At 36.3% G+C, this 131,428-nt stretch overlaps 2 protein-coding genes and 1 pseudogene across 3 annotated transcripts in view; 2 read left to right on the top strand and 1 right to left on the bottom strand.

Annotated features, from left to right (window-relative positions):
* Positions 1-53,747: 53,747 nt before the first annotated feature.
* Positions 53,748-125,776, top strand: PIK3CA (phosphatidylinositol-4,5-bisphosphate 3-kinase catalytic subunit alpha). 2 transcript variants are annotated; one of them, XM_058556307.1, is made up of 21 exons: positions 53,749-54,015; positions 97,556-97,983; positions 98,512-98,721; positions 100,100-100,350; positions 101,865-102,110; positions 102,849-102,934; positions 106,886-106,991; positions 107,489-107,641; positions 107,725-107,859; positions 112,855-112,979; positions 113,877-113,958; positions 114,287-114,451; positions 114,670-114,773; positions 115,950-116,121; positions 117,426-117,532; positions 118,052-118,173; positions 119,026-119,104; positions 122,656-122,826; positions 123,371-123,488; positions 123,597-123,748; positions 124,880-125,776. In XM_058556307.1, the coding sequence occupies exons 2-21, from the start codon at positions 97,632-97,634 to the stop codon at positions 125,148-125,150; spliced, it is 3,207 nt and encodes a 1,068-aa protein (XP_058412290.1). In that variant the 5' UTR covers positions 53,749-54,015; positions 97,556-97,631; the 3' UTR covers positions 125,151-125,776. The 2 variants fall into 2 exon arrangements, with proteins under 2 accessions (XP_058412291.1, XP_058412290.1); XM_058556308.1 differs by lacking the exons at positions 107,489-107,641; positions 107,725-107,859 and having other exon boundaries at positions 53,748-54,015.
* On the top strand, positions 85,842-85,939 carry LOC131415098 (U6 spliceosomal RNA; annotated as a pseudogene).
* A 5,060-nt stretch (positions 125,777-130,836) lies between the features above and the next one.
* KCNMB3 (potassium calcium-activated channel subfamily M regulatory beta subunit 3) overlaps positions 130,837-131,428 on the bottom strand; it is a 20,181-nt gene continuing 19,589 nt past the window's right edge. The window contains exon 4 of the mRNA XM_058556309.1: positions 130,837-130,962. Coding sequence (XP_058412292.1) covers positions 130,894-130,962 — 69 coding nt within the window. The 3' untranslated portion in view covers positions 130,837-130,893. The remainder of the gene's footprint in view (positions 130,963-131,428) is intronic.

Raw genomic sequence — 131,428 nt, 5'->3', positions numbered from 1 at the left:
AAAGCCTCCAAAAATCTTTGTCTCTCATGCTAACCTCTGCTTTTCAACACAATCCTTCCTTTACAATCAAAGCAATACAATATAGCAAAAATCTCAAATCAAGCAAAATAACCTCTCAGGCATTTTAATAACATTTTAACATATTTTAACTTAAAACTAAAACATGAATAGTGGGAGGATGGCAAGAGTAGTGGCATGATTTTTTAAACCCCCTAAATCCTCTTGATTAAAAAAGTAGACAGGGGCCGGCCTCATGGTGTAGTGCTTAAGTTCGGGCGCTCTGCTTTGGCTGCCCAGGGTTTGCAGGTTTGGGTCCCGGGCGCGGACCTATGCACCACTTATCAAGCCGTGCTGTGGGAGGCGTCATATGTATCACGTAGAGGAAGATGGGCACGGATGTTAGCCCAGGGTCAATCTTCCTCAGCAAAAAGAAGAGGATTGGCAACAGATGTTAGCTCAGGGCTAATCTTCCTCTCCAAAAAAAAGTAGACAAAATAAGTAGGAAAACCTAAAGTCTATAGACAGCTTTTACAATGAAGCAACCCCACAGCCCCAAATATAAGTGATGATAGGGACAAACCACCAATAGCAACAAGAGCTGGGTGGCATCAGCAAGAGAAAGCAGAGAAAAACAACAGGGCAACTGACAGACTGAGAATACCAAAGTAGCTGACAGGGACTCACTGGAAAGCTCCGTGGGCCAATTTGAGAAGAGTGGCTAAACCGAGAGGAACTTTGCACGTTCCAAGAGCAGATGCTTGCTATGGGTATGTGGTGAGTTCTAAAGGAACTGGAGCAGTGTGGGGCCCATTAACTCTCAGAACTAACTAACCCAAACACCATTCCCAAACTGAGGAGAAAGTGCTGGGGATAGAAACCAAATGGTACAGGTTAGAGAAATAGGAAAGAGAAGATCCAATAGAAGAGGGGAAGAAGCCAGGAGATCTCCAAAAGTAAGCCAGCACCCTAGTGAGCACTAGGTGAGGACAAGCGTGAGCCCTGGAGTCTGTCAGAAAGGTCTCCTAAACCACCCATCCTTCAGTTTCTGATCAAACCTGTAGATTCAACTGCCAGCTCGCAAGAGATATGGAGAGCAGAGAAACATGTTAAACCACACTATGGGGATGCGCTCAACAAAATCCAGACTATAGAACAAATGACCTGATTTCTTTAACAATTAAGTCACACACAGAAAAAAGAGGACAGGGAATAAAGGGGGAGATTTTTTAAAGTCTTTAATCTGCAGATTAACATTTCCTTCCCGGGGCTGGCCCGGTGGTGTAGTAGTTAAGTTCGCACGCTCTGCTTCAGCTGCCAGGGTTCGCCAGTTCAGATCCTGGGTGCGGACCTACTCACCGCTCATCAAGCCATGCTGAGGTGGCGTCCCACATAGAAGAACTAGAAGAACCTACAACTAGGATATACAACTATGTACAGGGGCTTTAGGGAAAAAAAAAGAGGAAGATTGGCAAAATGTTAGCTCAGGGCCAATTCCCACCCCCCGCCCCCCCCAAAAAAAAACATTTCCAGGGCTGGCCCAGTGGCATAGCAGTTAAAAGCGGTTTCACAGGCTCGGATCCTGGGCACGCACCAACGCATGGATTGTCAAGCCATGCTGTGGCGGCATCCCGCATAAAGTAGGGGAGGGTGTTAGCCCAGGGCCAATCTTCCTCAGAAAAAAGAGGAGGATTGGCAGTAGATGTTAGCTCAGGGCTGATCTTCCTCACAAAAAAAACCGCGAGTACAGGGGACAAGGGAAGACTGTCCTCCAGCTCAACCAGTCAGGTAGAGAGGGAGCATATCCTTCCTTCCTCCACCTTTTTGTTCTCTTCATTGGGAAGGGCAACCTGCTTTACTCTGTCTACCGATTCAAATGCTAAACTCCTCCAGAAACACCCTCACAGACACTCTGAAATAATGTTAAATCAGATATGTAGGCATCTCATGATCCAGTCAAGTTGATAACATAAAATTAACAATCACACCATGAGATAATGCTGTTTTAAGCTGCTAAATTTTGGGTAAATCTCTTATGCAAAGATAACGAATATAAGCCTCTCCTTTTTAAAAAATCTTTTGAACTATATATATAGAGTACTTTGATGAAAATAAACATATATATATCATTACTCTTTTTTTTTTTCAAGTTTTCTTGCCTGTTCTTTGCTGTTTATACTTCCTGATTGACTTTAGAATCACATTGTCAAATTCCCCAAGAAAAACTCCCATTGGAATTTTAATCTGAATTGCACCAAATATATAAATTAATTTGGGGAGAAGTTAAAAGTTTACAATATTCTCTTTCCAGTCACCCTACAATGATTCAAGACTTTTATGTCCTTCACTAAGATTTTGTGATTTTCTTCATCATAGATACAATATTTGATATATTATTACTATTGTTAAAATAGGTAAAATATACTTTTTTGCTTTAGTGAATGAAATCTATTTTCTTTTTGTGTGTGTGTGAGGAAGATCAGCCCTGAGCTAACAGCCAATGCCAATCCTCCTCTTTTTAGCTGAGGAAGATTGGCCCTGAGCTAACATCCATGCCCATCTTACTCTACTTTATATGGGACGCCACCACTGCATGGCTTGACAAGCGGTGCATCGGTGCATGCCCAGCATCTAAACCTGCAAACCCCAGGCCGCCAAAGCAGAGCGCACGCACTTAACCGTTGTGCCACCAGGCCGGCCCCAGAAATCTATTTTCTTTTAAGTAATTACTGCTGCCCTATAGAAAAATTACCAAAGTCTTGTATTATACTCAAACATTTTAGATAACTTTGTTATCTGCTTGTAACTATTACTAAAATAGTACACTCTTCTTTGTGTGCAGATCTATCAAAATTCAACAGAGAAAATGAATAATTTTAATATGATAGCAATCATACTCCTTTTCTGTATCCTGTGAATTGTCAGATTATCCAATTTAGGTTTTAAGATACAGAAGCAGCGGAAATAATTAGCTACTTTCCTAAAACTCCATGTTTCTTTCCTGACCTAATATCTTTTTCCATCTCACAACCTGTACAACGTCTCTGCCAATTCTAAAAAATACTAGAGTTAATTGTTGTTTAAAAATATGTCTCCCTTATTCAGACCAATTAGCTTCCAACTGCTTTTTTTTTGTCATCGACATTACTAATGTGCACTTAATTTTGCAGACCTATTATAACAAAGAAAGCCAAACCATACTCTTCCTGACCTTTTACCCTTGCAGTCTCTACCCTGTTCGAGAGAAATACCTATTCATTATGCATCCGTATGTTCTTATCTGCACAATTTTGTGCATGTGCCTATCAGTGCTATCCAAGAATGGGAAGAATGATACATTTATTTAATGTTGGAAAGGAAGGAAACTAACTTGTGATAAGAGCCTACTGTGTCAGGCCCTGTAATAGTGGCTTTCATACTCTATCTCACATAATCCTCACAATAACTCCAGTGAGGTAGGTATTAATTTATCCATTTTACAGATGAGGGAAATGTTTCTGAAATGTTAGATTATGGTTCAGAGTTATTCAGCTTCGGTCTCTCTGACCCCACAGCCTTGGTTTCCACTCAGAGCTTCTCAAACTCTAATGTGCACACTAATCACCTGGGAATCTTGTTAAAATTTAGATAATGTCTCAGTAGGTCTGAGGTCAGGACTGAGATTCTGCATTTCAAACAAGCTCCCAGGCGATGCCAACATTGCTAGTCTCTGTACCACACTTTGAGTAGCAAAACATAGATCATACAGAATTTGACAATATGACTCATTGGAAGGAGTATAGGCTTTGGAATTTGATGATCTGAATTCATTCTAATGCAGATATTCACTAGCCTTCTAACCTAGCATGGATTCTTTCTGAACCTCAGTTCCCTAGTCTGAATATGGAGGAGATAAGACCAGCTTCATAAGATTGTTAGATAAAAAATAATATATATCCAGTACTTGACACATAATAGAGTCTCAGTATTGATTTGCCTCTTCTTGGGAACTTAGAGTATTGTTATAAGCCTTACAGGTGGTCAATATGTGTACTTCTTGGTGGCAATAACAGAAACACAACTAAAACTCATCTGGGCAGAAGGAATGGAAGGATCTGGAAGATTTCCTAGTAGCCCAACCGTGGGAAAGGTAACCAGGCTCCAGGAACCACGGACGCAGGTGCTTCCTGGAATCTCTGTCTCTGGGCTCTGTGTTTCTCAAGGGCATATGGGCTTCACTGCAGTCTTTCACTGCAGTCTTGTTTCTCACTAGTAGGGAGACTTGAATGCTAATAGTTCCCAAGCCTTACAGCTTAAGACTTTCACCATCAGAGAAGACTAAATCTCAGGCTCTATCTTTCTGTTCCAAATTTTAAAACCTTTGAGACAGAATATACTTGGATGAGAGTGGGTCAGATGTCCACCCTTGGATCCATCATCTCTGGCCAGTGGGCAGAGGCTCGGAGAAGGGAGTATTGCTGTGAAGTACTAGCTAATTCAATGGTTAATTGGCGACTACTACAGTGATAGGCATTTAAGTGGCAAAGGGAAGAACTGAACTAGGAGTCAGGAAACCTAGGTAGTTTTCCTGATTGTGACACTCATTTCCTAAGTGACTGTAGATAAATCATTTCATAGCTTTGGGCATCATCTTTCTTATTTGCATAATAAGTGCTTTAAATTAGATGCTATGCTAGGTCACATCCAAACATAAAATTTTATGAGTCTATAAATATATGATAAACTTGTAGAATTCCTTCAAATTTAAATATTAGCTTTTTGAAAAATCTATCAATGGTGCCATCTTCCATTAGTATTTTCCAAGCTATTGAAGAGTGGCAGGCATACCCGACAAGGTCCCAATGAACCGTTCCAGTACTAGAGTTCTTTAACATCAGTCAGCGTAGCTTGCAAGTTATATTTGAAAGGAGAGCACACTTGAAGTTGATGGAAACATTTGTGATTTGTTATAACCTTTCTTTGGTCTTTACTGTCAAATTAATTTTTCTTTTTGAACGAGACAATCCCACCCTCGCTCTGCTTAACAAAACAAGGGCCTGGAAAACAACAACCACAGGTAATAAAAATATATCCTATATCCCTGATTGACATTTCAGCTGGAAAGTATGGATAGAAAAAGGCCTGCTGACGAGCTTCCAAGAAAGTTGCTGTTCCTTTAGGAGAATCTATCACTTCATTCATGTATTCATTTATTTAACAAATGTCAATTGAAGTCTGCTATGTTTCAGACGCTGTTCTAGGTGCTGAGGATATAGCAGAGAACAAGACAAACAATATCTCTGCATTCTTCATACTCATATGCTAATTAAGAAGATAAATAATAAATGCCTACCGAAGACCTGGGTAAAATAATATCAGAGAGCCATAAGTGCTATGAAGAAAATGTAGTTTAAAAAAAGTGATCAGAAAATGAGGTAATGGAAGCAACCTAAGAGAAGGTCACTAGGGAAGGTATTTCTAAGAAGGTAATAATTGAACTGAGGCCTGAATAAGCAGAAGGATCCGATCACTTGAAAATTTAAAGGAAAAGTGTTATAGTCAGAAGACAAGAACTCTAAGGCGTGAATTAACATGACATGTTGGATAAACAGAAAAAAGTCCAATATGAATAAGGAGAGTGACAGGAGATGATGTTGGAGAAAGAGACAAGGTCAGATCAAGGAGGCCACAGAAAAAAATTTTGATTTTATTCTAAGTGCAACGAGAAGGTGTTCAATTCTTCTAAACAGAGAGTAACATGATCTGATTCATACTTTTATGAAGATCACTGTGTTAATTGTGTGAAAAATGGCCTGCCACATTGGATTTATTCAGAAATGTGATACTAGTTTAACATCAGAAAACCAATTATGTAGTCATGCATATTAGCAAATTAAAAAAGGAAATTAATTTGTGATGATTTCAGTAGATGAAGGAAAAACATTTGATTAAAAACAATATCTATTCATGATACAAAAAAAAATTAGCACTTCCAGTTTCCATTCTGGCATGTAAGAAGCTTGGAAGTCATCACTTTTCCTAACAACAAGTGAAAAGCTGAATAAACTGAAAAATCAGCAACTCTTCTTAAGAGTTGAAGAGAAGTGACATTACAGGGCAAATTGCTGCCCCTAAAATTGAAGAGACCAGCAGGCGAATGCAGAGAATCACGACTTCCTGGAGCAGAAACCCATAATCTAAAACCTCTTTGGGAACCAGTGGCCAGGAGAGGAAAACCTGACAAATATCTGGAGGCTCAGGTTGTACAACTCTGAGGGTTAAGAACTCCAGGAGGGTCCAGTCATCAGGAGGCCCCTGCACTTTTATGAGTTTTACCTCTTGGAGTTCTACCATGTTCTCACAGTGAACATCGGAGAAAAACCCCCCCTCATGCTTCTAGCAGGGGGAAGGAAAAAGGAGCTGTTTTGAAAAGCCAGAACATTCTTAACAAGATCTGCCATCAGGAGAAACTGTTTAATCAGAGACTAACCTGCTTGGGTTTTATCAGAGCCCAACTGACCATGGAGAGGAGAAATACCGAACTCCAGCCCATTCTAACCAACTTGTCCTACCTAAGGGGTTTGCAGGAAGCAGGGGCAACTAAGAAGCATGTGTGAAGTTCACAGGCCAGAGGCAAAGGCTTACTAAAGGACTGAGACCTACTCATAAGACTATAGAACACTTCCCTTCTTCCTCACCTACCATCATATTACTAAAAGTCTATTTACAGAAATTCCTTCTGCCCAATACATCACGTACTGCTAGCAAGAAAAAGTTACAAGGCATACTAAAAGCAAAAAACACAGCTTGAAGAGAAAGAGCAACCATCAGAACCAAACTTGGGTATGACAGGATGTTGGAAATTATCAGATTAGGAATTTAAAACAACTAAGATTAATATGCTGAGGACTCTAGTGGATAAAGTAGATAGCATGCAAGAAGAGAAGAGCAATGTAAGCAGAGAGATGGAAATTCTAAGAAAGAACTGAAAAGAAATGCTAGAGATCAAAAAAACTGAAACAGAAATGAAGAATGTCTTTATGGGTTTATTAGTAAACTGGACATATTAGAGGAAAGAATGTCTGAGCTTGAAGATATCTCAATTGAAACCTCCAAAACCACAAAGCAAAGGGAAAAAAGACTGAAAAAAAAAAAAAACCAAAACAGAATATCCAAGAACTGTGGAACAACTTCAAAAGGCATAACATTCTCATAATAGGAATGCCAGAAAGAACAGAAAGAGAGAAAAGAACATAAGAAATATTTGAAACAATAATGACTGAGAATTTCCCCCAAATTAATGTCAGACACCAAACCACAGATCCAGGAAGTTCAGAGAATACCAAGCAGAATAAATGCCAAATGAACTACACCTAAGCATATTATTTTCAAATGATACAAAATCAAAGACAGAGAAAAAAATCCTAAAGAAACCAGAGGGGGGAAAAATACCTTACCTATAGAGGAGCAAAGATAAGAATTATATCTGACTCCTTCTCAGAAACCACACAGGCAAGAAGAGATAGAGTGAAATATTTAGTGTTGAAAGGAAAAAAACCACTGACCTAGAATTCTGTACCTTCTGAAATGATTCTTTAAAAGTAAAGGAGGAATAAAGAATTTTTCAGACAAACAAAATTTGAGGGAATTTATTGCCAATAGACTTGCCTTGCAAGAAATGTTAAAAGAAGTTCTTTGGAGAGAAGGAAAGTGATATAGGTCAGAAACTCAGATCTACATAAAGAAAGGAAGAGCATTGGAGAAGGAAAATTTTTTTTCATTGTGAAATTTTTGTTGTACCTTATTGTCTGTCAGTGACCATATAAATGCATCCCTTCACCCCTTGTGCCCACCTGCCACCCCCCTTGCCCCTGGTAACCACCAAACAGTTCTCTCTGTCTGTGTGTTGGTTTATCTTCCACACATGAGTAAAATCGTGCAGTGTTTGCATTTCTCTTTCTGGCTTATTCGCTTAACATAATACCCTCCAGGTCCATCCATATTGTTGCAAATGGGACGATTTTGTCTTTTTTTATGGCTGAGTAGTATTCCATTGTATATATATACCATCATCTTTATCCATTCATCAGTTGAGGGACACTTGGGTTGCTTCCATGTCTTGGCTATAGTGAATAATGCTGCGATGAACATAGGGGTGCATAAGCCTCTTTGGATTGTTGATTTCAGGTTCGTTGGGTAGATAAACAGTAGTGGAATAGCTGGATCATAAGGTATTTCTATTTTTAATTTTTTGAAGAATCTCCATACTGTTTTCCATAGAGGCTGCTCCAGTTTGTATTCCCACCAGCAGTGAATTAGGGTTCTCATTTCGTCACAGCCTCTCCAGCATTTGTTGCTTTTTGTCTTGGTGATTATGCCATTCTAAGCAGTGTAAGATGATATCTTAGTGTGGTTTTGATTTGTATTTCCCTGATGATTAGTGATGTTGAACATCTTTTCATGTGCCTATTGGCCATCTGTATATCTTTTTTGGAGAAGTGTCTGTTCATTTCCTCTGCCCATTTTTTGATCAGGTTGTTTGTTTTTTTGTTGTTCAGTTGTGTGAGTCCTTTATATATTATAGAGATTAATCCCTTGCCAGATATATGGTTTGCAAATATTTTTTCTCAGCTGGTGTGTTGCCTATTCATTTTGATCCTGGTTTCACTTGCCTTGTAGAAGCTCTTTAATTTGAAAAGGTCCCACTTGTTGATTTTTCCTTTTGTTTCCCTTGTCTGAGAAGACACGGAATTCGAAAAGATCCCTTTATGGCCGATGACAAATAATATACTGCCTATATTTTCCTCCAGGAGTTTCATAGTTTCAGGTCTCACCTTCAGGTCTTTGATCCATTTTGAGTTAATTTTTGTGTATGGCAAAAGAAGATGGCCTACTTTCATTCTTTTGCAAGTGGCTGTCCAGTTTTCCCAGCAACAATTATTGAAGAGACTTTCCTTTCTCCATTGTATGTTCTTAGCTCTTTTGTCGAAGATTAGCTGTCTGTAGATGTGAGGTTTTATTTCTGGGCTTTCAATTCTATTCCATTGATCTGTGTGTCTGTTTTTATACCACTATCATGCTGTTTTGATTATTATCACTTTGCAGTATCTTTTGAAGTCAGGGATTGTGATGCCTCCAGCTTTGTTCCTTTTTCTCAGGATTGCTTTAGCTATTTGGGGTCTTTTGTTGCCCCATATGAATTTTAGAATTCTTTGTTCTATTTCCGTGAAGAATGTCCTTGGGATTCTGATGGGGATTGCATTGAATCTGTGATTGCTTTAGGTAGTATGGACGTTTTAACTATGTTTATTCTTCCAATCCAAGTGCATGGAATATTTTTGCATTTCTTTATGTCATCATTAATTTCACTCAATAATGTCTTATAGTTTTCCTTGTATAGGTCTTTCACTTACTTGGTTAAATTTATTCCCAGATATTTTATTCTTTTTGTTGCAATTGTAAATGGGATTGTCTTCTTGAGCTCTCTTTCTGTTAGTTCGTTGTTAGTATATAGAAATGCAAATGATTTCTGTAAGTTGATTTTGTACCCTGCAACTTTGCTATAGTTCTTGATTATGTCTAACAGTTTTCCAATGGATTCTTTAGGGTTTTCTATATATAAGATGACGTCATCTGCAAACAGCGAGAATTTCACTTCTTCATTGACTATTTGTATTCCTTTTTATTGCCTAATTGCTGTGGCCAGATCTTCTAGTACTGTGTTGAATAAGAGTGGCAAGAGTAGGCACCCTTGTCTTGTCCCTGTTTTCAGAGGGATGGCTTTCAGTTTTTCCCCGTTGGGTATGACGTTGGCTGTGCGTTTGTCATATATTGCCTTTATTATGTTAAGGTACTTTCCTTCTATACCCATTTTTTTGAGAGTTTTTACCACAAATGGATGTTGGATCTTGTCTAATGCCTTCTCTGCATCTGTTGAGATGATCAGATGGTTTTTATTCCTTGTTTTGTTAACGTGGTGTATCACACTGATTGATTTGCGGATGTTGAACCATCCCTGTGTCCCTCGTATAAATCCCACTTGATCATGGTGTATGATCTCTTTAATGTATTGCTGTATTCTGTTTGCCAATATTTTGTTGAGGATTTTTGCATCTATGTCCATCAGGGATATTGGTCTGTAGTTTTCCTTCTTAGTATTGTCTTTGTCTGGCTTTGGTATCAGGGTGATGTTGGCCACATAGAATGTGTTGGGAAGTGTTCCAGGAGAAGGAAAATTTTTATTTTTCTTATTATTAGTTGATATAACAGATAATTTGTTCAAAATAATAATAGCAACAGTGTATCAATTATGTATGCTTATGTATAAGTAAAATGAATGGCAGCGATGATACAAAAGACAGGAGGGAGGAATTAGGAGTATTTTGTTATTATAAGGTACTCACAGTACCTTTGAAGCAAAATAGCGGTATTTGAAAAATGGACTTGGATTAGTTGTAACTATATACTTAAAACTCTAGGGCAACCACTAAAAAAAGTAAAAAAAGAAGTATAATTGATACTTTAAGAAAGGAGAGAAATGAAATCATATAAAATGCTCAGTTAAAACCATAAAACACAGAAAAAGAGTGGAAGACAAAAATGGGAACAAAGAACAAGACCAACAAATAGAAGACAGTAACAAATATGGTAGATATTAATCCAACTATATCAATAATTACTTTGAACATCAATGATCTAAATGCACCAATTAGAAGAAAGAGATTGTCAGAATGGATCAGAAAACAAGACCCAACAGTATGTTGTCTAAGAGAAGCCCACTTCAAATATAAAGACATTTATACTGTAAAAGCAAATAGATGTAGAAAGATATACCATGCTAACACTAATCAAAAGAAAGAAGGAGTGGCTATATTACTTTCAGACTGAGCAGACTTCAGACCAATGAAAGTTATCAGGGGTAAAAAGGGGTATTATCTAATGATAAAGGGGTCAATTCTCCAAGAAGACATAATGATCCTTAACGTGTATTAACGTGATACTTAACAGGATGTCAAAATACATAAAGCATAAACTGACAGAATTATAAGGAGAGATAGATGAATCCACTATTATAGCTAGAGATTTCAACATCCTCCTATCAGAAATGGACAGACCCAGCAGGCAGGAAATCAGTAAGGATATAGTTGAACTCATCAGCACCATCAATCAAGTGGATAAAACTGACATCTATAGACTACTTCATCCATCACCAGCAGAATACAAATTCCTCTTAAACTCACATGGAACATTCACCAAGATAGATCAGATTCTGGGCTATAAAACACACCTTAAAAAATGTAAAAGAATAGAAATCACGCAATGTTTGATCTCAGACCACAGTGAAATTAAACTACAAATTAATAATAGAGAGATAGCTGGAAAATCCCAAAATACTTTGAGATTAAACAACATACTTCTAAATAATACATGGGTCAAAGAAGAAATCTCAAGAGAAATTTAAATTGTTTTGAACTAAATGAAAATGAAAACACAACTTATCAAATTTTGTGGGATACAGCAAAAGCAGTACTTAGAGGGAAATTTATAGCATTGAAAGCCTATATTAGAAAAGAAGAAAGATCTAATATAAATAATCTAAGCTTCCACCTTAGGAAACTACAAAAAGAAGAGAACATTAAATCCAAAATGAGCTGAAGAAAAGAAATAAAGAATTAGAGCAGAAATCAATGAAATTGAAAACAGGACATCTATAGAGAAAATCAACAAAACCAAAAATAATTCTTTGAAAAGATTGATAAAAATAAAATTGATAACCTTCTAGCCAGGCTAACTGAGAAAAAAAGAAAGAGGACACCAATTACTAATAGATCATGTGCCACATAATGATGTTTCAGTCAATGGTGGTCCCATAAGATTAGTACTATAGAGCCTAGGTGTGTAGTAGGCTATACCACCTAGATTTGTACAAGTATACTCTATAGTGTTTGCATAACAATGAAATCACCTAGTGGTGCATTTCTCAGAATGTATCCCTGTCACTAAGCAACACATGACTGTATCAGAAATGAAAGAAGAGACATAACTTCAGATCCCATGGATGTTAAAAGGATAATCAAGGAATACTATGAACACAAATGTGATAACCTAGATAAAATGGACCAATTCTTGAAAGGAAACAATCTGCCAAAACACAGGAGGAAGAAAGAGACAATCTGAATAGGCCTATATCTGTTAAAGAAACTGAATCAATAATTAATAAGCTTCCAGAACAGAAAACACTTTGCCCAGATGGGTTCACTGATGAATTCTACTAAACATTTAACAAAGAAATTATACCAATTCTATACAATCTCTTTCAGAAGATAGAAGCAGAGGGAATACTTTCTAGCTCATTCTATAAGGTTAAAATTACCCTAATGCCAAAAGCAGACAAAGACATTACAAGAAAAGAAAACTACAGAGCAATAGCTCTCAGGAATATAAATGCAGAAATGCTCAACAAGACATTAGCAAATTGAATCCAACAAATATGAAAAGAATTATATACCATGACCAAGTGGGATTTATCCAAGGTATGCAAGGCTGGTTCAACATTTGAAAATCAATTAATGTACTCCATCACATCAACAGGCTAAAGAAGAAAAATCACATGATCATATTAATAGATGCAGAAAAAGTATTTGACAAAATCCAACACCCATTCACGATAAAAATTCTCAATAAACTAGGAACTTTCTCAACTTGCTGAAGAATATCTACAAAAAACCTATAGCTAACATCATGCTTAATGGTGAGAAAAATCAAAGCTTTCCCACTAAGTGTTTTATTAGTAATATGATTCCTGTTGTTAGAACTGCTTGTTATGAAGTTGGTGTAATTTTTCCTGTTAGTGTTGTCCTAGCGTTATTTCTAGCTATGCCTTCTCTTTCCCCTATGGCTTGTTCATGGATTTTCATTTGGGGAAAATAGGGCTTATTTTCTCCCCTTTAAAAAAAATCGATATCAAATGCTTTCCAGCAATTCAAACTCTTCTGCTTTTAGTTAGCAGGATGCCATCTGTACATATAACTTTGTTCTTATTGTCTTTAGAGGAAGAATATCAGCTGATTCGTTAGAAACATTTATTCTTTTGAAAGGGAAAGAGTATGTTAAACTACATAAAGATTTATTAATATCCTGTGAGAAACTATATACCTGGAGCTATCCCTGAAGCAGGAGAACTACGATAGTGAAGCAAGCTTTGTGGGAAGGGGTGGAGTGGGAAGAGGCGATTCAACGTAGCTTGCATGCCCCCAAAATAACAGAACTAGGACCCCTAAGTAAAACTCAGGGAAACCCAGGGCCGGCCCAGTGGCTTAGTGGTTAAGTGCGCGCGGTCTGCTGCTGGAGGCCCGGGTTCGGATCCCGGGCGCGCACCGACGCACTGCTTCTCCGGCCATGCTGAGGCCGCGTCCCACATACAGCAACTAGAAGGCTGTGCAACTATGACATACAACTATCTACTGGGGCTTTGGGGGAAAAAAATAAATAAATAAATAAAAATTAAAAAAAAAAACTCAGGGAAACCTTAGAGATATGAACTATACATAAGGCTGAACTAAGTTTCAACCTTCGTTTATTCAACAAATATTTTTGAGCATCTGCTGTATGCCAGCTACTCTCTAAGCACTGGAGATATCGCAGTGAATGAAATAGAAACAAATTCCTACCTCACGTAGCTTACATCCTAGTAGGAGAATATAGACAATTAATAAGATTAAAAAGTAAAAATATTATAGATGACATAGTATCAAAAAAAACTAAACAGACTTTTCGAGCGGTGAAAGTTTAAATGGAGGGAGGGGGGACAGAAAAGATCTTGGTGAGACGGCATATGAATAAAAAGCTAAAGGAGATGAGGGAGACACATCATGAAGATAGCCAGGGAAGAGCATTCCAGCAAATGGAACAGCAAAAGCAAAGTCTCATGCTTGGTATGTTCAAAGAATGGCAAGAAAGTCAGTGTAGATGAAGCATAGTGAGTGAGGGGGAGAGTGATATCATGGGAGCAGGGGCTTGAGGCCAGTCTAATGACTGAAAAAAGACGCCACTGGGATAATTTGAGCAGAGGAATGACATGATCTAACTTGGGTTTTAACAGGTTCATTTTGGTTGCTGTGTTAAGATTAGATTGAAGGAAAGCAAGGCAAAAATAAAATTCAAAATACTTAAAGAGCAGGATGGCGCAAGCAGTGACTAACCAGAACAGACGGACTCTCCTTGGTATCGTCTGCAGGGCGTGCTAGCTGAATATCAAAAAAAGGCAAAAGCAGGGAGACCAGGTCAAAGACTATTTTAAAAACCCAAGTGAGAGATAATGGTGGCTCAGCTCAGGATAGTATCATTGGGGACAGTGAGAAGTGGTCAGGTTGTGTCTATATTTAAAGTAGAGCCAATAGTATTTGCTGACTGATCAGATGTGGGCTATGCAAGAAAGGGAAAAATCTACGATGATTCCAAAGCTTTTGGCCTGAACAACTGGAAAGATGAACTTGCTATTCCCTGAACCCTATTAGACATCCAAGAGATGTCAAGTAGGCAGATAGATTTCAGAGGAAGGTCTGGGCTGGAGATATAAACCTAGGAGTCGTAAGGATATAGATGATGCATCAAGTTATGAGACTGGATATATCAGTTCACATCCTCCAGTAAAAAGAGATGGATTTTGGAGTAAAAACACCTATGAAAGATGAAAAGGAGGTGGAAAGGAAAGGAGGAAGGGAAAAGCAGGAGTTGGTAGGGAAAGCCTTCAGAAAACAATGCAGATCTAGTAAGTCTCATCCAACCCAATGGGAAACTCCAAGGCAGAGATTGCCCAGTGGAGACTAGTGTTGGGCAGAAAAGACTAGGCTTTAGTACCTCCACAGTCATAGGCTAAGAGGTGTCGCTTTGACTCAAATGCTGCAGTAGATGCTAAAGGTGCTGCAGGTGGAGGCTGTCAGCTAACTGCACTCCTCACAGTTGAACGGCAAGTACTTTCTTAAAGAGAGATCTGAGTGGCACACCTCCAAGGCTGCCACGGTACGTCCCTTGCACCAAATGGATCCACTATTCCACACTCACTTAGGAAGCAGCTTCTACTCTCTTACTAATGGAGAAACTTAGAAGAGGAAGGTTAGTGGGACAAACTACAGTCCCATCCCTGCAGATGATCTCAAGTCTGCAACTGGTACTCCGCCTCTAACCTCCTCCACTATCCGCTTTACATTCCCCACCCTCAAATATCATCTCTGCAGGTCTTGATGGCTTACCGTTAGGTGTGACCTAAACCCTCATTCCCGAGGGGTCTGAGCCCCATTCAGTTTTCAAGCCATGGTTGCTGTACTTCTTCATTCACAGTTCCAATTGGGCAAGGGAGGACCAAGAAGCACCCAAATGGATCACTTGAGTTCCACATTGTTCTTCCCTGCCCCCATTGTAGAATAGCGTTCTACTGTCAGAGATAATTACCCCTGCCAAAATGGTGACTCCTCACCTGCAGATTCCTAGACACACAAAGCCTAAAGTGCCTAGGCCACAGGCATATCTTGTAGTTCAATGGGATTGTGGCTGCGTCCCCTGGAGAGTGCATCCCCTTTAGGTCAAGGGCCTCTATGCTACAGTTTCAGGGGGATTGCAGGGATAGGAAACACTATTTCCTCCAATGGATCATTATGAATAACAATAAGTGAGGCTACTCCTATCTCAACCCCTTGCTTCCTGGACCTATGTATTCTTCCTACTGGGAACACAGTACCATAAGGGGTCTCTAAATCATATGCACACTTGGTATCCTACAAGATGATGCTTTAAGCTCACAGGATGTTGCATTTGAGCAATGTATCTATTTGTAGGAAAATCAATTACTGGACTCTCCAGAATGGAAGAGGCCCAATATAGTCAATTTGCCACCAACTGGTTGATTGGTCCATCAAGGAATAGAATCATATCAGGGGCTCAACATTGGTCTCTGTTGCTGTCAGTTTGGACATTCGCAGTCAGCAATAGCTGGATCAGCTTTGGTAAGTGGGGCTGTCAGGCCCATATGTAGACTCCATCTCTCTCACCATGACAATTCCATTTGTGTCGTCATTCCAGTTTCAAATGGCCAATGACAAAGGCTGGCCAGCATGCCCAGTTATATTCAGTACCTCTTCTAAGGTGAATGCTCTCTTGTGGGTGTTATAAACATGTGATTCAGAGATCTTTATGCTTCCTGACTACTTTCATTGTGTCCATCCACATCTCTCTTCCTCAGACTTTCTTTTCTCTGATCTTCCAGCATTTTCTCTTTCCAGATTCCTGAGTAGTGTGCCAAGCCATTCACCATCACTCATGTGTCTGTATACATTCCTTCCTTGGGCAGAAGAGTATTTCCAGGTGTGGAACTTGATGCCTCCAGAACCCAAAGAGTCCTATCAGGCATTTTGTTTCCCTCTTTGTGCTAAGAAATGCAAGAAAAGCAAATCTATACTTTGATGGAAATGTCTTGGGAAGCCCCTGAAACTGGACCCCTAAAAATTTTACTGAAGTGGTAAGCCCCTGAATCGTCACAGTGATCCTAGAGTGTGTGTCTTAACAAGACCTTCAGCATGCTAGCCACTTCCTGTTCACCCTGCTCAATCAGCATGATGTCATTGATGCAACAGATGAATGTGAAATTCTGAGATGCTAGATGATCCAGATCTCTATTGACTATATTATGACAGAGAATTTTGTTGTTAGTGCCATCAAGTAGACTTTCACTCCTAGTGACCCTGTGTACAGAAGAGTGGAAGCCTGCCCGGTCTTTTTGCACCATCTTCTCATCTTCCAGCGCTATATCAGACAATGCTCTACTGCTATTCATAGGGTTTTCATGGCTGATGTTTTTGGAAGTGGGTGACCATGTCGTTCTTCCCAATGACAGGGAATAGAAGAGTTAATATAACTCTGAGCCCTAAAGTTGTGTTTTGTTATCCATTTCATGTGAATGCAAATTGTTCATGATCCTCTTTTCTCACTGGGTTGGAAAAGAATTGCATTTACCAAGTCAATGGGCACAAATTATGTACCTAAGGATGCTATGTTATAGCAAAGATACTACACCCAGCATGACTGTTGCAATCAAGCTACTACTCGAGGTAGGCTACAGTTATTCCCCAGAATCTATCTGGTTTCTTCAGAGGCCAAACTGGTGGATTAAATGGAGACCTTAAATAGCATCATCTTTGCATCCTTTAGATATTTAAGCAAGGCACTAATCTCCACTGTCTTTCCCTGGGATGCAACATTGTTTTTGATTTACCTTTTTGGCTAGAGGTAAGGGTGGGAAGTTTCAAAGGCTTCCACTTGGTTTTCCCCAGTATGACAGTTCTTACCTCAGAAACCAGGCACCCAACTTGGGGCTATGACATACTTTACATATCCAATATGTCATTCCCAATTCAGAGACATGAAAATGAACACCAAGTGGCTCTGCAGTCTAATGGATCCATGGGAGACCAAACTTTGGTCAGGACTCAATTTATTACCTGGTCCCCATGTGCCCTCACTCTAATGGGGGTATTATGAACTGAATGTTTGTGTCCCCCCAAATTCATATGTTGAAGCCCTAACCCCAAGTGTAGCTGTATTTGGAGATGGGGCCTATAAGGAAGTAATTAAGGTTAAATGAGATCATAAAGTTGGGGCCTTGATCCAACAGGATTAGTGCCCTTATAAGAAGAGACACCAGACAGCTCGTGCTCTCTCTCTTCACATGTGCATATAGAAGAGGTCATGTGAGCACACAGGGAGATGGCAACCACCTGCAAGTCAAGAGAAAAGGCCTCAGAATGAAACCTAGCTTGACAGCACCTTGATCTTAGGCTTCCCAGTCTTCAGATCTGTGAGAAATAAATTGTTGTTTCAACCACCCAGTCTGTGGTATTTTGTTATGGCAGCCCAAACACACTAATACAGGGGGCATGGTGATACTTTGGGTTTCTGGTTATCAGTGTCAACTTATTTCCCATGTCCAAAAGTCCTCAACATGTCTGGTTAGTTTCCCTTCTTCAGTGAACAATCACTTGAGTAAATGGCCATAGGTCCCTTTGCGAAGGACTAAGCCTATCATCAGAGCATGTGCTTGCCGTGGTATTTCAGGGTCCTTCCTCTTGGGGATCTGGCCACCTTTTCAGTCAGTGGGTTCTGGACCTGAAAACTGACTCAGGCCTGGGCAAGGGATTATCTCTTCTTTTTAAATTGACATAAAATTCACTTAACATAAAATTCATCATTTTAACCATTTTAAAGTATAAAATTCAGTGATTTTTAGCATATTCACAATGCTGTACAATTATTACCACCAACTAATTCCTAAACATTTTCGTTACCTCTAAAAAGAAACCCCTTACCCATTAAGCAGTAATAACTATTCTTCATCCCCCTCACCAGCCCCTGACAACCACTAATCTCGACGGATTTGCCTATTCCAGACATTTCATTTAAATGAAATCATATAATATGTCACCTTTGATCATTACTTTTTTTTTTTTATAATTTTATTTATTTATTTTTCCCCCAAAGCCCCAGTAGATAGTTGTACGTCATAGCTGCAGGTCCTTCTAGTTGCTGTATGTGGGACGCGGCCTCAGCATGGCCGGAGAAGCAGTGCGTCGGTGCGAACCCCGGATCCGAACCTGGGCCGCCAGCAGCAGAGCGCGTTCACTTAACCGCTAAGCCATGGGGCCGGCCCTGATCATTACTTTTTAATGGGAGATAACCCTCAGCCTCCTGCTCATCCATTGCCACTTTTTTTTTATTATATGTATTAAACAGCACCCTCATTGTCTGTTCATCAATTTTGTCACTAGGATAACAAGCTCTATTAACTATATCCACAACTCGCTGTGGGTCAAGCCTCTCTGGCTGCTGCTACGAACTGAATGTTTGTGTATCCCAAAATCCATATGTTGAAAGCCTTAATCACCAATGTGATGGTACTTGGAGGCGGAGCCTTTGGGGTTAGATGAGATCACGAGGGTGGAGCCCCCGTGATGAGATTAATGTCCTTGTAAGAAGAGGAGGGAACCAGAGCTTCCTGTCTCTGCCATGTGAGGATACAGCAAGAAGGTGGCCATCTATAAACCAGGAAGAAGTTTCCACCCAGAAACCACCACCCATGCTGGCACCCTGATCTCTGAGTTTCAGCCTCCAGAACTGTGAGAAATAAATTTCTGCTGTTTAAGCCACCCTGTGTATGGTATTTTTTAGAGCAGCCCAAGCTGACAAAGACAGCTGCCATTCCAATCTTTCTGGATGTTACAATAATTGCAACCCCTTGGCTTCTGGCAGTTAAGCCTCACCCCCTGGCCTCTACAGCTTTGGAGCTCCACTGTCCCCATTGCTATTACAAGCCAAGCTCAGTGACAACCTCTCCTACCATCAGCCATAGCCTGCAAAGGAGAGCCACGACTGACCTTGTTAGTGATGCCCCCCTCACTAGTGCATTTATGATGGCCTTTATGAATGGTGTGACCTCCCTGTCTTGGACCATAATTCTCCTGTGGGTTTTCTGGCTGCATATAATATAAACATTCTGGCATTCCCAATCCCTAAGCCTTTTAATTCCTTCCTCCATCCTTCCTCATCAGCCATGGTAATTCAGGCATTTCAATTTCATTCAACCTGGGCCATTTGCCTTCTTCAAGCTTCTAAGAGTCACTCTAGCAATGAATTGCACCATACTCTGGAGTCTTTGTCAAGATGTTAAATCTCATATCACAAGAGAATGGATCCATGTCAAGAACCTGTTCTTTATCTAGTCTTAAATTTTAGCCATTTTGATCAAGAAACTTCCCTGCTTCTTGCCAGTGCATACTGACTAATTCTTGCAGATTCTTTGGGGTGTAGTCTCTTTCTTCCCATGTCAAGTCCAGCTTGTCCTTGGACAAGTTATACTGTAATTTAATCTTAGTTATTGGCCCAGAAGCCAGGAGAGGAAGCAAAGACAGACTTTGAGGGAGCCTTTGTTGCCTTGCAAAGGAGAGGCCTCTGTAGTGTCTTCCCCCGTGGGGAATAGGAGATGGGTGTGCTAGCTTTTAGTAGGGAAGGCTGGGTCACCTCTGCAGGCTCTGAGGATTCAGAGGAATCTGGGGATTCAAAATCTTTGGGGTTAATGTCCTCATTCCATATGTCAGGGACCCAAGTTTTCCAACCAGAGCACTGACCTTGGCATAGCAGTCCTGCCTCAGCTGAGCGGTCAGTAGCCTTTGAAGCTTGGTGACTCAAACTGTTAAGTCCTGGGTATAGTTTTCAGCAATTTCTGCTCTCTCATCGCAGGAGATAAAGGGCTTTCGTAGTTATCAAGGAGGCCCCATGACCTTCATACTTGGTTTTCAAGCGTTTATTAAAAGCCTTCAACATTTCTCTATCCCTCTGTAGGGCATCAATGCAACTTAATAACAGCCAGCCAATTTCACATCCTTGTTTGCATTGCCCGCCCACCACCACCTCAGTAGTTTCAAAAGCCTGAATTACTGTACCAGCCACAGTGTTCTCCTCTACCAGAACATTTTCCCAAATCACCCCTGGTGAAAGTGCTAGCTGTTTGGCTGCCATCTTGTGTTAGAAACTATCTTTGCCTCACATACCATCTAGGATGGGGCTGTCACTGCCAGCCAAATGGTCAATGGTCCAGTCCCCAATGTTCACTGCTGGTATCTTACTACATCACCTCAGGTGTTTGAGTAGGCAGACACTAAGGTGGTATTAGGAGTGCAAGAGGTTTATTGGAGGGTGATGTCTGAAAATTAAAGGGAATGAAGCAGGATTGGGCAAGAAAAGCCTTCGAAAAACAATCTGCAGACTGCAGATCTGACAGTCTTGGCCAACTCAACCGGGAACTGCAGGATAAAAACTGCATATTAGAACTCTTGCATCGTATTTCGCGATATGTTTGTTTTAATGTAGAAACAATGTTTTAAATTAGTTACTGCGGGGGGGGGGGGATGAGTTAGAGCATGTCTTGTGGTAAAGGAAGAAAATGCTATGGCAGCAAATGTATCAATTTTGCAAAATTGGCTTGAAGCAAGCTCCTCCGAAACATGTTTTCAATTTCTTGTCAATTTTCCCTTCTCTCTTGAGGTAACAATATTTTGGAGACCCCAGAATCTCATAAATGTGTGGATAGAGATGACAAGAGGCCTGTTTGTATGTTTGTTTATCTGTTTTTACTACATTACAAGCTATGAAGGGAAATCATCAAGAGGAGACTCTCAGAATGCAGCCACAAAGACAATGGGGCACAAGCAGGAATTGCAGGCTCATGTCAGACATTCTGTGAGAACAAGTCACTAGTGACATAAGAAAACTGATAGGCTCCTTAATCCAGGGTCAAGATATTTTATAGTTTTGGGAATACTTGTCAAAAGACAGGTTCAATAAAGAAAGTGAGATTTTACCATTAAAGCTATAATTTTTATCCCATGTAAATTTAAAAGTCTCAAATGGTTCATGATCCTCTAGATCAAGTTTCTTCGCATACCCTAAAAATTCATTTTTCACTGAAGCAATGCTATTGTTTTCAGTAAAAACATTCACAGTTTATCTTTTTTACCATCCTGTTAAACATATTAAGTAAAGAGGCAAATTTTTTCAGATGAAATATTGTCAGTAAATGGTGCAGTATAGCTAATAAATTCAGGAGATAACCACCCCCACAGCTTTATATGTGACAGATTTGACCCCATTTATTAATTTTTTCAGTTGCTATTCTCTTCATTAAAAACTCAGACATCTTGGGCCGGCCCGGTGGCGCAAGCGGTTAAGTGCGCGCGCTCCGCTGCGGCGGCCCGGGGTTCGCTGGTTCGGATCCCGGGCGCGCACCGACGCACTGCTTGGTAAGCCATGCTGTGGCGGCGTCCCATATAAAGTAGAGGAAGATGGGCACCGATGTTAGCCCAGGGCCGTCTTCCTCAGCAAAAAAAAAAAAGAGGAGGATTGGCGGATGTTAGCTCAGGGCTGATCTCCTCACAAAAAAAAAAATAAATAAAAAAAAAAAAAAAAAAAAAAAAAAACTCAGACATCTTATTGAAAATATTTTTGTTTTCACTTTGCAAATAAACACGACTTCACAAATATTCTCATTGTAAGCAATAATAAACAAAAATCAACAAAAAGCTAGATCAATAATATTTGTCTTCAACATAATATGTTATATTTGTTTGAATACATGTCTTAAGCATATGAAAATGTGTCCTTCAACGGTATAGTTCAAAAAGGTCAATCGTTTCAGTTTGGATACTAATTTTTGAGAGAAAAAATATTCCTGCCAAATCTACAGTACCAAATCTTCACCAGATTTTTTCCTACTCAGAAGCTTCATTGTCCACAAGAATTCTGAAATTGATTTTAAGGGCAGTTTTAATTATTTCATTTTTGTTTAAATTTTTTACTGATTTTTCTTCATAATTTGTGTGGTTGCTTTTTAAAAGCCACTGAAAGGTAGATAGTTTTACATGATAGTATTCTAAGTTTACCCCTGTAAGTCATACAAAGGTTCAAGCTATTTTGCACCTCCATAACAATAAGACTCATGCTTGGAGAAGCATCCATGGCAGAGGCATATACTGTTCACCAAACATCCATGTGCTCCTCCGCATTCCTTTATACACTTGCAGTTAGATAAGCCCGTGTGACTAGTTTTGGGCTGGAAAAGAAAATAATGTATGTCATTTCTAACTCAAAGCATTTAAGAGCCAGCATGGGATCTTCCAGTCTGTAAGTCAAGTTTTAAGATGACAGTCCAATATGGAAGCGGACTAGGTTTTGGAGTCCCTATTTGGAACAGAGCTGCCCCGGAGAGTCACTGGATCCACAATAGACTGGTCAAGAGAGAAATAGCCATCGTACTGTTAAGCCACTAAGATTTTGAGGTTAATTTGCCACCACGCATAACCTAGCCTCTGAGTATATTCTACATTTTCTGATTAACTGCTGCTTCTTACTGCTGACTTGCACGCTACAATTGGAGTAATGCTAATTCTTTTCTTTCCACCAGTGAAGCAGTCTTCAGGGACACTACCACTTGCTCACAACCTTTGATTATTTCAGTTATTTTCTTTATTTGAGTATGAATAGTTTACATATTCATAGGTTTTAAGCTTATACATCAAAATCTTCATTTGCCACCACCAGTGGGTGGCCCTAATTGAAAATACAATTTTAAACGCGTGACATTACATTTTTAAGAAGACAAAGAGAGGCTCTACAGTAATTTTTAAAGCAGAATTTCAGGTATATTTGTATTACAAGGAAACTCACTGCCATGGGAAGTAAAACTAAGTGAAATTTCACATTGTAAACAAAAGATATGATTATGGGAAATTATGTTAGGAAGTTGAACTGATTTGTGAGAAAATTATTTTCTATAATAAAAATCATAAATAAATGAATATACAAACAAATACACGCTGGGGTATGAAAAGAAGCCACCTCATTCTTCAAAATACTAAATGTGTGAGCCTCCTCAGGTGACTGAGAAATCATGTGGTCCAGCTCTAAGCACTGCTCTGGAGGCAGCGGCAGGGGTGGGTAACAGGAGGAAGTGGGCTCACAGTAATAATGCAACCACTCGGGAGGAGGGGGACGGGGCAAATAAACAAGGTTTCTTCGATGATACAAAAGTCCAAATTTCCCAGTAATTCCTGGTGTATAAAAATATTAAAACATACAAAACTTTAGCAAATGTAAAACATAAAATTGGTAACAAAAAAACATAAAACAAGATAACTGCTGATTTTTCTTGTGGATTTATATAGCAAAATGTTTTAATAAAAAATATTCGCAACTTTCCTCTAAAATCTTCATGTAAATTTAATGCTTCAGAAAGATGGGGTATGTTAATTTTTTGGTTTTAAGTATCCTTAGCACACTGATATGTATAATTCCAGGGATAAAATTACTCCAATTTGAGAAGCATCACTCCAGTTTCCCTGAAGATTATCCTTTTTTCGTGCTAGTACATCTGAGCACTTTGAATTTGGACTGACTGTGTAGATTCCTCATATCAGATGCTTTCACTTAGTGATATTTTCTTTTTATGCCATCAGTTTGCATTAAGGGGTGTCTTAGTCTCAAGTTGCTATAACAGAATACCATAGACTGGGTGGCATAAACAACAGAATTTATTTCTCACGGTTCTAGAGGCTGGGAAGTCCAAGATCAAGGTGCCGGCAGATTCAGTGTCTGGTGAAGCCCTCATCCTGGTTGGCAGATGGCCATCTTCTTGCTGTATCCTCACATGGCTGAGAGAAAGCAAGCTCTCTGGTTTCTTCTTATTAGGGCACAACTCCCATCACGAGAACCCCACCCCCATGACCTCATCTAAACCTAATTACCTCCCCAAAGCCCCACCTCCTAACATCATCACATAGGGGGTTAGGACTCCAACATATGAATTTTGAGAGGACACAACCATTCAGTTCGTAACAAAAGGTAACATGAAAAAACATTCGTATATAACTCATACTAGAGTTCTTTTAGGCATATATTGTTGAGAACATTTTCTATAATGGCCCCTTTATGGAGTTCAATGAAAAAATAAGTTTCTTTCATATCTCAGTCCAGGGGGGAAGAAACTCTTTTCCCATGAAACTGCTTTGTTTTTTAAATTAATAACACTAAATCTTTTAATTTGATCATTGTAGAACCATCTGCCAAGATGGCCCCCAATGATTCCCATCTCCTGATATTCACATTCTTGTGTAGTTGCATCCCACAAGTAATAGAGTTGGTCTGTGTGACCAACAGAATACTATAGAAGTGATTATATGTCATTTCCAAGACTAGATTATAAAAGGCAATAAGGATTCCTCTCTTGCCTTGACTCTTAAATCACCCTCTGTGAAATCCAGCTGCCATGTTGTAAGGACACCCAGGCAGCCCTGTAGGGAGTCATGGTGAGGAATTAATGCCTTCTGCCAACAGCCAGTGAGGAATTGAAGCCATCAGCCTCAGCCAACAGCCGTATGATGTACTATCTTGGAAGTCAATCTTTTAGCCACAGTCAAGCCTTCAGACAACTGAAGCCCCAGTTGACATCTTAACTTCAGCCTCATGAAAGATCCTGAGCCAGAACCACCCAACTGTACTACTCCTGGATTCCTAACCCTCAGAGATAATAAATATTTGTCATTTTAAGCAGTTTAGAGGTAATTTGTTATACAGTAATAGATAATTTGTCAATCTGCTTCCTTCTTTCTTTTGGCTGTTAGGAATACTAGATTCCAATATGACGCTCACCTCTAAAATTTATACAGGACTCCCAGCATGTATTTTTGTGTTCTAACACTATTTCCTTATTCTTTTTCTCTTATTTCAATTTCCTCTTCTATTTATTTAATTTTATTACAGTATATGCTATAAGCAACTTCAAATAGTTTTTTGGGAATGAGGCAAAGTATTTTTTATGACAAAATGAAGAAATACAATCAGAGGAAGATAACAAGATATAAGCAAAGAAATAAACATTGCATACTAGATGTAAGTTTGAAGCTTTCTTCAATATTGAAGAAACAAAGTTATTGTCTGAGGCTTTCTTAAGGTATTTGAACATAAGTTCTAAGTAGTAAAAAAATAAAAATATTTAACAAAATTACAAGTTATTTGAAATGAAGATTAGACTTTTATCTTCTGAGTAGTAATTCCAAATCACCAGTCCATAAAGATGGTTTCTCCAGTCTGCTAGAAAACAAGAAAAATAAGGACAATGCAGTCAATTTTCCATTAAATTAAATTTATTCAACTTAAATTTGGTTGTTGATGTTGAGATTATGTTCTTTCTGATCTTGATGTGTCTTCCTTTGGAATAAGATATTGTATTGTGGTTTTTTGTTTTTGTTTTTGGGTGTGTGTGTGAGGAAGATTGGCTTTGAGCTAACATCTGTTGCCAATCCTCCTCTTTTTGCTGAGGAAGATTGGCTCTGAGCTAACATCTGTGCCCATCTTCCTCTGTTTTGTATATGGGATGCCGCCGCAGATGGCTTGATGGCATTGGTCCGCACCCAAGTTTCGAACCTGCAAACCCTTGGCCGCTGAAGCAGAACGCACAAACTAACTGCTATGCAACTGGGCCAGCCCCTGGTTTTCTTTTTTTAATGTTCTTAATCACACAATTTCCCCCATTTCCCTCAGCAATTATGTGTTTTTGTTTGGTTTTGTCTTGTTAAATATTCCCTGTGCATGAAACCACTAAGTATGAGAACCACTATTCCTAGAGATTTATTGTGGGATGGTGGGGTAGGTGGCAGGGCCATGCACAAATCTTAAGGCAGGCAAATGTTGGGAATGTTTGAGGGGGAAAAATATACATATTTTCAATATACCCTTTGTTTTCATAACACTAACTACAGAAGGAAAAGCTCAACCAACTTGCATCTCAGGTCCTCCCCTCCCCAACCTGGTTGAGTTTCATTGTTCCAGAACAGTAGACAGGTTCCTACCTTTGGACCTTGGGTCCTGTGCAGATCACACAAGAGATTATCCATCATCTAATTAGTAGACACAAAAATATTTTACTATTATATATATAATAGTAAATAATATAAAGTGTATATATGTATATATATAAGTAATATAAAGTTTATAAGTAATATAAAATATTACTATGAGATGGGCATCTTATAAATTTTTTTACATTTTTAAAAAGGAGCCCTTGATATAGTGGGAACCACTAGTGCTAAATAAACGTTTTGGGATCAATTATAGGGGCTGGAAGAAAAAATAGAAAAGAAAGAATGAAATGCTTGAATCTTCTTTCCCATAATACAAGCTCCTGGGAAGGATTCTTTTTTTTTTTTCCAGTTATTTTCTTGAGGTCATATTGGTTTATAACATTGTGTGATTTGAGGTGTACATTATTATATATCAGTTTCTGTATAGACTGCATCATGCTCACCACCAATAGTCTAATTTTTATCCATCATCATAGACATGTGCCCCTTTATCCCTTTCCCCAACCCCCCCAACCCCCTGCCACTCTGGTTACCACTAATCTGTTCTCTTTATCCATGAGTTTATTTATCTTCCACATATGAGTGAAATCATATGGCATTTGTCTTTCTCTGTCTAGCTTATTTCGCTTAACATAATACCCTCAAAGTCCATCCATGTTGTTGCAAATGGGACAACTTTGTCTTTTCTATGGCTGAGTAGTATTCCATTGTATATATATACCACATCTTCTTTATCCATTCATCAGTTGATGGGCACTTGTGTTGCTTCCAAGTCTTGGCTATTGTGAATAATGCTGCAATGAACATAGGGGTGCATAAATCTCTTTGAATTATTAATTTCATGTTCTTTGGATAAATACCCAGCAGTAGAATAGCTGGATCACATGGTAGTTCTATTCTTAATTTTTTGAGGAATCTCCATACTGTTTTCCATAGGGGCTGCACCAGTCTGCACTCCCACCAGCAGCAGTATGAGGGTTCCCTTCTCTCCACATCCTCTCCAACACTCGTTATTTCCTGTCTTGTTAATTATAGCCATTCTAATGGGCATGAGGTGATATCTCATTGTAGTTTTGATTTGCATTTCCCTGATAATTAAGGATGTTGAACATCTTTTCATGCGCCTGTTGCCCATGTGTATATTTTCTTTGCAGAAATGTCTGTTCAGATCTTTTCTCCATTTTTTAATTGGGTTGTCAGTTTTTTTGTTGTTGAGATGTATATGTTCTTTATGTATCTTGGAGATTAACCCCTTATCAGATATATGGTTTGCAAATATATTCCCTTAATTGTTATGTTGTCTTTTTGTTTTGCTGATGGTGTCCTTTGCTGTGCAGAAGCTTTTTAGTTTGATGTAGTCCAATTTGTTTATTTTTTCTATTGTTTCCCTTGCCTGGTCAGACATGGTACTTGAAAATATACTGCCAAGACTGATGTAGAAAAGCATACTGCCTATGTTTTCTTCTAGAAGTTTCATGGTTTCAGGTCTTACATTCAAGTCTTTAATCCATTTTGAGTTAATTTTTGTGTATGGTGTAAGGTAATGGTCTAACTTTCATTCTTTTGCACGTGGCTGTCCAGTTTTCCCAACACCATTTATTGAAGAGACTTTCCTTTCTCCATTGTATGTTCTTACAACGTACTCCCTTGTCGAAGATTAGCTGTCCATAGATGTGTGGGTTTATTTCTGGGTTCTCGATTCTGTTCCATTGATCTGTGTGTCTGTTTTTGTGCCAGTACCGTGCTGTTTCGATCACTGTAGCTTTGTAGTATATTTTGAAGTCAGGGAGTGTGATACCTCCAGCTTCATTCTTTTTTCTCAGGATTCCTTTGGCAATTTGGAGTCTTTTGCTGGTTCATATAAATTTTGAGATTATTTGTTCTATTCAGTGAAAAATGTCATTATAACTTTGATATGGATTGCATTGAATCTGTAGATTGCCTTAGGAAATATGGACATTTTAACTATGTTAATTCTTCCAATCCAAGAGCATGGAATATCTTTCCATTTCTTTGTGTCATCTTCAATTTCTTTCAACAATGTTTTACAGTTTTCAATGTATAGGTCTTTCGCCTCTTTGGTTAAGTTTATTCCTGGGTATTTTATTCTTTTTGTGCAATTGTAAATGGGATTGTATTCTTAATTTCTCTTTCTGCTACTTTGTTGTTAGTGTATAGAAATGCAACTGATTTTTGTATGTTGATTTTGTATCCTGCAAATTTACCATATTCATTTATTATTTCTAAAAGTTTTTTGGTGGGTTCTTTAGGGTTTTCTATATATAAAATCATGTCATCTGCAAATAGTGACAGTTTCACTTGTTCCTTTCCAATTGGATACATTTTATTTCTTTTTCTTGCCCCATTGCTCTGGCTGGGACTTCCAATACTATGTTAAATAAGAGTGGTGACAGTGGGCATCCTTGTCTGGTTCCTGTTCTTAGAGGGGTAGCTTTCAGTTTTTCTCCACTGAGAATGATATTAGCTGTGGGTTTATCGTATATGGCCTTGATTATGTTGAGGTGCTTTCCTTCTATACCCATTTTATTCAGGGTTTTTATCATAAATGGATGCTGTATCTTGTCAAATGCTTTCTCTACATCTATTGAGATGATCAGGTGACTTTTATTCTTCATTTTGTTAATGTGGTGTATCACACTGATTAATTTGCAGATGTTGAACCATACCTGCATCCCTGGAATAAATCCCACCTGATCATGGTGTATGATCTTTTTAATGTATTATTGTATTCAATTTGCTAGTATCTTGTTGAGGATTTTTGCATCAACGTTCATCAGTGATATTGGCCTGTAATTTTCTTTTCTTATGTTATCCTTGTCTGGTTTTGGTATCAGGGTAATTTTGGCTCTGTAGAATGAGTTAGGAAGCTTCCCCTATTCTTCAATTTTTTGGAAGAGTTTGAGAAGGACAGGTATTTAGTCTTCTTTGCATGCTTGGTAGAATTCACCAGGGAAGCCATATGGTCCTGGACTTTTATTTCTGGGGAGTTTTTTTTTTTTTCCAGGAAGATTAGCCCTGAGCCAACATCTGTTGCCAATCCTCCTGTTTCCTTGCTGAATAAGAATGTCCCTGGGCTAACATCTATGCCCATCTTCCTCCACTTTACATTGGATGCCACCACAGCATGGCCTGATAAGCAGCACATAGGTCTGCACCCAGGATCTGAACCCGTGAACCCTGGGCCACTGAAGGGGAACATGAGTACTTAACCACTACCAGGCCGGCCCCCCTGGGGAGGTTTTTGATTATAGTTTCGATCTCTTTACTGGTGATTGGTCTATTCAAATTGTCTATTTCTTCTTAATTCAGTTTTGGAAGGTTATATAATTCTAAGAATTTATCCATTTCTTCTAGAGTATCCAATTTGTTGGTGTATAGCTTTTTGTAGTTTTCTCTTATAATCTTGTGTATTTCTGAGGTATCCATTGTAATTTCTTCTCTTTCATTTCTAATTTTATTTATTCGAGGCTTCTTTTTTTTTTCTTGGTGAGTGTAGCTAAAGGCTTATCAATTTTGTTTATCTTTTCAAAGAACCAGCTCTTGGTTTTATTGACTTTTTCTATTATTTTTTTAGTCTCTATTTCATTTATTTCTGCTCTGATTTTTATTATTTCCTTCCTTCTAGTGATTTGGGGCTTTGTTTGTTCTTATTTTTCCAGTTCCTTTAGGTGGACTGTTAGCTTGTTTATTTGAGATTTTCTTGTTTGTTGAGGTAGGCCTGTATTGCTATAAACTTCCCTCTTAGAACCATATCCCATAAATTTTGCCATATCCCATAAATTTTGGCATGTCCTATTTTCATTTTCATTTGTCTCCAGGTATTTTTTGATTTCTCCTTTGATTTCTTCATTAACCCAATCGTTGTTCAGTAGCATTTTGTTTAATCTCCACATATTTGTGGCCTTTCTGATTTTCTTCCTGTAGTTGATTTGTTTCCTACCATTGTGGTTTGAAAAGATGCTTGGTGTTATTTCAATCTTCTTAAAAATTTATTGAGTCTTGTTTTGTGGCCTAATATGTGATCTATACTGGAGAATGTTCCATGTGCATTTGAAAAGAATGTGTATTCTGTGGTTTTTGGATGGAATGTTCTGAATATGTCTACTATAAGTCCAACTGGTCTAATGTGTCATTTAAGGCCGTTTCCTTATGAACTTCTGTTTGGATGATCTATCCATTGGTGTAAGTGGAGTGTTAAAGTCCTCTACTATTATTGTTTTGCTGTCTATTTCTCCTTTTATGTCTGTTAATAATTGCTTTATATATTTAGGTGCTCCTATGTTGGGTGAATAGATATTTACAAGTGTTATATACTTTTGTTCGATTGTTCCCTTTACCATTATGTAGTGCCCTTCTTTGTCTCTTGTTATAGTTTTTATTTTAAAGTGTATTTTGCCTGATATAAGTATTGCTACTCCAGCTTTCTTTTCATTGCCATTTGCATGAAGTATCTTTTCCCATCCCTTCACTTTCAGTTTGTGAGTGTCTTTAGGTCTGAAGTGTGTCTTTGTATGCAGCATTTATGTGGGTCTTTTCTTTTTAACCAATTGGCCACCCTATTCCTTTTGATTGTAGCATTTAGTCCATTGACATTTCAAGTAACTATTGATAAGAATATACTTACTGCCATTTTGTTACTTTGTTTCTGGGTGTTTTAGTAGTTCTTCTCTGTTCCTTTCTTCTTCTCTTGGTCTCTTCCCTTGTGGTTTGATGGCTTTCTTCAGTATTATGTTTGGGTTCCTTTCTCTTAATTTTTTGTGTATTTATTATAGGTTTCCGATTTGTGATTATCATGAGGTTCATATATAATAACCTATGTATATAGCAATCTATATTAAATTGATGGTCTCTTTAGTTTGACCTCTTGCTAAAAGTTCTACTCTTTTACTCCTCTCCTCTGACATTTTATGTTTTTTGATAGCATATCTAACCTCTTTTTTTGTGCATGTGTATCCATTACCCTCTTATCATAGAAATAGATAATTTTAGTACTTCTGCCTTTTGACCTTCATATTAGCTTCATAGGTGGTTGATCTGCTACCTTTACTGTATATTTGCCTTTACCAGTGATTTTTTTAAAAATAATTTTCTTATTCTTATTTGTGGCCTTCTCTTTTCCACTTAAATAAGTTTCTTTAGTATTTCTTGTAAAGCTGATTGCTTGGTGATAAACTCCTTTAGTTTTTGCTTGTCTGGGAAACTCTTTATCTCTCATTCCATTCTGAATGATAACCTCACTGGGTAGAGTATTCTTGGCTTTGGTGTTTTCCTTTCAGGACTATAAATATATCATGCCACTCCCTTCTAGCCTGTAATGTTTCTGTTGAAAAGTCAGCTAATATCCTTATGGGGTTTCCTTTGTACGTAACTTGTTGCCTTTCTCTTGCAGCTTTTAGGATTCTCTCTTTACCTTTAATTGTCGACATTTTAATTATAATGTGTCTCAGTGTGGGCCTCTTTGGGTTTATCTTGTTTGGTGTTCTCTGTGCTTCCTGTACCTGGATGTCTGTTTCCTTCCTTAGGTTCGGAAAGTTTTCGGCTATTATTTCTCTAAATAGATTCTTTCCCCTTTGTCTCTCTTCTCCTTTTGGGACACCTATAATATGGATGTTAATGCACTTGATTGCCCCAGAGGTCCCTTAGACTGTCCTCATTCTTTTTAATTCTTTTTTCTTTTATCTGTTCAACTTGGGTGATTTTCTCTAGTCTTTTGTCCAGCTTGCTGATTCATTCTTCTGTATCATCTATTCTGCTATTGAGTCCCTCTAGTGAATTTTTCATTTCCTTTATTGTATTCTTCATTTCTGATTGGTTCTTTTTTATATTTTCTAGTTCTTTGTTGAAGTTCTCAGTGAGTTCACCCATTCTTCTCCCAAGATCAGTGAGCATCCTTATGACTCGTTGTTTGAACTCTTTGTCAGGTCGATAGTTTATTTCTGTTTCGTTTAGTTCTGCTTCTGGGGTTTTGTCCTATTCCCTTACTTGGAACATATTCCTTTGCCTCCTCATTTTGCCTCTTTATCTGTGCTTATATCTATGTATTAGGTAGGTCAGCTATGTCTCCCGATCTTGGAGGGGTGACCTAATGTAAGAGATGCCTTATGAGGCCCAGCAGTGTGCTTCCCACTCATCACCAGTTCCGGCATTCCAGGAGTGTCCCTTATGTGAGCTACATGTGTCCTTCTGTTATGACAGGGTTACTCTTGCTGCAAGTGCCCAAGGAGGCTAGGTTGTCCCCCTGGCTGGCTGGTTGTAATGCTCAGCTGTGTGTGGCTGCTATGGTCTTTTCAGTCACTTTATCAGGTGTGGGGAGCCCCAGTACAGTTGGCTGCAAGGTCTAATAGCACATTCCTGTTGCAGTTTTTCTGTTCAGTGAGTAGACCCCCAGTGTGGCTGGTTGCTCTGCTTGGGGGCTTACAATTGCTGTAGGGCTTCAGCCTGCAAGGCCATTGTCAGCTCTCTCAGGATTGCAGCTGAGTGGGCCCAGCCCCAGGCATGGGAGCACCCAGTTGTTTCAGGCTTTAGAAGGTGGGGCCAATCCCCTATGTTGCTATTTGAGAAGCACAAGTCTTCTGCAGCTGACAAGCTCCACTGCCTGCAGGGCCACACACCCTGTCAGCACAGTCCTGCTCCATGCACATGCCCTGACCCACTGAAGTGAACTCAGTCTCCCCACTGCAGAGGCCCCACACACTCCACCAATGCAGGCTTGACCCTCATGCACACCCTGCCCTGCAGAGGTGGGCCCACTTGCCAGTTGCAGAGGCTCCAGGCACCCCACCTATGAGGGCCCACAAGTTGCCTGAGGGCTTGCTGTTGGGTGGGGCAGTTCCTAGGGTGGGGTGCCTGCCTTGGCTGAGCTGGATTAAGTCGTTGCCATAGTGGGTGGGGCAGACCCCTGTGCTAACAGGCCAGGGGAAGAACTCCAATGGCATCTGCCAGCATCTGTGTCAGCATGCCTGTACTAGGTCACAATAAAGGCTGCTGCCAATGTCTCAGTCCCTAGAGAGGTCTCACCTCTCACCAAGATGCACCCAGAGTCTATCAGGTGAGTCTCTTTTCACCAAAGGACCGTGCACCTTTCTTTCTGGTGATTTTAGGTTGCTTTCTGAAATGAGTGCATTTGTTTGAGGGCCATTTAAGAGCCCAAGTTTTTTTTTCCCCCTTATATCCAATAGCTTTTCTGGGGACATTCCCCATTGTAGTTAACAGCCAGGCATTATGACATTTGTCTCAGTTGTTCTGAGTCCAAAAGCTGCTTATTGTGGTAACGTTCCCCCACTCAGATCCCCCACTCCTCCATGGAAAGCATCTTATCTTAAGATTGCTCCTGGCCAGCCATGAAGCATCATGGCTAGAACATGGCTTTTTCCTCTGCAGAAAGGAATTTCTGCCTCTTCCACCTCAGTCAGCACTATCCCTTTTTGTGGGGGTTCTTTTTATCCAGTTTTCACTTCTCTCTTAGGGGTAATTGTTCCAAGAGTAGTTGTAAATTCATTATGTCTGTGGGAGGAGGTGAGTTCAGAGTCTGCCTATGCCGCCATCTTGACACCATCTTGGTATTTTTATTTTTAATTTTTTGAGAAATCTCCATACCATTTTCTATAGTGGCTGCACCAGTTTGCATTCTCACCAGCAGTGTAAGAGGATTCTCTTTTCTCTATATCCTCTCCAATATTTGTTACCTTTTGTCTTGGTAATTATAGCTATTCTGACACGCATAAGGTGATATGATTTGCATTTCCCTAATAATTAGTGATGTTGGACATCTTTTCATGTGCCTGTTGGCCATCTTTTTATCTTCTTTGGAAAAATGTCTGTTCATATCCTCTGCCCATTTTTTGATTGGGTTGTTTGTTTTTTGTTGTTGAGTTGTATGAGTTCTCTACATATTTTGGAGATTAACTCCTTGTCAAATATATGGTGTGCAAATACTTTCTCCCAGTTTGTGGGTTGTCTTTTTGGTTTTTTCATTGTTTCTTTTGCCCTGCAGAAGCTTTTTAGTCTGATGTAGTCCCAATTGTTTATTTTTTCTTTTGTTTCCTTTGCCTGAATAGACATGGTATTCGAAAAGATGCTGCTAAGACTGATGTCAAAGAATGTACTGCCTATATTTTCTTCTAGGAGTTTTATGGTTTCAGATCTTACATTCAAGTCTTTAATCCACTTTGAGTTAATTTTTGTGTATGGTGTAAGATAATGGTCTACTTTTATTCTTTTGCATGTGGCTGTCCAGTTTTCCCAACACCATTTATGGAAGAGATTTCTTTTCTCCATTGCATGTTCTTGGCTATTTTGTTGAAGATTAGCTGTCCATAGACATGTGGCTTTATTTCTGGGCTTTCAATTTTGTTCCACCGATCTGTGTGTCTGTTTTTGTGCCAGTGCTATGCTGTTTTGAATACTATAGCTTTGTAATATATTTTGAAGTCAGGGGTTGTGATGCCTCCAGCTTTGTTCTTTTTTCCCAGGATTGCTGTGGTATTCAGGGTCATTTGTTGTTCCATATAAATTTTTGGATTCTTTGTTCTATTTCTGTGAAGAATGTCATTGGGATTCATTGAATCTGTAGATTGCTTTCAGTAATTTGGACATTTTAACTATGTTTATTCTTCCAATCCATGAGCATGGTATATCTTTCCATTTCTTTATATCTTCTTCAATTTCTTTCAATAATGTCTTATAGTTTTCATTGTATAGGTCTTTCACCTCCTTGGTTAAATTTATTCCTAGATATTTCATTCTTTTTGTTGAGATTCTAAATGGGATTGTATTCTTGAGTTCTGCTGGTTTGTTATTAGTGTATAGAAATGCAATTGATTTTTGTAACTTGATTTTGTACCCTGCAACTTTGCTGTAGTTGATAATTTCTAATAAGTTTCTGATGGATTCTGGAAAAGATTCTTAACAGTGACAGACTATCAATCTGATACATAACTCTTCTTATTTTCTTTATAAGGTTAAATCGTTCCTTGCTGCTATCTCCAAATAAAGTAAAATTGCCTCACTTTTAAAGGTGAAATTCTTTCTTTTTTCAGATTACTCAAAAAATGCGTTCATTAGGGCTAATATTTTATTTATGAGACAATAATAAGACCAATTGTCATAAAGCACTCTAGAAAATCAGTAATTACTTCATAAAAAATATCTCCAATTTCCACAAGTAATGTAAGTAGATGGTTACAGCCTGCAACTTATCAATGAAGAGTCAAGATATTCTGCGTCTCCTGTGGTGTGTTGAATATTTAAACATGCCTCCAGTACTTTCCCATACTTTCCCTTCCATTTTATCTCAACCTAAGCTTTAGGTTCACTTGTAATAAACTGCATATTGTGAACTTCCATCTTCCCAATATTGGATACTGTATGCTTTTAGTAACAGAAACACATTTTCAGACTTAATCTAGTCAGTTTTTTTAAATTGTGAGAGGATAAGGGACAGGTCTGAAACTATTCTGCTACCTTATAGCAAATGGACCTAACAGGAGACCAGCAGCCAGTTAACTTTCCTAATTTCTCCAACAATTCTTGCACTACTGTTTCCCTTCCTCTTCAGGAATTGTTTTCTCATCAAGGTTTGCATTCTCCTCAAATCTGGAGAACAAATAAAGCCCAGCACAGCAAACAGGAAGAAAAATCACCGCATTTTAGAGATGGAAAGAATTTTAAAAATCTAAATTCAATGCTTGAATTTATAAAACAGGGAAGTGAGGCCCAGAGGGGCCTATGTGTCTTGACTAATGTCATACCACCACTTCCAACAGGAGCCAGGATTAGAATTCAGGTCTCCTGGAACCAGATTAGAGTTTCTTCTAGGTAAGAATTCATGGTGTTCATGATACAACTGGATGGAGAATTGGGAAAAAAGAAGAAAGCTGAAATATTCTAATAAAGCATTCCAATTCTAAATTGGTATCTCTCAGAGGAAACTCTGAGGGGCCCTCAGCCTGGAAAGGCAGGAAGTCCTCCTTCCGGAGTCTCTTCCATTGCAGCAAGTGCTGGCTTCAAAAACAACTTAATTTTACATTTGCCTTGAAAGTCTAGTAATGATATCATGGCAGACCTACCCAGCCAACATTTCCTTCAAGGCCACCAGTTTTCTAAAAGTGAAATAAAAACCAAAACAGTATTTTCCTTTCCACAGAATGAAAAAAGAAAGGAGAAGGGGTGGAGGGAGAAAGAGAGAATGACATCAGGACAGGTACTTGACAATGAAAGCCAATGAATAAATGAAATGGTATTTTCCGACCTTAATTTACTTAGAGCTTTTTTTACATTATCAAGAAATGATATGATCTACTTCATTTCTAAACATTAAAAATTATCATCAGAAAACATTAATGAACTTTGAGCAGATGGAGAACAGAAACCCAGGAGAGAGAAACACGGGACAGAGGGTATTCCAAATTGCATCACATTCCATTGCATTACCTTAGAGTGTTCTTAATTTTTAAAATTATACTAGTTACCTTTTCTGTATTGACCATCCCTTGAATTTTATATCAGGTTCTTTCACTGACTTCGCTTTAATACATAGAATCTAATCTGAAAAATCATCATTATACACTATTAAATAGTAACATCATTATGACACCTTCCCACTTTTTATTCAAATTTTAATTATGGCTTAAATTTTAAAATGAATTATGAAGGGTATTATTTCTAAAAAACCAACAGAGTATCATGTTAATTAAAAACAACATTACAAAGAAGATATACAAAAGGCCAATAGGTATATGAAAAGATGCTCAACATCTCTGGTCATTAGGGAAATGCAAATTAAAACCACAATGAGATATCACCTCACACCTGTTGGAATGGCCATCACCAAAAAGACAAAAGATAACAAATGCTGATGTAGTTGTGGAGGAAAGGGACCACTTGTGCACTGTTGGTAGGATTGTAAATTGGTATGGAAAACAATATGGAGGATCCTCAAAAAGTTAAAAATTGAACTACCATATGATCCGGTAATTCCACTTCTGGGAATATATCCAAAGGAAACAAAAACACTAACTTGAAAAGATATCTGCACCCCCATGTTCATTGCAGCATTATTTACAATAGCCAAGACATGGAAAACAACCTATGTGTCCATAGACAGAAGAATAGATGATGAAGTTGTGTTATATATATACAGCCACAAAAAAAAAACCAACAACAAGGAAATCCTACCATTTGCAAAAACATGGATGGACCTTGAAGGCATTATGCTAAGTGAAATGTCAGACAGAGAAAGACAAATACTGTATGATCTCACTTATATGTGGAATCTAAAAAAAGAAAAACAAACCAAACTCATAGATAAAGAGATCAGACTTGTGGTTACCAGAGGTGGAGGATGGGGGGTAAGAGGAAATAGAGGAAAGTGGTCAAAAGATACAAACTTCCAGTTATAAGATAAATAAGTATTAGGTATGTAATGCATAACATGATGACTATAGCTAACATTGCCATATGATAAAGAGGAAACTTGTTAAGAGAGTAAATCGTAAGAGTTCTCATCACAAGAAGAAATTTTTTTTCCTTTTTTCTTTTCTCTTTTTTCTTTTAATGAACGTATATGAGAAAATGGATGCTAGCTGAACCTATTGTGTAATCATTTCACAATATGTGTAAATCAAACCGTCAGGCTGTACACCTTAAACTTATACAGTGATGTATGTCAATTATTTTTCCATAAAACTGGGAAAAAAAACATGGCCACATCAACTTTATTACACTAGATGGCAGCAAATAATTAGAAGGACCAAATAAAAGAAAACATTTGAGAATCACATAAATATTGAAGCACTGGAGTGAGTAGAGAGATAATGATAATATTTGAGAAAGAAAAACAAAACTTCTACCTGGCTGACTCCTGAACATTCTTTAAGATTTATCATTTATTTATTCCTTCGTTCAACAAACATTAATGAATTATTAAACAAATACTTAGATTATTACATAGGGAGTACTTCCTTGCTGATTTTATAATTCTTAGATATCACATGAGGACTTAATTCGTTGCTCTTGTACAGGCAAGAACTATGTTTTGGTCTTTGAAGGCTCCGTATGTACTATACAGCTTTGATACACAGTAGGTCCTCAGATTTTACATCAGATACTTGGTAGTTTCCAATCATAGCACGCCCCCCCCAACTCTGTAGTTTTGCATATGTTGTTCTCTATATCTGGAATTACGCCCCACTCCCCACCACACACACACACACACACACACCACTCCTTTCAAGTGCTTTCTCTTTGCCAAGACGTCAGTGACCATCATAAGTATATCATAAGCATCCCACAGCATTCTGAGATTGCCTATCATAGTGAGGAGTTCTGTGTTATATTTGACTGTCTCCTCCATTAGACTATGAGCAGCGTGTCATATTTTTATATAGCCACTATCCAGCACAGTTTCTCTCAGAGAGTAGGCCTTCTGTAAAATTTTGCTGAGTGATTTAGGTGTGTTACAGGAAATTAAGCTTCTATGTTAGAGGTCTGATCATGACTTACAAATGTAGGTGCCAATATCTTTTAAATTTTGTGTGCTAGCATATGGATAAGACTTGTGAAAGTGGCCAATAAGCCAGAAGTCCCTCCAAGACAGATTCAAGGGTCACAATAATACATTGTTATATAATACTAATACTAAGGAGAAATATGAGGAGGAGGAGAAGCAGAAAAGAAAAAGAATGAAAATAAGGAAGAGAAGAAAGGAGAGAAGAAGAAGATGCAGAGGGAGAAAAAGAGGAAAACAGACAGGCAACACTGTGCCAGGCACTACTCTAAGTACCTTATCTCATTAAGTCTTTATAACAACCCTAGGGTAGATGCTATTAATATTCCCATTTTACAAAAGAGGCTCTTAAAATTTGAGAAACTTACTCAAAGTCACAGAGAGTAGGTGATGGGGTCTACAGTGATTCCATTGACCTTTAGCTTTGTCTGAAAACTACTGTCAGGCTAATTCAACACTCAATCCACTTGTTATACAGACAATATGTAGGTTTTCTTCATGCAGCCTCATAGCTTCTCGGTTTCTCCATCACACAGCTTTAGGAACAGGAGAATGCAAGTAAAACAGGGTAGAATCACCACTGAGTACTTCTAACTTACACTATATTAGAAATCTTTGCCAAAGATGGTGTAGATTAAGGAATTTGAGTGCCGATGATAGTTGATGAAATCATGAGTAAAACAAACAGAAAGGCCTCTAGAGCATATTCATAGATTTCTTTCTCTTATAGGATATTTAATCTTTTCCTCTCACTTTACTTTTCCTGATTCCTATAGTGGACATTTGCCATTTGCCTCCTCTCCCCCACCTCACTCCTAGAATCTGTATCGCCTCCCATATCTTTGGCTTTTTGTCAGCTATCCTGAATCCAAAAAATGAAACTCAAAGGAATTAGAGACAATGCAGTGAGGAAAAGAAAACTTAAAATAAACAAGTAAAAATTATTAAGGGCCTGTGAAATTACAGAAGATAGGGCATTTATGAAACAAGAACAGGATGCCATAAAAAGGAACATTTGGAGGCAAGATATGTTAGTTATCTATTGCTGCATGACAAATTACCCCAAAACTTAGCAACTCACAACAAACATTTATTGTCTCACACAGTTTCTGCAGGTCAAGAATCTGGGAGCAGCTTAGCTGGATGGTTCTGGCTCAGTGTCTCCCACGAAATTTCAGTCAAGCTGTTAGCTGGGGTTGCAGTTTTCTGAAGACTTGACAGGGGCTGGAGGATCCTCTTTAAGATGGCTCATTATATGTCTGGTGGCAGGAGATCTCAGTTTCTCACTACATGGAACTCTCCATAACACTACTGTTTATTCTCACAACATGGCAACTGGTCTCCCCCAGACCAAGTAATCCAAAGAAAGAGCAATAAGAAAGCCACAATATCCATTATAACTTAGTATCCCAAAGTCACACATTATCACTTGCGTCTATTTTTCTATTCATTTGAAGTAAGTCACTAAATCCAGCCCATACACAAAGGGAGGGTTATTAGGCTTCACTTTTTGATGGGAGCATCAGAGAATTTGTAGACATACATTAAACTATCACACAAGAATAAAAGTAGCTTTAGGAAATTACAAATATGATCAAATCATGACCATCAAAATAAAAATTCAATAGAAGCATTAAAAGGTAATGAGAAAAGTTGACAAAAAGTCAGAGATGGCTACTAAAAGAAAAATGGTAAGAAAAATAGAGCTTTAATCCAGAAGCTCAAATTCCCAACTAATTTTGGGCATTTTGGAAGATAGAACATAGAAAATAAAAGAGAGGAAATAATTAAAGGAAAAATTTTCCCAGAATCAAAGGACACAAATCTCCAACTTCAAAAAAGAGCTCCCTTATTGCCTACCACAAAGTATGAAAAATGACCCAAACCAAAACATGATAACACTAGAAATAAAAAGGAGATCCTAAAAGCTTCCAGAGTGGAATTTTTTTTTAATTACAAGTTCCCAAACACCACCCATCTGGTATCAAATTCAATATATTTGCAGTGCGAACTAAAAATCTTTATATCTGTTAAGTTTCCCAGGTGTTTTTAAAATTTATTTATTTATTTATTTAGTGTGTGTGTGTGTGTGTGTGTGTGTGTGTGTGTGTGTGTGTGTGTGAGGAAGATCAGCCCTGAGCTAACATCCATGCCAATCCTCCTCTTTTTGCTGAGGAAGACTGGCCCTGAGCTAACACCCGTGCCCATCTTCCTCCAGTTTTTTTTTTTATATGGGACACCGGCACAGCCTGGCCTGACAAGCGGTGTGTCTGTGGACACCCAGGATCCGAATCCCGGGCCGCAGGCAGCAGAGCGCTGCACTCAACCGCTATGCCACGGGCTGGCCCCGCCCCAGGTGTTTTTAAAGATTAGTCACGTTTGAAAACCATTGGTTTAAAGAGTTCTGAGGAAAGTGAGATACACATCTTCAAATTTAAGTATCACCTTGCTCTAAAATTGTTGGACATATTTTTCCAATATTCTGCTATAAATAAATCCACTTTTTTTCATGGATGGCAGAATTATCCTCATTTTATAGAATTGTGGTGGAGGGAGGAAAAAAGAATTTCTAAAGCACACCTTAAACAAAATTTTAGTCCCATGTCAAGTTCTTCTTAGATTTATATACAAGGAATGTAACCTGTTCTCTAATGGCACTAAAGAAAGAATAAAAGGAAATGACTTAAACTACAGCAAAATAGCCTTAGGGTAAGGAAGTTTCCTGACATTGAGATTTGTAAAACGTTAACATGAGTTTCTAGAGATGTTATGAAATATTCACCTTGGGGAGTTTTTAGAAGACATTTCCCATCTGTCTGAGTTTAGAGAATAAGCCCGAAGGAAAGAAGACGGCTGGGAAGACTGATTACATCCATTCATTCAATAAGTTCTTGTTGAGCTACTAACAGCCTGGTACTGTGCTAGGTATTGGGTATTTTAAGACAGTATTTTTCAAATTTATTTGATCATGGAATACTTCTCAAATGAAAATGTATGAATAGATCTGTATCAAGAGGAACCTCTAACATATGATGGTTATTTGCATAAAAATACAATAGAAAAAAAAGCCTCACAGATTAATTGCAAGGAAATAAAAAATAATATTTATTAACAAAATATACCAAGCTTAGTAAAATAGCTTTCTTCTCATTTTTTGTTATAAAATATGATACACATTCACAAATTATGTTTAAGTAATTATGTTTAAGTAATTATGTTTAAGTAATTATGAAAAAGTATAGTTGATTCTATACTTTTTCAGAACTTGCAGGAATTCATCAAGGTAATCAGATACAAGATAAATACATTAATCTTTTTTTTTCTATAATCAGTTAGAAAATTTAACGAGGGAGTTGGAGTAGGGGTCTATTCCCTCAAACAAAGAGACGAAATATCTATCAATAAGATTACAGGAAACTTACATGATCTATATGAAGAATCTGGTAGTAATTTACTGAAATATATCAAAGAACTCTTGAATAAAGAGAATTTCCACAATGGAAGACTCAGTATTATAAAGATATTAGTTCCTCTCTAATTAACCTATAGATTTAATGCAATTCTAAATAAATTCTCATGTGTGTAGATGGGTAGGTGAGTTGATATAACATGGAAAACTGATTATAAATTCATCAAGAAGAATAAATACATTAAAATAGGCAAAAAGATGGCACATTGACCATAGAAGTTTAATTCCTCTCCCTCCAAAGTCTCACCTAAATGATGTTAAATGGATTCTTGAAAAAGAAAAATAAACTCGTAAGGAAAAAGAGGACAACAAGGGACACCAACTGGCAAATGATATCAACAAATTTTTGGAAGATGCAAAACAGAGAGATGATAACAGAAAAGAAGAGGATGCTGTAAGTTAAGATGACTACCGAAGAGAAGCATGCTCATTCACCTCACTGAACCCCTGAGAGGTTCAAAATGTGGATGAACCAGGTGCCCCACATGTGGGGATGAGAGACAGAGACGAAAACAGAGAAATTAGTCAAATGTCTATCTACAAAATGACTGGAACAATAGGTCCTCTCCTCAATCCAGCACAGCCAAATTACTATCCTTTCTGAAGAAACTGAAATCAGAAGGCTCAATGCTTAGACATAACAAGCACAGCAAAGTAGGAGAGAAGTACATGGTAAAAACATGGTGAGAAGCCAGGATCTTTCCTTTATCCTAGGAATTCCAGGGATCAGACACATGTCTCACCAGCAGAAGTCTAGAGGATCTTTTCTTAAAGAAACTGAATGGCCCCAAGACAATTACTTATTAATATCTAATACTAATATCTAGGGATCCTAACAGCTGAATCACCCTACAGTGAAGCCTACCATTCAGTTTTTTTAGCACCTCATTCTAAAATATAAATGGATAGTCTGGGTCACCAAAGATTTGAGGAAAGTCTCTAACATATAATACTGAAATAAACAAAACAGGGCTGGGGGGTGGGTGAGGGAGAAGGAACCCCAACCCAGATGCAAGAAAAGGAATAAAAGAAAAGATCCAGACTTTTTGTTATGCTCCTTGGAGGGAAAATGAAAGACACTGCATATATGATACGTGATGTAAGAACAGGAAGTTATTTTTTTTAAGTAACAATCAGAGAACAAGAAATAGTTCTAGAAAATTTAAAACATTATCATAAAAATTATAAATTCAATAGAGGGATCAAATTGATAATTCCATATGGTACAGCATAGAGAAGATAAAAGAGACAGATTATAGCACAGATATTAACAAAAAGAATTATTATACAGGAGGTATAATATCTGACTAATAAGAATTCCAAAAAAGAGAAAATGGAAGGAAGAAAATAATCAAAACAAATTTTTTCAAGGGAGAAGAATTTCAGATTAAAAGAATCTACTGAGGGGCCGGCCCGGTGGCATAGCAGTTAACTGTGTGCAATCCACTGTGGCGCCCCGAGGTTCGGATCCCAGGCGCGCACCAACACACTCCTTGTCAAGCCATCTTTGGTGGCGTCCCATATAAAGTGGAGGAAGATGGGCACAGATGTCAGCCCAGGGCCAGCCTTCCTCAGCAAAAAGAGGAGGATTGGTAGATGTTAGCTTAGGGCTGATCTTCCTCACAAAAAAGAAAAAAAAAAAGAATCTACTGAGTTACTGAGTACCCAGGAGTATGAATAAAGAAAAACTACACCCGTATCATTAAATTCTAGTATCAAAATCATGAAATTATGGTACACTTAAAATAGAGAGTCTAGAAGCTTCCAGAGAGAAAAAGCAGATCATTTAAAAGTAAATGAAATAATTAATTCAGGTCATTTAAAATGGTGACAATTGAATCAGGCAACAATCATCAAAGAATTCTAAAAGTAGTAGGTGAAAGTAATTGAAGAACAGAATAATTACATAGTCAAGAATTTCCCCATATGTTATTTATTAATTATAAAAGGAAAAATAGTAACCTATAGTGGGGTAATTTGGCAGATACCATTTTGACCAAGTGACCAAACTTAATACTACAAATAATGGGGCAAACTGACATCATGTGCCTTCTGATGAGATGTACTGAAAAGAACACATTAACATTTATGTAGTAGTATTCCTGCCAAAAATACATAAACTGAATCTAAGCTTGAGGAAGTATCAGACAACTTCAAATTGAGGGACATTCTACAAAATGACTGGCCTGTTGTTTTCAAAAATGTCAATGTCTCAAAAGACAAAGAAAGTTGGAGGAACTGTTCAATATTAAAGAGACATAAAAACTTGGAATTAAATGCAATGCATGATCCTGGATTGGATCCTGGATCATTTTTTAAATATTACAAAGGACATTATTAGGGTAATTGGTGAAATTTTGATGTAGTTTGTAGATGAAAGTACTGTAACAATGTTAAATTTCCAGACTTTCATAACTACACTGTAGCTATTTAAGTGAAAGTCTGTGTTGTTATGATATACACACTTTAATATTTAAAGGTAAAGGGATATGTTCTGTGAAATTTACTCATAAATGGCTCAAAAAATGAGGATTAGAATGGCATCTAATTCCATGATAGCAACATAGGAAGCTATAAGCCAATAGAGCAGTGCCTCTAAAATTCATAGTGAAAATGATTTCCCACCCAGAATTCTATACCCAGCTGTATTATTAGATTCCTATGCTATAGCAAATTACCATAATCTCAGTAACCCGTTTATTATCTCACGGTTTCTGTGGGTTTGAAGTCTCCACACAGAGTAGTTGGGTTCCTTGCTCAGGGTCTTCAAGGCTGTACTCAAGGTGTCAGCTGAAGCTGTGCTCTCATCTGGAACTCCAAGTCCTCTTCCAGTCTCATTTGAGTTGTTTACAGAAGTTAGTTCGTTGAGGTTGTATGACTGCAGTCCTTATTTTCTTGCTAGTTGTTAGCCTGGGACTGCTCTCAGCTCCTAGTGGCTTCCTCTCAGGTCCTCGCCATATGGCCCCCTCCTCTCAGAACATAGCAGTTTGCTTCATCTTCAAGGCCAGCAGGAGAATGTCTCTCTGATGCTTTACCTTCTCTTGAAGGATTCACCTAATTAAGTTAAGCCTCAACCAGAATAATCGTTCTTTCGATAAATGCAAAGTCAACTGATTAGTAACTTATTTATAGGAATAATATCTCATCGTATGTACTAGTATCACCCACACTCAATAGAAGGGTGTTATGCAAGTTGTGTACATCAGGGAGAGGAAATCTTAAGGGTCATCTTAGAATTCTGCCTGTCACATCTAGCCAAACTTTCATTTCACATTTGAGACAATCTGGTTCTCAACCCTGGTATCACACTAGAATCTCCTGGGGAACTATTAAATCCTAGTATCAGAATTCTCATTTAGTCATTCTGAGGCAGGGCCTGAGAAGGCTTTTGTTTTTAAGGCTTTCCCATGTAATTCCAATATGCAACCAGGGTTGAAAACCACTGGAATAGAATAAAAACCTTTTCAGATATCCACGATCTCAGAGAATTTACTTCCTATTCATCCTTTCTCAGGAAGCTACTAAAGGAGTACTTCTTTGAAACAAGGAAGTAATCAAGAAAGAGTAAAGCACAGGATCCAGGAAACAAGGACTCTAAAATAGGAAATAGCAAAGGGAAGTCCCAGATGACAGAGAGCAGGAGCTTAGAAAGTAACCAGTCCAGACTGCAGCAGGAGGATGAAGGGCTCCAGGATGAGGTATCTGAGGAAAAAACAAGTGGAATTAATGGATTATCTGATGCATCTGAGCACTGGGGGAAGAGAACTAGTATTAGGCATATGACACAATTGGTATGTAATTGGAAAAAAGTAAAGAATAGGTACATAGAAAAATTATACATGTGATAAATAATGCAATTATTTTCTTGCAGAAAAAATAAAGATTTTCAAGACAGAAAAGCATGCACTACTTGGCTATGCAGTTAACAATACTAATATAGTCATAACGTAAATATTGATTCTTAACCGAAAATTATAATTATACTGAGAGTATAGGATGGGGAAAGCAAGAGTATAGTGTGTCTATGTAAAAGAGCTAAATAAAGAAATTGCAAAATAGTGCTATAATACTAATTCTTGAAATAATAGAAGAGCTTAATGTGTTTGGCTCAAAAATAGGATCGAAGGAGTGGGGAACTACTGTTTTTTATACAATCTTGTTAGTATTATATTCTTTTTAACTATGTGCATATGTTACTGTGTTAAAAGTTTAAAAAAGAGAACAAAAGGAAATTCACAGGTAATAATATTAAAAGAAAATAAATTGATAATGGAATGTCAGTTTTTATTCAATAGATTAGCAAAAGTTAAAAATTCTGACATTATCAAGAGTTAAGAAAGATAAAAGAAAATTCACAACTGGTATGATGCAAAATTTGTATAGCAACTGTGCAAAGCAAGTTAGCAGTCTAGTAAAATTGAACATGAGCATACACTACTACCTAGAAATTCACATTCATGCATGAGACCTAGAAGGATATCCTATGCAGCATTGCCTGTGAGGTGGAAAAATTGAAAATAATCATCTATTGATTGACATATCACTATATTCATTTGTTCAGTCAATAAATATTTATTGAACGGCTGCTATGTGCCAAGCACTGTTCTGAAAACTGGACATAACATTTACTAATACAGCCAAAAATCCTTGCCTTCATGTGGCTTACATTCTTGTAGAAGGAGACATATAATAACAAATAAAAAAGTACATGAAATGTTAGGTGGTAATAAGAGCTATGGAGAAAAACAAAGCTGGGGAGGGATAGCAGGAGCCCTGGGAGAGAGTGTGTGTGTAATTTTTAAAAGGATGGTCAGGGAAATCCATACTGACATTTGAATAAAGACTTGAAAAAAGTGAGTAAGCAGGCCAAGTAAATATAGGGGAGAAGAATGTGCCAGGTCATTAAAATAAACAAAATAGATCAACATATATCAACATGGATAGATCTTAAAAAACATGTAGAGTAAAAAAGGCTGTGAAGGTAAACATACACATGACACTATTTTGAAAAATAATTTAAAAATAATAACACTATTTCATGTTCCTAGATATAGGTAGGCAAAAGTATAAAATATGCAGATAAAACTAAGACAGAAAAATATCAAGTCAGAAGTAGTGGTTTGTTCTGGGGAAGAGGGAATCGGCATGGGGCTTGGGTAGGGGGTCAAAGGATACTTCAGCTTTATTGAAACGTTTTATTTCTTTGAAATAAGTGTGGGTGATACTAGTACATACGATGAGATATTATTCCCATGAATAAGTTACTCAAGCATGACAGACTGTTAAATAATTGTTAATTCTGGATAGTAGGAAAATAGGTGTTTGTTATATTATTTTTTGTACTTTTCTGAATTTAAAATTTCTCCAAAAGATTAGCTAATATATTTTTGAAAAGAACAGGGAGAGCAGAATTGGCTTACCGGATATAAAAATGAATAATAAAGCTACCATAATTCAAATACTGCCATGCTAGCATAGACAGAGAGGTTAATGGAACAAAGTCCTAAAACAGATTCAGATGTATACAGGAATTTATTATATGATAAATATGGCATTTCAAATAAGTGAAGAGACCAGGAAAATGGTAAAGAGGCAAGCTAAGTCATTTACCAAAAAAGATGAATTTCTGGAAATTCATCCAAATCTTTGTATCAGCAGTTATTGCCAACTAATATTCCAAGGCATGGATGTACCAGTTTGTTTAACTATTCACTTATTGAAGGACATCTAAGTTGGTTGCAATTTTTGGCTATTTATTTTGTAAAACAATTTTTGTGCATATACACTGAGGAAAAAAGACTAGGAAGATGTATACCAAAGTAAAAATAACCATCTTTTATCTTTTAGGGAGACTTTTTTTTTCTTTAAACATTTCTTTATTGTTATGTATTATTTTTAAAATAATAAAAATAACATTTGAGTGAAGAAGCTTTTATAAAATTATATTTGTCAAAACCCAACATTTAAATGAGAACAGTGGTTTCTGGCGCTGGCCTGGTGGCGTAGTGATTAAGTTTGCATGCTCCACTTCAGCAGCCTGGGGTTCACTGGTTCGGATCCCAGCTACAGACCTACACACCGCTCATCAAGCCATGCTGTGGCAGCATCCCACATACAAAATAGAGGAATATTGGCACAGATGTTAGCTCAGCAACAATCTTCCTCAAGCAAAAAGAGTAAGATTGGCAACAGACGTTAGCTCAGGGCAAATCTTCCTCACCAAAAAAAAAACCCAGTGGTTTCTGCCTTATCATATAACACCCACTAACTATCAGGAATGATGTTGTTGAAATGAATACTCTTACTGCAAAATTAAGTCTATTTCTATAGAGTGTTTTTATTGCAGCACAGTGTAAAAATTCTGTTTCACATAAGAGCTACACCAAAGGGAAGAAGAAAATGAACCACACGTTTTTCAATATTCAGATATTTTTGAGATAGGGTGCACTAAAAATCACTTGGCTAAATTAAAAGATTTGTTTTACTTGACATTGAAATGTCCCTTCTATCAGAACCTCATGATCCTACTCTTCTAACACAACTGGTTTGACTAACTATAAGGAGATACAAATACAAATATTCTTGTTGTTTTTTAGGTACAAATATTTTAACAGAGTAGTGTGCAAATCCTTACACTATATAGTGGCATTGCAAATATCTTTAGCAGCTGCAGAATTCATTTTAACCATAGCCATTGAGTATAAGAAAATTGTTCTCTCCTGTGGTTAAGGTGCAAAATTTATTTTCCTAACAATGTTGAATTTTCTTTAATGCAATAAAACTGATTATTCTTCCCATAAGAGTTGTTTTTCCCCATTGAACTTTATAAAAATATCTGCAAGGGATATTACTAACTATGCTCCCTGAGGTAAAGACAAACAAACTTGAAATGAATGGGAAAATACAAGTTCTCAGTACAGAAATAGAAACCATAAAAAAAGAGCCAATTAGAAAGTTGAGAATGGAAAAATACAATATCTGAAATTTAAAAATTCCCTTGGGCTCAACAGAAGAAATAGATATAAAAGAGACAAAAGTAAGTGAACTGGAATGTAGATCAATAGAAATTATCCAGTATGAACAAGAGAAAGAAAAAAGAGTGAAAACAATGAACAGAGCTTAGAGATGTGTAGGACAATATCAAAATCTCTAACATTCTTGTCATTGATTCCCAGAAGAGGAGAAAGAAATTGGGGCAAGAAAATATTTGAGGAAATAATTGCTGAAAACTTCCCAAGTTCAGTGAAATACATATATTTTCAAATTTAAGAACTCAGCAAACCCAAACAGAATAAACTCAAAGAAAAAACCACCTAGACACATCATATTCAAACCATTGAAACAAAAAATGTTAAATCTTGAAATAATCTAGAGAAAAATGACAAATTACATACAGGCAAAAACTTATTTGAATGACCACAGATGGAGCCTGAAGAGAGTGGAACAACCACTCTAGGGGGAAAAAACCCTCTGTTAACACAGAATTCTATAACCAGCTAATATACCCTTCAGGAATGAAAACAAAATAAAAATATTCTCAAATGAAGAAAAACTAAAATAATTTGTCACCAGCAGACCTGCCGTAAAAGAAATACTAAAGGAAGCTCTTCAGGTCAAAGGGCAATGATACCAGAAGGAAACATAGATTTTCAGGAATGACAGAAAAGAAATAGAAATGGATGGGTAAATATAAAAGACTATTTTTTCCACTTAAGTTTGCTAAAATATGTATAACTGTTGAAAGCAAAAAGTATAAAATTATGTGATGGGGTTTTCATACATATATATAAAAATAATATATATACCAACTATGACCTAAATATCAGTGAGTAGGGGGGAGAGGGACTTATATGGTTGTATGGTGTCTTTCTACATTTTACTTCAAGTCATGTAATATTAATACTTAGTAGACTATGAAAGTTTAGGTATGTATATTGTAAGCCACAGAGCAATTACAAAAAACAAATGCAAAGAAGTATATCCAAAAAGACAATATATAAATTAAAATGTAATATTAAAAAAAATTCACAGAATCCAAAAGAAGGCGGGAAAGTAGGAACAGAAAAAATATAAGGAACAAACAGAAAACAAATAATAAAATGGTAGGCCTAAATCCAACCGTATTAATAATTACATTAAATATAAGTCATCTAAACACAGCAATTAAAAGAAGAGATTGTCAGATTGTATTTAAAAAAAAAGACCTAACTATGTGTTGTCTCCAAGTAATCCATTTTAAACAACATAGGTAGATAACAACATAGATAGAAAAATAAAAAGATAGGAAAAGATATATTATGCAAACACAAATCAAAAGAAAGCTGGAGTGACTATATGAATACAAGACAAAACAGATTTCACAACAAGGATATTACAAGAAACAGAGAGAGAGAGTACATAATGATAAAAAGAGTCAACTCATCAAAAACACATAATTCTAAATGTGTGTGCACCTAAGAATAGATGTTCGAAACACATAAAGCAAAAATAAACAGAAGTGAAAGGAGAAATAGACAAATCCACAATTACAGTTGGAGACATCAATGCTCCTCTCCTAGAAACTGATAGAACTAGCAGAGATAACCAGTGAGGATATAAAAGACCTGACAACATTATCAGCCAACTTGATATAATTGACTTTGGTATATCGATATATACAATATTCCACCCAGCGATGCACATGAAATGTTCTTTTATAAGTGCACATAGGGACTAGTCAGTTTGCAAACTCTCCAATTATAATAGGTATTACTATACAGAAAATTATTACTATATTCACCAAGATAGTCTGGGGCAAAACAAACCTTAACAAATTGAAAAGAACTGAAATATTAAAAGTATGTTTTCTGGGGCCGGCCCTGTGGCTTAGCAGTTAAGTGCGTGCGCTCCGCTGCTGGCGGCCCGGGTTCGGATCCCGGGGGCACCCTGACGCACCGCTTCTCCGGCCATGCTGAGGCCGCGTCCCGCATACAGCAACTAGAAGGATGTGCAGCTATGACATACAACTATCTACTGGGGCTTTGGGGGGAAATAAAATAAATAAATTAAATTTAAAAAACAAGTATGTTTTCTGACCATAACTAAATTAAAAAGTGCTATATGGGAGCTCACTTTCTTATCCCTTGGTGTGTTCTCAGTTTGACTTGGCGATTTTATACATCCAGAGTATACAGCTACATAATCAAGTTGACTCTTGTTTCCAAATGATATCAAAGCTTAGTAGTGGCTTAAGTGCTATTGGAGAACATTTTGACGGACAATGCACGTTTGAGTATCACTTATCTTTATTTTCAATGGAAATAAATCCAAAAGGCAAGTAATTGTTACATTTCCAATATCTTAGAATGAAACAATTGTTTCACTTTGGACATTTCACCTCTTGACTTCGAAAAATTAGGATGCAATTCTTTAATTCTGAAGTATTCCATTTGTTGTTTGATTTACAGTCTGACAATTGTTCTTTCAATATTTCCTTTAAAACATTCTTTCAGCCACAGGTCCTGGAACAATGAGTTTTGTCATACAGATGTCTAACACTGTCTACTCTAAACACTGAATAATAGTGCAAACACCTTCGGAAGCAAGATAAGACAAATGATAGATCAATGGTCAACAAATAAACCAAATGCATCAACTGTGAATTGGGCAGTAAATGCTACTCCTGCACCAGTGAATAATCATACATTCAAGTACCAGGTATGGTATTTTCTGCCATAACGCAGGATTTCTTAAAGGCAGATTATCGCATAACAAAAATCATATAATTAGCATTTTCTTATTAAAAAATAAATTTTAGAAGGAAAAATATAACGCATAATTTTTTCTCTCCAAGGACTACCTATGAATATCTCACAAAACTCTGTGCCTGGAAACACAATTTGGGAAATGCTGACTTAATGTTTACTTTTACTAGTAATTCAATGTTATTGCTTTTTTTTTTTAATTCCCTGCTCTGGAGTAACATAATGTTCTGAAAATGCTGAAAAACACTGGTTCAAGAAAAATATTTAGAAACACAGATCCCTGGAATGTGAGATGAAAACCAGAGCTTAAGAAAGAAAACACAGGAAATACAGTCACACGAAACTATGACCACATAGAGGAATGAATCTTATTTACGATTGAGCACGGATGTGTGGTGTTCAAGCAAATACTGGTTATTGATCAGGTTTTTGGTGTGGATGACAAGTTGGACTGTAACATCTCCAGGGTGGGTCACTTCTAAGTCCTCCACTCCTTAAAAATTCCAGAGAGAGCCGACTTGTATCGCAGACTTCTACTAATCACTGCTACGCCTTCTCAAATACAAAGAAGGACCACTAGAGGGAGAAACACGCAGAAAACCGGACCCTTTTCAGTAGTGATCTCAAAGGGCAACAGATCCCATTACCCTCCAGGAAAAAGAGAGGCTTCTACGGTACGCAGCAGCAAAGCACTACCTTGAATCTAATCTATAGCCAAGATGGCTTTTCTGAAGTCTCCGCGGGCACTACTCGAAAAAAGCCCGTCTTCTGAACAGTCAGAATTAAATCCTACAAGCTGATTCAAATCCGAAAAAAAAAGAGCATTACAAAAGGTCTCCCCGCAATGAGTCAAAGGATCGCAGAGGGCTGTGGCAGTGCATTCCTCTTTCGGGATGGGCTACAACTTAACCTGACGTTGGCTGAAAGACGCGCAGCAACGCTTCGTAAAACGTCTCCTTTCTAGTATCCATAACCACTTCTGGTTAGCCACTGACAGCGGCGGTTAGCCACCGCGCCCCCTTCTCTCGCCCCCAAAGGAATCTCATTTCCTCTACGGGCATAAAAGTGAATGAACTCTCTTGCTCCCAATACCCCTTTCTATATCTCTACCCCAGCCCGCCTGCTGCTCGTAGAAACAGATATGCGACACCTCCACTGCCCTAGGATGACACCACATCCTCACTACTGCAAAAGACGGAACACTGAACACGCGCGCGCCAGAAAAACAGCCCCAACGCCACCCAAACTTCGGGCGGAAAAGCAGGGCGCAGGCGCACTGGCACACTGTCACCCGATTTGCCCACTTGCCCCTCCTGGTCTCTGCAATTTCACTTCCCTTCCTTTGCACGTCTGCTTCCGGGGCACTGTAGGCTCGGCCCCTGCTCAGCTCTTACCCTCCTCTGCCCGAGGAGGGGGGAGTCGAGGGGGTGGGGAAGAGTTCGTTGTTTGTTTACACGATGTGAGCGGAAAAAGAGACCAATAAAGTTTATTCTGGAAACAAAAGGAAAAAAAACAGGGGTGACAGAGAAAGGAGACGGGGGCGGGGGCGTGTGGCGGGGGCTAGCGAGGAGAGGGAGCGAGAAGGAGAAAGCGGCAGTTCCGGTGCCGCCGCTGCGGCCGCTGAGGTCTCGGGCTGCTGCTGCCGGGGCCGCTGGGGCTGGGGCCGCCGGCGAGGCAGGGCTCGGGCCCGGCCGGGCAGCTCCGGAGCGGCGGGGGAGAGGGGCCGGGAGGCGGGGGCCGTGCCGCCCGCTCTCCTCTCCCTCGGCGCCGCCGCCGCCGCCGCCGCCGCCCGCGGGGCTGGGACCCGATGCGGTTGGAGCCGCGGAGCCTGGAGGAGCCCCGAGCGTGAGTAGAGCGCGCACCGGCGGGAGCGGGCGCGGTCGGGATGGGGCCGGGTGGGTGCCGCGGGCTGGCGGGCGCGCCCGCCGTCTTGGGCGGGGGCCACCCGCCGGTCGTCTCTCGCAGCGTCGGCCCGCAGCGGAGTTCTCCCGCGATCGCCTCTCCCTGTCCCCCGCCTGCCGCTGGCCTCACCCCGATGCACAGGCGAGGGCTCGCCGCTCCCTCTCTCTTCTCCGTCTGGCCGCCGCCGCGCTCCTCGCTTCCTTCCTCTCCCATTTTTGGGGATGGGGCGGCTGGAGACTGAGGAAGTGCGCCCAGGGCCGCCGCCCCGGCCGCGGTGGCGCGGTCCCCCGCGCCCTTGCACACCCACCCGGCCCGCGGGTGGCCGGGCTGCCGGCGCGGAGCCGCGGCTGTCCCTGAGGGGCTGTCACGCCCGAGGACGCCGGCCCGGCGACCCTGCGTTGGGCTCGTCCTGGGTTTAAATCGCCCGGCTAGGGCTTGGAAGGAAAACCGCTCCCCCTACCTTGCAGCTCCCCTCCCACCCTTCCCCTCGAGGTTGTTTTTCTCCGTTTAACCGAGACAATCAAACGTGTTGGATCTTTCATTCATAGCCCTGAGACGTTGTCTTGTGATTTGGGTCTTTCCTAAGTCTATTATGTGATGCCTGTTTCATAGCTCCAAGTGGTTCGGAAAGGCAGGGTAGCGCCCAGGATTGGGCTGTGTAAACAGCAGACGTTCAGCCAGTGTGTTTTGACCGCGGCTGGAGGGGTTTATTTTAGGATGCTAAAGGAATAGTGGTGATGGTGGCTAGTTACCAGACTTAGGAATCGAAAGCTGTTTTCTTAGATGTAAGTAGTTGGGGAGCTGTTTACATAGTTATCTAAAGGGTAAGGGGAGCGCAACAAGAGGGGGCTTTGTAACAACAAAAAAAAAACAGCCTTCGTATTCTTTGATGAGTTCGAGTTGTGATTTCGTTTTGGTGAAGCTTCCTCATTCCAGCACTGCGCCTTTGTGCACATGCAGGACATGGTTTTGCGAGATGATGTTTTGAATCTTAGTTTGTGAGGCCTGGGAGAATCCTTAGGAAACTTGGGTAGGTAAGCTCCTGGTAACTCAGGTCGTCGGGTGATTTCTACGGCCACATTTGAACCATTGCAGGCAATACTGGTCGCATGTTTTCCTGCTTAGAAACTAGGTTCTCCGGGTATTTGCTTACATTGCACCGTACAAAATTTACGTGTTGTATTTCGTGTTGTTAGGAAAAGACCTGGAAAATACTTGATACCATGTCGCTAATTTAATTTGGATAAATCCGAACACTTTGTGTTTTTATTAATGGGCTCTCAAAGCAACTGCAGTGTAAGAATTTGTTAATATGTTTATGTATTCAAGTTGTAAGATTTTTGAACTGAAGCGTTGAATTCTGGTTGACAGCATAGATCTCTATCTAAACATCACATGTTCTGGAAAATTTTAATTATCAGATTAACTGTTCTGCAGTGTCATCAGCCAAAATTATCTGAAGAGGGCCCAGTAGGGTGTGTGTGTGTGTGTGTTGGTGTTTTGTTTTTTAAGTTTTCTCTTCTCGTGTTTTGGGATAAAATTAAATAAAATTTCATTCATGACTTTTTTCAAAAGTTTCTAATGTGTTTTTCATCATTGTAAAATAGAGTTCTTTCCTGTTAAAATCACAAAATAGGTGATTGAAAGAAATGATAGCACATCATAATAGTAATAGCATCATGGGGGAAATAGTGAGAAAGTAAATGAATATTAACTTAATATTTTATCATTGACTATGAGTATAATGTTTGAAAAGTATTGCTATAGTTTTAGGTGAAGAATTAAACATGAACTGCATATAAATACTGAACAGTGTTATATATCTAAAGTTTTTTCTTAATTTTAAGTAAATTGGATATAGCATTAAAGAAATGTCACTAAATACAGATACTATATTTAACTGAAAAGGTACTGCATGAAAATGTATATTGTCATGGGGCTAGATATATCTAAAAGGGAGACTGTAAAAGAGCAGTGGCTTTGCCTGGCTCTGTGCATGGAACAGCCCTTCTGGAGGCAGAGCTTCCTTCCTGTCAGGATAAGATCCTCTCCATCCCAAATAAGTATTCTCTAAAAAAAAAACAACTAAATTTATAAATAAAATACTTATATAATAAGGTAGATCATAATAACTTTTTTCCGAAGACAGTTTACTTTGTGTGTAGCTTTCCTTATTTAGTGCTCTTCACTGAATAAAGTGTTTTTAACATTTGCTATTACCATTTAAGGGGCATTTGCTCTGTTGATCTGTTTGTTTGAAAAGAGCTAACTTAATCCCATTTGATCTCTTCAGCAACTAGAGTAGCATTAAAAGGATCAGTTCTCTATAAGTATCTTGAATTCCAAGGTGGGGGTGATTCTTTAAATGAAATATATTTCTTAAGCATTATAAAAGATTTCATCTCTGGTAAAAGTATTTATGATCATAAAAATGGTGCAATTTTAGAAACTAAGTCTTGGAATATCATGATTTATATTTTATTAGCACAGTTATCAAGCTGTTTTATTAAGTGTTGTTTATCTTGAGCTACACAACAATCCTGTAGACAAGGCTGTATTACTATCTCTGAGAAATGACGTTTTAATCTGAGGTTAGACAGCTGTCAGGTGACAGACTCGTTGACAAAACCAATGTTTTCTGACTCCTTTCATTATGTCATGCTCCCTCTAACGTGCTCCAGCTTGCTTTTTAATATAGAAACTAGAATCCAGAGAAGTTTAATTACTTAAGATCACCTTTTTCCTTATTTGCAGTAATGAATATGTATATTTAATTCCGTATATAGTGTAAACAGTGGTTTTCAATCCTCGCTACATATTAGAATCATCCAGTTAGCTTTTTAAAAATACTAGTGCCAGGGTCTCATTCCCAGAGATTCTGATTTAATTGGTCTGAGATGGAGCCTAGACATCTGTTTGTCTTAACGTTCCCCAGGTAATTTTAATAGACAAGATTGTAAAGCCCTTGTTTTCAAGGACCTTGCTTCTCTCTCTAGTTCCATCTCTCCTCCCTCCTCCCACGGCTCCCTTGACCTTTCCCTGCTTCATGTGCAAATGCTGTTTGCTCTTTCTGAAACATTTGCGCACTCCATACCCCTTCCTTAACTGGCTGACTCCTACTCATCTTACATATCACCTCCTTTGAGAAGTCTAGTCTGGGTTAGGTGTCCCTGCTTCCTGTTCCCATGGCATCTTGTGCTCCCACTGTCATAGCATTGACCCACTGCGTTATAGTTGCCTGTTTATTTGTATCCTCCAAGATGTAAATTCCATGAGAAGGATAGGGACTCTTTCTGTTTTATATACGGTTGTATTCTTATTGCCAAGCACAGTAGCCAGTACATAATAGGCACTTATTGACTGAATAAATAAATATATTAGCAACAGACTTCCTTACAATATGTAATAATTTATAAATCCCAATCAAGTTTTTATTCTTGCCAAAAAACATTTACTACTTTTGGTCACTAAAAATGTACATCTCTGAATTTGCCACACATACGAATTTCATTTAGAGACAGTTGAGATGTTATAAACCATAAGTTGTATCAAGAGTGACACTTAACCCCAAACACACACACACGCGTGTGCAAAAATAAGGATCATTGTTATACATAGAACTGCACCTGGAAATCAGGAGCTGTGAGTTCAAAGCCCTGTTTCACCACAAGTCTGTGTCCTTGGGTAAGTCTCAATCTCTTTGGACCTCAGTTTCCTCATCTGTAAATAGAGGAGTTATACTGGGTGCTCTATGTGGTGCTCAGTGATCTAGCATTAAAATCCTGTGAGTACTAAAAACAGTGGCTTTGGAACCTGAAGCGCCTTGGTTCAAAACCTGGCTCTTATACTTACTGGCAGGATTACTTTGGACATATTTCCTAATCTGTATAATGGGAGTAATTACTGCTCAATAGAGTTATTGTTGTTTTTGTTGTTATTGTTGAACTAAATGAGATAATGTGGAGTCAAGAGAGTTTTTGTCCTAGATCAAGTGCTTGATAAATGTTCATTTGTTTTCCTCTTAGAAGGTGTTAAATCTCATGAGTGGACTTGTCTGAGATAAGAGAAAGACACAGTTCATGTAATAAATCCTATTTTCCACTTTGCTGACTGCTTTGGTCCCAAAGGGATCAAAAACCACTGTGGCTTTTAGTTTCATTTTCTTAGAACCCCATTCCACTGTCAAACACCCAGGTTTTAGTCAACCTGCTTGGGAGATAATTATGCCTAGAAGTTTGAACTATGACAGGATAGCAAGTGCCAAGCTATCACTACATCCATAGTACATAATATAGAGGAGAGGAGAGTCCAATCTGATGACCTTACACCATCTCCAAAGATAAATAAAATCAGACTTGACCATTCTAAAAGAAGGGAACAAATTAAAACCAAGGATGATTTATAAAAGAAGACCCAGAGATTTTGGTAAAATCTCTCTTAACCAAAGCTTAAAATTCAGGGACCATTATTTAGTGATTTCCAGGAGATATAGGAAATACATATACCTCTGGTCAAGACCAATTCCAGAAAATAAGATTGTTCTCAATATCAGATTAGCAGTTACAGATATCAGTTAGCAGACTGAGTTATTATTTTTCTCTATTTGGGAGCCATGTTTCTTAATTTTATATAGTTATCTTAGCCTTTATTTATTTAGTAATAGAGACTAACCTTACACACAATGTAATAATATCTCTGTGCTGGTTTCTTGATACTAATCTTATTTTTGTATAAATCAAGTTGACTTGCCTGAGTTTTCCCTTAAGTTTATGTTTAAAGTGTATTGTATTAATGATCTTTTTGGAAAAAATACTGTAATAAAAATTTAAAAACCGTGGGTAGGAGAAACTGAAGTCTTAGAGCATAAGAAAGAAATATGAGGCAATGAACAGTGAAGTCTAAGGATTCAACTTGAAGGGCTCGAGATTTCCATCATTCAAAAAGGTTACCCGGGCCAGCCCGGTGGCACAAGCGGTTGAGTGTGTGCCCTCCGCTGCACGGCCCCGGGGTTCGCCGGTTCGGCTTCCGGGCGCGCACCGACGCACTGCTTGTCAGGCCATGCTGTAGCAGCGTCCCATATAAAGTGGAGGAAGATGGGCACGGATGTTAGCCCAGGGCCAGTCTTCCTCAGCAAAAAAATGAGGAGGATTGGCAGATGTTAGCACAGGGCTGATCTCTTCACAAAAAAAAAAAAAAAAGGTCACCCAACTTGAGATATACTGATAATGTTTTATAGCTGTATATCTTATTCACATGTAATCCTTTATTATACGAATCAATTGATCCTGGTTAAGGAATTCTTAGGTGTTCTTTTTCCCTCTCCCCAACTATATAGTTTGGGGAGTTTAAGATTAAAATGCTCCAATAAAGAGTTTGTAAGTTTGTAATAAAAGTGATGGCTTAGAGCTTTTTCTTCAAGTGAAGCTGTTTTTAGTATGGATTATAGAGCTCTGGTCTAAATGGCTGAGGCACTAAATTCCAATCCCAAACTACTATTTTGTATTTGTGTATGAGGGACAGGAGGCAGATTTTATCACATCTTTGACTCTTTTTCTGCATTGATACAATAGGAATTGTAATATGTTGCTTGCTTAGTAACTCACAATTAATGAGATAATTTAAATTATCCCAAATTGAGGCTGGCCTGGTGGCGTAGCAGTTAAGTTCGGGCGTCCCGCTTTGGCGGCCCAGGGTTCATTGGTTGGGATCCTGGGCGCGGACCTACTCACCACTCATCAAGCCATGCTGTGGTGGCATCCCATATAGAAGAACTAGAAGGACCTACAGCTATGATATACAACTATGTACTGGGGCTTTGGGGAGAAAAAAGAGGAAGATTGGCAACAGATGTTAGCTCAGGGCTAACATCTTCTTCAAAAAAAAAAAAATCCCAAATTGCATAAAATTATTTAAGGAAAAATGTATACGTACTAATCATTATTTTAAACTTATATCTAATACAAGAATAACATGTTTCACGTTTGGCCTGCAATTAAATACTCATTTATTCTGTGTCATTTTAGTAGTTAGCTTGATAATTTATCTAAATTACACTCATTTATAAGAGGTTAAGTTTTAGTAACTTTTAGCTATAATTGCAATTGTTACAAAGGAGTCTTTGTATCAGGGCCAGCATTGCCATTTGAAATAAATGTGGGATTAAAAAAAATAGTAAGAATTCCTACAGACCATGCTTATCTAGTACACTTCAGGTTTTAAATATTTGTGTAGTAGAAGCCAAGAAGTCAGTGTTGTAATGTGAAAAAAGCTGCATCAGGATAGAGTCATTCTGCTCTTATCATAACTCTCTTGTCAGACTCACCAGGAGTTAGTAAGAGTCATTGGACAGATGCATCTTATAAAGTACTACAGAAATTTAAGGCAATATTATGAAAATAATTTTAAGCATAAGTTTTTTAACAGAAGGAGACCATGTTTATGTTCATTCTTGTATCCTCAGCACCTAGCGTAGTGCCCGAATGTAGGTGACCAGTAAGCCTTGATATTTTTGCAGTAGAATCATAATTGGGAATCAAAATACTTATCTTTCTATCAGTTAGTAGCTGTATACTTTATCTGAAAAGTAGGTAAAATCGTTATGTGCCAGTCTCAGTTGGTCATTTATTGAGTACAGATTTGAAGTATATAAGAAACACTTTTCTGTAAGTTGTTAGTTAACTGGTTGCATATTTCTATTGATATTTGGAGACATTTTCAACAAAGATTGCTAGGTTAAGGAGAGGCTGTGTCCTAGGGTGGAAAGAACACTGGATCAGAAATCTGAGAATCTGGGCTCTGAGTTGAGCTACTAAGTAGCTGTTGGCCTTAGATCTTGGCCTGTCAGCTCTTGTCTCTTCACCTGCAAAATTTCTAAGGTTCTTTACAATTCCAGAATTCTATGCGACTCCTAGTATTTTCAAGTCTATTTCTGATTTCAGGGAAGAGTATGTAAGCCACTCCCTAGAGAGAGGAGAGTTTATCTTAGTTTGTTGTATTTTCAGAAGCTAAAATCGTTTTGTCTGCCTGTTTATAAATTTGCACATACTAGAAGGCCTTTGTGTGAAGTTATGGGGTAGAGAAAAACTGTCATCAGAAAAGATGGAAAGATTTTTTTTTTCTTTATGAAACCATCAGTGACTTGGGAGAATCAAACTTACTGCAGGCATGGCCATTTTGGTTACTGGCACTGAGAGAGCACTTACATGACTGACAGGCAATGAGAGTAGATCATCCATTGTGTACCAGTTGCCAGGGTTATGAAGGCCAGCAAACCTGTCACAGCACCCTTAATAGCCACTGGCCACCGTCCTCACTTGTTAAAGACTTCTAGGAAAATATGTTCCATAATTTCCCTTGGTAACCCGTCCCACTAAGATGGTTTTCAGAAAATGTGTTCTAATCTTAGAAACATAATTCCAGAGGCATAGTAAGCCTTTTTTTTCTAGATGTATCCTGTGCTGCGCAGACAAGTATATGGAAAGATGACGAAAATCATTGTCCTTGATCGGAAAGCAATGGTGTTTACGTTATTGATTTGTTCTTTCTATAAATCTTCAAGTTACCTTCAACTTTTGAATATTTTTTAACCATCAAACTGTTCTGGCAATGAGATATTATTTAGAGTTATTTTGAGTCTGTACTCATTTTTCAACAAGCTAAGTAGATTTCTGTGGCTTGTTTTTCTTTGACAAATTGTGCTTTTCCAAGTACTTTTCTGCTGGACTTATTGTAGGTCTAGACCTGAAAGTACCATTGCATTTTGAAAGAATTGACTGCCTTTAGCCTAAAAGCAAGTGAACTGTGGTTTCTTTTTCCTTAGGAAGTTAACTTCTTGGCAAGTGCAAAAACCTTAGAGTTTTTTGCTAAATAAGCTACTATTCTGTGATTATAGATTTATGGAGCATGTCATCAAATGTAAGGCAGCATTAATGGGAAAAATTGTGGGAAAAAAGACTGACATTAGGCACTACTATAAAGTCCAATCTGAAATCAAACCATACATGACAGCAAAGAAAGGAAAAATTACATATTCAAACTGTCATTTTTATACTTATCATGAATATTAATAGTAACATCATTTTAAACTTATTTTCTGGGCCGGCCCGGTGGCTTAGCGGTTAAGTGCGCGCACTCCGCTGCTGGCGGCCCGTGTGCGGATCCCACGCGCGCGCCGACCCACCACTTCTCCAGCCGTGCTGAGGCCATGTCCCACATACAGCAACTAGAAGGATGTGCAACTACGACATACAACTATCTACTGGGGCTTTGGGGGAAAAAAATAAATAAATAAAATTTTTAAAAAATAAATAAATAAAATGAAATAAAGTTATTTTCCATATGAAGATTCCTTAAAATCTAATGGCTATTATTATTTGCAGTTGAAACTCTGATAGGCAGCATCTTAAAATATTTATGACAATGATATTTGTATTCTTTTTATCTAACTATATACCAGTTGTAAAAGTTGAACATGACTTTAGCAAAGCAGTTTCTGTACTTGTCTTGGTAATCACGATAGTACATCTCAAAGCAATTTAGAATGTTACTAATTTTATAGTATGGAGACTGGTGGTTTTTTTTTTGTTTTCTCTTCACTGGAAATGACCACCTTTCAGCTTCTTAGTGATATTATGAGACTCCAGATTTCCTCAGAATCACTTTGAATAATTTTGACTATTTCTATGCAATGAAAGCCGGCTCTTTTTACAGCTGTGTGCTGTTCACAGACACTGCTAATGTACGGCTAAATGTACCTACTAATGTACAACTGTTAAAGCACAGCTAAACGTATCATGCTCTGGTCTTTTTTGTTGAATATAAATTTGTTGAGTACATTCCTCATGCAAATAACTTTTTCCCAACCAAAATGGGGGCAAGTAATCAGACCGAAGGACTGAAGTTTTGAAGTCAGGACAGTCTTAGTAAATCCACAAAATATGGTCAGTGTACTTAGGCTTCTTTAATTTAACTTGCCTTCTAAATGTATGCCATAATGGTTAAGAGCATGTACGCTGAAGCTAGACTATCAAAATTACTAGTTTTGTAACTTAGGGCAAGTTATTGAACTGTTGGGGTTAAATTTTCTCTGGGTTAATACATATTTCCTCATTTGCAAAAAGAGGGATAATGACAGTACCTACATCATAATATTGTCATGAGAATTAAATGACTAATACATGAAAGAATTTAGAACAGTGCCTAACACATAGTAAGCACTCAATATCTGTAAGCTCCTTGAGAGTACGAACCATGTCATATTCATCAGTTTATTTGGAGGCTTTAACATTATGTAGTGAATTGAATTCTATCCACTCTGAGGATTTACTAATGGATCCAGTCTCTGGAGAGTGAATAAGGTTGCCTTCTGACAAGCTTCTTGACATTACCACTTGCTTTTGTTCTATTACAACTTTTTAAGTTTCATTCTAGCTCTAGGAATATAAATTCTATTTCATACCTAGTCCTAAGAGAAGTTAGCATATGGAGATTTAGCTTGATAGGACTGAGGAATTCATGGACAGAAGGTATTAAGTAAATGGATGTACATTTTTTACATCTAGTCTGAGCTTCTTATGGGTTGATTTTCCCTGTCCATTCCTGAAATCTCAAAATCCCTGGCAGATATCTCAGTAGCACTCTGCCATTGAAGCAGTACTTCTTCATGCTACTAGATATTTTCTTTCCCTGTCTTTCTTTATGCACTAGACAGTAGTTGTGTCAATATAGTCACCTAGTCCCTATGTTACATCGCTTTTATAGAATTCTCATGTCATGTTTTAAAGCTGCTTGTATCTCACTTACCCATTATACTTGCTGTGAGGTCTTTAATGAAGACAGTACTGAACTTGTTGTATGTCATTCTGTTTGTTACCTAGTTTACACTGACTGGACATTGTGTAAACCTTACGAGTCTTTTATGTCAAAATAGGGAAAGCAACCATGTGTCTTGATTGTTTCCATCAGTTCAGTCTCTAAGTGTTTGCCTTTGATCACTAAAGTAGCTACCTGGCATCATTGATACAAGTTTCTGTGGCATCGTCTACGTGGTTTCAGGTGTTGACACCTTATGTAAATGAGACTGTTACTTCATATTTAAGTTTTTGGTAAATATATGTGAGTTTATGTTTTCTTACCTCTTACTTTTCCACAGTTTTGATTAGACTGCTCTTGATGGTCACACAAGGTAACTTATTTTTCTCAAGATGGTGATCCTATAGTCTGTATTTCTTATACACCAGGTTAATAATAATAATAAAACCCACACTACATATATTGTTATTAATTTATATGGAGATTGCTTTAGAAAGTATCTGTAATTTTTGGCATAACTGTTCAACACTTTTCATTGTTACTTTTAAAGAATTATTAAGCATACTTTCAAACATTTTTTGTGCCTGTAAAGCTGTATAGAATTTGGCCTCTTGGGGGTTGTATGCACAATGAAAAAAAAATGACAGTGGACTGCCCTTGAGTTTATTGCCATACTGTGTGGTTGTGACTAACCTAGGCATTGAGGTTAAGAATTAACTACTTATTTTAAAATGGCATCACAAAGAATTAGAGCTGACAACCTGTGGGAGAAAATTCCCTTGATTTTCTAAATGTACGCATCAGTATGTATATTTTGAGTTACCCCAAACCCAAACTTTAATATCAGGAATCTGGGAAAGGGGAATATTATGGACTTTGTATATATTATCTCCCTTAATCCCCACAATAGCACTTCATTACACATGTAGTCTCTCCATTTCACAAATTAGGAAACTGATGTTCCACATTTAATCAGTACACTGGAGCCTCATCACATTTAATTTACATGAATTCAGCCAAAAGTAAAAACATGACAAAAGTAATCATTTAAATATTGCAGTCATATCCCACTACTGAGCTTTTGCTTCAAAGTAGATACGAGATTAAAGATATAAATGTGCTGTCGCCTCAACTGGTCACTTAGGTAGGAATGGACATCTCCCTGTGTTGAGTGTGATTCTGTTATTCAGACATATGAATGTTCTTACAACATGGCTTCTAATAGCAAGCCTCTAGTGCTCAAGCAAAGAAACAGCACTTCCTTCTAGTGCTGAAACAAAATAGCAATTTGTTTAGACTTGCAGAGCAGTTGTGTTGATTTCTAAGGTGGCCTGCAGATGTGGCCACAACAAACTATTACCTGTGCGTGTGCATTCTCTCTGATACATGCATGCACATGCATAAGCCCACACCCTTTGAAATACTACATGTGTTTTATATATTGCAAATATAATTTTACTGTGTTCTAGATTGCTGTATATATATAATATCTTTATACAAAACATATTTCTGTACAAGGTGGTATACAAAAAAAATGTACAATGTAATTTATGGGTAATTTAAGAGATTTTTCAAGGAAAATGTTGACTCTTGACATCCAAAGACTGTGTTTGTGTTGTTTGCCGCTATATACCCAGGGTCTAGCACATTGCCAAGTGCAAGTGTTATTGGATAAATGGAAAAAAAATGTTTAATCACTCAGCTACTTATATGGTGATCATATTTTCAAAGCCCAAATTTTGAAGGCACTTTTGAAAAATGTGCTTCGTTTCCCAGAGGGATTACTCTTAAGTCGTATTAGAATAATATGGAAAATAGAATATTAGAAATTACAACTATCTCACAACATCTGATCCTAATGTGACTGTTGGACTTGCCATGATTTATGTTTGTTTCCTTTCTCCCATCTATTCTTTTATATGTATGTGGACTTGCTAAAGGAAACTCAGCTATGCTAGGCAGAATTTATTTTATGAAAACTCTGAGTGGATTTCTGCTATTGCCGAGAGAAGTGGAAAGACTAGATGATAGAAAATGTAACTAAGTGACAAATGTACATGTTACTTTCACTCCCTTATGTAATATTCATTCCATTTGTACAAACAGTTTTTGAATGTCCTATCTGATCTGTGTGGGGACCTTGGAAGGGGAAAAGTGTACCCTGAGCTGCCATGAGCCATTCTTTCTAGCTGTCCAGAAGACATCATTACTGGGCCAAGAAGACATGATTTCTCTCTTACACTGGGGGAGAAGGAAAGGTTTCATGCAGTGAAATGGGACATTTGCATATAATTCCAGGTCAGAACCAGATAATCTAACCTGCCTGTTAACTACATTACACTGAATAAACCACTTATGTTGTATGAGCCTGAAATGTTGTTACTGGATGGCTAGTGACTGAAAGAGATGTTTCCAGGGTGCTATGTTCCAGAAATGAGCTTGTGCAAACAAAATTTAAGAATGTAGAACCCAAATAAAATAGCAACTTTAAATAAAATAGAAGCAAAGGTAATTGAACAGTATATTAAGTCTATTTTATGATTACCAAGTAGGAATTATTCTAAGAATGCAAAATTGGCTTAATACGAAATTTTATAATGCGTAGGTCAATAAATCTGATAAGGGAAATAAAGATCATATCAGTAAATATGGAAAGGAAATTAATAATTTCCTTTCTTCTCTTTAAAAACAGGAATGAGGAGAAATTTATGTAACAAAATACATCAACCTAAAAGCTAAAATAATAGTTAATAATGAAACCTAAGAGAAGTAACCATTTTTAAAAACTTGGAAACCCATTATCACTACGTTATTATATAACATTGTTTTGGAAGTTCTGGCCAATATAATAAGACATGAATTAGAAAGAAGAGGAGTAAATGCTGAAAAAGAAGCTGTACAACCCCATTTTTGGTGTGATATTATTGCATTCCTAGGAAAACCAAGATCAACGGAGAAATTATTAGAACTAATAAGAATATAGAGGGGCCAGCCCGTGGTGTAGTGGTTAAGCGCGTGCCCTCCGCTGCTGGCAGCCTGGGTTCGGATCCCGGGCGCGCACCGAGGCACTGCTTGTCAAGCCATGCTGTGCCGGCGTCCCATATAAAGTGGAGGAAGATGGGCACAGATGTTAGCCCAGGGCCGGTCTTCCTCAGCAAAAAGAGGAGGATTAGCATGGATGTTAGCTCAGGGCTGATCTTTCTCACAAAAAAAAAATATATATATATAGAATAGCTAGATGTAAGACAAATACTTTAAAATCAATAGTTCTCCTTTATGGTAGAAATAATTGTTTAGAAAATATAATAGAAAAAATCATTTTTAACAATAACAGAAAATTTAAAATTATGTGAATAAGAAATGTGTGAGCCCTTGTGAAAAAAACCAAAAACTACTGAGATAGGGGTGGGAGGGCGGAGGGGGCAGGGGTGCGGGGAGAAGAATAACGTGTTCCTGAACGGGAAGTCCAGCTATTACAAATACCAGTTTTTCTCAAGTTAACTTACAGCTTTAGCATAATCCTAATTTCTTAAAAATGTGTTTGAGAAATTAACAAGATAATTCTTAATTTTGTCCAAGTGACTAAACAGGTAAAAATGAGATAACTTTTTTTTTTTTTTTGTGAGGAGATCAGCCCTGTGCTAACATCCGCCAATCCTCCTCTTTTTTTTTTTTGCTGAGGAAGACGGCCCTGGGCTAACATCTGTGCCCATCTTCCTCCACTTTATATGGGACGCCGCCACAGCATGGCTTACCAAGCAGTGCGTCGGTGCGCGCCCGGGATCCGAACCAGCGAACCCCGGGCCGCCGCAGCAGAGCGCGCGCACTTAACCGCCTGCGCCACCGGGCCGGCCCCAAAATGAGATAACTTTTAAGTAAAAAAACCAAGAACAGTGATGGAGAGCTAACCCTATAGCCCTATCAGATATCAAAACATACCATAAAATTATAGTAAAGAGGTGGATACTGGCATAAGCATTGATAGTAAAGTCAGTAAAAGGGAATAGAGATCCCAGAAACAGACATCCTAAATACAATAATGGAGTCATCAGAAATCAGTAGAAAAAGGAAGACATTCAGTAAATGTTTTTGAGAGTGTTAAATAGAATAACAAAGTCAATTTGAATCTTTATCTCATCTTATATACTGAAATAAATTCTGGGTAAATTGAAGAGTAAAGTGAAATAGAGTAAATATCGTTATGCTAGTCTCATTTAAGAAAGGTATTTATCTGGATGGGGAAATACCTTCTAAACATTAAAGAATTGGAAGGACTCACAAGGGGAAAGTTCATTACATTTGACTCATAAATAAAACATTGACATTTATTCTGTCTTTTTCTCTCACCTCCCCCCCATACAAATGAACCAATTAAAAGATGTGCAAACCAGAATTAGAAATTTGCAAAAATGTAACAGATATTTATCTTTAAATTTTAAGGTATTCATACAAATACTTTCAAAAACACCAATATCCATGTAGATGAATGAGCAAAGAACTTGAGAAAACATGTTCATTTACTAAAGGGAAAATAAAAATATATGGGAAAATGTTTTTCCCTGGCAGATAATCAAAGAAAAGAAACTTTAAGATGCAGTGATAGGGGCTGGCCCCATGGCGTAGCGGTTAAGTGCGTGTGCTCTGCTGCTGGCAGCCCGGGTTTGGATCCTGGGCTCGGGCCAATGCACCGCTTGTCAGGCCATGCTGTGGCGGCGTCCCATATAAAGTGGAGGAAGATGGGCACAGGTGTTAGCCCAGGGCCAGTCTTCCTCAGCAAAAAGAGGAGGATTGGCATGGATGTTAGCTCAGGGCTGATCTTCCTCACAAAAAAAAAAAAAAGATGCAGTGATATATTTTTACTTTTTGAGTTAGCAAGGTTTTTCTAATGGTGGTATTGTGGTGAAGGTGCCATGAAATGGGCTTGCTCGTGTATTTGTATTGGCAGTCTAAATTGATTCAACTCTTTTGGAAAGCAAGTCAGGAATCTTTTTTTGCCTTTAAAATTAAACTTTTTGACCCCATAATTCCATTTCCAGCATTATGTATAATAATGGAAATTTTAAAACAGCTTAAGTATTCAACAAGTAAACTGTGCTGTATCTTCCATAGAAATAGGTAGACATAAAAGACTATTGTTTATGAATAATTTAGAGTTTTGAGGAAATTTTTCTTTTTTTTTTTTTTTGAAGAGGAAGATTAGCCCTGAGCTAACATCTGTTGCCAATCCTCCTCTCTTTGCTGAGGAAGATTGGCCCTGGGCTAACATCTGTTCTACTTTATGTGTGGGACGCCTGCCACAGCATGGCTTGATAAGTGGTGCGTAGGTCCACACCTGGGATGCCAACCTGCAAACCCTGGGCTGCCAAAGCAGAGTGGGCAAACTTAATCACTATGCCACCGGGCCGGCCCCTTGAGGAAATGTTTTTGAGGTGAAAAAAGCAAGATACAAATTTATTATACTCTATGAGCACAACTATATAAACCAAAGAAATAAACTAAAAAATATACATAGGAAAAAAACAGCTGTAAGAGAATACATCAAAAAATGGTAATAATGGTTGTCTCAGGTGCATTTTCTACTGTTTTGTTTTCCTCATTCATCCATGCACCACTGTATTTTGTGTAGGTACAGACCACAGTCCCAGGACCTTAGTAGACACTTCAGTCAGTATTTAAGTGAATGAATTTCTATAATAAGCATGAGTTACTTTTACTTTGAAAGAAATATGAATACAATCCACATCTAAGTTAAGAAGTGTGGGAAGCACTCTGGAAAGGAACCTGGTTAATAATACCTTACACTTAGATTTCCAGTTTTTAAATGTTTTCACATTTCTATTTTATGTGATCCTTTTCTATTAATAACATCACTACTTGCCTAAGTGAGAAATATCTGTTAACCTTGACTCTGTCATCTCTGACCTACCAAATCCAGCTGATCACAAAATCTTGGGTATCCTTTCTTAGAAATGTCTCTTGATTTCACCTACATCTTTTCTCATAGTCACTGCCTTAGTTGAATCCTTTCCTGTACCACTGAAGTATCCCAACTAGCCTCACCACTTTTCTCCTCCTGTCTCCTTTACTTTCCACACTGCTGCCAGAATTATGACACATGTAAATAACTAGCAGAATTTTGTGTGTGTGCTGTAATAAATAGGCTCTATGAAAGAGAAAGCAGGGGAGAGATTGACACTGCTTTCACACTCCTGCCAAAATAGCACCCTAAAATACAAAGTTGATCTGCTTAAAGCTGAGTAATTCCTTGTGACCTACATTGCTGCTTCATGAGAATCACTTGGGGAACTTGTTAAACTGTGAATTACCCAGACCCTAGAAATCCTGGTTAAGTGGATCTGTGGGCCTGGGAACATGCATTTAACAAAGTTTCCTGCTCTTGAGCCTCATGCATGTGATCACAGGACAAAGTTTTGAGGAACACTGACCTTGGAATCAAGTGCAGTCTCTAATGTACTATAATTCTCCTCACAATTTGGCACTAGCCCATTTTGCTGTACACATTTTCTATACTTTGCCTCGCCAAACACCTTGCAATCTAGCCATTCTGAACTGGCTCACACTCACCTAGGCCTCTCTGGACTCCTGTGCTTGTGCTCATGCTGTTCCTGCCGCTCAGAGCCCCTTTTGCTGTGCTGCTCCTACCCAGTAACTTGCTGACCTGGCACACTGTCTTCAGCTTCTCTGTAATCTGTGTCAAGTATTCCTGGGTTCACGCTCCTAGGCAGAGTCGATCTCTCCCTCCTCCATATTTCCACAGCCTCTATTTATTACAACACACACATCCTAAGTTTTGCTTACTTTTTTACATCTCTCTCTTCCTCAGTAGAGACTATGAGCCTCTTGAGGTCAGGCATGTCATTTTATTTATCTTATAACTCTAGCATAAGCCTGGCACACAATATTTGCTTGATAAATGTTTGTCATATGATTAACAGTCCAGTAAAGATGGCAGAGAAGGAGTGTTTAGTCCCATTTTTCAATGAGGAAAATGAGATCTTAAGAAGTAAAGTCTTTGCTTGCAGTTACCCAGCTTGTTAAGTCTAGACTTGAGATTCACATCCAAGATATCTGGCTTCTTTTCTGGTTTTGGTCTTTCCAGAAAGCTAGACTGCCACAGTAAAATTACACACACACCCGTTTTTAAGCCTTTTTTTTTTTTTCCTGCTTACATATTAGTTGATCTTTTATCATGTTTGGGGGAGAAGGTGTTTTAATAAACTTTTCTATCATATTCACACTTTATAAAATAATATCCATTCCTCTTGGGCAAGAACTGAATACTAGATATTAAGCTATTTGTCTCTGTTTCATATCCAGCCTCCTATACTCTGTTTTGTGATGCTTATCTGTATACCTTGCAGAAACCCTATTATAGTACCTAATGGGGTGTCCACAAATACTTGTTTAATTAAATGCAGTTGACATTTATGTAGGTAGCATTTTATTCTGCAACCTTTAAGACAAAAATCTATATATATAAGTATTCAAGTGGGTTTCCTTGTATTTTTTAAAGCTCCATTTCCAAAGTTTGGATGTGTTTAGCTTTGCCATAGACTTCAATCTTAGGTGTTGATGGAAATCAACCACCAGCTGCAGAGTTCAGAGCCAGTATGCCATAGAATACATCTAGCTATGTCTTAAACCAAATGTTAGCGATGAAATATTTAGTAGCAACTGTTCTTTTAAAAGAAACATTTTAGATAATTAGAGTCATCTTGTAATATCCTTACACCCAGCTGTCAGCTTTTTACTTTTTCTGCCAATATTTCTGGAACTGAAATCAAGAAAATGGAAATTAGGGTACCACACTTTGAAATACACTAAACACTTGGAAAACTGTTATATCTTGTAAAGATTTCCAAATAGTTTCTCAGTCAGTGTCTCAAAAGATTTTTGTAAAAATCAAATATCTATAATAACCCTCTCTAATATTAAGCTGAAATATATACATTAGTAAATAATAGGAGCATTTGAGAAATTGAAGAATTGCCTCTATTAATAGCACTGGACTTGCTTATTAAAGTAAATTTGAGCATTGTAATATCATTTTTGAAATTTTCTACTATTTCTTTATTTTGTTACCATGTTTAATCAGCATCGCACTGTCCTTCCATTCTCCCTTTCTTTAGCTTTTGTTAGCTTTCTTTTAATTTACTCAAATCTCCATTTTCTAGCACATCAACTTTCAATAGTATTCCTGATTCCCCACTATGTTAGACAATGATAATAGTACCCTATTTTTCCTTCCAAGTCGTCTCCCACCCTTTCACAACCTGTTATATATACAATTACTTTTTAGATTATGAAGTAATGGTAACATTGACATTCTATTTTATAACCATACTTAAATCCTATGATGTTTTGACTATAGATAGATTTTAATAGTTGAAACTAATAGTATTTACATTAATATGATTAAGTAAAAATGTTTCCACAACCAAGTGGAGTACTAGGATTGGATTTTTTTTTCTATATGTTCAGAACACACACTCGTGCAAGCATGCACACGTCACAATCAAATGGCATTTATTCCAGAAATACAAGGGTCATTTTAATGTTAGGAAATCTGTAACACACATATACACACATATTTTCTCTCTCTCTCTCTCTCTCTGCCCCTGCCCTCACCACAATCTTAGTAAAATAGGAATAGAAAGCTATTCTACGGCCATACCACCCTGAATGCACACGATCTCGTCTGATCTCAGAAGCTAAGCAGGGTTGGGCCTGGTTAGTACTTGGATGGGAGGAATAGAAAGCTATTCCTTGACATATTAAATAATAGCTATCTCAAGCTAGAAGCTTCAGTCGGGCTTAATAATGAAAGATTCACATTCCATTCATGTTATGAATAATACAAGGAACAATCAGTGGCTATTTTCTCACCTTTTTTGTGTTGGTGTACAATACTTGTACAGTTAGATAAGGGAAAGAAAACAAATATAATAGGAAAGGAGGAGACAGATTATTATTTGCAAATTTCACTTTCCATATCCATTTCTGTCTCTCCTAACTGCCCATTCATATCCTGCCTCTCAAAGTGTAACCAGTGTTAATAAAGTGATTAATCGTAGGGGGAAAATGGGAGGGATATAGGAATATATATTTATTTATATGTACTTTGTAATCCATATTTTTAATTTTATTAGTATAGAATTATAATCAACACTTCTTTGCTTAAATATCTTCTGAGTCTATCATTATATTCCCCTTTTAAATTTTTATTTAATTTTCATCATGAAAATAAAGGCATCTTCCAGTAATGACAGTGTGAGGAGGTTAGGTGATTCCCCTCCATAGAAAGCAAGCATAAGAATGCTGGAGTGACCATATTAATATCAGCTAAAATATATAGTTATTAAAAAAGTAATACTAGAGACAAAGAGGGACATTTCAAAACTATAAAGGAAAGAATACAGCAGAAAATATAAACAGTCTAAATATATATGCACTTAATAACAGGCACAAAATACATGAAGCAAAAACTGATAAAATTGAAAGGAGAAATAGGCAATTCAACATTTAAGGTTGGAGAGTTCAGTACTCTTCTCCCAACAGTTGATAGAATAAGTAGACAGAAAAACAAGATATAGAAGACTTGAATAAGGCAATCAACCAACTTGACCTAATTGACATCTACAGAATACCACACTCAGCAACACATTCAAAGTGCATTTGAAGAATTCATCAAGATGAGCCATATACTGGCCCACAAACATAAAATGTGTTAATAGTGTGAAAGGATTGAAATTATGCAGTGTGTCATGCAACCACAAAGAAATTAAATTAAAAATCAATACAGAAAGAAAGAAAGAAAATCCCCAAATATGTGGAAATTAAATGACATATTCTAAGTAACCCATGGGTGAAAGAAGGATTCACAGGGAAAATTAGAAAATATTTTTAACTGAATGAAAATAAAAATACAACATATAATATTTGGTGTGTAGCTAAAGTAGTTATAAGAAAAAAATTTATAGCTTTAAATGCTTATACTTTTAGAAAAGAAGGAAGGTCTAAAATCAGTTATCTAAGCTGCAGCTGTAAGAAGTTAGAAAAGAAAGAGTAAATTAAACCCAAAGTAAATTTAAAAAAGGAAATAATAAAGATTAGAGCAGAAATCAAGAAAATAGAAAATAGAGAAAATCAATGAAATGAAAATCTGGTTCTTTAAAACATTCAATAAAATTGGTAAACCTTTAACTAGAATGATCAAGAAAAAAGGGAGTTATAAATTAACAATATTAGGAATGAAAGAATGGATATTATTACAGATACTATAGATACTTAAAAAGATAATAAAGGAATATTATGAACAACTTTATACCAACCAATTTGACAACTTAGATGAAATGGACATATTCCTTGAAAAATACAAATGACCAAAACTGACTCAAGAAGAAATAGAAAATCTAGAGAGACCTATATAGAGTAAAGAAATTCAATTAGTAATTGAAAACCTTCCAACAACCAAAAAAACCCAGCCCCCAATGGCATTGCTGGTAATTCTTTTAAACACTGAAGGAAGAAAAAATACCAGTCCTACCCAAATTTTCAGAAAATACAGGAGTAAAGAGAATGTCACAACTTATTTTATGAGACCAATATTACCCAGATACCAAAGCCAAACAAAGACATCAGAAGAAAAGAAAACTAGCAGCCAATACTCCTGATGAACATAGACACAAAAATCCTTAACAATATATTGGCATATTAAATCTAGCAATACATAAAAAGGATAATACATCATGGCTACATGGGATTTATCCCAGCAAGGAAAAGCTGGCTTAACTTCCAAAAATCAATTCAGTGTAACACACCATTGTATTGATGTTGAAGGTAATAAAGTTGAAAAACCATATGATCATCTCAATAGACGCAGAAAAGGTATTTGACAAAATTCAACACAAACTCAAAAACTCACAGCAAACTAGGAATTGAAGGCAACTTCCTCAACTTGATAAAGGATATCTATGAAAAAACAACTAAAATCATACTTCATAGTGAATGATTTTATACTTTTCTACTTAAGATCAAGAACAAGGCAAAGATGTTTGCTCTCACCAGGTTTATTCAACATTATACTGGAAGTTGTAGCCAGTGCAGTATGACAAGAAAAAGAAAGGACATATAGAATAGAAAGGAAGAAGTAAAACTGTTTTATTCACAGGTGCCATGTACGTAGAAAGTTCTGCATAAAGGAATCTGCATTAAAAAACTAATAGAACTAATGCGTGAATTTAGCAAGGCTGAAGGATACAAGATATAAATAAGAATTAATTGTATTTTTATATACTAACAATGAACAATCCAAAATGAAATTAAAAAACAAAACCACAATAGCATTATATAATTACTTAGAAATAAATTTTAAAAAAGATATGCAAAACCTGTACACTGAAAACTACAAGATATTGCTGACAGAAATTAAAGAAGACTTAAATTAATTGAGAGATACAGCATGTTCTTGAATTGGAAGACTGAATATTGTTAGGATGGCAATTCTCATGAAATTGATCTATGGAGTCAGTGCAGTTCTAATCAAAATCTTGTCAGTTTTCTTCATAGAAATTGACAAGCAGGCTCTAAAATTTATATGGAAATGCAAAGACATAAAATAGCAAAAAAAAATTTTTTTAGGTACAAAATCTGAGGACTTACAGTACCTGACTTTTAGACTTGCTCTAAAGCTACACTGGTCAAAATAGTACAGTATTAGCATAAAGATAGACATATAGATGAATGGAGGAAATTTGAGAGTCTAGAAAGAACCATACTTAATATGATAATTGATTTTTTACGAAGGCACCAAGGTAATTCAAGAGGGAAAGAATAATCTTTCAAAAAACGATAGTAGAATAACTAGATATCCATATGAAGGAATAAAAAAAAAATCTTAACAGTGTCTTCACACTAAACCCCAAAATTCATTCAAAATGGATCCTAGACCTAAACATAAATGCTAAAAACATCATGCTAAATGAAGGGAGCCGGACACAAAAGATTACATACTGTGTGACGCCTTTTATATGAAATTCTACAATAAGCAAAACTATATAGTAACAGAAACCAGATTAGTAATTACCTAGGACCTGGGGTGGGAGTGGAGATTGATTGCAAAGGGAGAAAACTTTTAGGGGTGGGTAATTGAAGTGTTTTGAACTTGGTTGTAGTGGTAGTCTTCACAACTGTATACTTTTACCAAGACTCATCAAACTGAATTTTAAATTATACCCCAAATAAAGCTGAAATAAAAATAATACAATCATGTAGTTTTAAATTACTACTGAAAGGTTAATAAAAACAGCCGGGTACTACTCGTCCTTCCTCCCATCCTCTCCCCCTAACTTGTCTTGTCCCGTGTTGTTCTTCAGGAAAACCACTTTCGACTATTTTAGCTACTACTCTTATTTACCACCTCATAATAATGGGGTATACTGCTGTCCTTTGGCCCACCAATAGTTAACATCCATTAATTTCTTCCTATAACATATGATTTTTAACTCTCTTAATACTTTCCTTCACCTTCTCATCATCCTGATATATTTAATTTTTACTGGTTAAATTCACACTTAGTGAGTCCATTATTATGCCCATATAAATATTGTTCAATGAAGAGGCAAATAGTGCATATGGTTATATCTTTTCTGGTAAAACTTTGTTGTTGTTGTTTTAATCAAGTAATTGCCTCATTTTAGAAATTTCCTTAGTTACCGTTGTATCTGAGTTTGTCTTCCCATAGGCTTCAATCCATCTTTGTAAGAACTTTCACCTGTGAGATCATTGGTTTGGTTATTTTCTTAAGATATCCTTCCTAGAGCCTTCAGTTTTTCTTATTTAATCTTAACTGCTCCCTCAGTCTGTTTCACAGCTGTTGTTGTAAGACTTCTCTTTGCTCTCATCCTGGAAATTCCCTACACCTGCTTCCTGTGTTGGAGCCTTGATTTCCTGTGCCCCATACCTCCTCCATGGTTTACTCCCTCATTTACAGGAGCATATCCTCTAGTGCCTTCCTGAAAAGAGGTAACTGAGAGGTAAATTTTTTGAGATTTTACATACCTAAATATGTCGTATTCTACTCCTACAAGTATGTGATATTTTAGGTGAGTGTAGAATTCTAGGTTGAAAATCATTTTTACTCAGAATTTTTAAAATATTGCTTTAATATCTTTTAGCTTCCAGTTTTGCTTTGAGTGGTCCAGTGCCATTCTGGTTCCTGATCTTTTATTTTATTTTATTTTTTCTTTGGAAATGATTATTATCTTCTCTTCATGCCTGGTGTTGTGAAATTTTATGGCTGTACCTTGGTGTGGGTCATTTTTCATTTATTGTACTGTGCACTCAGTGGGTCCTTGCTTTCTAGAGGCTCACATCCTTCAATTCTTGGAAATTTTCTTGCCTTACCTTTTTGATATTTTTTTCTCTATTTTCATTGCTCTTTCTGGAATTCCTACAAGTCATACATTAGACTTCCTGGGTTGCCTTTTCTAATTTTTTACCTTTCCCTCCTATTCCTCATCTCTTTCTTTTTATTCTGCCTTCTGGAAAACTGCCTTGACCTTTACTGATTTTTCTTCAGCTCTTATTCTCTAATTGTTCTTTTCTTATTGGTTCCTTTTTTGGTCAATGATACGATATTTTCTCTTATCTTAGAATATTTTAATTAGTTTCTTTGACATTTTATTCTGTTCCATCATTCTCTTCCTCAGCACTCCTGTTGTGTTTTGGTCTCTGTCTTTAATATTGGAGACTTTCCTCAAATGCATCAAGATCCTTGGCTATCATTCGTATTTAAAAGGCATTAAAAGCTGATTAAAAGCTCTGAGTTTGAGGGCAGAGCTCTGGTCTGTTGGTGGACTACACTGTAGGAAATTCCTAAATGTCACAGTCTTTCTCTAGGGTTAGTCAGTTTTGGATCCTTTTCTGGAGAAAATCTACCATCTCCTGTATGGGTCTGCTTATGTTCTAGAGCTTTACCAAACAAAGGGGCTTTGGGTCTTGTTAGACTTTCATATAATCCTCTGGTTTTAGTTACAACTTTACGTTTATCTACTTCTGTATCTATTTAAGTCCAAAGCCTCTTGGGTGTAGTTTTTTCAGAAACTATGCCTTCTGATTTCGGAAGGATTAGGAAGTCCTTGACTACACTAAGTGGAGTCGGAGGCCTAGAATTCTAATAGTTCCAGGTATCTTCTAGTCCTGAACCTTTCTGAGGTTCTGTGAGAATTGGCTTGCTTCTTATCTATAGGCACTTAAATTTAATATTCCTCACCTCATTTGTCATTCTTTTTTTCCCCTCTCTTTATATATTATGGTTTAGGGTTACAGTTTTCTAGCTTCATCAAAGAAGGTGTTTGTTTTTCTTGTTCTCCTTATTTAGGAGTGATTGAGGGCACAAAGGTCTTTATTCTGATATTTTGAATTCAGAAGTTATCCCCTCTGCCTTTTAATAATCACACTATTCTGCAGCTCTTCCCCCTTCTCCTTGCTGTCTTTTCATATCAGTACCTGCAGATCTGCATCATTCTTTTTAACAGGTGTATAGTATTTCACAGAATGCTTTACTATAGTAATATGTAATCATTCCCCTTAATGAATATTTTGGTTGTTTCTAGTTTTTGCTTTCATGAACAGTGCTGCAATGAATATTCTTTAACCTACTTTATGGTGAATTTTTACAAACATATCCATATAATAAGTTCCTCGTCATGGGATTGCCTAGTCTAAGAATGTCATTTTAAATTTTGAATTATATTGTCAGACTGTCTTCTGGAAAGTTTACAAACACACCAACAATCTGAGAGTGCTATCTTAGTAATAGTGGGTTTCATCAAGCTTAAATTTTTTCAACCTGATAAGTAAAAAATGGGAATGTATCATTTTTATTTGCATTTTTTAATTATTTTATTGTTATCTATTTAAATTTTTTTCTACAGACTCTGTATTTCTAAGGCTTTCTTATTCATCTTTTTCTTACTGATTTATCTATTTGTAAATTAAAAAAAAAAAATTAGTCCTCTGTCAAAGGTGTTGCAAATATATCTTCCCAGTTTGCCAGTGTCTTACAATTTGGTTTATAGTACTTTTGCCAGACCAGAATCTTTGACTGTTAGTCATATTTATCTATCTTTTTTCTGTATGGCTTCTTGGTATCAGAGCATTAACATGTAAATAAACTATAGTTTTCCTTCATGTGAACAATAATCAATTATATAATGGAAGAGAAGAACCCATTCACAAGATTAACAAAAAGATCGGTTATCTAGAAATAAACTTAATATAACCATAGCAGAACTTACATGAAGAAATCTTTTAAAAGTCTACTGAGAAGGCAAAGATTTCTTGGACAGGACACAAAAGCCCTAATCATAAAAGAAAATTAGATAAATAGAACTTTATCAAAATTAAAATTTTTTGCTCATCAAAAGACAATACCAGGAAGGGGCTGGCCTGGTGGCATAGTGGCTAAGTTCGCATGCTCCACTTTGGCAACCCCAGGTTTGCAGGTTGAGATCCCAGGGGTGGACCTGTGTACTGCTTATTAAGCTATGCTGTCGCCGGCATCCCACATATAAAATAGAGGAAGATGGGCACAGATGTTAGCTCAGGGCGAATCTTCCTCAGGAAAAAGAGGAGGATTGGCAATGGAGGTTAGCTCAGGGCTAGTCTTCCTCACCAAAGAAAAAAAAAAAGACAACACCAGGAAAATGAATAGACATGCCAATATTCTCAGTAATTATAAGCGACAGAAAACTTACATCCAGAGTATATAAAGAACCTCTGAAGTCAACATTTACAAAAATCAACTACCTAATATAAAAATGGGTTAAAGACTCAGACATTTCACAGAAGATATACAAATCGCCGATAAGCACATGAAAAGGTTTTCAATATTATTAGTCATCAGTAAATACAAATTAAATGTTTGGTTTGTTTTTTGCCTATGCATTTTGCATAAAATGTTTTAATTTGTAGAGATACCACTACATACCTACATAGCTAAAATAAAAAAACTGATACTACTCAGTAGTTGTGAGAACATAGAGCAACTGGAACTCTTATTTATTGCTGGTGGTAATGCAAAATTGTCAACCGCTTTGCAGAACTGGTAGACAGTTTCTTATAGAGTTAAACATAACATTTACCTTATGTGTCGGGAATTCACCAAGACCAGGTTTGATGGTTGCTAGGAGGACTCACAGGACTCAGCATGTAGTCATACTCATGGCTGTGATTTATTAGAACTAAAGGCTACAAAGCACAGTCAGCAAAGGACAAGGTGCACCGGGAGAAATAGAGGAGCCTAGGTGCAAGCTTCCAAGGGTCCTCTCCCAGCGGAGTCACGCAAGTACACTTAATTTCCCCAGCATGGAGTTGTGACATGCGTAGCCAACCAGGAAAGCTTGTTAGACATTCAGTGCACAAGTGGAAAAGTATTATAGTAGAGGCTGATCCCTCTGCCCAGCACATACCCAGATTCCAGAAGGAAAACAGGTATTCAACATGAATCATATTGTTTTCATAAACAGTTTAGCCACAGTGAGCCACTCTTATCAGTTAGGGGGTAGGAGTCCTCTCAGAATTTAAGATCCAAGTTCCCAGGCACTAACCAAGGGCCAGCTTTGCAAGCAGGCCTTTTTAGGGATAAGCAGTCAGTCTGCACACCATACAACCCAGCATTTTACTCCTGAGTATTTACCAAGAGAAATAAAAGTACGTGTCCACTAAAACAAAAACAAAAGAACTGATATAAGAATGTTCACAGCCAAAATTAGAAACATCCCATATATTGAACAACTGAAGAATGGACAAACAAGTTGTGTATTTTGAAATACTACTTAGTGATTAAAAAGAACTAGTTACTGATATATTAACAACATAGATAAATCTGAAAACAGTAAGTTAAGCAAAAGGAGCCAATCACAAAAGAGTACACACTGTGTGATTTGATTTATATGAAGTCAAGAACCAGCAAAACTAATCTACAGTTAGAGAAATCAAAATGTGATTGGGGGCAGAGAAAGAAGTTCATTGGAAAAGAGCATGAGGGAATGTTCTGGGATAATAGAAATGTTCTATATCTTGTGTGGTGGTTATATGGATGTAAAAAGTTGTCAGAAATCATCAAACTTAACACTTAATCAAAATTAAGATGTACAGTTCCTTGTATGTTAATTATAGTTCAATGAAAAAATACCTACTGAGGAACACTGAAAAATACGCTTAGATAAGTGGAAATACATACTTGGATAGGAAGAATATCTTGTAAAAATGTCAGTTCTCCCTAAATTAGAATACATCAAAGTGTTCTTAATCAAAATACCAGGTTTTGCTTTGATCTTTGTTTTTGAACTTAACAGAATGATTCTAAAGTTCATCTGGAATTAGAAGCCAAGTTTAATGAGACTGTGAAGGTACTGTAGGGAAAGCATTTGGGCTGAATTTAAAGGATAAGTATGATTGAAATGGCAATGAATGAGAATAGAGGTAGAAGAAAGATCATGGACCCTATTTACAAAGGCAAAGAAAACTGTAAAGTGAAAAGATTGATCCAAAATAAGATTAGAGCTTGGAGTTGGGGGAAAAAGAGAGTAAGGGCGGAGCATAGTTTTACTGGTTGGCAAGGCTTTGAGTTTGAGCTATATTCTGTAGATTCTAGAGATTCACCATATTATTTTAATTGAATAGGGATGTGATTAGATGTGTATTTTAGGCGGCCATTTCTAGTGACACTGTGGGTAATGAATTGGGGAGGGGAGAAATGCAATAGTGTGTGCTTTCAGGGCTTTTTGCCTTAGTTCCTACTGCGCTCTTAACCTGCTCTGCCCTTCTCCTCATTCTGTACCTGTCACAAGTCCTTTCCATTTATTAAGTCCCTCTCCCTTAAACACACGCACACACTTTCTCCTATAATTACTACAGTCAGCCTTGTAGATTGTAAAGTAATAAAGGTCGGAACTCTGTCATTCTCACTTTCGTTTATATATATATACGTATATATGAATGACTTTTTTCCTCTTTTCCATCACCCTATTCCTTCACTTTAATTGCCAGTGTCTTATAGATAGCAGTGCTTAATGAATGCTTGTTGAATTAGAGACAAATCAGTGTCCCATGTGAGAACTCTTTAGGGTCTAATAGTGATAGAGAAGATGGCAAAAAAAAAAAAGTGATGAATTTGAGGGCGATTTAATGAATAGAAGTGACATCATGCAAGAGGAGTTGAGAACTCCAAAGATTCTAACCTTGGAGATTGAGAGAGTGGTGATGTCATGAAAAATGTCCCCATTTGAGTAATAAGCAGAGTCAGAGGTACCAACAAGAGAAGCAATTAAAAGAGGCCAGAAAAATATCACAGATTATTTTGACTTTTTATTGGGGACAAACTTTAAATCATTTATAACATGAATAGTTTCTTTCCTTTGTAACTTTTAACTTTTAATTATGAAGATTTTTAAGATGATATAACATATGAACCTGAGAAATTTTTAACGTTATGAAAATATCCACTTTTAAAATGTTCTCTCTATATATTGTAGTGACTTTGTAATAGATGCTCAAATAGTGAGGGAGAAGTAGGGGTATGTGAGCCCCTGTGTGTGTGTATGTGTCTGTATTTTGTCCTGGGAAAATGACATCCTGACAGGACAGAACAAAAGAGCAGTGCTGAAAATAGCTAGACTAAAGGTTGTTTTTCTGTCACCACACACCAGATATGGAGAGTAGTAGAAGCAGACAGACGGACAGTTCTACTAGTTTTGGAATGTTCGAATAAAGAAACATTCTGTTCCTTTTATTCAGAAAAGGAATTTCTAGGCTAAATTACTGGTTTCAGTAATAGGTTTTATATTCTGACCAAAGAAACATTATTTTTTTACCCTGGGAGTAATGACTCATGCTTTTCTCAGAATTTTGCTTTTGTGGAAACTAAAGTGCAGTCATAAATACAGCACTGTTATTTGGATTTTAGTGCTAATACTATTGTGAGTAGACTAGTGATGGGTAAGGACACTAGTATTGTAAAGCCAGTTGTAACAAAGGACCAAGCACAGGTTTTAATTAGCCGGTTTCTAGAGACGTGATAGATTTTTTTTTAAACTAATAAGCTAATTATTGTGATTTTGTTAATTATGCTATAAAAATAGAACTCATACTTGCATCTTTTTTAAAAAATACTTCATCATTTTGAGGTCTTTGTGACAGAAGGTAAATTTCTGACTTCCAACATTGACAGTGGAGATATTTTAAAGAATTTTTTCTGTGCCTTTTTTCTTATACCCCCCAAAATTGGCATGAAACTATCAAATTATAATCACATAGACTATAAAGTAACTATCAAATAATAGAGGTTATTAGTAGTGACTATATGAAGTTAAAAGTTTATGTTTCAGTTTTAGTTTAACCTTAATCTTGCAATTTAAGAAATAAAGGTTTGAGAGCCAGCCCTGATGGCCTAGCGGTTATTAAAGTTTGGTGCGCTCCACTTCAGCGGCCCAGGTTTGGTTCATGGGTGCAGGATCACACTGCTCGTCTGTCAGTAGCCATGCTATAGCAGCAGCTCACATAGAAGAACTAGAGGGACCTACAGCTAGAATATACAACTATGTACTGGGGTATGGGAAGGGGGGAAAAAAAAAGAAGCAGATTGGCAACAGATGTTAGTTCAGAGCAAATTTTTCCCAGCAACAAAAAAGTGTCAGCATTAAAGCAGTGGCCTACCCATTTAAAAAAAAAAAAAAAAAAGGCAAGTCAAATCTAGCTTCTGATATCAAAAGGTTAGTTTAAAATGATTAGTTTAAAAAAAAAAAAAGAGGGCCAGCCCGGTGGCTTAGCAGTTAAGTGCGCACGCTCCGCTGCTGGGGGCCCGGGTTCGGATCCCGGGCGCACACCGACGCACCGCTTCTCCGGCCATGCTGAGGCCGTGTCCCACATACAGCAACTAGAAGGATGTGCAACTACGACATACAACTATCTACTGGGGCTTTGGGGAAAAAGAAGTAAATAAATAAAATTATAAAAAAAAAAAGAAAGAAGGAAATAGAGGTTTGAATGTTCCCGTTATGTATCATACTAGATGCTCTCACTCTGAATTTTCACCACATGGGGATTCTCCATCCTGTATCCATCCCTGTGATAACCATTATTCAGCACGTACACAAAAGTCTCTGTTCATGTCCCCGCCGTCTCTCTCCAACCTAGGAGCTTTCCCTTATCTCTTCTCTCTAATCTTTGCAGTCATTCCCTGTCTTGAGGTACTACTCCCTAGTGAAGGTTTAGAATTTTATCTCAGTTCCCTTTTTCAAACTTTCTTATAACTCCTTCTGTGCCTTTATTTTAATTTCAGCAAAATTAGCTAATGAATCATAATGTGTGAAGCATTGGGATAACAGACAATTCACTGACTTAACCAGTTTACAAGTTTTTTGTCAGTAGATACATTTTATAAGGAAGCACTTGAACTCATTGAATTATTATCGGGTAATTTATTGTTTAACTATGCTTTAGGTGGTTAACTCATGTCATTTTGAGCATCAGTGAATAAAAATGGAAATATTCAACTTACTAATCACTCCTGTTGCTGTTTTTACACAGTTATACCCATTTCAGTTTGTCATTCTCATTGCTCTCATTTTAAGATATAGTAACTGTAATTTCCCAGATACTTGCTACATTATACTATATCAAGTGTAAGTGAACCGTAAATGTTTGAAACGGCAAAGACCATCTACTAATATTTCTCTCCCATCATTAAATGGATTCTGAAATACCTTGCCCATATTGTATTGTCTGAAAAGATTGATTTTTTTTTTTTAATGTTTGTGCTTACATGACTCCACATTGTTGTTGCTATCATTTGTAGGACTGCTTCTCTTTCCATTTTGGCTAGGTGATGCTTGTGCTGAAATTAAGCTACCCTTTCTCTGATTGCACTTCTGGGAGATCTGTGTTCCTTTGATTGCCAAACAGCTATCCTGCATTGCTTCAAATTTTGCTTTAGTGAAATAGGCCTTTTACCAGAGATCAAATACAGAAGTATGATAAATCACTATTAAAGTTGGTCAGCAATTGCTTGCAATGGAGTTTTTCACTATTACTAGTGTAATACTAAAGTATTCTGTTATTGCCAGAAAATGAAACAGATGATGTGATTACATCAGAATATAATGTTATTGTTTGATCTTTATCATTGAAAAAGCAATTTTTTTAAATCAAGTTTCTACTGTATTTCGTGTCTTTCATCCAGTGTTGTAGCATCCCTCATGAAATGTATTGTTACCTATGGATAGACTTGGGTAATAGTCACTGAACAAATAATACAATATCTTACATTCTTAGAGTATAGTTTGAAGAAAATGGAACATGCTTGCAACTAGTTCTTTATGGGTTTATCTGATGAAGTAAAACTGGGGAATATTTGTTTTGGCCAATTTGGCATGTGAAATGAGCGGATTAAGAATAGACGTTAAGTGATCAGCTTAAGTGAAATAACATCTTAATGCACTATACATTCTATGCTTTGTATCTGTTTGTAAGAATACCAGTAACATATCAATAGATAGGGAATAAGAGGAAATACTTGAAGAGATTACAATAATGGCCTCTAAGAAAGGAAATCAGTTCAAGGACAAAGGCTGAGATTGTGATACTGGCGCAAAAGGATAAAAATAGCAACGGTGGATAAATAACTAGACAAAAATGTCAGGGACCTGAGTATTGATATGGTAACCAAGGATACTCAATACATCTCGAGCCAGATTTTCCCAGTCTAACCTAATTCTGGTTCTATATTAAATACTTGGTAAACTGAAATGTGTTTTCATGACACTGTATTACACTGATGCTTAATTATGTAGTACAGCCGTTAGGGACTATCCCTTGGGATGAATGAAGCTAAAAATACTCCTAGTATTTTTGGTAAAAGTTCATTGGAGAGTACCTGTTCCCACAGAACATACTACTAAAATTGGAATGACAACAGATAGCATGGCCCCTATGCAAGGTTGATACACACATTGAGAAAGTACTCCATATTTTTAAGCTAATGTTTTTGTTTGATTCACTTGCCAGCAGGCTGTTTTCCTGCTGCAAAGCAAATTGGTGGAGTTCATTTCCACTTCCTCCTTAGCCTGTCAGTATTGGCAGAATCACTGCCAGGATCACTGCAGCACAGTCCAGACCTTATCATTCCATTTTGAAAATACTGTACTTGTAACAGCCAGTTACAGCAATGATATATGAATATCTGCATTGTTCATTATTGGTGCACGGTACTATGTAATCCTAGGCACAGGCACCACAGTTGCAGGTTTATGGCACTTGGCCTCAGGAAATAGGGAAATCTATTGGATACTGTAGACCATTGATGGAGGTTTCTGATTGGTCCCTGATTCAATTTGGCCTTCTGGCAGATAGTACATATTTGTTAAGTTTGGAATGTTCAGTTGGCCAAAAATGAAAATAATACTCCAAAGCAAAGAGACCCTCTATGAAATATATCTGTATGCAATAAGGTGAATATATTGTATCTGCTAGTGCCCTCAATCAGAGTTGCTAGCTCCATCTTGATTAGACCTGATCAGACTGAAAATTTACTATTTTGGCATTTGGGGGTTTTTTTTCCTTTCTCTATGGACAGAAACTGCCTGTTCTGGACAGAGGAAGGAAGACAGAGAAGCTGGTTCTACTGAGAAACCTGTAGCTGACCCAAGTTTTGCTTTGTTTATAATGCCAGTATAAAGTTGGTATGCAAGACTCATATTTTCGTCATTGTCAGGAAAGACCATAACGTTAATCAGTGGGGTGCAGACAAGTTTTAAGCATCCAGACACTAGAGGGGTCCCACCAGAAGGAATAATACTTGACTAGAAGTCCCAATAGTGACTAAATTATATCTTCATCCTATGACATAAAGAAATAAGGTAGCTGTTCATTCTTGATGAAGAGAGAAAAAGACAAAGGGGAACAGTGTGAAGTGTTTTCCAGAAAGTCATCCACCCTCACCCATGGTAGCGAGAAAACGTGAAAGAAGACTGGTGAGTTGTTCAGAGCCGTAGAAAGGCTTATGAAGGCATTACGCTATACCAGAAAGAAACAAAAATAAAAGAGGAAAAGCCATTTGATAACCTTCAGGGAGAGAAGTTCTCGTTCCTGATGCCTTATGGAAACATCTTGCCTTCAGCTTGTGCCTTCAGCTGGTTTATTACAGGTCTTGAAAAGAACCAAATCAAGTGAGCTGGAAGACACATTGTTACCATTTTCTAGATGTTCTTAATTTAATTAAGATGTTGAATCTAGATGTCCTTAAGCTCTTTAATGAATTTATCTGTCTGGACCCAGAGTGAGGTACTCCTCTGTCTCGAATCTCCTTAGATCACTAGCAGCCAGGAAATAACTGTTATAGAAATCAGCCAAGTCCAGGATGGTGTTAGCTTCATTAGGGCAGGAAATTATTTTCGGTGAAACCCCTAGGTTTTTGAAAGAAAAAGAGTTAGTTTCAATACTGACTTTAAGCAGAAAAGGAGAGCCCTTTTGTAATTTTTCTTAAGTGAACTCATCAATAGTGAAAGGAACAATGAATGGTTGGCATCATCTCTGTAATTCCAAGTAATAGATGGATTTTCTTCCTGAAATATATGGGACATGAGTCTCATTTGTACAGGGGAATTACAAAGGACTGTGATCCCCATTTTTTAGTTATCATCAGTACTAAGTTTGGTTATAAACTTTTACTTGTAAAAAGTGAAGCTTTCAGGACCTTTTCTCTTTATGTTCCATGGGAGCTAAAATTTTTGCTTAGCAGGGAATTAGAGTAACATTTCAGGAACCCCTCCATATTTTGCATTTCCTTTATAGCAAGCCATGCTTCCTTGCTGGGCTGGTCTCTTCATTGATCTCATATTGATTAAATTTTCCCGGAGGCAATCAGGTATATAACGAGGCTGCTATTTTCACTGTCTGTTGAAGTATACTCTTGGTCCTTAAACAACCCTTAAATACCTTAGGGTTGTTTCTCTCTTTATATAAAAGATACTACTTTGTTACCATTTTACGGGGAAATTTCTCTCTTTTCTCCTTGAAAAATTATCCTCCACATTATACCAAGTTTCCTTTAAGTATTGCTTCAGTGAACTAAATAATGTCTTACTGAATGTAGAAGAGAACTGTGTCATTGGTTTTTAGCCCAAAAAGATCATTCCTGCTTACTTCCAGTCAATTCAAATATAATTAAAAGGCATTATTTTAACATGAAGAGAAAATCAGTAGTATGGTCTATTTCGTTTCCCTTCACTGCTAGCTTTTTCTCACTGGTCATTATTTTTTTCAATCCAAGAGCCAAAAATATTTGTAACCATGACTTTGCATTTTTAGTTATATTACTCATTGCAGTTTTTCCCCTTTTTCTTTAAATAAGAAAACCAATATAATCGCACATGTAAACTTAAGGAAGTAGATTTTACACATTACTTACGGCATAATTCTAAAATAAGAATTTTTGTGTGTATTTCCATCTGCTTTTTGTTTATGTCTCTTGTTGACTTATATTTGATTGTTTTCTCTTGTGTTTTATGATTATTGACATATGGCAGATGTCCATTTGATGCTTATGCTCTGCTGAGAGTGTACAAACTGAGTTAAACAGATAAAGGCCACATCCTTTGGGAATTTTGTGGTTCAATAAGAATACAGAGACATGTATAAAGATGAAGACAGATATCTGTACAGATATCAAATACATAAATAAAATATTCTACATCAAAAAATATATATAAATATTTTTAAAATACTAGTATCTACCATCTCCTTACAGCAAACCTGAAACAATAAAGTTCTGGCCCCTTTCTGGACACATGGATCTAGATAGCATTGATCCAATAGATAAGAGAGAGGGAAGATAAGAGAGAGGGAGCATGAATTTCCATGCTCCAAGCACTATGCTAAGGATTTACATGTATATCTCATTTAATTCTTATAACATCACTATGAGGTAGTAACTATTTTTATTCACCTTGTGCAAATAAGGAAACTCCTTGAAACTTCCCCTCCTGAGAAAGTCTGAAGAGTTGCAGAGTCCTCCCTAGAGTCAGTAGAACTGAGGATGATGGAGCCGTGATCTGAACCAAAGCAAAAACACTCTGGTTAGACAATTTCTGCGTTACCCTTAGAACTAGACTGGGCTCGTATATGTTGTTCTCTTTGCTACTAAATAATGAATAATACCATAGTTGAAAAAATGTAGAGGTTTCCAAAATGTTTTCAGGTCCCTTAGTTGTTCATTTGCTACAGGCATTAAAATGTTAAACCTCAAGTCACTGGATTAGATTCTTTTTATGGAATGGTTAGCTTTGTCCTTTTCTTTGGGCAAAAGGAGGCACCCTTAATCCTGTCGACTTGTAATACAATGCATGCCATTAGTCACCGGATGAGCTGGTTAATAAAGAGGAATCAACTACTCTTATCTACTACTAAAAAAACAAGGCAAAATATTAATGTATTTTTTCATTGGAAGTAGTCATTCTTTTAGTTCTGTATTTTGAAATCTTAATTTACCAAATACTACCATCTTGATCTGAAAAAGTAAATGGAGTTTCTAGAGTTGCCTGATTTACAATTTACTTCTGACTCCCTGCTGCTTGTTTTATGTGAAGCTATGAAAATCTGCCTTGACTCCCTCACAAAGATGAGAAAAGAAATATTTCCCGGAAAACTCTGTGTCACTGTGGAAGTATTTGTCTTGTTAAATTGTATGATATTATGAAATATCTCTTGTATTTTCCATATTAACTACATTTACCTTTCCTCATAATTCTATTTCTCTAACCTTCACCTCTACCTATTAATAGTCTCCTTTTCAGCTTAAATTTTAAGAAATTTAATTTATCCTATCACACACTAAAATTTGAATTTTTAAACTTCAAATTGGGAAAATTAGTGATTAGATATTTTGAGATTTGGTACAGTTTCTTTATATATCTAAGATATAGAATTTAAATTCATAATTTATCTGACAATCTAAGATCAAGTATTTATTAATCTGCACTTCATTAATGGCTCTTTTGTTTGTTTACCACATTTCTGCTACTCACACTAGATTCTTTTAACCCAGCTTAATAAAGTCGTTGTTCACATTTATTGATAAACAAAAGTCTACATTCGTATAGACATTACTGACCTAGACCTTAATTGTTTGTCATTATTTATAAAAACCCATTAGCACAGACCCTTCCTAAGCCCATCTGTGGACCTCATATTAGGGAACCCTTGTCTTGAATAATGCATTAAATCTCTGAAACGTAGTTTCATAACACCTTTCATCGCACTGTGAATTTAATATTGAAATTGAATTGCATGCCCTACCAAAGGAATTTGAATTTTCTACATACTGGTCATGAGAACTTGATTTTCCACCCTGGAGTTAAGGTCTCTGAATGACTAAAGGAGTGAGTTAAATCTGTTTTCTCATGGGCAGCTTGTAAAGGTCAGTGAAGGACAGCACTTTGAAAGAAATGGATAATGTGCATCCTTCCAGAGCTAGTGTATATTACAGCTGTCCCTTTGGACTCACTCCAACAGCTCAGTGACTCTTACAGGAAGAAAATTTTAGAGGCCCTAACTGGGGCTCAAAAAAATGGTACTGAAAGACACTTGCTTCCCATGCACATCCACTGCAGTGCAGTTTGTTTAAAACTTCTTACACCTCAAGGTCAATCGGTCTCTCAGTGCTTTTGATTTTCCTTTGTAAGGTATCTTCAGCCATCTCTTTCTTGCTATTACTATTGCTGCCTCTCTTTGTTCAGGCCTTTGTTACATTTTCTCTGGGATAATTTCAAGAATTTAGTTTTCCTACTTACTCCTCTGTGCTCTAGGACTGTAGTGACCCAAAAGAAGACCCTATCCTAGAAAAGTTCACAGTCTAGCAGGAAGTCAAAGTTGGATGTAGATAATTTTAATAAGAATGTATCAAGGTACAGTTGTAGAAATCCATTGTTTTTTGTTTACTTCCTTGTTCTGGTATGAAAATTACTGTTAAAATTTACTGTCTTTGGGCAGGAGGCACTGAGAGCCTTTCAGTTCGTAGAAGGCCTGAGCCTGCATTTACTTCCTGCTAAAGGGTTGGGTCTGCATTAGCAGTCCAAGGGGGTAGATGGTATTGCTCAGCAGGAGTAAAGACACCTTTCAGGACAAAATCAGCAGCAGAAATGAACAGTAGCCTCAGACTCTCCATTGTCGCTTGACTTTTATAGTGGAAGGTTTCTTAATTCTTTGGGCAATTCAATATTTTTAATATTTGATGTGCACTCTTTCAGCCCAAGAAGACAATGACATTTTGACAATTTGTTTTTCAATTCCTAAACTGAAAGCCTTTCCCCACTTATATTAATTAGAACAGTATTTCCAGATTTCATCATTTAAGGCAAGGGTAGTCAAACTATAGCCCAAAGAACATGACAGTAAACTATCTCGCTTGAATTATGGTTAAAGGGTTTTGGGGTAAAAAGACCTAGGGAAAATTCTAATAGCTGTCAAGTGTGTGAAGAGATGGAGAGGGCAGAATGCATGGAATGAAGAAGTTGAGGGATAACTTTAGAAGTGCTCCACAAAAACTTCCGTATCAGGTAGTGAGTTCCCAACACTGAAAATATCCAATTAAGTGACTTCTGAGATACTTTCCTATTCAAGATTTTAACTTAACTGGCTTAAAATGAATGCTTTTTTTTTTTTCCAAAGGACTTAGTGTCTAAGATTCTGGTTGCGAAGACAGGATTGGGGATGACTTATTAGCCAATGTTCATTTACAAAATTCTCCAGTTGATATGAAGTAATTCTGATACCTTATCAGAGGTCAGCATTCTGTAAAGAGCTAGATAGTAAATATTTTAGGTTTTGCGGGCCACATGGTCTCTATAGCACCTGCTCAACTCTGCTGTTGTACTGCGAAAGCATCATTAACAATATGTAAACACAGTTTATTGGCTGTGTTCCAATTAAATTTTATTTACGAAAGCAAGTGGTGAGCTGGATTTGGCCTGTGGGCCATAGTTTGACTACCCTTGCCTTAAATGATGAAATGTGGAAATACCATTCTAATTAATATAAGTGGAGAAAGGCTTTCAACTTATGAATTGAAAAACACATGTCATTGTCTTCTTAGACTGAAAGAGTGCACATCAAGTATTAAAAATAATGAATTGCCCAAAGAATTGAGAAACCTTCCACTATAAAAGTCAAGCGACAATGGAGAGTCTGAGGCTACTTTCTACTGTTCATTTCTGCTGCTGATTTTGTCCTGAAAGGTGTCTTTACTCCTGCTGAGCAATACCATCTACCCCCTTGGACTGCTAATGCAGACCCAACCCTTTAGCAGGAAGTAAATGCAGGCTCAGGCCTTCTACGAACTGAAAGGCTCTCAGTGCCTCCTGCCCAAAGACAGTAAATTTTAACAGTAATTTTCATACCAGAACAAGGGAAGTAAACAAAAATCTCTAGTCAGCAAGGTTCCACATTTTGTGTTCCTAAGCTCATACAGCAGAGGTTCTCACATCATCGTTGGTTTCTTGGCCTTTAGTTTATAGACTATTATAAAATGGTGGTCAAATGTTGTTGCTGACTAGAAATGAATAGCAGAGGAAGAGGAGGCTACTGTCATCAGGCAGACTGGCCACAGCTGAGAAGTGACCATTGACTGCTAGAAAACAAGGGGAATGGAGCATTGTAAAAAGCACCATCTCCAACCTGGGGTCATTGGTTTTAGGGCCAAAAATACCCTCAGACTCCTCAGTAATACTGAAGAGCCTTCTATATTGTGTTTTAGTATAGCACAGTAATTGGTTTTATAATGAGGACTGTAGCTCATCAAGAAAAGGGTAAATTGTGAATTTTATATACTCTTTCAAGAAACCAGGACTGCCCAATTAAAATAACTTATCATTAAACATATAAAAAATTAGGATAAGCAAAGCCAATTTACTTCCTAAGACTTCTAAATAGCTGTGATTTGTCATTAGATGAATATTTAGTCCTGGCATTCTAAACTCAAAAACCCAATAGAGTAGTTCCTTGACTCTTAAAGTGTTTTATTTTTTAGCAAATATATTTTTGTGACCTCAAACCTCTAAATTGCAGAGATTTGTATTTTAAATATTAACTTTAAAGTGATCTATTCCCCTCTGTTGCCTTTCAAATAACTTCTCTTTCTTTGTAAATAGATTATGCACTTAATTTTGGATAATTCTACCTTCTTTATCAACATTTAATTTTTTCTGTAGTGTAAAGGCACTTTTATTTAAAATGTTATGTACTCTGATTTCTTAACTTTTAGGGATTTTTCTCCAAATTCAGGGATTTGAGAAGATATAGTTTTTATACTTTGGTTTAATGTTGGATTATATCCTCTCTATATATATATTTGTGTGTGTGAGAAAGACCGGCCCTGAGCTAACATCTGCCAATCCTCCTCTTTTTCGCTGAGGAAGACTGGCCCTGGGCTAACATCCATGCCGATCTTCCTCCACTTTATCTGGGACGCCGCCACAGCATGGCTTGACAAGCGATGCGTCGGTGCACGCCCGGGATTCGAACCGGCGAACCCCGGGCCTCCCCAGCGGAGCGCGAGTACGTAACTGCTTGTGCCGCTGGGCCGGCCCCTGATTATATCCTATATTTGAAAAGCAAATTTTTTAAGAAATCTGAATTTAAAAATCATGAAAAAATGTTATCTCGTTCTTTTGCTCAAAATACTTCAGACTCTCTTTTATTTATAATGTACTACATAAAATTCAAACTCCCTAACTTGGAGTCTGCCCACCTTTCTGGCTCCTGCCTGCCTCTCACCCTCCTTCATTATCACACACCCTACCTGGTCCCATGTACTTCAGACTCAAGTAATAAAAAATACCTTGTATTGCTGGTTAACAGGCTTTGTTCTTTCATGGCTGGTCTGTGACTTTACACACATACTCGTGTGGCAGTCTAAACCGCCCTACTCATCCAGCTCTCCCATGTCCAAGCTACCCCTTCTCTGTGAAATCCTACTACTCTATACTATTCTACTGAAACTTTACCTCTCTGATGCCTTCCCTAACTTCTCAGGCAGTTGGAGATTTCCTGTGACTTTTCTCAAGTTTCTATTCTGTCTTATAACAGTTTTCCATTGTTAAAGTTGTTGCTGTGTCTTGTCTTTCCCGGGTTAACTGTGAGTCCCTCAACAACTGAAGGGAAAGCATCTTATTTACCTTTGTTTTCATAACATATTTAACCTAGAGCCTGGCAGCAGCAGCAATTTCTCCAAAAAAAAGGAATAGCAAGGGATTCCTCACACCTAAGCAGTAGATACCTGTACCATTTAAATAGGAGTATTAGGAGTCTGGAGAACTAGGAGCAACTGCAAAAGAGTCAACATCTGAGCACTCAGTACTTTCCAGAGTTTGTGAGCCTTGCGTTACCAAGGCTACCTTCAAGTTTCAGTGCTTGAAACTGGCACTACTTTATGAAGCTCCTTGTTTACTTACCTCCCTCTGTAAAAGAACCCAAACCCCTTTTCCCATCACTCTCTGGTGCCAGTCCTGGATAATTCCTAATAGCTTGAAAGGATAATATGGGTATACTTTACAGGTTTATTATTAATATTTAACATATATTGAGTGCTTACTGCGTGCCAATCTCTTTGTTTGCGTGTTTTTCGTGTATTACCTCATCTAAAACAACAATCTGATGAAGTACGTATATGTCATTATCCCAGCTTAACAAATGGGGGAAAATTGAGGTTCAGTGAGATGAATTAAACTGCTCAAGGACACACCTTTAAACTAAGGCAGCCAGAATTTGAATCCATTCTCTTATTCACCACCAATGAGTATTACCTGGCCATAACTGAAGCCCAAATAGCAGCATGACTGTGATAGGCACTTTGAAATCATCTAGACGTGGATTCAAAATCCATATCTAACATTTACTGCTGGCGAATAAACTTTACTTCTCTGACCTTCGGTTTCCTCATATGTAAAATAGTAATACCTACCCCAGAAGGGTTATTGCCTGCCTAAGCGCATGATATATACTAAATAGTAAATGTTAGCTCCGTTCACCTCTTCTACACGTCTGTTCATGTGAGCTCTGAAGTAATGGTTTGTACAGAAGACAAATAAGCAAGTTAGCATCCTTTCTCTTTTGTGTAGTACTACCATAATGTCAACCAGTGCCTGCCTTCTGGGATCTCCAAGTGTTTTATGGCTGTGATTGCATTTATTCTCTTAATGCGAAGGGTTGCCTTGAGTATTTAATAGTTATTAATTGCCCATAAATATCCTATAGTAGAATAAGGATTGGCATCAGTGATCTGTCTGCTGTACTAGACTTCTCTTTTGTGAATTCTTAGGGAACATGTGAGACTCTGTGGGTTGTTATTTATTATATAAAATAGTTGCCCCCATGATTCTATAAAATAGACCTGTTAGTGCCATTCAACAAAGAAAACTGTAAACACAGCTGCTGTTTTGGTGTGGCTTGTGGTTTGGTTTTGTTTTCATTTGAACTTTTTTATGCAGGCAGATCATCATTTAAAAGTAGTCATTTGGCATTTTCCCTTGCATTCTTTAAATTTTTGTGTGTGTTTTTAAAAGTTTAGCTCAAGTCACTTCTATAATTATGCACACAGGTTGATCCATCTGGTCTTTTTACCAGCCAATGAATTTTCTTTTAAAAGTATAGGAAATAGGATTATTGTGGTTTAAATCCTATAACTTCAGTGAGTCTCTTTTTATAAATTTGAGGAAAAATATTTTCAACTATTAAAAAATAATTTTATATACTTTATCTTCCAGTTGATTTCTATATTTCCAGAGATGGAGGGAGGGCTTGAAATTTCTGCTATTTCTACTTCTTACCTCCTTCGTATGTTATAACTCTGAAGCATACGATAAACACTTGTTTGCAACTGAGATTTGGTACAGGAGAAATGTCTGATCAAAGTAGGTAGGCCCTATTGTTTTCTGTAGGTCACACTGGCCATGAGGTGAAAGATGGATTGCAGGGGGAAAACATAGATGCAGGGAGACCATTCAGGCCTTTGCAGTGGTCCAGACAAGAAATAGTAGTGACCTGACCCAAGGTACTAAGAGTGGTAGTGAAGGAGTCTAGACAGATTCAAGAGAGAGAATTAACAAAATTTGTTGATAGATTAGATATTGATAGGTATGACATAGACGAGTCAGAGACAGCAGGTTTCTGGATGAGGTGCATCGTGCTCCTCACCTCTTTCTCATTGTGTTTGTTCAACTCCTGCTTAACCTTAAAGAATTCAGTGTATATGTTACCCCCTGTGGAAAACCTTCCCACTCCAACTTCCATTGACTTAGGTGACCACCCTTGATGCTTTCATGGCACCTGGCACTTCTCCATGAGAGCATTTTTTCTGTTTTATACCTGTGACTATAACTACCTCACATCCATCATACACATAATCTTCACACTCTTGACTTTGTCTTGTGAGGGCAAGGGCCACGTCTGTCTTATTCATCATTATATTCCCACCTAACATGGTCTTAGGAACAGCAATACATTTTTGGTGAATAAACAAAGTGTCATTTATTGCTATTGTCCACGGTGCCTGTTAGAGTAATCAAATATAGTAAGTTATCTGGGCCTTTTTGATTCATTTCTCTAGCTTAACTTTCATTTCTTTTTTATTTCTTTAATATCTCTCACTTTAGCTTTTCTTATACCTTTACAGTTTTACTTACTGAATAAAAGAATATGTAAACATAAACAGCAAGAAATAAACTTGTGCTTTGTGGGTTTTGACAGTATCTTCCAAAAGAAGCCCCAAGATAGTTGCCTAAAAAAATGAGGGCTTCAAATTGTAATCGTACTTAATATATTTTAAAATATCACAAGTGCTTAACATAGTTGGTTGGAACATTGTACTGACAAAGAGAGTCAATGGGTATGTAGATCAATTCATTTCAATCAGAAGTATTAGGACTGGGTTATTTGATAAAGTGGATGAATCATTGCAAATTCATCATATCTCAAGGAAAATGTATTGATAACACTTTATACTATAGTGAATATATGCATAAATTATACTTAAAAACAGAATGGTCTAAGATATCACTTAGACAGTAATCAGTACAAAAAAGGAAATTACAAAGATTGATTTAAGAAAGAAAAAAAAGACTAAGCCATGTAATTTCTCATTACCACAGGTAGGTAGGTAAGGAAAAGGATTTGACTTCTCTAGCCTTTATTCCTCTTTAAAATGAGAGCAATAGACCCATGATCTAAAAGATCCTTTCCAGCCCAAATTCTGTTGCTCTATAAAATAGAAGAGAATGACAAAGATGATATGTGATGGGAATTTTGGTTTCAATACAACTTACAGTTTATTCTTAGCAAAGCCTCAGCTCAGTCTTGATAAGACCTGACTTAAAAAAACATTTTATTTGAATGGATTTTTTTTTTATTAAATAACTTTGGAATCAATTTTTTCAGCCTAATTTGGAGCAACAATCTCTTTCAAAATATTTAAGATGAATTACTGTTACCTACCTTAATCAATTCAAACTCCAGAAAATGAATTTTTACGTTTAGTATTGCCATAAATGTATTCTTCTATAGTTGTTTCTCTTTTAACATGTGTTTTCTCTCTTTGGTTTAGATTTGTGCCTTGGGACAGCCATACATCTAATTCCTTAAAGTAGTTTTATGTGTAAGACTTGTAAAGGATCAGAACAATGCCTCCAAGACCATCATCAGGTGAACTGTGGGGCATCCACTTGATGCCCCCAAGAATCCTAGTAGAATGTTTACTACCAAATGGAATGATAGTGACTTTAGAATGCCTCCGTGAGGCTACATTAATAACTATAAAGCATGAACTATTTAAAGAAGCGAGAAAGTACCCTCTCCATCAACTTCTTCAAGATGAATCTTCTTACATTTTCGTAAGTGTTACCCAAGAAGCAGAAAGGGAAGAATTTTTTGATGAAACAAGACGACTTTGTGACCTTCGGCTTTTTCAACCCTTTTTAAAAGTAATTGAACCAGTAGGCAACCGTGAAGAAAAGATCCTCAATCGAGAAATTGGTATGGTACAATTTTTGACTAAATGGCATTGTCGTCCTATTCTAAATGCAAATAACTATGAAACTTAACTATTTTCTCATTACTAAAATATTTCTCTCTGCATCAATTACCTTTGTAATCTTAAATAGATTTCAAAATAAAAATCATTACAAATCTAAGTATTTTTTGACTGTGGGACCAAGGAACTATTTTTAACACCTTGGTATTCTATAAAGTTTTCTTTAAGAAGTGTCGTTTATAGAGATGACTTAGATTTGTTATATCCCAGTCCTTTTATTATTTAAAAAAATAATTAATATGGATAAAGTTTGATGCCTTTGCTCCAAATTGCTGAATATATTTTATATATTAAAAATATTTGAGTCCTTGTCAACTCTTACTATATGTATTCATCAAAAATTTTTTAACCTAGAAAAACTTCTTTACTCTGTTGTGATCTTCTGAATCTACCAAGTTCCCTATTTGTAAGAAACATGTTCATACTGTGTGTTTAATAGAATATTATATTCTGTATGTAATTTTTTTAAGGTTTTGCTATTGGCATGCCAGTGTGTGAATTTGATATGGTTAAAGATCCAGAAGTGCAGGACTTCCGAAGAAATATTCTCAATGTTTGTAAAGAAGCTGTGGATCTTAGGGATCTTAATTCACCTCATAGTAGAGCAATGTATGTCTATCCTCCAAATGTAGAGTCTTCGCCAGAACTGCCAAAGCACATATATAATAAATTAGATAAAGGTAAGAAAATTGTTAGTCTACCATAGTTGGTCGCTGTACTGAAAACTTCTGTCTCTGCCTATATTTTTGTACAGTCTTTCTATCCCAGCTAGATGATAAAGCTTCTTGAAGGCAGGGACTGCTTATACTGACAAGATATAGTTGAGTGCCAAATACACAACTTGTTGCAATCAACATTTATTGATTGAATGAATTGTGTGCATATGGTGCTGATCGCTTGGTGAATTATCTCAGAATAAAACTGAAGAACTTGGAGTTGGAAATTCACTATTACAGAATTACAGCTGATTATTTTTTTACAAATAAAAACAAGTATAAATAGAAACATTTTAGGAAATTTTGGAAAAACTTTACACATTCTTGTTATATACAAAGAAAAAATAAATATCTTCATCTTAAATGCAATAATTAAATCTGATCATAATGAGTGATAATATATAGGTTGACTTTTGACAATGTATCAATTTCTAGAATTAAGTTAACATGAAAATAAATAAACTATATTGTTTTGGAAATGAAAATATCATTGTATCAGATAAATATCTGTTTTATTCAGAATAACAAAGTGAAGGTTTCAATTCAAAGTTACAGAATAGATTAACTCTTACACACTGTTAAATATAAAATTCTGTTAGTAGACAAGTTAAGACTTCTTATTACTATTTCATTCATATTATTCAAAGTAGTTTGATGCAATATAACATAAGATCTTTATTTGAAATTCTTTTCTACTCTAGCATACTTTTTAAAATGGAATGCTCTTTTCATTTTTCCCTAACATTCTTTATGAAAATTTTCCAGCACATAGAAAAGTTAAAAGAATTGTGCTGTGAACATCCAGACCACACTAACATACTTTTAATCTTTCCATTTTCATCACCTTTTTAGTTGTCCCCTGGCTTAATTAATCTTAAAAGGAAAAAATTGGAAAATTCATCTTCCCCTTCCTCCCCCATCTTTTCTCATTCTGATTCAGCATCTTTAAGTCTCCATGATTCTTTCCCATAGTTACCAGAAACTCCTCTACTTTGGTACTGTTGAATCTCTGGTACCATCATGAGTCACTCTTCACAGGGGTTGTATCCATGAAGCATGTCATGCAGTTTAGAATGGAAATTAGCTTGGTCTCAGGTACTTGTGACCCCCTAGTCAGTTTTGCGTGCTTGCCATAAAACATGAGATTTGGTCATAGTCTGGCAGCCCTATCAGATTTGAAGATTTGCTATTTCTACCTGATATTTATCTATATTTAATTAGATTGATTATAAGTCATTTCTGATTATGGTTAGAGTAATGGTAGTGCATGCTTTTTGAAATTTGGCTCTTGAAAAATGAAATATATGTGGTGATTGCATCCTATATTGTTTTCCTGTTATAGGGCAAATAATAGTGGTGATTTGGGTAATAGTTTCTCCAAATAATGACAAGCAAAAGTATACTCTGAAAATCAACCATGACTGTGTGCCAGAACAAGTAATTGCTGAAGCAATCAGGAAAAAAACTCGAAGTATGTTGCTATCATCTGAACAACTGAAACTCTGTGTTTTAGAATATCAGGGCAAGTATATTTTAAAAGTGTGTGGATGTGATGAATACTTCTTAGAAAAATATCCTCTGAGTCAGTATAAGGTGAGTAAAAGTTTCAGATATATTAATTTTAAATTTAAAAAGTAATTACATTGAGGACTAGTATCTATATTTTTAGGACATACTTTCTGAAAATTAAATAATATTAGTAAATAGCATTCATAAGTTTGTTTTTTATGCTATATTTAATTTGAGAGACTGATGATGAATTTAATTTGAGAGAACAGATGCTGTTCTTCCTTTAGATTTTATATAATTAATATTTAGGGACCTAATTGTACATATGCAGATAAGCTGATTAATGTTTTTGCAATGTAACAATAGTTATATCATTGTTGAGATACAAACATTTGATATGGTGTCTGTTTAATTGTGCCATAAGGTAAGAGATAATGATGTTTCAGGTATTCTTCATGCAAAAAATGCATCATGTGCTTTTCTGGATAGTTTCAATTCTATAGTGGAAATACTTTTATTAGCCCATAGGAATTTTAAATAATATGGATCTTGCACAGATGGCTTCTCATGTGCCTTACTTTTTTAAAAGGGAGTTTTTGTATTCATTTGAATATGCAACATAAGCAATCAAGTCATCGTGCCCCTTGTCAAAAAAAAAAAAGCCATGTTGGCAGTTACACTAACCCCAAAATATGGGGTATTTCATAATTTTTATTCCCTCTCAAGCAATGGTACTAGAAGGAATTAAAACAGACATTTCAAAAAATCCATGATCTACTGTTAATTAATATGTACTGTTAATACTTCCTACTCTCTATTTCTATTCATTAAATAAATACCTAGAAGAAGCAACTATATTTGTTCCAAGCATATGCCAAGTACTGATTTTACAATACCAAGCAAGACATGGTTCTGGCCTTTGGTTGCTTACAGGCTAGTGGGGTTTATGGGTAGGAAAATAGGCTATTAAAATTTGTATACAGTAGCACTTATATTAAAAATCTCTATCATAACTACCATTTCTAAGTTGAAACCAATGCATTTTAATATATTTATAAAAATATATCTCATAATTTTATCAGTCTCCTCTCTTTGTGTTTTGTTTGTTTTGTTTTGTTTTTTTAAGAAAACAAATATTTCTCAAAAATGTTGGGACAGAAAAGCAAGTGGGCAGCACCCCTTGGATTTGACATCAATCTGACTTAATAGATTGAATGACTTAAACGCTGTTATTTTTCCTTTAACAAGTACAGTGTTATCATGAGTATCCTCTGATCCTTGTTTTTAATTCCCTTTTTTTCTTTGCTTCTATTTAAAGGTAGAACTATAGTGTCAAAAGCAGACCTTATTTTTTTTTCTTTCATACAGTTTATATTCCAAGAGGTGCTTGATTGATCCTTTGCTATAAATAACTCCCAAATCTTCGTATTTTAAATATTATGAATATAGCAACTGCTAAGAGATGGGGTCTCTGTTTGATTGTTTTTATCACCTTTGCAAATTAGTTTGAAAATTCTCTCATCGTACTCATATGTTGCTTTTAAAATGAAAAACCTTACAAGAAATGGCTTCTCCCCTGCCGCCTTAATCTCTTACAGTATATAAGAAGCTGCATAATGCTTGGGAGGATGCCCAATTTGATGTTGATGGCTAAAGAAAGCCTGTACTCGCAACTGCCAATGGACTGTTTTACAATGCCATCTTATTCGAGACGCATCTCCACAGCTACACCATATATGAATGGAGAAACATCTACAAAATCCCTTTGGGTTATAAATAGTGCACTCAGAATAAAAATTCTTTGTGCAACCTATGTGAATGTAAATATTCGAGACATTGATAAGGTAAGGTCAAGTGTTGATACTTACTATTTTGTATAAATTATTTTATATAAACCTTTTTTTATTGAACTATATAATAATTTGTTGACCTGCAGTGTGTTTTCAGATGGCTAGAAAACCACCCATCTACCTTAGCTGTTACACAGCTTACAGTCTTCTGTCTGTAATTCTAATATCCCTAATTCTAATATTCTAATAATTCTAATATCCATAATTCTAAGCTCTTAAAACCAAAAGTTTTACAGAATTTATTTGGCAGCAAAACCTGACCCGACCTGTAATAAGGTTTTTTATAGTCTTTATTTACCCCACTTAGTGTAAATATTCATGAGTTTTGTTGCAGAAATATTTATGGAGTGCTACTCTAACTGCTAAGAATATTAAGTAATATTTAGTATATGTGGCAATTTTTCTTTCTAAAATATGAAAAACTCTGAATTAACACACATACACCTAGCCTAAAGGGATTGTAGGCTTATGTTGATCTTTAATAGTCTGATGTCCCCCTGAAAGCAGCAGCGGATCTTGGTGAAGAATCTGCATCAGTGTTAACTTATTATATATGTGAAGAAAAGAAGAACGGAAAAGCTACCTCTAAAGAAAAACTTTTAATTATTCTCTCATTCATATCAGTTACGTTATTTTGATATTGTTTAATACTGCTTTTATCTAGTATGTGTGTGTGCGTGTGTATATGTATGTGTGTATATATTTATATACACATACTTTTTTTTTTTTTAGATCTACGTTCGAACAGGTATCTACCATGGAGGAGAGCCCTTATGTGATAATGTGAACACTCAAAGAGTACCTTGTTCCAATCCCAGGTAAGCAGGTATATGGATTTATGTTTCCAAAAGTCATATTAGCGTTTAGCAATGTAATCAATAAAAGTAGTATATTTTACATCATTAATTTTATACAAGTCATATAAATTACTAGACATTTACATATAGAATATAAGGACTTCCTGTCAAATGAGTATCAGTCACAGGATCACTTTATTGATTCTCTCTAAAATTTTATTGGAAGGGTTTTTCTGGTTCTCTCTTCCCATTTTATCAAGGAGAGAACAGAATATGGTTACAGTTTTGTGCCAGTGAGTCCCCACATTAGATCCATAAACCTAGCGTTTTATTCTTTTCTTATCTCCATTTTCATTTACATTAGGAAGTGAGAGTTGGCAAACAGCTGCAGAGCCAGACTACTCTGAAGCAGTTTCCCTTACATCACTCCCAAGAATAGATATTTATGACATTCAAATAAAGAGTCTCTGGGAACAAATCAATTTCTTAGGGGGAGGGGGAGTTATTGGGAGCATTTTAAATTATTACTAGCTAGATACAATGAAGAAATAAAAGGTAGTGTAATTCAACAGCTTGTCATCTTGCCATTTCTTTGCCTCTCTCTGTAGGATCATTTGGGAATAAGAGTCTAACCCTAAATATAATAGTAAAATTTTAAAGAGAATTCAAATTGGTATTAAAGATAGACTTTGTAGGCTAGCAATAGAGCTAACTAGTGAATCCTCCGGAAGAAAATTTCATAATGAATTTAGACTGAGTTCTAGGAGAGTCAAGAAATACTTCTGGTCTTGTAATTAAGTTACTTACTAGACGTGGCTGCCCATCTAGAGCCTGGGTAAAGTTCAAAGAGATGGTGGCCTTCTCTACCAAGAGGAAGGGAAATAATAGTTCCTCACCCTACCTGAACCATTGTAGGTCAGAAAGTACATCATTCGGGTTAGAAGTTATGTTGTGGCGACAAACAACCCCAGGATCTTTTAAATTTTTGTTAGAACAACAGAAGTTTATTCCCCACTCATACTGCCTATCTGTCACAGGTTGGATGGGGTGGTTGTGCAGGGAACAGAAAAACAAAATTTGAGGAAATAATGGCCAAAAATCTTACAGATTTGGTGAAAACTATAAAACCAGCTAGGAGTTCGACAAGCCCCAAGCAAAGACCTCAAAATAATATTGGGTAGATTTATCCTAGTTGTTTCAAGTACTAAAAGTAAACTAGCTGTATAAAAGTAAGAGGTAAATTTATTTAATAATATAAGATTAAAATGGCAAAATTTTAGTAAATTAAAGTTGCTATTTAGAAAGGACTTATATTTGATTATCTTTTCAAGAATTCTCTAGTCTAAAATCTCTATGGTAGTAGTATGAGGATTTAAGTAAATGTTTAACTTTTCTGTATTTACAAAAAAGAGTCATAGATAAAAGAATATGAAATTATTAGAAAGATAGAGAAGTAGATTTTAAAAATTCTTACTGAGATAGATTTTTCTGAATCTGTGCTTTCCATAAATCTGTGCTTTCCATATGCTAGATAAATTACATACTTTATGATTTCTTCATAAGAATGTTACCAGTTACCTTCCAAACTCAGAACCAGTTTGGACTATATATATAAAACCATTGCATAAAAATAAAGAACTTAGTTGTGTGTGTGTGTGTCTGTATGTATGGACTTTTTAGAAGAAGAGAGAAAAATGCCTTATTCGGTTAGCATAGTACTGAACAACTACATTCATAGGACATAGCTCTCCTAGAAAATGTGTAGAAAACTTCCCACTAACTAGAGCTATTCTAAAGATTTAGAAGTAATAAAAAGTCCTGGGGCCGCCCGGTGGCTTAGCGGTTAAGTGCTCGCGCTCCGCTGTTGGCTGCCCAGGTTCGGGTCCCGGGCGTGCACTGATGCACCGCTTCTCCGGCCATGCTGAGGCCGTGTCCCACATACAGCAACTAGAAGGATGTGCAACTATGACATACAACTATCTACTAGGGCTTTGGGGGGAAAAAAAAGGAGGAAGATTGGCAATAGATGTTAGCTCAGAGCTGGTCTTCCTCAGCAAAAGAGGAGGGTTAGCACGGATGTTAGCTCAGGGCTGATCTTCCTCACCAAAAAAAAAGTCATTAAGTACATTTAAGTAAATGTATATCTAGTCCCACAGTATTTCTTCTCCTTGCATTAATTGTTTCTTTTCTCTTTATAATTCCTTCTTGCTAAGTTCTCACATTTTAAATGTAAGTTTTCTCTGTATAAATGGGCCATATATTTCTTTTTATCTTTGTCTATAATCAAAGATACTAGAATAAGTAGAACTTATTTTACTGATGAAGTTTTATACCTTAATTTAGCTAATTAAAAATAGAACTTTTATACCATTTTATTGTTGTCTTGTTTTATTTATAATAAAAAAATAGAATAGAATTATGAAGAAGCCATTTGAAAAGTTTTCAAAGTTAACATCTAGCACTTGAACTTTTACTATGGACCAATTATTTCTCTAATTGCTTTACTTATGTTATCTCATTTAATCGTCACATCAACTTTATGAGAGTAGGAACTGTTATTAGTCCCATTTCACAGATAAGAACACAGACAAAGCAAGGGTCACATATTTAGTAAAATAGTAGAAACAAGATTCTACTCCAGGTAGTCTGACTTCTGAGTCCATACTCTTAACCATTGCTGTAATTTTTTTAAAAAAGACTATTTAGTGTACTTGGCTCTTTACAAATATATCCACCAATATAGACATAATTTCACATGTATCATCCAGTAAATTGAAGGCAATTTATCATAAAAAAATTTTTATTGTCACTTTTTGTAGCAACTTTTTATTTTTATTATGAGTGTCAAGTTTTATTACCTCTTATGAAGTAGTTATTCTGAAATTTACTTTCTCCTTACATATCCTTCATTTTATTTACATACTGACTTATGTAAATTAATGGGTTCTTCTGAATAAAACTACATCATATTTAAATGTAATTAAATATAGTTGTAATCATAATAGGAAATCTTATTTTATCTTGTTTAGTTTCCCTTTTCTATTTCCCTTTTCTATAAGCTAATTTGTTTTTAATTTTTTTTACTGAAGTATAGCACAAATGCATAAAAGTATACAAATCATAGTTGTACAGTTCAGTGAATTATCACACAGTGAATACCCATATAACCACTATGCTGGTCAAGAAATAGAACATCTACCAGCATTCCGAAAGCCCTCCCTCATGCACCCTTCCCAATCCTGTTAACCTTTGGTCCTCCCCAAAGGTAACTACTATCCTGACTTCTAACACTATTGGATAGGTTTGACTGCTTTTGAATTTTATATAAATGGACTCAAGGAGTAGATAGTGTTTTGTGTCTAGCTTCTTTCACTCAATGTTGTGTTTGTAAGATTTCATCCATATTGTAAGTAACTGGTGTTCATTCCCATTGCTGTGTAGTATTCCATTATATGACTATACCACAGCTTATCTATTCTGCTGTTGGACGTCTGGATTATTTGCAGTTTGGGGATACTATAAATAATTCTGTTAACATTCTGTGCACAAATGTGCACATATTTGTGGTTTTATACCTAGAGGTGGAGCTGAGTCATAGGTCAGTTTTAGTAGATTATGCTTTCCAAATTGGTTGTACAAATTACACCTCCACTAACAGTATATGAGATTTCCTGTTACTACACATCCTTACCACCCCTTGGTATCATCAGTCTTTATAGTTTTAGCCATTCTCCTGTATAGTGATACCTCCGTGAGATTTTATTTTGCATTTTCTGGATGACAAATGATATTGACTAGTTTTTCATGTCTATTAGTCATTTGGTTATGATCTTGTGAAGTATCTGTTCCTGTCAATCTATGGCCTGTTTTTCATTTGATTTATCTTTTTCTTGATGATTTGTAGGAGACATTTATATACTCTGGATAAAGCTTCTTTTTTGTAAATTCTTTTTTCTTTAAAATTTTACGTAGATGGAATGAATGGCTGAATTACGATATATACATTCCTGATCTTCCTCGTGCTGCTCGACTTTGCCTTTCCATTTGTTCTGTTAAAGGCCGAAAGGGTGCTAAAGAGGTAAAGTGTTTCAGAAGGAACAATTATATTCATCTCTAAAAACTCCTAATTATACTGCTGATTGAATTTTTATCAAGAAAGGGATATTATTCTTTTCTTTATTTAAAAAGATTTAATGAATAATATATCATAGAAGAATACCTTGGGAGAGCTTCTGGAATTTATTTATGATCAGTGAGTATGTCCTGAGTTCATATTGATACAGTTGATACATGCAAAGTGACTACACACAAATATCTGTTAATTGACTCCATGCAAATATCTGTCTTGCTTGCTTTGGTTCATATTTCCTACTTATAATTAAAGAAAATACATGTAATTTCAAATAAGAAAAAGGAAAGAAAGTACTTATACTTTGAAAAAATTAATGTGGCTTGTTATAGATGTCATTATAGAGACGGTTGTTGAATTCTCCTTTCTGGGAAAGAAAAGGGTTTTGAAATGCGTTTTATAATTTAATCCATAGAGTGGTGAATATTTTTATGTTTGTTTTTAAGGAACACTGTCCATTGGCCTGGGGAAATATAAACTTGTTTGATTATACAGCTACTCTAGTATCTGGAAAAATGGCTTTGAATCTTTGGCCAGTACCTCATGGTTTAGAAGATTTGCTGAACCCTATTGGTGTTACTGGGTCAAATCCAAATAAAGTAAGCTTTTTATTATCATAAGTTAGATTTTTTTTTATGACAGTCAAGCAAATATATATAATAACTTTTATTCCATCTCTTAGGAAACTCCGTGCTTAGAGTTGGAGTTTGACTGGTTCAGCAGTGTGGTAAAGTTTCCAGATATGTCAGTGATTGAAGAGCATGCCAATTGGTCTGTATCCCGAGAAGCAGGATTTAGTTATTCCCATGCAGGACTGGTAAGGCAAATCACTGAGTTTTCTTAAGTATGAGTCATAATCAGTGGATTTGGGTATATGCTCTTTGTATGGAAAAGGTTTCATGTGTTTTAGTTACACTAGCATAGATACTGTAGGCTCTAGGACAGTATTGCAATATTATAAAATTCTCTATATGCTAATATTTTTACTACAGCTCTGCTTATTTTTAGTTTATTCAGAGCCCTAGCCTGCCTTCATCTAACAAATATTTATTGAATACTGTCTACATATATGTATTTATCGTATGATAGGTACTAGGAAATAAAGTTGTGACCTAAAGAGACCTCCATTAAGTGTACAATCTAATGGTGAAAATAGATATTAAACTGGTAAAAGCAGAAATATAAGATTTTAGGTCATGGTAAGTGCTGTGAAGGAAAAAACAATAGTGTGCCAAAAATGACTGGCTGAGGGTTGGGGGGAAAGGCTAATATATTGGGTTCAGGAAAGACCTCTCTGAGATAGTAACCTTGAAGTTGAAACCAAAGTATAAATATATTGTTAGTTGAACTTGGAAGCAGAAGAAATAGCTTTACCACCATAGTCCAGATCCCCTAGAAAAGAGTATATATGAAATGGAGTTTAAATATTGATCTAGTTGTCTGATCATGGCCATAACTTTGGAACCACAATATAACTGGGTTCAAAGACCATTAACTCTCCCTTATTTCTCAAGGGCAAAGATGTCATTGCTAAGAGAAGAGGATATTTTGGTTCTTTGGTGTCTCTTTCCCCAATTTCCAAATTTATCACTTTTTCTTTGGCCTGGTTGTAGGTTATAGATAGACCATCCAATGAATGTGGGGCAAGAGGTCCTAAAATATGCCTACCCCAGTAGCAGTAAGAGCAGCACCCAGGGGCAGCCTGGAATCCTGCACTAAGGAACTTTATTTACAGCTCACTTTACAGCTATGTTCTCAGTAAGGAGTTTACCAATCCCTTTTGTAAACTGAATAATAATAACCTTCCTGCTTATGTACTTTCAAAGATGTATAGAAGATATTGTGATGAGTAAAAATTAATTTAAAACATTATCAAATTCTATCAGATACTAAAAGTACAATTAACTTTTTTTTTACAATTAACTTTTTTGACATTAAAAAGGCATTCTCTTTCTTGAAAAATGTAGCCACTGTTCTGTAAGTTTAATTTCTTGATGATGATATTGCTAATATTTATCAAGTTCTTACTGTATACCAAATGCCATACCAATCACTTTTCACATTTTCTCATTTAATCCTAAAAGCAATCTCTATGAGAGTAGGTACTTTTATGATCCCTATTTTACCAGTAGGGAAACAGGCTTAAAGAGTATAAATAACTTATCCAGTGTCACTGTTTAATAAGTATTGAGCCTGTTACTCTCTACCATTCTGTTATAACTGAATAAGAATTCCTTAATTTTGAAATTGGGATTAAAATACTGGTGAGGGGGCCGGCCCAGTGGTGTAGTGGTTAAGTCTGCGTGCTCCACTTCGGTGGCCCAGGGTTTGCAGGTTCAGATCCTGGGCACAGACATACACACCACTCATCAAGCCATGCTGTGGCGGCATCCCAGATAGAAAATAGAGGAAGATTGGCACAGATGTTAGCTCAGGGCTCATCTTCTTCAACAAAAAGAGGAAGACTGGCAACAGATGTTAGCACAGGGCCAGTCTTCCTCACATCCACATACAAAAATACTGGTGAGCATTCCCATGAAATGTCCATAACCCTATCCAATTAGTTATACCTGTGAACTAACTGAGTTACCAGAATCAAGTGACTTGAAAACTCATTTATCTCCTGTTTTATTCATACATTCAGTCATGGAACTCAGTTTGCCATCAGAGTCTGTTGAAGCCAATTTTAGCTTTTGAGTTTCTTTTTTGAGCTCTTTGTAAGGATTGATAGTTTATGACTTTTTTTCTTTCTTAGAAGAATTTTTTTCTTCCAAAGAAAAAGGAAAAATTGTTTACTCTTAGAATAGAATAAAACTGATTCTTTCAATTACCATTGGGTCTGTTGAAAACTTTTATAAATCTGAGATACATTATGGGATCTTAGCTTTCCTGTATCTTAAAGCATTTCACTATTTTATCATTATTCGTCAGTTACTTCCAACTATGCTAGAAGACTAAAATAATATGAAAATATAAAAGAATAAAATAGCCTAGAAGAATGATGCAATAGGAAATAAATCATCACTATTATATCATCCTTCATTCTTCTTATTGCATTGCCCAGTGTCTTGCATCATCTTTCCAGAGGCATAAAGAAGTCTGCAAACACCATCTTTGTAGTTTTTTGTTGTTGTCATTATTTTTTAAGCTTATAAACCTTAACACTATTGCCATTTTGGGCCAAATAATTCTTTGTTTGTAGGGGCTATCCTGTGTATTACAGGATGTTTAGCAGCATCCCTGGCCTCTATCCACTAGATTCCAGTAGCACCACCACCAAAGTTGTGACAGTCAAAAGTGTATCCAAAAAATATCAAAGGTCTCTGGGAGGTAGAGAGGACAGAATCAGCACAGTTGAGAACTACTATTCCAGACTCTAATGGTGATGGTGAAATTGATCATGTAAGTGGAATATAAGATGGAAATATCCTGTGCGAATTTCCTTAAACTCAAGAAACAATGAGTGAACAATACATTTGCAAGGACAAAAAGAAAATATGATATTCACATTCAGTTAGTCATTCAATAGGAATGACTTCATCACACAATATTTTTTGATAAGACTCTGGACCACACCTTATCTTTTGCCGTGTTCTTTCCATCTTTTATGATGTTGTGCACCAAAATTTACTTGATACACTTTCTAAGCTGATAAATGCTGAAGGCAGGTGTTTATACAAAGATAACTGGAAGGCAAAAGGTGATGTAGAAATTTTAAAAATCCTTGGATTGATTATTCTGATTGATATCTATAAGTATAAAAATAGAAATGTTCTGCAATTATGAAGCAAAGGAGATGGCTGTCTTCTCTTCAACCAAATTACGAGCCATCAAAGTTTTCAAAAGCATTGCATTTTGACCGTATAAGTGCAAGAACAAAAACCAGAAGTAAGGATAAGCTAGAACTTATTAGATATGTATTTGAAATCTGGCGTCAGTATTTACAAGGTGGATATGTTTCTGGCTCAGACATGACAGTTGATGAGCAAGCTGTTAGTGGCATTCAAAGGATGTTGTCCATTTTGGATTATAAATTTGGTTTTAGTATGTTTAAATTCTTATTAACATGTCTGCTAAAATTATTTTTTATCATCACTTTATTCTCTAGATTATTTTATGTTAATAATATAAACAAATAAAAATAAGTAAATAACATAAAAGAATTAAGAGTCCATTGGTGGGCCACCCTGGTGGCCTAGTGGTTAAGTTTGGCACAGTCTGCTTTAGCGGCCCAGATTCCATTCCCAGGTGTGGACCTATGCCACTGGTCTGTCAGTGGCCATGCTGTGGTGGCAGCTCACATACAAAAAGAGGAAGATTGGTAGCAGTTGTTAGTTCAGGGCGAATCTTCCTCAGAAAAAAAAGAGTCCATTGGGCCCAGATGATAAATGGTAATGACTACTTTTTCTGGTGAATTGAGGATTAAGTATTTATTATCTCTTACATGAACTATTGCAATAGCCTCCTCACTAACTGGTCTCCCTCCTTCCACAGAGGAGCCAGAATAATCTTTATGAAACGTAAATTAAATCATGGTATTCATCCTTTAAATACTTTTCACTAAAAATAAAATCCAAACCTTTTCCCTTGACCTGCAGATTTGACATGCTCTGAACATGACCTGCTGTCACTCCTCCCTCACCTACTGGCCTCCAGACTCACTGGCTTCCTCCTGCCCCTCCTTCACACCAAACTTGTTTTCTCCTTGGGGCACTCACTCGCACTGTTTCCTCCATCTGCAGCAGTCTTCTCGGAGCTTAGTGTGGATGGTTCTTTCTTGTCATTTGGGTCACAAATTAAATATTACCTTCTCAGAGGCCATTTCTGAACACCCAGTCTAAAGTAGGCACTCAGTCATTCTCTGTCACATCACCCAGTGTATTTATGTCGACTCTCCAATACTTTTCTTATTTGTTCATTTAATTTCCCACTATAATGGAGGCCCTGTTAGTGCAGGGTGTTTTACTGTTTTATGACCCCAACAGTAAGAATAGGACAAGGCACTAAGTACATGTTTTAATAAATATTTGTTGAATGAATATGTGCCAGTAATATTTCTTTATGCTGTTGAATAAATTAACAATGTTTTAATGTATAGAAACCAAGTAGCATGGATGTCTGCTTTTAACCATTAGGAATATGTGTAACCTATTCTAAGAGGTGTGTATTTGTTTTGCATAATACATTAATATGCATTCATAATTATTCATTATGCAGTTAATATATCTATATTTAAAGGGAATAAATACATTACTTGGAATCTTGGGATTATACCAAAAGTGATGATGTTTTCTTTTTAGTTTCCTAACACTCAGGGTACAGTGTTTTAATGGGGGTGTTTCTTTTCCTTTTTCCCCTTAATTTTACTTTTCAAATTTGAAAGCTTTGCAGTGATTATAAGGATGTATGCAGGCAAAGATTATGAAAGAATTTACATTTTTATTTTATTATTTTATTATTTCTCATTCTCTTATTCCAGATACATTAGCAGATTAGTTAATAGGATACTAGGAAGGGGCTCATCAGGAAGAAAAGTAAATTATTTACTACTACCCCTTAGTGTCCCAGTCTGGTCTTATCCCTGACTGACTTTGGCAGTTACTGTTCTGTGGTTGGTGGTTATTGGATTTATCTTAAGTTGGTTCTTCCCTATCCCCAAAAATAAAGTCTTGCCATGAGAATAAGCTGTTTCACAACAGTTAAGCAATGTAAGGTTTACTGACAATTAATTTTCTTTTTTCATAGATCACTCATGAATCCGGGGGGGAAATATGGCAAAGAAAATCATATAAGATATTACTTTATTTTACAGAGTAACAGACTAGCTAGAGACAACGAATTAAGAGAAAATGATAAAGAACAGCTCCGAGCAATTTGTACACGAGATCCTCTATCTGAAATCACTGAGCAAGAGAAAGATTTTCTGTGGAGCCACAGGTAAGTTTTAAGGCGGAGAATCTTTCTTTCTTCTATTACAGAGGAAAGCACTGACTTTGGCTGATCTTGCCATGTTTCTGCTGTACCTTTTAGAGTAAAGAAAGCATAATTTACATGACTTTTTTGTTATAAACATTATCCTTTTCAAAAATGTGAATGTGGATCAATATTTCTAGAAAATCATGCTTCATCGGGACTAACCTTGCTTGTTGAAGGCTTTTTTTAAAATTCTAAATCCCTGATACGACTTTTTTTAAGGATTTGGTTGTTTTTTGTTTGTGTTTTTAAATACAAGATCCAAAAAAAGTACCCAGTAGCTTTAGATCAATTTAGTTGTGGTTTACTTGGTCTAGATATTTCAAGTTTTAGGAGTTCCTTTCATTTGTTTTTCTTACATTTCCTCAAAGTAATAATGTAATACCTTATTTTCACTTATGAAGAAATTATCCTACAACTTGTAAGTGTACACTAGTTTATTTAAATAAAGCAGTTGCAGTACATTTCTGCAGAAAGTTCATTAAAACATAAATTTTATCCAGTAACCACAGTAGAGGTTGTAACTCTTCTCGTGGTTCATGTTGAATAAGTAGGTGAATAATAGGAGCTATATAAAAGAGTATTATAACATAAATTCATAATTTTTCCTAAGTATCTGACCTCCGTTTGGATTTTCCTTTTGTCTTTCATGCCATTTCAACTGTGTCTTAAGTATATATGTACATGTATATACAACTGTAGTGTTAAACACTGATTTCTTTTGATTTTTCAGAAGGCTAGTATGGTAAGAAGTTTTAAAAATATTTGGAACCTCTTAAAGATTGCAGTTGAAAATTTAGACATCTAGGCCTTTTGAATAAACAAGAATGTTTTTTATTTTGTTTTGTCTTTTCCACACAGACACTATTGTGTAACTATCCCTGAAATTCTACCCAAATTGCTTCTGTCCGTTAAATGGAATTCGAGAGATGAAGTAGCTCAGGTAAATGCGTTTGAGATTTCTGAGTAACTGTTGCACAGATTTGGTGTGTCGCTCAAATTGTTTTCTCTCAGAAAGTCTGCATAAGTATAAGAGATGAAATAGTATGTTTTAAACTAATTAATAATGGTAATATAGTAGAGAAAAATATTGTTCACACCACTTCCATTGATAAAATTAATTAGAACTAAAAATATTAAGCACTGAATTCATAAGGGGGAACTTTTATCTAAACTAATTTTAAAATAAGAAATTAAAACAGTGTCTTAGAGGATTCATTCACAACTATCTTTGCTTTTTAAATATGATTTATTATCTTTTTCAAACACAGATGTACTGCTTGGTAAAAGATTGGCCTCCCATCAAACCTGAACAGGCTATGGAGCTTCTGGACTGCAATTACCCAGATCCTATGGTTCGAAGTTTTGCTGTTCGATGCTTGGAAAAATATTTAACAGATGACAAACTTTCTCAGTACCTAATTCAGCTAGTGCAGGTAAAATAATGTAAAGTAAAAAAATGGTGTTTTATTTTAAATCCTTGCAACTTCCAAAGCCTACTGTATTAACTGGTTTTATGCTTTTTGAAAAATCAGTTTTATTACCAGTTGTATCTACTTTCTTTCTAAAAAATTTCTTTAAATCCAGCCATGCAGAAACTGACCCCAGTTGATGTAGAGTTTTTTTTTATGTTTGTTTGTTTTTAATCACATAGGTCCTAAAATATGAACAGTATTTGGATAACCTGCTTGTGAGATTTTTACTCAAGAAAGCATTGACTAATCAAAGGATTGGGCACTTTTTCTTTTGGCATTTAAAGTAAGTCAAATTATTTTCCCATTTAATTATTTAGATATGTATTACTTACTTACTTTACAGATGTATAAATATGTGTTACTTATAAACTGTTGTTTTTGTTTGGAAGTTTTCCATTCTGAAAGTATATTGTACCAGTGATGAGCCTCCCTCAGCTTTTTCTCTTTAACATTAAATAAGCAGTAAAATTCAAAACTGAATTTTGTGCAGGAATGAGAGCTGAAATACTTTTAAAGATTTTGAATCTACTTTAAGCAAAGTAAAATTTGCTAGATCTAGATAAATGTTGCTGTTGGTTTCACTGTATGTGTGGATTAAAATACCCCAAAATAAAGAAAAAAAATCTTGCCTTGGAATTCAGAACAATAATAATAAAATCCCAAGTTTCCTACTAGAAAAAAAGCTAATTAAAAATAAAAAGTATGGGCCGGCCCTGTGGCTTAGCGGTTAAGTGCGTGCGCTCCGCTGCCAGCGGCCCGGGTTCGGATCCTGGGCGCGCACCGACGTACTGCTTCTCCGGCCATGCTGAGGCCGCGTCTCACATACAGCATCTAGAAGGATGTGCAGCTATGACATACAACTATCTACTGGGGCTTTGGGGGAAAAATAAATAAATAAAAATTAAAAAAAATAAAAAATGAAAAGTATTTTGCAGAATATGATCTGTCTAATGCTCAAAGTTAGAGGTCATAAACTATGCATTTTTTCTAAATTTAGAAACAGATCTCTAATATGATTTTTGAAATGTTAAAATAAGTCAAAAATGGAATCTAGAAGCTAGGTTTAAAATAACTTGAATTCAGAGACAGCATAGAAAAGGGACAGGTATGCCAGAAGAGTCAAATAGTACTCACTGAATTCTTTGCTCCCTCCATATTCATTTTATTATTTTTGTGCCTAATTTCCCTTTTTTCATGTACATATATCTTGTGCTGAGATTAGTAAATGAAAAGTAGTTGAAATAAACCTAAAATCTAGTTTATTAAATTTACATTTCCAGGAACTACCTGAAACTCTTGATTGTTTTACTTCTAAATGATAGGTTTTAAATCATTTTATTGTTAGTATGATTATAACATTCATTGGATTTAGAAAATAGGTTTTCTTAAAAAGATTCTGTGTATAACTCATTTAAGGCTATATATTTATTTATGTTTTAATCTTGCACTGTTCTTTTAGATCTGAAATGCACAATAAAACAGTTAGTCAGAGGTTTGGCCTGCTTTTGGAGTCCTATTGTCGTGCATGCGGAATGTATTTAAAGCACCTGAACAGGCAAGTTGAGGCTATGGAAAAGCTCATTAACTTAACTGACATTCTCAAGCAAGAGAAGAAGGATGAAACACAAAAGGTATGTGACTCTTTGGTTTGTTTTTGCGACTCTCTTCATTGCAATGGGGCAGGGTTATTTGAGAGATTATGGGCCTTAGAATCAAGCAGATTAGGATTTGAATCCAAGCTCTCATCCAACTTCTAAGCTGGAGTTTTCATATCACAGGTTGGCTATGATGCAATGGATGAATTAGAAACATGAAATTCATTACTGAGATCACTATTGGCTTAAATAGGATTCTGATAGGAAACAAAAATTGCAGTTGTAGGAACAAAGGCAGTTACTTTGAGTGGTTTCATGTTTTATCATAACAATGATAAAGTGTAGGAAGTAGTGTGCTAATATTAAGGTTGATAGTGATAGAAAAAGAAATGCCTTTACATGAGCAAGAGCTGCCCTAGTCAGTGATGACTAGATTTTCTAGCTGCTCACTTATACATAGTAAGAAAAAAAAACACAAAACTTTGTTATTCAAATTCCAACATGAAAATTAATTTATTATGAATTCCTAGTGGCTAACCTTTTTTTTTTTCCTGACTCACATTTTATATTTTCGATAGATGGAGGTTTCCTAGAATAAAATGGCAGTTATTGCCTGATAGCTCAGCAGTCTGGGCTCTGGTTTGAATTGATTTAAAAAGGATGTTTCTTTACTATATACTAGAACCTGAGTTTAGTCTGAGACTTAGTGTAACAAATGTCCTTACAAGTCCTTTTCCCAACAATTTCTTTTAGCCTCACTAGACCTTGAAAAAGGTAAAATCCCAGCAGAGAAAGAGTAAATGTGTTTTCTGAAAAGCTGAAAGGTAAAGTTATTAAGCTAAGCTAACATGATGTCTCCACAGTTTTTCCTCTACAACAAAGGTCAGCAAACTTTTTCTTAAAATGCCAGATAGTAAATATTTTAGACTTTGCAGGTTTTGTGATCTCTGTTGTAACTACTCAACTCTGCTATTCTAGTGTGAAAGCAACCAATATCTAAAGGAATGGGCATGCCTGCATTCCAGCACAATTTGATTTACAAAAACTGGCAGCTGACCTACAGGCCATAGTTGGCTGAGCCTTGCTCTAGAGCCAAAACATTGCCTCCCTCTGTCAGCATGCGGAGTTCTCACAGGAAGGTGCACAGTGCTGTCACTCTTGCCTCTCTGCCTGAGTTGTGCTGCTCTGTGTTACAGAAACCCTTCTAATTAGAATACAGCCAATCCAAGATATGGATTCCAAGACTACAAAACACTAAGTTCCCAGTGTGTAAAAGAGATTACCAGTTAGTTTTACCTTTTATGAAATCAATTTCAACCATGATTATGCTTATTTATCAGGTACAGATGAAGTTTTTAGTTGAGCAAATGCGGCGACCAGATTTCATGGATGCTCTACAGGGCTTTCTATCTCCTCTAAACCCTGCTCATCAACTAGGAAATCTCAGGTAAGGTACTTTATTATTGGAAGTTTTATTGATATATTTAAACAAGATTCTTTCTGGAGAAAATCTTGAGAAAAGTCAAAATGTCTGTTATAATTAGAATGTTAAGTTATATATGCTTCCCTCTCCCATTCTCCTACCCTGCAAAATAAGAGTAGTAAAATTTTAAGTTCAGAACTGTATTTATTCAGAATGAGTTTTTACTACTTTAATAATAGTTTCTATGGCCAGAACTTTTGGAATCACAGGATAAGAAATGGAATGTAATATCTATAAAACTAATGATTTGTCCCTATATTTGTTGAAAAATCATATGCTATTATATAAGAAATTTTTAAGCTTAATATTTATTTTCTCTTTATACTCCCCTAGAAATGAATTCATAAATAAAATTGAGGAGAAAGTTTAAAATTTTTATAACACTTCAAAAAGCTATACTGTATATGTATATATAAAATAAATTTGAGGGCAAAAAGAATAACAAAGCTAAGGTACCTAGTAAAGTTTTTAACTATTTTAAAGGCTTGAAGAGTGTCGAATTATGTCCTCTGCAAAAAGGCCACTGTGGTTGAATTGGGAGAACCCAGACATCATGTCAGAGTTACTCTTTCAGAACAATGAGATCATCTTTAAAAATGGGGATGGTAAGAAAGAGTATTAATGAACTTATGATGCATGAATTTAGCTATCTTTTTAAACACAGGATATTTATGAACCATGAAGACTGTTGGAAGCCATTTAAGGAATACACATGCAGTAAAATATACAATATTAAGCAGATGTCTTAACCTTTAGAATATGTATGTATAATTAATGAAAAGAAAAGAAGTACTAGGTTTAGAATCAGAAGATCTGAAATCAGTTTCTAACTCTTATTTGCTTAGCTGTGTGAGTATCCATTTATTCCATGAATATTTGATGTGCTAGGCCCTGGGGTTGTAAGAATACACAAAAACAGAATCCCTGCCCTCTTGGAGCTTACAGTCTAACAGGGAAAAGGGAGACATTAAACAAATAATTACAAAAATAAAATTACAACCGTGGTACAAAGGAAAAGTGTAGTCTGCTAAGGAATCATATAAAAGAAGGTCCTAATTTACTTGGAGAACAGGCTATGGGGGGATACACTTTATATACTAAAAAATGTATCATTGATGGGTTTCCATGGGGAAATGACATCTTAGCACTAAATTCTGTTAATCCCAATATTTTAATATAAACGTTCAAATTTAAGGATTCAGAAAAATAGGTACTCTAAATATTTTAATATAAAATTTTTATGAAATAACATGCTACCTTATCCTACATTGTTCTACAGATGTGTTTATGCAGATACTTTAGAAATGGGTTAAAGAATCAGAATATTGCTTCCTTACAGATTATTTGGAAGAGTAAATATAGCTCTATTTATTTTCTGTGTGAAAACAATGTGATGACATGGTACCCAAATTTGCATTTGTGGCATTAAGTGGTGGTATGTATTATTTGAATTTCAGATTTACGGCAAGATATGCTAACACTTCAGATTATTCGCATTATGGAAAACATCTGGCAAAATCAAGGTCTTGATCTTCGGTAGGTAACCAATAAAGCAACCTGTATGTTGCAAGTTATTCTGAAAACAAACTATTAGTAAATATTAATTATAGAAACATATATCTATAAAGAATGTATGGAATAGTAATTAACACTAGTTGATTACACTGTAATACTTTCATTTGTCCTCCTCTTCCTTGGCTTAGAATAGCTAATAAGATTCGGCTAGGTAAGAAGAACTATCTCTGATAAACTGGTAAAGACTCTGCTCCTGCCTCCAGAGTGTCACTATTTAGGAACAAGACATAGGAGACACAAAAGGCCCCTGTGTTCATTCAGAAGTTAAGAGTTTAAAAAGAAAGTTTCTTTCATAATATAAATTTTCTAATTCTAAGACTTTATAAATCCTCTAATCTTGAATCAATTTTGCAGCAAAATTTATGACAGCAACTAATCTTAAATAAGGTTTTTGCCATTCTTTTGGTTTCTGCCCAACCTTCCACAATTATCAGTATTATCTCCAAGGTTCCTCTTATGATTCATCTTCTTCTAGTCATTTTTGTTTCTAATAGTTTTTCCTTCTCTTACTCGTCTCCTTGCAAATCCGGATTCATTCAAAGGTAATTTTGTCTGTAAGTGAGCATAGGAGCCAACTCTAGCTGCAACAGCAGAGTGGATGAGGGTCTTATTTGTATGGCTTTTCAAGATTAAGAGCAGCTAGTATATGAAAATGTATCGGTGACAAATGTTGTAGACCCTTCTGTTGCAAAGAAGAAAAACGAACATCTCAAATAACTACTAAGGCATAAAATTAAGTCATCAACTTCAAATTCTTCACACCTGATTCTTTGCTTAATTCCTGCTGCTTTCCAAAAACAATTAATGTTATGCAAATCAAGTTTCCCTTTTTGGTATCACTCCCTGTGTCGTGAGAGATCACGTGCCACTACTACTACCACCCCTAGGGGAGTAGAGTACAAAAGAGAATGCAGAACCAGGCATAGGAGAGAAAAGGATTTAACTATATAACTCTGGTAATTACAATATTTAATTATAAATTAGTGGCTGTGCGAAAAAGCATCTAAAATTAAGCTAAGTCATTGGAAAGTAAGTTGGATCTTTGGAAAGTTCTTAAGTCTTATAATATTTTCTAAATATTTTTCTTTTAACTTAAGTAAATTTAAGTAAAAATTTTTATTTAAAGTCTAATTTTAAATAAAAAGTTAAGTAAAATGATAGCATTTTTATTTATACTTGGCAAAACTTAGATTCAGGTTTATTATAACTCTGCTTGTTTTTTTTTTTTAATAACAAGCCTTATTAGGACTGTGTGACTCTTTAAACTATGAGCATGTTCAACAGTAGTAAAATTATAATGTAAAATGAGAGAATGGGCAGGAGTATAACCTTAAGAAATTCCTGTATTTACCAGGGCAGGTAGAAGAAAAGATTCCATAAGAGAAATGGTTGAAAGCGTAGGAGGCACAGAGCAAATGATTCATAGAACCCAAAAGGGAAGAGAGATTCACAATTTATAGTGTCAGATGCTTCAGGGGGGTTAAGGGTATAAGGACTATGGAAAAGCCCTTGGATTTGATGGTTCATGATTAGCTTTAAGAAGAGTTGAGTCAGTAGAGTGGTAGGCGTAGAAATTAGGCTACAAGGAATTAAGTGAGAAAATGAAAATAAGTGTAGACTATTACTCTTTTAGGAATTTCAGAAGTAAAGGAAAAGTGGAAAGAATGGACAGTAGCTTATGAGAACAACAGAGCATGAAAAACCATCCTTTAGTACTTATGTGCCAGTTGGGGTGGTAGGTTCTTTTTTTCATTCTCTCTGAATCCTCACATCTCCACCCTTGACTACATGTCCTCCTTAATATTCTGTGATGAATGGGAAGTACCCATAAAGCGCTTCTGCTGCATATCAAAGTCTGGTTGTGTCAAGGAAAAACGTTTGTGGGTTATTTGAGTTGCGAGGTGAACTACCTGCTTTTTTCAGCGAACATCTTTTTTACTTAATAAATAATAGACAAGCTATGGTTAACCAGACATGGCTGTTTGGCAGCCATTTTCTTGAAAATGAACAATATGAGCCTCTCTGCTCAAGGAGAATAACTGACAGTATTTGTTGTCAATGATAAAATTTGAGCTTTCAAGCAAAAATTAGAATTTTGAAAAACTAGTATCCACTGCTGTGAGCATAATAGCTTCTCCCAAAGTAAAGACTTTTCTGATGAGATCAGTGGTATTGTTAACAATTGTGATTCTTTAGTTGGTATAATGAAAAATATCAACATTTGAAAGATCACCATAACTCAGTGAAATAATACCTTCCAAATGACCAATACAGGATATTATAGTCATATATGGGTAAAATTCTATTCAGAGGCAAGATAGACAAATGCATTTTAATGTAACAGAGGATGAAAAGTTTATTTATATGGTTTCAGATTCTATATTGCAACTTGAGAAATTCTCTCTTGTCAAATTTTGGAATAGTGTCCAAGGCAAATATCTACAGTTAACTGAGAAAGTGATTACAGCACTCCTCCTCTTTCCCTACATGTCTGTGTAAGGCCAGATTGTCTTCATACGCTTCAGTTAAAACATTGCCTTAGATTGAATACAGAAACATATATGAGAATCCTGCTCAGTATTATTAAGCCAGACATCTCACTAAGTTTTTCTTTTAAATATAGGGTTTTTTGTTTCATAAATGATGTTATTTATATTACCATATAATAGTTTATTATCTTTAAATGAATTAATAAACGCTTTAATTTTTTACTTTCTCCCTTTTAATTTCTCATATCAATAGATATAAACCACATAAAAATAAAAGCTCTTTGGTGTCCTCGATAATTTTAAGACTATAAAGGTGTCCTGAGACCATAAATTTGAGAACCGCTGCCCTAAAGTATTATTTAAGTGTCAGTTAAACATCTTTAAATTCGCCCATATTTTTAAAGTCCTAAGTGTTTATAAAATTTTAATTGCCACAATAAATTTCTTAATGCTTTTCTAAATACAATTAAATAGTTTAGGTTGAAGGTTGAAATTAGTTGAAGGTTATAATAAATGATGGCAGATAATTTTGAGGATTTTTCTAGGAATATTTGTCATACTATAATAAAAGAAAATTAAAATTAGGTTAAGGGAGTAAAGGTCATGCATGACAAATTTGCAAATACAATATTCCTGTGTTAGCCTGTTAAAATATTTGCTATTTCAAAGTTCCATCATTTAGGGCCAGCCCCGTGGCTTCGCGGTTAAGTGCGCATGCTCCGCTACTGGCGGCCCGGGGTTCAGAACCCCGGGCGCGCACTGACGCGCTGCTTCTCTGGCCATGCTGAGGCCGCGTCCCACATACAGCAACTTGAAGGATGTGCAACTATGACATACAGCTATCTTCTGGGGCTTTGGGGAAAAAAAAGGAGGGGGACTGGCAATAGATGTTAGCTCAGAGCTGGTCTTCCTCAGCAAAGAAGAAAAAAAGAAAAAAAGAGGATTAGCATGGATGTTAGCTCAGGGCTGATCTTCCTCACAAAGTCCCATCATTTAATTGCAAATGTCTTGATCCTTTTTCAGAATGTTACCGTATGGTTGTCTGTCAATTGGTGACTGCGTGGGACTTATTGAGGTGGTGAGAAATTCTCACACTATTATGCAAATTCAGTGCAAAGGTGGCTTGAAAGGTGCACTTCAGTTCAACAGCCACACGCTACATCAGTGGCTCAAAGACAAGAACAAAGGAGAAATGTGAGTTTTCTTCCTCTGTTAATCTAAGTTTTTGTTAGACAAGTCTTTTAATGGTTGTGTGTATTTCTCTGAGTTAGACCAGAGAAAACAATTGTACTTACTTTGGAAAGAAATGTACTCAACCTTTGAAATATTTGAGATTATTGTGTTTAAATGATCAGAATTGCTTATAATTTGGTGAAATCATAGACATTCAACGTATTAAAATGTGTTTTTATTATTGCTTATTCTTTTTTAAAAAATTAACATTGCGCATTCAAAATTTTACTTGAGAAAAAAATTTATTTTAATGACATGATAAGTATTTTTTCACTATAATAAGAATTATGCTTTGGTCAAAGAATAACTAGAAATTTCCTTGGAAACCCTTGAAAAGTTCAGAATCTCAAAATTCCTCAGATCTTTGGACATAATTACTTCCTTCCCTTAATGTCAGTGATTGTTTTCATTGTTTTAATACAGACTTTGACCATCTTTTCCCAGTTTGGACTGGATCACTCTTTATTTCCACACTACTGATAAGGTGTTTATTTCTTCTTTGTAGATATGATGCAGCCATTGATCTGTTTACACGTTCTTGTGCTGGGTATTGTGTTGCTACCTTCATCTTGGGAATTGGAGATCGTCACAATAGTAACATCATGGTTAAAGATGATGGACAAGTAATAGCTTTCTCTTTTTAAAATGTTTTGGCATTCTTCAATGTATTAATTCAGGATATTGCATTTCTGCATTTGTCAAACTATAATATAATTTCTTATTTTTGAAAGCTGTTTCATATAGACTTTGGACACTTTTTGGATCACAAGAAGAAAAAATTTGGTTATAAACGAGAGCGTGTACCATTTGTTTTGACACAAGATTTCTTAATAGTGATTAGTAAAGGAGCCCAAGAATGCACAAAGACAAGAGAATTTGAGAGGTAAGCTCAAGAAATCAAAAGTACATAATAAAGAATTCTTGCTACTCTATCAAAAACAATTGATATTTTTCAAGCAATTTAAAATAATACATGAGGGCCAGCCCCATGGCTTAGCGGTTAAGTGCGTGCGCTCCACTACTGGCGGCCCGGGTTCGGATCCCGGGCGCGCACCGACGCACCGCTTCTCTGGCCATGCTGAGGCCGCATCCCACATACAGCAACTAGAAGGATGTGCAACTATGACATAGAACTATCTGCTGGGGCTTTGGGGGAAAAAAAAACGAGGAGGATTGGCAATAGATGTTAGCTCAGAGCCAGTCTTCCTCAGCAAAAAAAAGAGGAGGATTAGCATGGATCTTAGCTCAGGGCTGATCTTCCTCACAAAAAATTAATTAATTAATTAATTAAAATAATACATGTTATATTAACATTATAGCATAAACTGAATATTTTAATATATTTGTTTTTATTTATTTATTGTATAATGCTGTGAAGAAAATGGAAAGAAAAACCAATTTAATTTATTTAGTCAATTAAGTCCTAAAAAGAAAGTGATCCTTAAACTTCATAATACATTAAAAGTTTTTATTTAGTGCAGTTTAAATAGTTGGACTCCACCTTCTCTCTATTGACAAATAATGTATAGTGCTTAAGAGAACATTTTTTAATTTGAGGAATTCAGTCAACTATAATTACCGTGTTTATTCACAATTTTTCTTGCCACCTTATGGTATATCATTAGTCTATCTTAAACCTTAAAGTACTTTTAAAAACCTTTTATAAAATTCCATTTTATCTGTAACTCAATCCTGGCCCTGCCTAAATCCTAATGGCTTTAGTGTGGACCAATTCATACATTTAATAAATCCTTATTAAATTCCTAATGTACCAGGCATTAATCTAGGTGCTGGTGATAAGGCAGTAAACAAAGTCCTTATGGACTCACAGAGTTTACATTCTAGTGTGGGGTAAAGGGAATAGAAAGTGTTGGTAAGGGAAGTGGGGAGAGGAATGCTATTTTTTATAGGTTTGTCCAAGAAGGCCTCTCTCATGATGTGCGATTTGAGCAGAGACCTGAAGGTGTTAATGCCATTTGCTCCATACTGACCAAGCTATTCTCATTACTTATAGGTTTCAGGAGATGTGTTACAAGGCTTATCTAGCTATTCGGCAACATGCCAATCTCTTCATAAATCTTTTCTCAATGATGCTTGGCTCTGGAATGCCAGAACTACAATCTTTTGATGATATTGCATACATTCGAAAGACCCTAGCTTTAGATAAAACTGAGCAAGAGGCCTTGGAATATTTCATGAAACAGATGAATGATGCACACCATGGTGGATGGACAACAAAAATGGATTGGATCTTCCACACAATTAAGCAGCATGCTTTGAACTGAAATGATAACTAAGAAACTGAAAGCTCAATATCTGGATTCTATACTGCACTGTTAATAACTGTCAACAGGCAAAGACTGATTGCATAGGAATTGCACAATCCATGAACAGCATTAGAATTTACAGCAAGAACAGAAATAAAATACTATATAATTTAAATAATGTAAACGCAAACAGGGTTTGATAGCACTAAACTAGTTCATTTCAAAATTAAGCTTTAGAATAATGCGCAATTTCATGTTATGCCTTAAGTCCAAAAAGGTAAACTTTGAAGATTGTTTGTATCTTTTTTTAAAAAATGAAACAAAAAAACCCCAAAATATATAGAAATGATGGAGAAGGAAAAAGAATGATGTTCTTTTTTTGTCTTGCAAATGTTCTATGTTTTAAAATGTGGACACAACAAAGTCTATTATTGCATTAGGTCCAAGTAAACTGGAGTTTAATGTTAAATTACATTAAGATTGGAAAATAATGAAAATTTCTTATTTTTCCATTGCTGTTCAATTTATAGTTTGAAGTGGGTTTTTTGACTCCTTGTTTAATGAAGAAACATGCTTGGGGTGGAAGGGACTCTTGAGATTTCACCAGAGACTTTTCCTTTTTAATAAATCAAACCTTTTGACAATTTGGGGTCATATCTGCAAAGTTTTGGAAGCTGTCACAAATGAGACCTGTTATAAAGTGGTGTTTTTAGGTTTTTTTCTGGACAGTATTTACAAGAATCTGATTCTTATTTCCCAGGGAAAATCTGGGCTCCCACAAAGTAAAATAATCATCATAGAGAAAGTAAGAGCAGGAATTAATTCTTGCTCCAGAATTGTACAGTATTCACCTTAGGTTGATTTTTTTTTTCCTCCTTTTGCAACTGAATTGAATACATTTTTCATGCATGTTTTCCAGAAAATAGAAGTGAGTATTAATGTTATTAAAAAGATTATTTTTTTTATTAAAGGCTATTTATATTATAGAACCTATCATTAATATATATTCTTTATTTACATGATCTGTCCCATAGTCATGCATTGTTTTGCACCCCAAATTTTTTATTGTTCGTAGCAGCTTGGTCAGCTTTTCTCTTGGTCTGTGGCAAGGCTCAGGCACTATCCCATTTCTACCAATGCTTAGTGTGTAACTACTTACGGAACACAGATTTAAGTTTATCCTCTTTCCTTTTATTTCTTTGATTTCACGTGAATCCCCCATCTTCTATCCTCTTTTATAGTTGAGAATACCTCAATCATATGAAATTATTTACCAAAATTAACACAACTTAGAGTATCTTCCTGATTGCTTAAACCCTCTACCGAGGTATGCTCATGAATACTGCTTTATAATATGGGGGAATAGAAACCATGAACTTTTTATCTTTTTAGGCTATTTATCCAATATCGCAATAATACAAGTAGGACCTTAAACCATTTTAAGATCATGTCCCATTTCCAAGTGGTCAGGGTTCACTCTCCAACTTTATTAAATTGCATTTGAGCAAAGGATACATTCTTAAACATTTTGAAAAACATTAACCCAAGATGTAGGGGCTAATGCTAGTCATCACTCTAGAATCTGGTATTTTACTCAGTATTTGAAATGAATCATTAATGCCCTAGGAAATAGCTTTAGCAAATGTCCAGGTGCCACACCAGGAAAAGTGCAATAATTTACTGACAGTTTTCTAGATTAGGCATATGTTGGAATTCAACTTTTCTATAAAGAGTGCACATTGTATATTCTAGAAAAACAGCATCACTTAAAAAATATTCATTTATGAAATCAGTTACCTCTAGTAGAAGTCTTGAATAGTGAACAAGGGACTCTAATACAAATACTCTTAATATTTGGCTATTTTAGAACCCTTAAAGGGCATAATTATTGAAGATTTAGGTACTTCACTAAAGCATGTATATAATATTGCCAAGAAGAAAAATAAATTTGAAGATTAGGGGAACTTCTCTAAACTGTCTTTGGGAATAGTTAAGAATTTAAACTCTGTTTTAAGCAGGAAACCAGATAGATTCTTTTGCAGATAGAGAAGATTTCATAACTTATTAAAACTTCATGATTAACATTTTGTGTCTTTTAGATATATTTAGTTAATACATAATAACATCCCAGTCTTTTCTATATCAGGGATTGATTACAGGAAAACTCAGTGAAATGGTACAAATCTGAAACTTTGATGGTAACTGAAGTTTTAACAGAGAACCGTGTTTTACCCAATGCCAAAAAAGCTTTGAGCTTTCTTGCACAAAATTTACACAATTTTTGCATTTTTCACACAAGTCCATATAGTCCCCTTCCGCTGGGCCCTGTTCCACCATTAAAACACGATCCACATAGCTTATTTCATCATTATGTTTATTTTCAAGGGTTACAACCAAGTTAATTCTATTTGAAGAAGTATAGACAAATTTTATTAAGAATATGGATTAAATGATCTAGCTAAAAGCAACGTAAATTTTAAACAAATCTAAGCAGAGTTTAAGCAGACCACATTAAAAATAAGAAAAAAGGGACAGGTAGTGTTCAGAAGGCAAAAAACCAAAACTTGAATTCAATCTACATGGGGTGACTAAGACATGTTTCATGTTAGTGATATATATAGCCGATTCCAAGTACTTCAGTATCAGAGGTCAAAATTGGTCAGTTCCTATGGCCAACCATCCTTGTCATTAAATGTGGTTTAACTGACTATTGGCTCTACAATTTCATTTGGTCATTTGAGCAATATTTCCTTCAATGAATATTTTAGAGAAAGAAAAGCAGGTTTAAGGGAAATAAAACAATTTTAAATACATTCTAGCAAGAAATAACTTTGAAAATCATGCTTTAAATTTTTATCATATTCTCAGCTATAGAAAATCGTTTATTTTGAAGATTTTTAGACTGCTGTTAATTTGAAATCTGTTAATCATATTGTGGAATTTGGTTTTTTAAAAAAGATGTTTCTAATTGGATTTTTTAAACAAGAATGGAATTTGGTCACTATTTTACGATAGACCCTAAGCTTTTTGTGGTTTTAGTGTCCTCTGTAAAACTTAGTGTCAAAGTAATCAACTTTGAAGTTTTCCCTTCTAATCTGCTTTATATTACAAGCCCTTTAGAAAATGAGAACCTGGTGAATATATAATGAATTGTAAAATATTTTAATGTGTACCTTTTTCAACTGTGAAACTATGACTATTGGTTTTTGATGAAAACAGCTGCTGATAAAGTATTTTGTGTAAAGTGTAGTTCTTATTAACCAGGAAAATAATCAATGACTTGATTAGAATGTATATACCACCTTGGATTTTATTTTAAATTGATTGGTGATTTTCACATAGGTAAAACACAGTCCATCTGTATTCTTTTTTCCATCAAAAATTGAGTAATTTGGCATTATAAAAAAATTATGAGCAGCCTGTCTATTTTAAGGGCACCATGGAAATTTCACAGCACATAAACTGGGATTTGTTTTTTAATGATTTTGTAATCCATTTAATTCATATTCTGCCCAATAGCCCATGCTTGCCAACTCTTGAAGAAATTTAATTTCCAGCATTATTTTAAAGCCAGCAGTTTAACTTTTTCTGAATAAGTTCTTTTTGTGTGTCTGTATAAACTGCAGACCTGGGCTGGACCCACACAGAATCCACCTTAAAAATTGTTTTTGATGTCCAAGACATCACTAAAATATTTCACTTTAAAGACCATATGTGGTGTTAATAGATTGTGGTGCTTCTACTATTTAGAAACAACTTTCGTACTGCAGATGTTTTTGAGAAGAGGGGAATGTGGAGAGAGGGGCAGAACAAGGAGGAGTTGTTTGAATGAATTACATTCTTCTTATCCATCCTGCTCAGATGGGGCACTAAGAGAAGACTGAAAGTTGTGAGAGTATATTGTGCATACCGTGAGGGAGTTAACTCTTCACCAAGGACGGGATTGTGAAGGCTGAACCATAAAATTCAGCATTGACAGGGTCCTCAGATAATAATTCTTGGTGACAGAGAATAATACAGCTGGGCTGTTTTTTAAAATATAAACACAAACCATTTTTATTTTTTAACTATTACATTAAAAGTTGTAAATGTATCTTACGTGCTATGGCCTGGGAAGCGTTTTTTCTTTTCTCTTAAAAGTTATTTTCACTTTCTGAAAAGATATATAGGGTTTAGCTCAAGATAACTATGGTCCTGATAAAATTGGATTGGTAACTCTACCTCAGAAGGTTAGTACGGAAAAAAATAGATGAGTCACAATTCAATACTTCAGGCTCTGATATTACAGAAATTTGCAGAGAACTGTATTTTAGATTTATAAAGTCAGAATTGGCATGCCTTGTTTTTAATGGCGTTGGAGACATTAAGAAAATTCTTTGGTTAAAATTTAATCATTGCTCGAGCCATTTGGAAAAGGCTATATAGTGCCAGGAGGTTCATGGTACTAGATTCTTGAATTCGGCATTTGAAATTAGGTTTGTTCTCTTTTCTTCTTTATTGGTGAAATAGATGTGTGTATATTTCCACACATTTCTATTTGTATACATGCTGCTTGCTAGCCCTGGACAAGAGGCATATTTCATAAAAGGTGTAAACATCAAGGTTCTAAAGTTCAGAAGAGTTGAGAATTTATTAGGAGTTTCCCAAGTTGGGATGTTAGTTTTTAAATAAGCTTATTTCATTCAAGTATTCCACTTGATGAAGGTTTTGCACTTCCTTTTTATCAGTGTAGCACCATTCGTCTTGCTTAGTTTTAGATATTAATATTACAGCCATGCTAGTTAGCATAAAGTGACAGGAGCCGAAAGGACATTTTCTGACTTAACTTTTACACAATTACATAGAGAGTTTTAGCAGGGAGAAAAAAAGTAGAATCAATCCATTGCACGTTTAGTGTAGTTGGGTAACTGAATTTTATTACCAACAGTAGACTCCATTCCTCACGTTGGTAAGTATGGAAAGAGTTTTTTAATGTGTTTTGTAAGCCAATTAAGTCTATGAATCTATCTGAAACCTTATTTAATCTGTCACTGCAATAATTTTGTGGTTATGCTAAGAGCCATGTATATTCTTAGGTGATTCTTATTTTTGTTAATCCTAGGTTAGCAAGGAGGCAGAAAACCATTGTTTTATATTTTCTCAAAATATCTTTAATAAGACTAAACTACTTAATTCTAGTATGAATTTCCAAATGTGGTCATCTATTGATTTTATAAGAAAAAGCCTCTTATCAGATTTAATTTGTGCTCATAAGAGTGGTTGGAGAGCTTGGCCTTCCTCTGATTTCTAGAAATATTTTTGGCTATGGAACCTAAGTTTCAAATGCAACTAATAGTTTCAGTGTGATTCAGTCCTCAGACTTAATTGGGTTGAATAAAATCTAAAAGAATATATCCTTCTGGAACATAACACTTTAATATCTTAAGGAATGTGGCACTACCAAAAGAAGACTACTAACACATCAAATGTTGACTTCAGAAGCTTCAAAAAGGAGCTCCCACCACCCTTTTTAGCCCCATTTGTTGTAGCAGATCTATTTCTCTATATTTTGTCATTCAGTGAGTTGAAGTCCTGTGGTATACTGCATTAATTAGGAGAAAAATGTCTTTCAATGTTCTTTTAATGATGGCCCAAAAAGTATTTGACACAGCAAGATGCATGTGTTCCTGTACTGAGAATATAGAATAATCCAGTGTCACTCAATTTAAGACGACCTCCCAGTCTTGCTGTTCCTAGCAAGAAGTTTGGCCTGTGACTGCACTTACTGTTTGTGCTCATCGGAAACTGTCAATGTCTGCTTTTCTTGAACTTTGCAGTCTGTAACATCATGCTGTTTATTAAAAAAAAAAAAAATTACTTTGACTTGTGTCCAAACAATCCTTAGTGTACTATATATATTCAAAGAAAAAACTGTGATAATTATATTTTGTCATGAATACTTAAAGCAAACCAGTGTTGCTAATAATCAAAATTTAGCTGAATTTGACTTCTTATCAATAATGACTAAGAATAGTTGATGGAAAACATAAAAGTATTATGCCTTAAAAGCCAGTTTTTCTGCCCCGGTAAAGTAATGAATATTAGAGAAATATCTGTTTAAATATTAACTTCCTTTAAGCATAAAGAATTATATGCTTGTATTTTAAGTAGAAATACACACACACACACACACACACACACACACACACACACACGTGTGAATGTGTATGTGTAGACGGCCTTTTTTTCAAGTCAGTTGAATACCAGAACCTAAAAGCAAATTTAGGCTAGAAGCAAACTGGTTTTGCTTTCAGTTA

The sequence above is a fragment of the Diceros bicornis genome, chromosome 15, assembly GCF_020826845.1.
Source record: "Diceros bicornis minor isolate mBicDic1 chromosome 15, mDicBic1.mat.cur, whole genome shotgun sequence".
NCBI classification, from domain to species: Eukaryota; Metazoa; Chordata; class Mammalia; order Perissodactyla; family Rhinocerotidae; genus Diceros; species Diceros bicornis.
Note: the sequence above shows the minus strand (reverse complement) of the source record. Positions and strands in the feature narration are given on the sequence as shown.

Excerpts from the sequence above, each read along its gene's own strand:
- PIK3CA (XM_058556307.1), top strand. The coding sequence starts at position 97,632 with ATGCCTCCAAGACCATCATCAGGTGAACTGTGGGGCATCCACTTGATG. Across the intron at positions 113,959-114,286 it reads CGAGAGATGAAGTAGCTCAG|ATGTACTGCTTGGTAAAAGA; the intron begins GTAAATGCGTTT and ends TTTCAAACACAG. Across the intron at positions 117,533-118,051 it reads CATCAACTAGGAAATCTCAG|GCTTGAAGAGTGTCGAATTA; the intron begins GTAAGGTACTTT and ends ACTATTTTAAAG.